Raw genomic sequence first — 143,273 nt, 5'->3', positions numbered from 1 at the left:
ACCCGGAAGCAGTGCCTCTTCGCAGTATCTCAGCACGCAGTATTGCGGAGGCGCTCTTCCGTGTCATCTCCCGAGTTGGAATCCCGAAAGAGATTCTGACTGATCAAGGCACCTCGTTTATGTCACGAACACTGAACGAACTGTATGGGTTATTAGGTATTAAGCCGATCCGCACCAGCGTGTATCACCCACAAACGAACGGTTTAGTGGAACGGTTTAATCGCACCCTTAAAAACATAATTAAAAAATTTGTAAGTGAGGGCGCGTGTAACTGGAATAAATGGCTCGAACCCTTGCTCTTTGCAGTGCGAGAGGTCCCCCAAGCCTCCACGGGGTTCTCCCCGTTTTAATTATTATATGGGCGTAAGCCGTGCAGCATTTTAGATGTGCTGCGAGAAAATTGGGAGGAGGGACCTTCACCAAGCAAAAATGAAATTCAATACGTTATTGATCTGCGCGCAAAACTCCACACACTCACACACCTAACCCAGGAGAATTTGCGGCAGGCCCAAGACGGCAAACCCGCCTGTACGACAAGGGTATGCACCTTAGAGAGTTCACACCGGGAGATAAAGTACTCATACTGTTGCCCACATCAAGCTCTAAATTAGTCGCCAAGTGGTAAGGACCCTTTGAGGTCACACGGTGAGTCGGGGACGTCGACTATGAGGTGAAGCGAACGGACAGGGGTGGGGCACTACAGATTTACCACCTCAACCTACTCAAACTCTGGAACGAGGAGGTCCCCGTGGCGTTGGTGTCGGTGGTTCCGGAGAAGGCGGAGCTGGGGCTGGAGATTCAAAAAGGAACATTAGCATCACGTACCTCTCTGGTCCCCTGTGGAGACCACCTCTCCCCGACCCAACTCGCGGAGGTTGCCCAGTTGCAGACCGAGTTTTCGGACGTGTTCTCGCCCCTGCCCGGCCGCACTAACCTCATAGAGCACCACATTGAGATGCCCCCGGGGGTGGTAGTGCGTAGCTGCCCTTACAGGTTACCCGAACACAAGAAAAAGGTGGTTCGGGAAGGACTCGAGGCCATGCTCGAAATGGGCATCGTCGAGGAGTCCCACAGTGACTGGAGCAGCCCGGTGGTCTTGGTACCCAAGGCCGACGGGTCGGTCCGGTTCTGTGTAGACTATAGAAAAGTCAACGCGGTGTCTAAATTCGATGCGTACCCAATGCCTCGTATTGATGAGTTGCTCGATCGGCTAGGCATGGCTCGTTTTTACTCGACACTGGATTTAACAAAGGGTTATTGGCAGATCCCCTTGACTCCATTATCCCGGGAAAAAATGGCCTTTTCCACACCGTTCGGCTTACACCAATTCGTCACACTTCCTTTTGGGCTGTTTGGGGCGCCCGCTACGTTTCAGCAGCTGATTGACAGGGTCCTCCGCCCCCACGCCACCTATGCGGCCGCCCATCTCGACGACATCATCGTCTATAGTAACGACTGGCTGAGGCATCTCGAACATCTGAGGGCTGTCCTTAGGTCGCTGAGGCGAGCGGGTCTCACAGCCAACCCGAAGAAGTGTGCGATTGGGCGGGTGGAAGTGTGCGATTGGACGGTATCTGGGCTTCCACTTGGGCAATGGGCAGGTGCGTCCCCAAATTAACAAGACAGCAGCAATTGCGGCCTGCCCAAGGCCCAAGACCAAAAAGGGGGTGAGACAGTTCCTGGGGCTGGCTGGCTATTATCGTAGGTTTATACCTAATTATTCGGACGTCACCAGCCCGCTGACTGATCTGACTAAAAAGGGGGCACCAGATCCGGTCCAGTGGACGGAGCAATGCCAATGGGCTTTTTCTAAGGTAAAGGCTGCACTGTGTGGGGGGGCCACTTTTACACTCCCCTGACTTTTCTCTCCCCTTTATGTTGCAGATGGGTGCGTCGGACAGAGGGCTGGGGGCCGTTTTGTCCCAGCAGGTGGAGGGGGAGGATCGCCCAGTCTTATACATTAGTCGTAAGCTGTCGGTGCATGAGGGGTGCTACAGCACCATCGAGAAGGAATGCCTGGCGATCAATTGGGCGGTCCTCACCCTCTGGTACTACCTGCTGGGACGCCCTTTCACCCTCTGTTCGGACCACACGCCCCTCCAGTGGCTCCACTGCATGAAGGATGCCAACGCGCGGATCACCCGTTGGTATCTGGCACTCCAACCCTTTAACTTCAAGGTGATCCACAGGCCGGGGGCGCAGATGGTCGTGGCGGACTTCCTCTCCCATCGGGGGGGGGGGGGGGGGGGGGAGTCGGCTGCAGGCTGGACGGCCGCCCGGCCTGAGTCGGGCGGTGGGGGTATGTGGCAGCGGGGGCGTGGTCAAGCATCGGTCTGTGACAGGAGGGCGGAGTCAGGGAAGGTAAGTGGCAGAATCACTACACCTGTCGTTAATTAATGTGTTTGTGTGTCTTCCCAGTGACCGTGCCCTCCTAAAGTAGAGTAGAGAGAGAGAGCAGAGGGAGCTCTCCACAACTAGACGACTGATGTGTGCGCGCGCGTGTGTGTGTGTGTGTGTGTGTGTGTGTGTGTGTGTGTGTGTGTGTGTGTGTGTGAGAGTGCAGAGATAAGCTGAATAAAGCGAGTTTTGTGAACTCAGTTCTGTCCTGCCGTCCTTCTGTGCTCCACCCACCTACACGAACTGTCACAGATAGATTTTATCAATAAAGTAAATTTTTTTGTGAAAAACTTTTTATTAAACCACTGCAAGTGAACATACAATGACATCCATACAACTTTTATAACATAATCCCGTCCCCCCACCCCCCTCCCCGGCAGCATCCCTCCCTCCCCTCTTGGGTCTCCCCTGGACCAGTCAATCAAGTGTCAAGTGATAGCAGTATATTGTGGTGGGTGGTGTTCCTCTGTTCACAATACAAGTTTGTTCTTTATCAGCGCAGCCGCGCCCGACCACGCCTCCAGTGTGGGGGCTTTGGCATTGTTAATCCATGCAGTAGACAACTCCAGTAATACTATATCATGAAAGTGAATCAGCCATTTCCTAGTACTAAGATCGTGAGGTGGCAGCCATCTTTGCACTAAGAGTTTTTTGGCAGCTGTGAGGCCGCTCAGCAACAGTTTGCGCTGTTTCTCGCTTAAATGCAGTTGGGAATCATCGTTAAGAAGAAGTAAGATTGGATTGCATGTTATGGTGGTGCCTAGTAATTCAGACAAGACTTTGGCTACCTGGCCTCAAAAGGCCTGAACAGAGGGACACTCCCACATCATGTGTCTGTAATCTCCTATAGCATTAAGTTAGCATATAGTACAGTTTGGACTTGGTATCAGTTTCATGCGGAACCTAGTAACAGGTGTATAGTAAAGCCTGTGACACACTTTAAAATGAATGAGTTGGTGGTTTGGATTCTTGGAGGCATGAAAGATGTTCTCCCAGACCTTGCTCCAGGAAATGTCATCTTCTTTCAGGTCAAAGTCTCTCTGCCATGCTCTGAGCATTGATAGAGTCTCTCATTGTGCGGATAGTTTGGAGTAGACTTTTGATACAAAGCTCCTGCGGGGAAGGAAGTTTATCCAGTCTATTAGGGGGTGTACAGGAAGCTTAGCCCCTACTGGCACACCATGTGCTTTGAGTGCTGATCTCACTTGCAGATAATAAAAAAGGGAAGAGTCCTGTAGATTGAAGCGGGCCTTCAAATCCTGATAGCTAAGCATGCCATTGTCATCATACAGGTCCCCAATAACATTAATACCTTTCAAAGACCATGGCTTAAAGTCAAGTGGTTTGTTTCCAATCTGTATGTTATTATTATCCCACAAGGGGGCATCATTGTGTCACTTAAAGTTCACCTTCAAGTCTTTCTCAACGACCCTGAAATTCCTGATTGTGTTGGCAATAATAGGGCCACAGTGCAACATACAGTGTTTATCTTTTGTACCCAAAAATATGATGTCCTCCAATCTCTGGGGGTGAACTAGGTTCTTCTCTAAAGATTTCCATGAGACAGATGAGCGGCCGTCGAGCCAAGCCATGACAGGTCATAGCTGGAAGGACTGATGATACATTTTGAAATTTGGAAGGGCAAGTCCACTGTTACGACTTCGTCTGTTTCTTTTCTGTTTCTGTATGCAGGCCTGCTATTTTGTGTTTTGTTATGTGTGTGTTGTGCTTTGTCTCCCCCTTCAGGTTCTACTTACCATTTTCCTTACAGATCAGCGCACCTGGATCCAGTTTTCCACTTATCTCCGTTTACCCAGCAACCAGTCCCCTTCCAATTGCCAGCACTATTTAAGTCCCCATGTTTCTTTGTTCATTGCGTTTTTGGCTAGGGTGGTGGCAGCGCCCTTGTTTATGGTTTGTTTTTAGTTGTCTCTGGTTGTCTTGTGTTAGGTTTAGAAATTTTTAGTTATGTTGTATCCTTTTGATGTGTTGTGATTCTTTTTCTGACCAGTCGTTATTTTTGCCTTACTTTAGTTTAGTTGTGTATATTGTTATTTTTGGTTTATCTTGTTTTAAGCTCCTGGGGGGGGGCGTTGGGTGAGGTTTACGTAGATCTGCCCCGGGGTGTACATTTTTTTGGGCACACATTAGTTTTTCTGTTAGCCACATTGCCCTATGTTTAGTTTAATGGTGACACCACCCCCTATTTTGTAATTTGAGGTGCTTTTGTGAGTACCTGCTATTGGTGGTGGTTTTTTTGGTTGTTTTTTCTTTTGATTTGGTGTCACCATTTAGATTTGTAAACCCTTCGTTTTCCCCCTATGGTTGCTTTTGTTGGTGTAGCACTAATAAAATTTAATCTGCACCTTAAAACTGTTGTTTGTGTGAGTCTGTTTTTCTCACTTAAGTCTGTTGTATAAATGTTGGCGCTCTGGTCCTTTGGACCCTAGGGGGCGCCATAACATCCGCCCTGATCTTTAGATCTCTGTAGCACTGAAAACTTAAGTTTTGGATGGCCGTTGTTTCAAATATACCAATGTAATAATTTATCAATTTTGACCCAGTAGTCTGGATATGGAGAGAGCGGAATCATCATGCTCAAGAAGTTAATGAGAGGCAAAATGTTCATTTTAATTACAGATATGCGCGTCCGCAATGAGGCAGGTAACTTAGTCCAGTTTGTAAGATCACGTTCTACTTCCTTAAAAATATTTCCATAGTTGCTCTTCACTATTTTCTGAAGCGAAGGATATATTTGTATGCCCAAGTATGTAATTTGGTTTACTAAGGGAATCTGGCTTGATATTTAGACATTTTTGGCGGCTTCATTTAGCAACATCAGAGCTGATTTTGACCAATTGATTTTAAATCCTGACAGCTGTTCGAAATCCTCAAACGCCGCCAATAGAGAGTGAATAGAGTTTCCTATGTCTGTCATATATATGAGGATGTCATCCACAAAAGCCGACAGGGTATGCGAAGTCTGTCTGACTCGGATAGGGGACATGACTGAATTTTGCCTAAGGTGTTGAGCAAATGGTTTGAGAGAAAGAATGAACAGGCTTGGAGAGAGACCGCAGCCCTGTCTCGTACCACGGAAAATGGGAAAGGGTTTGGAATTCAATCCGTTTGTGCTGACCATGGCCGAGGGGTTTACATACAAAACCTGAACCATTCTGATGTAAGCTTCACCTAGTTGAAATTTTTGCAATACAGCCCACAAATAGTCCCATTCTACTCTGTCAAAAGCTTTGGCAGTGTCAAGTGACAGAATGGCGCACGGCACACGAAGCTCTTTGGATTCTTCTATTGCATGCATTAAACGCCTGATGTTATACGTGGCTAGGCGGCCCTTCAAAAACCCAGCTTGGTCAGGGTGAATTAATTTATCCATATAATGTTCCAGGCGTAATGCCAGCAACTTGGAGTAGATTTTCAAATCTGCATTTATCAAAGATATGGGTCTGTAGTTAGAGCATTGTGACAGATCCTTGTCCTTCTTTGGTAACAATGAAATTAAAGCTACATTGGTATGTTCATGAAATGCACCTTTCTCTAAAGCAGTCTGGATGGAGCTCAGAAAGACTGGTCCAAGAATGTCCCAGAAGTGCAAGAGCACTTCAGGTGGTATCCCATCAGGACCGGGAGATTTCCCTCTTGTCATCTTACTCAGTGCAGCTTTTAATTCCTGCAACGTTACCAGGCGTCCCAAGTCCGCTGCTCTTCTCCTTGTAGGGTGGGAAGGTCCACTCCTTGTAAAAAATTGTTACACGCTTCTGGGTCGAAGCTGCCAGACGACGTATATAAGTTCTCATAGTATGTCTGGAAGGTGTTATTTATCTCTGCTGGATTAGAAACCAGACCTTTAGTAGGGTGATGTATTGAATCAATGGATGCCTTTGATTCACACTGTTTTAATTTTAGAGCCAGAAGTCTGCTGGGTTTGCTTCCGTTACAATAATAATTTTGCCTGGTTCTGTGTATGATGAATTCCGCTCGTCTCCGTAGTAAATCATTCAGCTCTTGTCTAACAACCTGCAGCTCATCACTGACTGTGTTAGAATAGTTCCTCTTAAGAGCCCTCTCCAAACATGAACATTTCTCCTCTAATTCTTCGATCCTAAGATTCCTAACCTTTTTAATATGCGATGCATACGATGTTGTAAAATCGCGTATAAAGCCTTTTGTCGCCATCCACACCAATCTAGCGTCCTCAACGGAGCCTATATTTTCTTGGAGAAATGTGGACACTTTAGTTCTAAATTCGGAGACAAATGCGTTATCATTTAGGAGTGACGTGTTGAAACGCCATCTCTGAGATTTTTTGGATTTGAAGCTAAGATCAATGCAGAGCACTAATGGGTTATGGTCGGCCAATGTGGCTGGGAGGAATTTAATGGGTGTTACACAAACCTTCAACCCACGTGACAAACAGAAAATAATCAATCCTTGAGAACGACTTATTATCATAAGTCATTCTCAAGGATTGATTATTTTCTGTTTGTCACGTGGGTCACGTGCGGAGAAGCAAGTATTCTCGACTGCCTGGATTTTGTGACCGCCAAACATCAAAGAGGTCTAAGCTGTCTATCATTGTATTCAGAGCCGTGGATGCTGACTGCTGACTGTGTGTAAATGAACTTGTAGATCTGTCTAAATCGAGGTTACAGACCGCATTCATGTCTCCTCCCAGAACTAATTCATAATCTGCGAGATTTAGTAATTCCTTTGTGAGGTCAGGATAGAAATTGTCCTCAAAAAACGCTGGTGCATAAACCGATATAAATGCTACCTTTACACCATACATTGATGTACACACATATGCTACTCGCCCAGATGCATCATTACTAGTCCTGTCAATTTTCACAGGTAAATTCTTCTTGAACATAATCATCACACCTTTAGAGCTAGACCCACTGCTCGAGGAGGAGACCACCATGTATTGTTTATTTTGCATCTTCTGGCCGTCACCTTGTTTTAGGTGGGATTCCTGAATTAATACTATGTCTGCCTTTGCTAAGCGCATCAGCTCTTGGCATTTAACCCTCTTGATATTAATGTTCAAGCCCCAAACATTCATACTCAGGACAGTCAACTTAACCATTATCGAAGGTCATTGTGATTGTATTCCAGTTATACACTTGACTGTAAGCCATGTATTCAAGCATATAGTCCAGTAAGAGACCCACCCTATTGCTGCCATGCCCATATCCCAAAACACGTATTTCTGTGTCACTTGACCACTGCATAGCGTGGCTCATTAAGGCTCCAAAACTCGGTTGTATCCCACTTCTAACTGACCTGACAGGTACCTTAACAGCTGAAACGTGTGAACATTAAGGCCCACTGTCAACAGAGTCAGGCTACATCATATAAAAATAACTGAAATTGTCCTTCTGAAACATAAATATTACTGTGTGGCAGGGTCAATGATGGCCTTGAAACAGTAACCAGCAGTGTAGCCTGAGAAAGGACTAACAGTCCTCAGTGTCATAGTTAGCATGGAACAGCTAGTTGACCATAACAAACAGAACAGATCTTACGATGAAACCTGGACCATGAAACTCCTCGCCTTATCTTCAAGTGTCGGTACTCTCCTCCCGCACCATCTCACGCTCCTGCTCCATCATCTCCATTTGTTGGCAAGCTGCCGCCCGCGTTGTCGAAACGCCTCGTTGAGAACCTCGTAGAAACTCCTCTGCGTCCTCCGGAGTAGAAAAGCTGCGTTGTTTGCCATCCAGGGTAATCTTCAAAGTGGCGGGATAAATGATGAAAGATGAGATGCCCTTTTCCCGCAGGGACTTCTGTACGCCCGCAAATGCTTTCCGACGTTGACTTGTGTGGGCACTGTAGTCAGCATAGAACCACAGCGATCTGCCGGCATCTTGTATTGGAGCGTGCTTTGTCGCCTCCCTGGCGCCGTTTAGTATGGCATTGCGGTCTCCGTGCCGGAGCAGCCGTAGTATCATGGTCTGTGGGGTATTCCCCTTCGCGTGCGGGCCGTAAATACGATGAGCTCTCTCTATTTCAATAATTTTGTTACCAAGCGAGGGTATCCACTTAGGGAGCATTTCTTGGAGAAAGGTGACCGCATTGTTGCCCTCTCTGCCCGTAGTGATTCCTGTGATCCAGACATTGTTCCTCCGGTTGTGGTCCTCTAACAGAGCGAGTTTTTGTTGAAACTTCTTGAGGCTGGTGATGTTGTCTAATACTTGGCATTTCATGGTCCGTGTGTCGGCTTGTACCCTTTCAACTTTGGACATCAGGCCCCGAACAACATCCATGTGGGCGTCTAAGTCTCTCTGAAGTTTCTTGACGGAGTCGTTAACACTCCCCACGGCGCTGGTAATAGCGTGGGTGACGACCATCTCCAACTGGTCGTGCTGTTTGGCTAGCGCTAGCGAAATAGTTTCTTCCATGTTAGCATCTGTAGCCGATGTGCTGTTAGCATCTTGTTGTTTACGCTTTGCCAGGGGAATTTTCATCGGTGAGCCAAGTAGTTTCTTCTGGCTTGATATCCTATATGATTCACACTACCAAATATAACACCGTCGAGGTCTTACAGAGCAAATTATCAGTAAAAGTGGGGATATCACATGGGAGCTCTAGAGTCTTCCGACCATCACGCCTGCCGGTCACGTGACCCCCCTCCTCAATAAAGTAAATTTTAAAAATATTGTTCAACAAAATAGTTTATTTCAACGTTGACAATTATAGCAATGTGGCATATTTACCATGCACTAGTTCTGCATCCAGACTTCAGAAGTACTCAAAAAAGTGTTATATATATATATATATATATATATATATATATATATATATATATATATATATATATATACAACGAGGGCCTTTCTGTGTGGAGTTTGCATGTTCTTCCTGTGTCTGTGTGGGTGTCTGGTTTCCCCCACAGTCCAAAGACATGCAGGTTAGTTAATTGGTGGCTCTAAATTGATCATAGGTGTGTGAATGGTTGTTTGTCTCTGTGTCAGCCCTGTGATAACCTGGTGACTTGTACCCCGCCTCTCACCCATAGTCAGCTGGGATAGGCTCCAGCTTGCCTGCGACCCTGTAGAACAGGATAAGCAGCTACAGATAATGGATGGATGGATATATATTTCTGTTTGTCTTCACTAAATATGAGCAATTGTGCACTCTGATTAGCTACTCTTCTACTAGGCTATCAGCCCATATACTGTGAGTTCAGTTGTTGCTGAACCAACCGAGGATGAAATAAAAACTCTACTTGAAAAACAAAACCCCAAAAACTACAAAAAAAGCAACAGAATATGGAATAAAAGTATTTGTTCATAAGAACGTATCCTTTTTCATTTTTCAAAAATTATTATTACAGCATTTTTCACAAATTGCTACTGTCATTTCGCCAGTTTGTTTACATTCAAAGTGGAAATGATTTTGTTGGACATTTTGTTTCAAGATTTTATTTGTTGAATTTCAAAAAATAAAAACAAATATAGCTGCAAGCAGCAATGTGGGGGCCAAGCAGGATATGAGCCTAGTCGTAAGGCCAGCAGAATGCACTTGGGCCAGGTAATGCCGTTGTGCAGCTAAGTCCAAAGTTGCTATCTACCAAGTTTGGGAGAAATTGGTGAAAAATTGAAGGAGGATAAGCATTTTAATTGATTTTTACAAAATTCAAAATGGCTGAAAATCCTCAATGCAAAATATGACTTCATAGGGTGCGATGGATTCGGCTTGAGCCAAGGATTCCAGAGATAGTGGAATTTTGTTTCTAGCCCAAACGCATCATGAGATATGAGCCAAAAGTCATTTTTCCTAGTTATAGCGCCCCCTAGCGGCCAAGTTGTTCCATGTTTTTAGGGATCTTTCTGGTGGCGTCTGGCATAATGCCACCAAGTTTCATTACAATCTGCCAAAGGGCGGCCAAGATGTGAGCACACATCCTCTTTTGCGTCTGCACAGCCAAATTTGATTGGCTGCCACGGCCAAACGCTTATGAAATTTGAAAATCCGTGGAAGATTCTTGTGCAGCTTTGTCCACAGTTGCTAGGTACCAAGTTTGGGAGAAATTGGTCAAAAACTGAGGGAGGAGAAGCATTTTAATTGATTTTCACATAATTCAAAATGGTGGAAAATCTACCAGGTGCAATATGACGAGACAGGGTGCGTTGGATTCGTTTTGACCCAAGCATTCCAGAGATACTAAGCTTTTGACGATCAGACGTATGGTTCAAAAGTAACAACCAGAAATGTACCTGCGACTTTGACCTGTTGGTGGCGCTAGAGAGTTTGAGGTGGTGAGTTGAAATTTGGTGACAAGACCCTTGAGTGAGCCTAGAATCAGTCTGCCAAATTTGAAAACCTCTAGTCATACGGTTCTATGGGTTGCCATCGAATTTCATTGATTTTAACAAAATTCAAAATGGCGGAAAATCCTCAAGTCAGAATATGACGTCATAGGGTGCGATGGATTCGTCTTGACCCATGGATTCCAGAGATAGTGGAATTTTGTTTCTAGCCAAAACGCATCATGAGATATGAGCCAAAAGACATTTTTCCTAGTTATAGCGCCCCCTAGCAGCCAATTTGTTCCAAATTTTTTGCTGCCCTTTGGGGAGGGGTGGTGCATAATGCCACCAAGTTTTCTTAAGATACGCCAAAGGGTGGCCGAGAAATGAGCACACTTCCTGTTTTGCATCTGCCAGCCAATTTTGATTGGCTGCCATGGCCAAACGCTTACAAAATTCTAAAAACTGGGTATGTTTCTTATGCAGCTTCGTCCCCAGTTGCCATCTACCAAGTTTGGGAGAAATTGTTCAAAAATTGAGGGAGGAGAAGCATTTTAATTGATTTTCACATAATTCAAAATGGCGGAAAATCTACTGGGTGGAATATGACGAGACAGGGCACGTTGGATTCCTTTTGACCCAAGCATTCCAGCGATACTAAGATTTTGATGATCAGACGTATGGTTCAAAAGTAACAAGCAGAAATGTACCTGCGAATTTGACCTGTTGGTGGCGCTAGAGAGTTTGAGGTGCTGAGTTGAAATTTGGTGACAAGATCCTTGAGGCAGCCTAGAATCAGTGTGCCAAGTTTAAAAACCTCTAGTCAGACGTTTCTATGAGTTGCCATAGAATTTCATTGAGTTTAACAAAATTCAAAATGGCGGAAAATCCTCAAGGCAGAATATGACGTCATAGGGTGCGATGGATTCGTCTTGAGCCAAGGATTCCTGACATAGTGGAATTTTGTTTCTAGCCAAAACGCATCATGAGATATGAGCCAAAAGACATTTTTCCTAGTTATAGCGCCCCCTAGCAGCCAATTTGTTCCAAATTTTGTGTTGCCCTTTGGGGACGGGTGATGCATAATGCCACCAAGTTTCGTTAAGATAGGCCAAAGGGTGGCCGAGAAATGAGCACACTTCCTGTTTCACGTCTTCGCAGCCAAGTTTGATTGGCTGCCACGGCCAAACGCTTAAGAAATTCTAAAAACCGGGAACGTTTCTTGTGCAGCTTAGTCCAAAGTTGCGATTTACCAAGTTTGGGAGAAATTGTTCAAAAATTGAGGGAGGAGAAGCATTTTAAGTGATTTTCACAAAATTCAAAATGGCGGGAAAACTATATGGGCGGAAAATGACGTCATGGGGTGCGTTGGATTCGTCTTGGTCCAAGGATTCCAGGGATACCAAGTTTTTGAAAATCGGACCAACGGTTCAAAAGTTACAAGCACAAATGTACCTGCAACTTTGACCTGTTGGTGGCGCTAGGGGGTTTGAGGTAGAGGCCTGAAATTTGCTGAGAGTAATGTTGACTCTGTCTAGAATCAGTGTGCAAAATTTCCCAACTTTTTACCAGACGGTTCTATGGGCTGCCATAGACTTGTAGAGGCGGAAGAACGTTGAATAATAATAAGAAACAGTAGAATCCCTATGGGTGCCTTCGCAGCTTTGCTGCTTGGCCCCCAAAAATGCTGTGTTCAAAATCCAGTGAATGTGGATAGAATAAAACAGTTATTCCACTCAGTCTTGTTATGCATGGCTTATAGCCTTGTCAGCTATCAGCTGATGTAAGACTCAATTTCGTGGAATAACAGTTTTATATATATATATATATATATATATATATATATATATATATATATATTATTTATTTATTTATTTATTTATTTTTGCATGTGGAGTTTGCATGCTGTTGCTGTGTCTGTCTGGGTTTCTTTCAGGTGCTCCTCTGGTTTCCCCCACAGTTCAAAGACATGCAGATAAGGTAAAATACCCAGCCACTGGGGTTGCACAAGCCAGTGCATACTTAGTGCTGGTCCCAAGCCCAGATAGATTGGGAAGGGTTGCGTCAGGAAGGGCATCCAGTGTTAAACCTATGCCAAATCAAATATGTGGAACAGTGGAAACCCCTAATGGGAGCAGCTGAAAGAAGACTGTATTTGTATGTATGCGCGCGCACACACACACACACACACACACACACAAGCTGGTAAAGCGGCTTTTTGTCTTTTCCCATATATATAGTTATAGGTTCTGGATAAGTTCTTGTGCCTGTGTGCAAATCACAAATTTTATATAAATGTCATTTGTTACAGTGTCTTGCAAAGGTATGCATCCCCTTGCTGTTTGTCCTGTTTTTTCATATTACAAGCTGGAATGAAAATGGATTTTGGGAGGTTAGCACCATTTGATTTACACAACATGCCTACCATGTTAAAGGTGCAATTTCTTTATTTTTTTTACTGTGACACAAAGTTATTTTTTTTCATTAAGTTGGAAAAAAAACCAGAAATCCGGAGTGTGCATAGGTATTCACCCCCCAAAGTCAATAATTTGTAGAGCCAGCTTTTAATGCAATTACAGCTGCAAGTCTCTTGGGATATGCCTCTATTAGCTTAGCACATTTAGGCACTGGGATTTTTGCCTATTCCTCAAGGCAAAACTGCTCCAACTCCTTCAAGATAGATGGGTTGCGTTGGTGCACAGCAATCTTCAAGTTATGCCACAGACTCTCAATTGGCTTTGACTAGGTCATCCCAAGACATTTAAATGTTTCCTTTTAAACCACTCCAGTGTAGCTTTAGCAGTATGTTTAAGGTCATTGTCCTGCTGGCATGTGAACCTTTGTCCCAGTTTCAAACCCCTGGCTGACTAAAACAGGTGTTCCTCCAGAATTGCCTTGTATTTAGTGCCATCCATCTTTCCTTCAATCCTGACCAGCTTTTCTGTCCCTACAGATGAAAAATATCACCACAGTATGATGCTGCCACCACCATGCTTCACTGAGGGAATGGTGTTCTCAGGGTGATGGGAAGTGTTGGGTTTGTGCCATATGTGGCGTTTCCCATATCGCCAAAAAGTTCAATTTTAGTCTCATCTGACCAGAGAATCTTCTTCCATGTGTTTGGGGAGTCAAGTCAAGTTTATTTGTAAAGATCTTTTAACAGTAAACATTGTCACAAAGCAGCTTTACAGAATTTGAATGACTTAAAACATGAGCTAATTTTATCCCTAATCTATCCCCAATGAGCAAGCCTGTGGTAACGGTGGCAAGGAAAAACTCCCTCAGACGACATGAGGAAGAAACCTCGAGAGGAACCAGACTCAAAAGGGAACCCATCCTCATTTGGGCAACAACAGACAGCATGACTATAACATTAACAGTTTTAACATGAAGTCAGCTTCGTTGATGTTATAAACTCTTCATTGATGGAAACTTGAGTGCAAAATTGCTCATGACAACCACAGTCCCAAAGCCAGCAAGTCAACTGTAGTCCTCAGCCATAAAAGCATGACTGTAAGTGTCCAGAGCATCCTCCAGGTGTGACTTTCAACTGTCCACATGGGGCCGTCTTCCACAGGAGCGATGTGATGAGACTCCAACCAGACACAGGGTACCAGGATGGATCAGGCAGGTCTGAGGAGCATCTCGATCTCAGGATTGACATGTAACTCAGAGGGACAGATTTTGGTGGTGGCGGGGGGAGAAAACACAGGTTGTTAGGTATGCCCAATGTCACCTGAATAAGTAGGAACAGTATACATATTGCAATGAGTATAAGCAGGGACTCCGGCAACTAACTATGACAGCATAACTAAAAGGGGAGAGCCAGAAGGTAACACAGGCATGAGGGAGCCCCGGGACATAAAGCAGCCAGCCACTACACCGTCAACAAACTCGAGTGAGCAAGCGAGTGGGGGACTGACAGCATCCATACATCCCAGTTTACCAAAACACTCTATGTCTGAGGACCCTCCAGAGCTACACCTTTACCTCATAAACACCATTAACACAAGGCTTGACTAAACAGATATGTTTTCAGCCTAGACTTGAACGCTGAGACTGTGTCTGATTCCCGAACATTACTTGGAAGTCTGTTCCATAACTGTGGGGCTTTGTAAGAAAAGGTTCTGCCCCCTGATGTAGCCTTCACTATATGAGGTACCAGCAGATAGTCTGCAACTTTTGATCTAAGTAGGCGTGGCGGGTTATAGAGGACCAGAAGTTCACTCAGGTACTGTGGTGCGAGACCATTCAGTGCTTTAAAGGTCAATAGTAGTATTTTGTAATCAATACAAAATTTGATTGGGAGCCAATGCAGTGTGGATAAGACAGGGGTGATGTGGTCATATTTTCTAGTTCTAGTAAGGACTCTTGCTGCTGCATTTTGAACTAACTGGAGCTTGTTTATGCACTTATTGGAACATCCAGACAGTAAGGCATTACAATAGCCCAACCTGGAGGTAACAAAAGCATGAACTAGTTTTTCAATGTCATGTAGTGACATTACCTCCTAGCACTAGAAGTCCCAGACAGGGGCCATTTGGCCTTTTTACCTAGAAAACCCACAAGAGGGCCAATTGGCCCCAAGTCCTCCCTGTAGACATTCACTCTGTTATGGAAATGTGGCTGTTAGTTACCTTACAGCTTAGAAATGAAATCTTACAATGCCTGTTGAATGTTGAATCTCTGCATCTTCGTTCCTTGGAGAGGAGCTTCTTTCACCACAAAATTCTTTAGGGAACTGAAGCGATAGTCCATGTGCACTGAGGTATTTATCCATCAAACAATTGTCTGGTTGCAGTCACATGAGTCGTTATGGTCACATGGGACATTCACATGTTCACATTTTAGAATAGAATGTGTTTTTATTCCTCATTCTCACATTCACACAGAAGTAGCCAACATGACTTCACCACTGAAGTGTGAAGTGTGTGAAATGTGACCTCCTCACCCCACACACTGCCACTAACAGCCTCATTACCATAACAAAATGAGTGATTAGTGTATTGGGGAAAAGCGGTCGGGCCAAATGGCCCCTATGTGGGTCTTCTAGGTAGACAGAAAAATGCTGGGACTGCTAGTGCTAGGGCTTAGTGGTCACATGCGTGGACAGCACTTTATGGAAATTCGGAACAAGAATCCACATATGTGGACATACTTTTTCTCTAAAAGTACATCTTATCAAAAGATGATGCTTAGTTTTTATTCTAATCAGGTTCTAATAAGCCCAAATAGCAAAGAGAAATAAAAAATGCATGTAAAAAAAACAGCTTGGGCCTTAGGAGGTTAAATTTCTTATCTTAGCAATATTTCTGAGATGAAAGAAAGCTATCCGGGTAATGTTATCGATAGGAGTTTCAAATGAAAGACTGGGGTCAATAATCACCCCAAGGTCTTTTACTGTTGTATGTGAAGAAACAGAAAGGCCATCCAGAGTTACCGTATAATCAGAAAACTTACTTCTAACTGCATGTGGTCCAGTGGCGGCTGGTAGTCTTTCAAACAGGGGAGGCTGGTCGGTTATGATATTTCCAGATTTTAAAAGAAAAAACACATCAATTTTGCCCATACTCTTGCCTCTGATCTGGCTGATTGTTGGCAGGGTCACAAACTATGAAATAACAGGTTCTTTTGGCCCATTAGCCTACTGTCCAATATACATGATGGTGGTGTTGGGGGAGGGGGGTATATTTTAACATTTTATATTTTAAAATTGTGGCATGTTGTTTAAAAATTGATCATTATTGAAAGCAGCTCTTTGTCAGGAACCTCAGCAGTAACAGCAGAGTGTTCTGGAATAGGCACAAGCACTGACCTTGGAGAGCCAAACATAGAGCTGGGTGCCACACATTTCATTCAATGACACTTTCCCTATATTTTACTTATTTTGACTGAGAAATGTTTTATTGACAATTTTGATAACCCTTCACTTTTAATCCAGGTCTGTAGTGTGAAATGTTCTCGGCTGTGTTTTTGTTTAAAAATGTTTTCCAAATTGTAGCTGTGTTTAATTCATATCCAGAAAAATATATATTCCAATATAATATACTCAGCATAAACATTTTAAATAGATTCTATATTTTTGGTCCATCCATGACATATTACTAAAGTAGCCTATTTACTGTTGTTGACGTGGGTCACTTGCTGTTAGCCAATTCACTTTCTCGTACCAGGAGAGCTGAAAGGAACGAGTATTATTCCCTACCTTTTTCACCAAGTCAATTTGAGGCGTTGGTCTACCCTGCTCTTTAATTGTAATTTTTTCCTCGAAAGGAAGACTGGCAAATGGCTTCACCAAAATTAAATCAGCAATGCTTGGCATCCGTGTGCAGCTTTCTTGCTAGCTGACTAGCCCCCTCAAGTTCAGTCACTCAAATAAACGAAATTTCTGGAACTAAAATAGCAAACTGGACAAAACTATATTTACACTTTATTTACAATGAAAATATATACAAACTAAAAAAGCTGGTAGAAACCGTATGTAATGAATGAAATCGAAATGTAAGCTGATCTCTTACAATACACCACAGCACTTGCGAATCTGCATGGGACTGAACTGAAATTCACCGCTGCCTGTCTATATTTGAAACGAGCTGTCAATCAAAGAAAATATCCAGCCGCTTTCACCAATCACCAGTCTCCTCACGGAAAGCTTTGCCATGTCCCTCCCACTGTGAGGCTGGGAGTCCGTGGGGTGGGCGTTTTCGCAGTATTTGTCCAATAACCGTCTAGCATTTTGATATTGAAAAGCGCATAGCTCCCAAATGCCATTGAAGTCCACTGAGGCTGGGACTCCGTGGGACTCCGTGGGCGGGCATTTTCGCAGTATTTGTCCAATAATCATCTTGCATTTTGATATTGAAAAGCGCATAGCTCCCAAATGCCATTGAAGTCCACTGAGGCTGGGCTGCATCGCGCTGTCACGAGGGGGAAAAACTCATGCACACATTAGGCGAACTGGGGAAAGTTATAACGGAATGATTTCGCACTGTAGTTGGGTTGAGCACATATATTTCTATGATTCTGGATCTGAAATAGCAATGTTATAAGGTCGGCTATAACATAAGCCTAGCGCAATTCATCCTACACGATGTTCGTCATTTTTAGAGGAGGCTGAGCCTCCCTCGTTGTCTTAGAGCAATCACCCATGATGTGGTCCTAGTACAAGTACTTCAATCTTGTCAGAGTTAAGCAGAAGGAAGTTAATAAACATCCAGTGTCTGTCCTTCACACATTCCTCAATTCTATTAAGCTGGTGTCTCTCATCAGGTTTTGCAGAAACATACAACTGTGTGTCATCAGCATAACAGTGGAAACTAATACAATGTTTACAAATAATATCACCCAGAGTTAACATATATAAAGAAAAAAGCAGTGGACCCAAGACAGAGCCTTGTGGAACACCAAACTTTACTTCAGTATGTCTAGAAAAATTACCATTTACATCAACATACTGATAGCGATCAGTTAAATAAGAGCTGAGCCAGGAGATGGCCGTTCCCTTAACTCCCACAACATTTTCTAGTCTATCCAGAAGAATGGAATGATCAATGGTATCAAATGCTGCACTAAGATCAAGCAACACAAGCAGCGAGACACAGCCCTGATCAGATGCCAACAGTTGGTCGTTTACTACCAGAGCTGTCTCTGTGCTATGATGAGGTCTAAATCCTGACTGATACATTTCATGGATAAGCGTAACTGCTATGCCACAGCTTTTTAAAGGATTTTGGAGATGGGGGGGGGGGGGGGGGGGTTGATATTGGCTGATAATTGGACAGCTGACAGGGATCAAGGTCAGGGTTTTTTTACTCAGGGGTTTGATAACTGCTAGTTTAAAGGATTTGGGTACATAGCCAATCATAAGAGAAGAATTTATTATTTTTAGAAGCGGTTCAATTACTTCAGGTATTATCTGTTTGAATAGACGTGTAGGTAAGGGATCTAGTACACAAGTTGAAGCTTTTGATGCCGAGATTAATGAAAGTAATTCAATTTTTCTAAAGGGAGTTAAACATTCTAATTGCTGATCTGATACAGTTATATTGTTAACTACAGGGTCACTTACATTGTCTGACCTTAAATTAGTAGTTTGAATTTTTTGTCGGATATTCTCAATTTTGTCATTAAAAAAAATTCATGAAGTCGTTGCTACTACAGTGGGGCAAAAAAGTATTTAGTCAGTCACCAATTGTGCAAGTTCTCCCATTTAAAAAGATGAGAGGGGCCTGTAATTTTCATCATAGGTATACCTCAACTATAAGAGACAAAATGAGAAAAAAAAAATCCAGAAAATCACATTGTCTGATTTTTTAAAGAATTTATTTGCAAATTATGGTGGAAAATAAGTATTTGGTCAATAACAAAAGTTCATCTCAATACTTTGTTATATACCCTTTGTTGGCAATGACAGAGGTCAAACGTTTTCTGTAAGTCTTCACAAGGTTTTCACACACTTGCTGGTATTTTGGCCCATTCCTCCATGCAGATCTCGTCTAGAGCAGTGATGTTTTGGGGCTGTCGCTGGGCAACACGGAATTTCAACTCCCTCCAAAGATTTTCTATGGGGTTGAGATCTGGAGACTGGCTAGGCCACTCCAGGACCTTGAAATGCTTCTTACAAAGCCACTCCTTCGTTGCCCGGGCGGTGTGTTTGGGATCATTGTCATGCTGAAAGACCCAGCCACGTTTCATCTTCAATGCCCTTGCTTATGGAAGGAGGTTTTCACTCAAAATCTCACGATACATGGCCCCATTCATTCTTTCCTTTACACGGATCAGTCATCCTGGTCCCTTTGCAGAAAACCAGCCCCAAAGCAGTATTCTTTCTTCTCCAAACACGACAAGTTGAGTTTTTACCAAAAAGTTCTATTTTGGTTTCATCTGACCATATGACATTCTTCCAATCCTCTTCTGGATTATCCAAATGCTCTCTGGCAAACTTCAGACGGGCCTGGACATGTACTGGCTTAAGCAGGAGGACACGTCTGGCACTGCAGGATTTGAGTCCCTGGCGGCGTAGTGTGTTACTGACGGTAGCCTTTGTTACTTTGGTCCCAGCTCTCTGCAGGTCATTCACCAGGTCCCCCCGTGTGGGTCTGGGATTTTTGCTCACCGTTCTTGTGATCATTTTGACCCCACGGGGTGAGATCTTGCGTGGAGCACCAGATCGAGGGAGATTATCAGTGGTCTTGTATGTCTTCCATTTTCTAATAATTGCTTCCACAGTTGATTTCTTCACACCAAGCTGCTTACCTATTGCAGATTCAGTCTTCCCAGCCTGGTGCAGGTCTACAATTTTGTTTCTGGTGTCCTTTGACAGCTCTTTGGTCTTGGCCATAGTGGCGTTTGGAGTGTGACTGTTTGAGGTTGTGGACAGGTGTCTTTTATACTGATAACGGGTTCAAACAGGTGCCATTAATACAGGTAACGAGTGGAGGACAGAGGAGCCTCTTAAAGAAGTTGTTACAGGTCTGTGAGAGCCAGAAATCTTGCTTGTTTGTAGGTGATCAAATACTTATTTTACCGAGGAATTTACCAATTAATTCATTAAAAATCCTACAATGTGATTTCCTGGATTCTTTCCCCCCATTCTATCTCTCATAGTTGAAGTGTACCTATGATGAAAATTACAGGCCTCTCTCATCTTTTTAAGTGGGAGAACTTACACAATTGGTGGCTGACTAAATACTTTTTTGCCCCACTGTACATACTGCAGGTGTGCATGGGTCTATAGTGGACTTATTCCTGGTTAATTTTGCTACAGTATTAAATAGGAATCTAGGATTATTTTTGTTATCTTCTATTAGGGAGGAGAGATATGTTGATCTAGCAGCACTAAGAGCTTTTCTATACTTCAGGAAGCTCTCCTTCCACACTACCAATTTTGTTTGACGCTATTTACATTCCAATTTTCGAGTGGTCTGTTTTAAAGTGTGAGTCTCATCATTATACCAAGGTACTAATTTTTTGTCTTTGACCATTTTCCTTTTAAGAGGAGCTACATTATCTAAAGTATGGCGGAATGTTGACTCTAAGTATTCATTTGCCTGATCAAGTTCTGCAGGGGCTGACAGTGACCTGATCAAAGTTGATAACTGGGAGCTCATTTATAAAGCTATGTGCAGTAGTTGACGTGAATGTATGTTTAATACAGGAGTCTGCCACATGCTACTGGGCAAACTCAAAACATGTTTTTTTTATTTGTTTCTGGCTTTTTTTCTGGCCACTCTTCCATAAAGCCCTGCTCTGTGGAGTGTACGGCAGAGTCCTGCACAGGTCCATTTTTTGAGATCCGCACCCACCCACATCCACACAGTACAGCACCAGACCCACCCATTAACCCATGATTATATCAAAGTTAAATCCGCACCCGCCCGGACCCGTTAACATCCCACCCATTACCCACCCGTGCCCATGAAAAAAACACACAATTTCATCTCATCTCATTATCTCTAGCCGCTTTATCCTGTTCTACAGGGTCGCAGGCAAGCTGGAGCCTATCCCAGCTGACTACGGGCAAAAGGCGGGGTACACCCTGGACAAGTCGCCAGGTCATCACAGGGCTGACACATAGACACAGACAACCATTCGCACTCACATTCACACCTACGGTCAATTTAGAGTCACCAGTTAACCTAACCTGCATGTCTTTGGACTGTGGGGGAAACCGGAGCACCTGGAGGAAACCCACACGGACACGGGGAGAACATGCAAACTCCGCACAGAAAGGCCCTCGCCGGCCACGGGGCTCAAACCTGGACCTTCTTGCTGTGAGGCGACAGCGCTAACCACTACACCACCGTGCCGCCCAACACACAATTTAAAGCATTCTAATAGAGCACTTTATTTTTTCGATGTGCCTCTCAACGAAAAACAACGTGACGGTATGGAAAAATACACTCAATTTGTTCCTCTTTTCTTTCAGATTTTCGTCATAAAAGTAACGGTAAACATGGGCATTTCCTGTACCAGAGCCCTAAATAACACAACGGAAAATGAAAAAAAAGTCAGTTTAAAGCAAAATAAAATCAGATAGCAGATGTAGGCCTGCCTTAATTTGATCCAAGGTTACTGTGAAGGAACAGTATATCGTCCACAGTCCCAGGTTTGAGCTGCGTTCTGCATTCTTGGATCACAAATCCAGCAGAGGAAAAGTCTCTCTCACTCACAGTGCTGGATGCAGGGACTGAGAGAACACCTCATGCAATCATTGCCAAGTTGGGGAAATCCTTTTCATGTTCTTTCCACCACAAAAGGACGTCGAAGGAATCCCCCTTAGGTGGCTTGAGTTCAATGTATGCTGAAACTTCATCTTCGTTCGGCTCAGTGTCATCGCTGGAATCCTCCACATCGGATAAATGATCAGACACAGATGGGGTCTTTTCGCCACTTGGTTCACAACAGCGGTGCTGTGGCCTGGTGTGGTGTCACGTTTCTCGCGGAGCTCTGTTAAAATAGAAACAATAATAAATGTGATGAAAATTAAAATCTACTTGTTCATACTAAAAAACTAATAGGCCTATGTATGATGCCGAGCTTCATTGTGAACTCCGATTAGGTCAGACCCACTGGACAGCAGCTTCAGGCTTTTCAATTTTGGGTGTAAAAACATAGCCAGTTTGTGCAGGGGGTGTAGTTGAAATTTCTCATCAAGGACCTTGAGACATTTTTCCTTCAGCGATGACAATGTCATGCTGTCAGTCGAACACTGCTGTAGGTGACGTCTTAGGCGCTCCAACCACACAGCTGTCAAGTGAAGGGTGGGAGTTTTGGAGGCTTCTAAGGCTTTGGTTGCGTCTTTGAATCGTGCCAAAAAAGCCACAATTTCGTGCAAAGTCTCCCTGCTAATGGGGGTCAAACGGTCTTCTTCTCCTCGCTCCTCTAAGAGAACATGGATGGCCTTGTACTGGCTGCTGATTGAGTCAAGCATTGTGCGAAGCGAGTTCCACCGTGTTTCCACGGATGCTTTCAGCATTTTCTCCAGACGACTCTGGAGGTGTGACTGCTTAAAATAAGTCACGAGTGATTTGGCAGACTCAATGAATCCAGAAATCTCTTCACCAAACTCATCTTCGTCTGTGTGTTTTCCAAGTGTGGTACTGTGTTCAGGGTATGCGCTGTGCAATTCAACCTGGTGACTGTACGGAGAGCAGCGACAATGTTTGAGCCTTTGTCAGTTACATACACCAGTTTAGGAAAAAACTCTTCAAGTCCGAATTTATGGAGTGCATGGATTAAAGCTGGCCTAATGTTGTTGGCTGTTTTGCATCACGTGCTGTCCCACTCACTCCTTCAGCACCCAATCTCTGTTAATGTAATGTATGGTCACACAGAGATAGCCTACTTTTTGGAAATCATCAGTCCAGAAATCAAGCGTAACAGCCCCGTTACAGTCAGTCATTTGTGACCTTAGCTCAGGAGTAATGCTTTGTCTGGTGTCATTGGCACACTTCTTAAGTCTATGAGAGAGAGTGGTTGGATCGGGCAAAAGTTGCTGTGCATCCACTGCACCTGCCCGCGCTCCGATATTGATTAAACCCTGAGCCAATTCCAAAAATCCAACGCCACTCACTGTCTCAAAGGACCTAATGTCCCGACTCACAAAATTCACAGCCAACTGTGCTATGGTCTCCTTGTCCTCCCTCCTTGGAGGTTTGTAGCTTTGGGGAAAAAAAACATTCGATTGTTGAGCTGCTGGTGGCACCTGTGGTTGTCGTCCTTGTGCAGATCTTGGCATGTTTCCTCAGGGAAGACATCCCCAGTTTCTGACTGTCATACGCGAGGGTTTTGTAACATGCTTTACAAGCTGCATATCCAGTCACCGTGTTGTTGTCTTCATCAACTATCAAGCCAAATTTATTCCAAATTTCAGACTTTGCCCTGGAAGAATCATTGTTAACTATTTTATATGTACCCTTAGCCAACCAGTTTTATCTCATCCGACATGCCGATGCCTGATGCTAGAAATTTGCAGCGGTCGCGGTTTAGTGATGTAGGGTAGGCTATACGTTAAATATTGTAGCGGCCTACTGAGCACATTGTGATTATGGTCATTTGTACATGATAATGAAATATATAATTATTATTATAGTCTAATTCAGGGATGCCAGGGTGAAATTGGTTAGGGGGCCAGATTTTTTTAAGTGGGACCTCGGGGGCCGAATTACACCTTAGGTAACTCAACACATGGATATACTGTTTTTAAAATGATGCCAACAACACATCGAAAAGGAATTGTATTGGCACCACAATAGCCTCACAATGAGACATACAATTACATAGCAGATATTTACCCTTTGAAAATATGACATGGACATATCCATGCAAGTAGTCCACATTTATAAATTAGAAATGCAACAAAATAGACTAGGTGCCAATGCCAACACATTTTCTACAAATAACACAAGAGTAAACTGTAAATTATTTTGATCATATTTATTGAAGGCTTACACATAAAAGCATTGTTAGGCCAAAATTAGGCCAATTAAAAAAGTCAAGGCCAAACATTCCTAAACAAGTCACAGAAATAAGTGCCAGAACAAAGCAATCCAAAAAATAAGCAAAGTGACTTAATATTCAGTAGAAAAACATAAGGTTCTTGAAAAAAGCCAGATATGACCTCACATTACATTGGCTCAACAACATATGGCACGTTTCCTTTGCCAGTCATACAACTCCAACCCACATTTTCACAAACCCATGCCTATGGCATTAGCCTACTGTACAGCATACATCAGTAAAATCCAACCCATTTTATTCCCTCCCAACCATATCACACAGGAATATGATGAATGGGAAGACAAACCTACTTCAGCTACATTTTACTTGTCGAAGCTAGACACCTTTTAACTTTCACTAGCTTGTCGACATTGGGGGACAGGTTCTGGGCCGTGGCTATTTTCATAACGTCATTGAGATGTTCGTGTGTCAGGCGATTACGCAGTTTCGATTTATTAATATTCATCACAGAAAAGGCCTGCTCACATAAATATGTTGTCCCGAACATACACAATATTTTGCCTGCAAATGCTGTCATAACTGGGTACTCTGGCGGCAAGTATTTGTAGAATGATTCGATTGCAACAGATGTGTACTTATCCTTCAACAGCGCGCAACACTGCAGTTCAATCAGTTCCATTTGCATCACCTCTGGCACCTTGGAAGCGTCCGTTGTGAATGGAGAGCGAAAAAGTGCAAAGTCCTTTTCCAGTTCAGAGAAAACCGTGAATCGATTGTCAAACTCATGCATCAGCCTGGAAAGCAAGTTTGCATACTTGTCCATACTCTGATGATTGACAGACAGAGACTTTAGACAGGGGAAATGGGCTGCATTGTGCTTGCAGAGCTGCGTCTTCCATAAGGCAAGTTTACTTTGAAACGCACGGACACTATCATAATACTCGGTGACAAGTTTGTTGCGACCTTGCATATTAACATTCAAGACGTTTAGGTGTACGGTAATGTCCACCAAAAAGGCAAGATCTCTGATCCATTCTGGGTCGTCCAATTCCACCACAGGCTTCCCTTTACCCTGCATGAACTCGGCTATCTCTGTGCATAATTTGTAAAACTGTTGAAGCACTGCGCCTCGGCTCAACCAACGCACATCGGTGTGATATGGAAGGCCATGGTGAATGTCATTTTCAAATAAAAAAGCCTCAAATTGCCTATGGTTAAGTCCTCTTGCTCTGATAAAGTTCACAGTGGCAATAACAACACTCATAACATGCTCCATTTTCAGACTCTTGCAGCATAAAGCCTCTTGGTGTAATATACAGTGAAAGTTCCAGAATACTTGATCTGGATTAGCCTCACGTACCTTTTCTCTTAACTTCACAACCACTCCGGCCTTCCTTCCCACCATGGAAGGGGCACCGTCAGTAGCCACACTGACAGCACTACTCCAGTCCACCTCCAGATTGTTAAGTGCCCCGACAAGGCAAACAAACACGTCGTTAGCTGTAGTGGTGTCTGTCATAGGCACAACTGAAACGAACTCCTCTGTGATATTCAAGGAAGCATCCACTCCACGAATAAATATCGCTAACTGGGCAACATCAGTCACATCAGTGCTCTCGTCAAGAGCAATGGAGAACGCGATGAAAGACTTAACCTTCTCTTTAAGTTGGCTTTTCAAGTCGCCAGAGAGTTCTTCAACTCTCTCTGTGACCGTAGGTCTCGATAAGCTTATGTTCGCAAAAGCTTGCCGCTTTTCTGGACACACTAGCTCAGCTGCCTTCAGCATGCAAGTCTTCATGAAGGGACCCTCCGAGAAGGGCTTGGATGCCTTTGCTATTTCCCATGTGATGATATAGCTTGCCTTCACTGCCCCTACAAATGAAATAAAATGACAGTTATAACGAACAGCGGCAGTGAAAGTCAAAAGAAGATGTGTAGGCTATAATATTAAAATGAACCTTCATGAGTATCTCGGCATTTAGAGAAAGCTGCTTGTTGTTTTTGTAGGGATGAGGATAGCTCGTTTAGCTTTTGAATCCTACGTTGCCCTGTGTATTCGTTGTACTTCTCACTGTGGGTCTCGTAGTGTCGTTTAATATTGTACTCCTTTGGCACAGCCACTTGTTGGGAACAAATAAGACATACGGGTTTGCCTCCTACTTCCCAAAAGAAATATTTTTCCTTCCATCTCTCCTGAAAGATGCGACCCTCAGTGTCAACCTTCCGCTTTTTAGACAACATCTTGATATCAACTATAAAGTATTTGCTAGTCCATAGGCCATCCTGGTCAGCGCACGCGCTGCAGCAGGTGAGGCTGAATTTTTTAAAGGAAAAGCAGCTGAATCTTTTTAAAGGAAAAACCATTAGATGAAAGTTTATTTTATTACATTTTTTAATTAAAAAATGGGCGGGAGGGATCAAGTAGTAGATGTTAGTGGAACCCTTTCCAAGCCCCTTCCTCTCTCTTGTGGTGTCCCCCAGGGGAGCATTTTGGGGCCCCTGTTCTTTTTGTTGTACATCAATAATATGAAGGCAGCTTGCGACTGCAATTTGTTACTTTATGCAGATGATTCAGCTCTCTTGGTATCCCATCATAATAAAGAAGAAGTTGAGCGAACACTTAGTTCTGAACTACAGAAAGTAAGTATATGGCTAGCTGAAAATAAATTGTCCCTTCATCTAGGCAAAACTGAATCAATCTTGTTTGGATCCTGTGTAAAATTACAGAGATCACCAGGTCTGAACATTAAAGTAGGTAATATTGAAATTTTATCCAAGGACACTGTGTTGTATTTAGGATGTGTTCTTGACAGCAAAATGACAGGAGAGGGTATGGCATCCAGGGTTATTACAAAATTAAATCAGAAAATTAAATTCCTGGCAAGAATAACTAATTTTATCAACAGGGAAGCCATGGAGATTCTGGCAGGGGCCTTAGTTCAAGGACACTTTGACTATGCCTGCATCTCCTGGTACAACAACTTGCCTAAATTACTTAAAAAGAAGTTACAAACCTCTCAAAACAAATTAATCAGGTTGATTCTTAATCTACACCCACGCACCCATCTTTTACCTTGCCATTTCAGAAGCCTTAAATGGCTAACCGTAGAGGATAGAGTAACATATTTTAACCTGAATATGGTACATAGAATTATCAACAGTGAGACCCCAATCTATCTTAATTATTTTAACAGAGTAAATGAGGTGCATAGCTACTCCACAAGGAGAAGCTCCACTGATCTTGTTTTGTATAGATTCAATACGCGAATGGGTAAAAGTTCTTTTTTATATTTAGGGGCAGTCCTATGGAACAACCTACCTGACCATATTAAAAACATGGCATCCAATAGTACCTTTAAGTTAGCATTAAAAAAGTGGTTGTCTAGCAAAATGGCATAAAGGTAATTCAAATGTACTTATTTATTGTCTTTGTTGTTATGTTTGTATGTATTTCATGTGTTATTTTTTTTACACATACATTGTACACCATACTGATTTTAGTTGTACACTTTTAGACATACATTTTAATATGTTTTTTTTTTTTATGCATAAGGACCACAATGGAAATAAGTTCATCTGAGCTTTTTTGTGTTATCCTTTTGACATATGTGCAAGGTACATAAGCACCATTTACTTTTTTTTTGTATTAACCTTGAGCAGTGTCAATAAATCAAATCAAATCAAATCAAAATCTCCCATATCAACCACGGGCCAGATGTGATGTCCAATCGGGCCACTTCCGGCCCACGGGCCGTAACCATGGCATCCCTGGTCTAATTTATACTGTGAATATATAGGCCTATTACAGTTTTGATGCATCTGATACCCGCCCATGTGTAATCACTACCCGTCCACATATCCGCCTGTAAAATTCCAGATCGTTAACAACCCGCCCATTTCAGCAACTATTTGGCCGTACCCGCGGGTACCCATGGGTACCCGACCCAGTGCAGGACTCTAGTGTATGGCTTAAAGTGGTCCTATGGACAGATACTCCCATCTCTGCTGTGGATCTTTGCAGCCCCTTTCATTGTTATCTTTGGTGTCTGTATTGCATCTCTAATTGATGCCCTCCTTGCCTGGTCTGTGAGTTTTGGTGGGTGGCCTTCTCTTGTCAGGTTTATAGTGGTGCCATATCCTTTCCATTTTGCTATAATGGATTTAATAGTGCTCCATGGGATATTCAGAGCTTGGGATATATTTTATAATCCAACCCTGATCCATACTTCTTCACAACTTTGTCTCTGACCTGTTTGGAGTGCTCCTTGGTTTTCATGTTGCTTTCTTAGTAGTATTGCAGAGTCAGGGTTCTTCCCAAACAGGTTGATTTATACAGACATCATGTGACAGATCATGTGACACTTTGATTATACACAGGTGGATCTTAATCAACTAATTATGTGACTTATGAAGTTAATTGGTTGGACCAGCTCTTATTTAGGGGTTTCATATGAAAGGTGGTGAATACCTATGCACACTCCAGATTTCTGTTTTTTCACCTTAAGCCTCACTCACAACCTGCCATAAGTGCTTTGGACACACATGGGTCGCACGGTTTCGTAGCTCGCAGCCATGCCGCAGGGTCATGGTGAACCCGGGGGAAAGTTTAGGGGCGGAGTACAGGTAAAGTATTTGTCAAGTACAGGTTGCACACCTGACTTCTTCGAAGAATGCGAAAAATTGTGCCATTAGCCCGTGGAAAGTGTATGTCTGATGCACATGATCAGTGCATGTTCAGTGAGTGTGGAGTGTGTGAGACTTGCATTTTAACAAGTTTCCTGTGCTACGAGTTTGGGCCGCACTTGTGAAGCGTGTGTGACGCACGTGATTAGCATGTGACAATCACTAATAACTTGCATATGATGCAAACCAGGAGTGGGGCATAAAACCAGCATGTCTGCAGCACTCTGCACCTGTTTTTCGGCGGACGAACATTCAATAATTTTTGGGAAAATTATTAGAGAATTTTCAGTTTAAAGTTTAAAAGGACATGAGACCCAAGAGGAAGCGAGCAAAAGCAACGTGTACTGCATCTCCAGAGAGGGAACAGTCTGAAGAGCTGCCTCAAGAAACCCAGCCTGAAACAGCAGTGTTTGATGATGGTTGCAGCACCGGCAAGCCCTGCCCAGACAGGGAGAAGTATGCTTTCAAGCTGGCCGAAGAGAACATCCTTGTCGAGTGGTTCCAGGAGAGGAAGGAGTTTTATGACAAGTCGGATAGCAAGTTCTACTCCAAGGCCTCCAAGAGGCGGAAGCTGGAGGCATTGGCCAAGAGGCTTGGCTGTGATGGTAAGATATTGTTTCCCTTGTATTTTATTTGGTCAGACTCATATTTTATTTGGTCACTGACACTTTTGTTTGCATTTTCTTTTGGTAGTAATTGAAAAGTTTTGCTTTATGCTTTTTCTTCTACAGTGGGTAAGATTGAGGGTTGGTTCAGAAATGAGCGAATGGCTCTTGGCAAGCTGATGAAGTGCACAAAGAGTGGATCGATCAGCAACCCAGAACAGGACACCCAGACAGGAGTGGCAGCTGAAGTCATTCACTTTTTTGCAGGATCACATCACACCCAGGACATACACCACAGAGTCAACAGAGGTAAGCATTTGCCTCGAGCAGAATTATTTGAGAGTGTGATTATACATGTATTTCCATGTGCTGCTTGTAATTTTTTAACAGAACCTTTTTCATTGATGGGTTCAGTTTTTTGTTTCATAACTGTCTTCACGCTTCTAATCCAAACTGTTCTTTGCTAATGCTTATAGCTTGGGAAGGCCTCTTCATCACAGGATGTACACAGCGAGTCTGAGAGTGGCAACGAAGAGCGTCCACAGTCCTCTGCCAGTCCAAGTGTGGCTCCAAGAGGCAGCAGGCTGGGCAAGCGGGCAAAGACGAGCCACCTAGAGGATGAGATGCTGAAGTACTTTGAGCAGCCATGGCCCAGTCAGGACATCTTCAATCAGGTATGTTTTTTTTTCACCTATCACTGGAAAAGGCTTTGTGAAAAAAAAAAAATACACCAACACATGACCTATCAGTGTAACAGGCCAACATGCTGCAATACAAGTTGCAAATATTTTCTTCTTCTGACTGCAGTTGCAGACTCTTTTCAGACCAATGGATACCAGGGAGGCTTTCGGGCAATACATGACCAATACATGTGCAAGATCCCCAACAGCAGGTGGGACCAGTTCACCATGGATGCTCTGCAGCTGCTGAGTAGATAATCCAGGCCTGAAGGGGACCAGCCACACTCGCAGCAGCTGGTCCAGGATCCATGACAGCAGTGGGGCCAAGGCCCGTCGCAGCAATGGGGCCAGGGTTGCTACACGCAGCAGCAGCAGTGGCCTATGCAGCAGCAGCAGACACTTCCAGCAGTATCGCACAGGCACTCAGGCACAGTTCCATCAGCCAACAGTGATGGTGGCCCCGGGGCTACTTGTGCTGCCGCCACCAAGGTTGCACATGACCCCGCCAGAGGTATTTTCACAGGCAAATACTAATTAAACTTCTTGCACTATAATACACATGCTTTAAACATTAATTTCAATATATAAATGTTTATGTAATTAATATTTATATATGCTGATTTTCATGTATGTTTCAGCTAATGATGCCCAGAAATGAGGACAATATAATCCCATCATTGCTATCAGGCCATTGTGACATGCTCAGGGACAAGGACATCCCAACACTCTCTCCCACGACTCAGCAGGAATAGGAGCAGGACAGTAGCTCAAAGTCAGTATTTTTCAGTACTCAAACTGTTGGGCTATAGTTTTTTTTGTTTGTTTGCTTGTTTTTTTTTTGTTTTACTGTAATTTTTTAATAATGTAATAAAATGCATTATTCCCTTATACTCATGTTTTATTATTTGACATTTGCATGGTAAATTAACATATACTTAAATAAACACAGCAAATGAGGTGGTCATGGTGTTAAAAGAAATTAAAAGGTCATTTCTCAGATGTCATGGGCCAAATAATTAACCTAATGTTTCAAGAATTCATGTTCCTACAAATGGTCAAAATATCAATGTCATTTAAATTTTTATTAGGATTTTGGCTCCAAAACTTCATACAAGATTTTAGTATAAAGGATGGGTGAACTTATTAAGTGCTCAAGGTCATGGAGTCAATGCCATTGTCAATCTTTAAATATCCATTATCCCACACATATTGCCCTAGGGCAAGGAGAGGCATACTGTTCATCATTTTGCTTTGCGTTATAATTGTTTATGGTTAATAAGACAAAGATAAATATTGTGGCACGCACATGTAAAACATTTACTTGCTTCAGACAAATATCATGGTACACACATGCAATCAATGTATTTATTTATTGTAAATACACTTAATTGCCAGTACATTCACTGCATATCAATGATATGCTCTTGCAAGGGCAGAGCACCAATGGGGTTCTTATAATAGTCACTCAAATAATTCCTCTGAATCTTGGCTTCACCCGAAACTTGAGGTTCACAAACTGTTCTTGCATCAGTTAATTGAGCGCCTTCTCTCCATGCACTGGCTATAACATTTCCATTTCCGTCTTCTTGGTCCACATCAGCCGCTAGGAGACCTGGCACCCGCATATGGAGATCAAGCCTTCATACTGCATTGGAAAATGATAAGCTGGGTCTGCCTCCTCCAGAACCACTGCCCGGGGATGACAGGGACATGCCCTACTTCTTGTTGGGAGATGATGCCTTCCCATTGCAAACTTGGATGATGAAGCCCTACAGTCTTCATAGGATAACAAGAACACAGTGTATTTTCAACTACCACACATCCTGTGCATGCTGTGTTGTTGAGAATGCATTTGGCATTCTGGCACACCGTTGGAGATGCCTCCTGATGACGCTGCAGTTGAAACCATGCAGGTGCACCAAGGTGGTCCTAGGATGCCTGACCCTACACAACTGTAGGCTTCCACTGATGGAACCCCGACCTCCTTCTCTTGTTCCGGGAGCAGTGGTAGCTGGTACCCCAAGGAGCACTCGAAGGGAGATCGACCTGTGGCAGAGGAGATGTGTGAATTGATTGCATACTCTGCCCATGGAAGCTGCTGGCTCCAGGAGGATGAGTTCTGGGACGCCATACAGCGTAGCACCGTCTCCAGCAACTGGTTCGCCCTCTCGGTCTGGCCATTGCTCTGAGGGTGAAAACCAGAAGATAAACACACAGAGGCACCAAGCAATTTACAGAAAGCTTTCCAGAATGCAGAAGTGAATTGGGGACCCCTGTCTGATACCACTTCTACAGGCAACCCATGTATGCGGAATACATGTTGGATCATCAGGTTAGCAGTGTCTTTGGCAGATGGAAGACCAGGCAGGGGAATGAAATGAACAGACTTTGAGAAACGATCCACAACAGTAAGAATGGTAGTGTTACTGTCTGATGGGGGCAGACCAGTCACAAAGTCTAAGGAGATGTGGGACCATGGTCTTTGGGGCACAGACAGGGGTTGCAGCAGGCCAGCAGGGGGTTGAGTGGAGGTCTTGTTTTGGGCACAGACCTGACAGGACCGGACAAAGTTGGTAATGTCCTCCTTCATGGACGGCCACCAAAATATCCTCCCGATGAACGCTTTGGTTCGTCGGGGTCCAGGATGGCAGGACAACTTGGTGGAGTGACCCCACTGCAGCACCTATGAGCGGACAGATTTAGGAACATACAGACGGTTAGTGGGACATTGACTGGGGCCTGCTTCATCCGCTTGAGCAGCCTTCACAGCGGATTCCACATCAAACAGAGCTGCCCCCAAAATGCAGTGGGAAGGGAGGATGGTGTTAGAGTCTGGATTCGTCTTGGACATGGGAAACTGTCGGGACAGAGCATCAGGCTTAACATTTTTATGACCAGGGCAGTAGGACAGGGTGAAGTTAAACCTGGAGAAGAATAGGGACCAGCATGCTTGTCGGGGGTTGAGTCTCTTGGCTGAACTGATGTATTGCAGGTTCTTATGGTCAGTCCAGACCAAAAATGGCAGCGGGGCGCCCTCCAACCAGTGCCGCCACTCCTCCAGGGCTAACTTCACTGCAAGCAGCTCCCTGTTCCCCACGTTATAGTTCTGTTCTGTTGGTGACAGACGGTGAGAGAAGAAGGCACATGGGTGTATGCGATTATCTTTAGCAGAACGTTGGGAGAGCACAGCGCCAACACCCACCTCCAGAGGTGGAAAAACCCGGGTGCAGAAAGTAAAAACCCTGCCACATTTTTGCTCCAGCCAATTCAATGAACCAGCTGATCCTAATTACCACATCCCCTAAGCCAGGTTGATGAGCTAATTGGTGAAATCACCTGTGTTGAGAGCACAGGCAGAAGGAAAACCTAAGCAGGACTTTTACTTTGTCAATCCAGTTTTTCCACCTCTGCTCACCTCAGAAGCATCTACCTCCACAATGAACTGCCGGTTGGGATTGGGTTGGATCAGGATCAGAGCAGAGGTGAATCACCGCTTCAGGTCTTGAAAGGCCTCCTCTGCGGCTGTGGTCCAAACGAACTTGACCGCTGAAGAGGTCAGGGTGGTGAGGGGGGCGGCTACAGTGCTGAAATTTCAGATAAAGTGCCAGTAAAAGTTGGCAAAGCCAAGGAAGCTCTGCAGGTCCCGTCGACTAGCAGGTGTGGGCCATTCCAACACTGCCTTGACCTTACGTTGGTCCGTTTGGATGCCCCCCGGGGTGATCACATACCCGAGGAAAGCGACCGTTTCCTGGTGGAACTCGCATTTCTCCGCCTTCACAAACAGCTGGTTCTCCAGAAGACGCTTCAGGACCTTACAGACATGGACAACATGCTCAGTGAGTGACTTGGAAAAAATCAAGATGTCATCTAAAAACACAAAGACAAATTGATTGAGCATGTCCCTCAGGACATCATTGATTAAGGCCTGAAAAACTGCAGGGGCATTGGTAAGGCCAAATGGCATGACCAAGTACTCATAATGACCTGAGGTGGTGTTAAACGCCGTCTTCCATTCATCCCCCTCGCGGATACGGACCAGGTGGTAGGCATTCCTTAAGTCCAGCTTGGTGAATACCTTGGCTTCTTGGAGGAGTTCAAACGCTGAGGACATGAGAGGGAGACGGTAATGGTTTTTAATAGTGACATCATTTAAACCACGGTAATCAATGCAGGGGCGTAACGAACCATCCTTTTTTCCAACAAAGAAAAAACTGGCTCCTGCAGGAGATGAGGAAGGGTGGATGATGCCTGCAGCAAGGGACTCTTGAATGTACTTGTTCATAGCTTCCGTCTCAGGCCGTGACAGGGAGTACAAATGACCTCTAGGGGGAGTTGTGCTGGGAAGGAGGTTAATAGCACAGTCATAGGGGCGGTGAGGGGGTAAGGAAGAGGCTTTGGACTTACTGAATACAGGCTTGAGGTCCATATAGTCCGGGGGGACACCTGACAGATCTGGAAACTCCTCGTTGACCTCAGAGACAGGTTTCGACAGAGTCTGGGCCTGAAGGAGACAGTTTGAGTGGCAAAATGGGCTCCAACCCATAATACACCTCCCTACCCAGTCAATATGTGGGTTGTGCTTAATAAGCCAAGGGTAGCCAAGAACTACTGGAGCATGAGGGGCATTAATAACAAGAAAGCGTAACTGTTCATGATGGTTGCCAGAGAGGGTGAGACTCACTGGAGCAGTGGTGTGAGTGATGTTGGCCAATTTTGCTCCAGTCAATGCGTTGGCCATCAGGGGTTTCTCCAGGCTCTCGGTAGGCAGACTCCACTGACTCACCAGGCTGGCGTCGATGAAGTTCTCCTCGGCACCAGAGTCGACAAGAACTCCCATCTCCAGTTGTTGATCTCCCCACCAGAGGACAGCTGAGAGAAGAGTGCGCTGAGCAGAGGAGGGGTGTATGGGGGTCACGTTCACCAGTACCCCCCTCACAGGTGATCGTTGGCTTTTTCTGGACAGGAGGCAACAAAGTGACCTGGTTGGCCACAGTACAGGCAGGAGCGTGTGTTGATTCTTCTTTGCCTTTCCTCTTGGGTCAGGCGGGTGCGGTCCACTTGCATGGGCTCTGGTACCGATGTGGTGGTGGGAGGAGAAGGAGGGGGCATGACTGGACTGACAAGAGGCCTTCCTGCTGTGGACCCAAAGGTCCTGGCCAGGCGGCGTTGTTGTAGCCTGGTGTCAATGCGGATTGCAAGGTTGATGAGGTCCTCACAGGAGCTCATCTTTGATCTCTTCCGACAGGCCATTAAGGAAGGTGTCATAGAGAGCCTCAGTGCCCCATCCTGTTGTGGTTGCAAGAGTTTGAAAGTCAATGGCAAAGTCTGACACCAACCTACAACCCTGGCATATATGGAGTAGCTCATGGGCAGCCTCATGCCCTTGCTTGGATCGATCAAAGACTCTCTTCATCTCAGTCGAAAACTCCTGGAAATTCCCACAGATTGCTGACTGAGCATCCCACACTGCAGTTCCCCACTCTCTGGCACGCCCTGACAGCTGGGTAATCACATAGGCAATCTTTGCTCGATCGGTGGGGAAGGTACCTGGTTGCAGTTCAAAGATGAGGGTACACTGAGACAGGAAAGAGCGGCAGGTACCAGGTTCGCCAGCATACTTCTCCAGTGGGGGCAGTCGTGGCTCGCGGGCTGGTTGTGCGGTTGAGGCAGACTGGGCAGGCTGGGCAGGCTGGGCAGGGCCTGCGGACTGTGCAGACGCGGAAGCAGACTGGGAGAGTTGGAGTGGCTGGATCTGGGCTGTCAGGTCTCTGACGCTGGCAGCTACTGCCTCCAGTTGGCCTTGTTGGTGGCCCAGAAGCGCTCCATGCAGTTCAAGACAAGCCCTCAGGCGCTCTGGATCTGCTGGGTCCATCCTGCTCTGATCGCACTGTAAGGTTTCAGAGACAGAGACCTAAATGCAGATCAGTTTGGCAGGTTTATTCTTTTAACACAGTCACAAGGTCAGGGCAGGTAAAAACATTATGTTTCAATGCAGTCCTCAACACGTCCAAAAACAAAAAGGCACAGAAGATCACTGTGGGCTTCGTGTTCATAGTTACTCAGTCAGTTCACAAAAAATCCAACAAAAATCCAGCAAAGCACAGAGGTTAGTAGTAGTACTTTCAGATTCAAAAAGTCATTGAGGCAGTCCACAAAAATCCATAAGAACAAAACTCAAAGGTTCCAAGCAGAATTCCAGATTCCACTGGTTACTCATGGACAAACAGGATAATCTTCACAGGCAAAAACAGGTTCACAAACATCAGAGTCAAGGTCAGGCGATCAGAGACAGATCAGAGAAATGACAGGGCTTAAGTAGCAGTCCAGCACACAGAATTAAACAGGAAACAGCTGACACTGATTACAATGGTGATTGAGTCAGGTGACAAAGGTGAGGCACGAGGGGGGCATGGCAGGAGACCAAAACTAAGGGCACACGGGACATCAAAACAAACACACTGTCAACACACCCGCAGTACTACAACTGTCCAGTGGGTGGCCAGAGTTCAAGACATTCAGACTTTAACACAAGGAGCTGGTGCTCCGCTCTGCATGGAAAAAAGGAGAGATTCGCCTCGACCAACAGAGGTTATACTTTGACCAAGATTACCCGACAGAGATCCAAAAGAAAAGGAGAGCCTACGCCCCTATCAGAAAGCTTCTAAAGGAAAAGGGTCTCCATTTTCAAACCCCACCACCGGCCAGACTCCGGGTGTTTTTTGACAGTGGCCCCACCATCTACAACAGCACAGCAGAAGCCATGGAGGACCTAAGAAAGAGGGGACTAGCACTGGACGACATCATCCAAGAGGGACCCTCCGCGGCGACACCAGCAGAGATACTGAGGAAACTATCATGGGAGATGGTGGAAGTCAAACGACGGAACCCGGGCACACACGGAGAGAGGGCGCGGAAAAAGCTCAGCGGATTTCGCCGCGACACTGCGGACACAGCCTCCACACCAAGGTGAACACCACTCTAACAAGTGGTCATCCCCGCGGTAAGACCTGCCTACACAGTGACTTAAACCAGCACAGGAGTAAGAACTGATCCCTTTCAAAATTAAGACACTGTGTCCATCTTTATTTTCATAACCCTGTACACTGTAATCTAAATACTTATCTGGGAGGAATGCTTTAGTTTACTGTTTATAGATCAAAATATCAGACCGTTGGACTGGGAGCCTGTTTTAGTTATTCCGGGTGTGCACTGAGCTGATACTCACTCCTGAGTTATCCCAGTTTTGCACTGGAGAGGCCCTCCATATTCTGGAGGTTTTCCTCTCCAATTTGGACTCCTTCTTAAGAGGAAAGACTGTTACGGAAGCCATTTTTTCTTCTTTTTCTTTCATTTCCTTTGCCTGTGTGTTCTCAAGTTACAAGTACTTTATTACTGTTACTACTTATGTTCAATGGTTAAGATCACCATGGGTAGACATAATGGAGGGGACAATTGTATCTAATGATAAATGCCTCAGCAAGAATATAGAATCATAACACTTAATGTTAACGGGTTACAGAATCCAATTAAAAGAGGAAAGCTCATAGCCAAGATGAAAAGAGAGCAGCAACACATAATATTTTGGCAGGAAACTCATATGGTAAAAACTGAACACGAAAAACTGAAAAAAATGGGTTTTAAAAATACATTCTTTTCTTCATATGCAAATGGACATGCGAGAGGAGTTGCGATACTTATTGCAAATAAGGTAGACTTTCAGCTCTCCAAACAGATCATGGACAAGGAAGGACATTTTGTCTTGGTGAAGGGAACACTGGACTCAAAAGAAGTAACATTACTCAACGTTTACAGACCACCAGGACAGGATAGGACACTAATAGAATATTTGATTTGATAGCTACAGAAGTCTCTGGTGTCTTGATCTGTGGGGGGAACTGGAATGTGCAGTTGCATCCCACCCTAGATTCCACAAACCCGACAAAGAGAATGAACTCTGAGTCTCAGTATATTAAGAAAATGATTAAAGGGATAGGTATAATTGATGTATGGAGGGACTTTCATCCATGTGTTAAGCAATTTACTTTTTATTCTCACCCCCATGCAGTCTATTCTAGAATTGGTTATTTTTTTATGTTTAGAGCAGACAGACAGAGTGCTAGATTGTAACATCGGTGTTAGAGATATATCTGATCACTCGGGAGTATACATGAAAATACATTTGGACGTCCCACACAAAAATACCATTTGGAGACTTAACACCTCCATACTAAATGATAATCAATTTGAGGACTTCATTAAAAAAGAAACAAGGGACTACATGGAGTTTAACAGTAACACAGAGGTGTCACCAAGTATCTTATGGGATGCTGGAAAAGCAGTATTGCGTGGGAAAATTATAATGTGGACATCACAAAAGAAAAAAGAAAAACTTAAGAGACTCAATGACTTGACAAATAAACTAGATTTACTGGAGCAGAAACATATAGAGTCTAATGACCCTGCCCTATTAGAACAAATATCTGCTGTAAAATCAGAACTACTGTACATAAGAAACTCAATGACCAGGTGGAACTCAAACTGAAGTATGTCAAACAAACTTGCTATGAAAACGGACCTCGAGCGAAAAAAATACTGGCCTGGAGACTGAAGAAACAGCAGTCTGAAAGATCCATTTATAAATTAAAGGACCCTGTCACCAACCAGATGTGTTTTAAACCAGAAGAAATACATAAGTCATTTGAAATATACTACACGAATTTATACGCTCAACCCAAATTAGCAGAACCCGCCACAGTAAAGCAGTTTTTGGAATCTCTAGACTTGCCAACTATCGGCACAGAACAAAACCAGCAGTTAACTGCAGATATTACAATAGCAGAGGTTCATAAGGCCATTTCTAAACTAAAAACAAACAAAGCAGCAGGGGGAGACGGACTACCTGCAGAGTGGTACAAGTCTTTTGGGGACTCCTTGACCCCACTGTTATTAAAATGTTTTAACTATTTGCTAAAGGGGGGCGAGACCCCACCATCTTGGAGACAAGCCATAATATCTGTAATACTGAAACCAGGAAAAAAGAGAACAGAGTGCAGCTCATACAGACCTATTAATGCCAACTATAAAATATTTACCTCAATTATTGTTAGTAGGCTAGAAAATATCCCTGATCTGATTGACATGGACCAGACGGGATTTGTTAAAAACAGGCGCACACAAGACAATGTTAGGCGAGCAATACACCTGGTAGACACTATGAGCAGAAGTAACACGAGGTCCCTAGCAATCAGCTTTGATGCAGAAAAAACTTTCGACTCCGTGCAGTGGGAATTTTTATATTTGGTCCTACAATGCTTTGGCTTTAATGATATGGTTATAAGATGTTTTAAATCAATATATAATTCACCAGTTGCCCGAAGCAGAATAAACGGCAGTCTTTCAGGCACAATCCCTTTGGAACGAGGATGCCGACAAGGCTGTCCACTGAGCCCCATCCTGTTTGCTCTATTTATAGAGCCACTTGCTCAAAAAATCAGGGAAGACTCAGAAATTATGGGAATCTCATTTAAGGGAAGAGAATATAAGACATGTTTATACGCAGATGATATTTTGGCGACTTTGTCTGACCCTGATACCAGTCTCCCTAAACTAATGTCCAGCCTCGACCAATATGGTTTCTATTCGGGATATAAACTGAACATAGAGAAAACTCAGACTCTTTCTTTTAATTACTCACCTCAGGAAAACATACATAAAACCTTTAAATTTATATGGAAAACCAGAATTTTGAAATATCTAGGTGTTAACATTCCCAAGACCTACGAAGATATATATAATGCAAACTACGGTATCATCACAAACAAAATTAAAAACGATTTGGACAGATGGACTCCCCTGTCACTCGATCTATACAACCGAATTGAAACTATAAAAATGGTTATATTACCTCAACTGTTATTCCTTTTTAAATCGCTGCCCATAGAAATAACAACTAAACAGTTCAACGAATGGAATCGGATCATCTCCAGATTTATATGACAGAACAAAAAACCAAGGGTATGCTACAAAACATTACACTTGCCAAAAGAGAAAGGTGGGATGTCACTCCCATGTCTGGAGGACTACTACAAAGCAGCACAACTGCAATATGTTGTTTATTGCATACCTGTCAACTTTGAGGTTTGAAAAAAAAAAAGGGATATTTCCCAGATTTTTAACTCAAAATAAGGGAAAATTTCAGAAAGTCATACCCTTCACCAAAAGTGGGTGTGTAGTTGAATGGGGGGCAATTTTCTATCTAGTATTTGTGATTTCCTGTACTCTGGTGCTTGTTGGTGATAGCCAAGACCCAAACTCAATATGCTTATGGTTTATAGAGTGCATTTGTGAATAAACTATACATTTATTTTTATTTGCTTTCAGTGGTACCAATTATTTCCCAAATTAAGGGCTAAAATACATATCTTATGTTAAAATAAGAAAGGTCATTATATAACCAGTCAATAAATTCAATTCCATTGCAATTTATTATGGTTTTACCATAATCATGGCCTCGGAACAATAGATAGATAGATAGATAGATAGATAGATAGATAGATAGATAGATAGATAGATAGATAGATAGATAGAGTAATAAAGAGATAAAGAGTAATATAAGATATTAAACCAAGAGTGATTTAAAATGGGTAAGTTTCAGATAGAAAATGAAATAGACAATGAGTGGATAAAACAGTTAATACATCAATTAGTTTACACTAGGCTATTTATGAGGTCTTAGCCAGGACATACTTAATGTAAACATGTGTAGCTTACCTTTGATTATTTGGGAAGCTTTTGTTTTCCCCATGGAAAATTTCTTTGCGATGGAAGAGTCTGGGAACATTCCAGCCACGCACTTGTTGAAATCATCAAAGAAAGAGAGGCTAATGTTTTTCTTAGCAATTAGCATCACCATCTTCACCTCAGACCTAATCAGTGTTGCCAGATACTGCTGACGTTTTCCAGCCCAAAATATGTTCAAAACCCACCAAAATGCACTTGAAACCGCCCAACTTGGGTGGGAAACCGACCAATCTGGCAACACTGGACCTAATCACTTGTTCAGCCTTGCCTCCGGACGTAGTTCTGTAATTACTGATGCCTGAGAGGGTGGGGACGTGAATTCATGGCCCGACTTCCTTCTGTAAATTCCTGTCAGAGGCGCGTCATGAATTCTGGACCTACCGACTTTTTTATATTGTGAAAATACGGGACTTTTATATAACGTGAAAATACGGGATATTTTCGGGAAAATAAAAAAACGGGAAGACAGCGGGAAATAAGTCAAAATAAGGGATTTCGCGGGAAAAACGGGAGGGTTGACAGGTATGGTTTATTGGTGCAAAGAGGATTATGATGCAAAATGGAAGGAGCTAGAGTTAAACCAACTTGATATTCCTCTTCAATCTTTACTGGGGGACAAAACCCTCAAGAATATATATTTGAGTAAATTATGCAACCTTACAAAAACTCCCCTTAATATCTGGTTCAAGGAGGTCAGCAACTCAAAATTAGAGAGGAAAGCTCGGCTATTAAGGTGGGTCAAACATGACAGAGATTTCTTACCAGCCTAGCTGGATATGAGATTTAAGGAACTGATCCGAAAAGGTATTACTTCATATTGTCTAATCTCATCTGATACAGGCCTGGATAGTTTCCAACAACTACAGAAAAACCATAATTTAGACAAACAGGATTTATACAGATACCTGCAGTTTAGGCATCACTTTGATAGAAATATAAAAATTCTAAAAGAAGGTGACATGGACCTCGTTAACATTGTCTTGGATGCATACAAAGGTAAAATTCATAAGAAAGTAGTTTCCAGAATATACCTATGCCTACAACTTCACAAAAAAAGGTCAACATCATATACGGTATAAAACATAAATGGGAGAAGGAAGCAAATATAACCTTGACAGAAGACGACTGGCTAAACATATGCGAAATAAACTCCTCCACCACCAGTTCAGGGAAATGGAGGGAATTTGCATGGAAAAATGTTATCAGGTTTTTTATTACCCCAAGAAGAAAATATTTACAGAGTGGCAGAGAAGAATTTGGGCATTGCTGGAGACATTGTAATAATGCTGACCATAATCACATCTTTTGGTGCTGTCCAGTAAATCAACATTATTGGTTAGATGTAGTTAAAGAAATAAATTCAATCCTCGGTTTTGACATTGAGTATAATTTTCAAACTCTATATCTGTGCAATCTACCAACTGACCTTATGTCCCAGGATAAATAGCTACTGAAGATACTGCTGGCAAGAAACCAATAACTAGGACATGGCTTAACAGAGAGCCGCCGACGGTGAGAGAGTGGTCAGCCACTGTAAAAGATATACATGAAATGGAGATGTTGACTTTTTCTCTAAGAATGAACCATAATAAAGCCCAAAAGTATTGGTCGAAATGGCTTTTGTATGTAAATGAGAAAACAGAATAGAGCAGTTCCTTTCTCCCCTTTTCATATTGCATTTTTTGTCCTTGGTGCTGTGACTGATGTTTTGATGGACTTAATCTGGAGGGACTCCCTCCTCTGACCGGTTGGACTGTGCTGGCTCCACATAAGCTCCCTTCCTCTTAACCTCTCCCCTTTGGATTATTGTGGCCCTACTTTGAAGTGTTTTTTTTTTTCTAAGACAAAATGATTGAGGGCGGCGCGGTGGTGTAGTGGTTAGCGCTGTCGCCTCACAGCAAGAAGGTCCGGGTTCGAGCCCCGTGGCCGATGAGGGCCTTTCTGTGTGGAGTTTGCATGTTCTCCCCGTGTCCGCGTGGGTTTCCTCCGGGTGCTCCGGTTTCCCCCACAGTCCAAAGACATGCAGGTTAGGTTAACTGGTGACTCTAAATTGACCGTAGGTGTGAAAGTGAGTGTGAATGGTTGTCTGTGTCTATGTGTCAGCCCTGTGATGACCTGGCGACTTGTCCAGGGTGTACCCCGCCTTTCGCCCATAGTCAGCTGGGATAGGCTCCAGCTTGCCTGTGACCCTGTAGAACAGGATAAAGCGGCTAGAGATAATGAGATGAGAATGAGACAAAATGATTGATTTCCCTCGGTAACCTGTATGTTCTGATTTGTTTGGTTCATATGTCTTGTTTGTCTGTGTAAGACACTGAAACTTTGCACTTAAAAATAAAGTTAAAAAAAAAAGAAAGGCCGCTGAAAGAGAAGGAGAAGACAAAATCAACAAAAAGAGACCAAGACCTACACGCCACCACTCTCACTCTTCTCCAGACTGCTCAACCTGGACAAAGAGGAAGAGGTCGAGGTAGGGGCCAAGGCAGGATGACCTGGGGTGACCCGTCATGGATAAAAGGCACAACCTGCTACAACTGCAATCAGAAGGGACACATTGCTCGAGATTGTCTCCACAGTAGCAAACAGAGGCCCCGTGAGGAGTACAGCAAAGCAGACTGACGGGCGGACTCTGGGTACGGGCCACACACAGAGAACAGGGGAGGTAACACATACACACCTGATGATACACATACACATAGACAGGAACATTCACATAACATTAAGCACATTAGTAGCAGCACCTGGATGCAACAGCAAGACTACACAGAAACGCCCGATACACCAGTCCAAATAGATACACCTGAAGTTGCATTAAGTTTGTTAAAATACACAACTACTCCCTTCTCTAAACTCCCTTGTATGCCCCTCACTGTATGTGGGCATGTGTTGATTTTTTTTTAGTAGATTCTGGAGCAGGACACTCCAGAATCAACATGGGGTACTTCCAGTAGACCCACCGCTCAGCTCAAATTCTATTCAGACGATGGGCATCTCAGGACGACCTGTGACCGAAACTTTCTCAGTCAACCTCCTGTCTAAAAGCGAGGGAGGAATAGTTATGTCCCACTCAGTCCTCATCTCACATACATGTCCAGTAAATTTGTTAGCACGCGATTTAATGTGCAAATTAGGAGTAAATCTCATGTCCATTGCAGATGGACTAACTATTGAAGTAAGTGAAATGTGCGGTGTGCAGTATGGTCTTGGAAGCCCCCTGTATGTGTATGTGTGGCGGCTCTGCTCAGATCAACTCGCACAAACTCCCAAATACCGTACCTTGTACAGCTCGCACACTTGAACACCTCATCATTTGACACAGATTATATGAAAGAGGAAGATTTGCATTGCACAGCACATGTTCACCAAGGGCAAGATGTAGAGTTTGAAAAGACTTGGTTTGCAGACCCCCATGCATGTGAAAGATTGACCCTCAAAACTATATATTGGTCTAAACATTATTGCACTGCGCAGGTTCATCTTACTCGTTGTCCGAACAGCTGCATCAATGCAGTGTTCTCAAACATGTAATGCGTGGCCTCGTGTCAGAGGACTCTGAGGTCGGCTGCTGCAGGGGCGATTCTAGCATCTGATCTTTGGGGGTGCTTAGCCCCCAGAGCTGACAGAGGCACCTGGCTTGAACGACAGTGTTTCCACGTTTATTCCGCAAGAAGACTAGACTAGACAAGACTAGACTTATGCAATGTTTTAACAGAAGCTGACCCAATAAACTATGATATCTACACATTTACAACCACTGACACAAATATTTACGTTATATTTTTAACTAAACAAGACCTACTACTGCATTTGTAATGTTGGAGCTATTCATTTTGAACAGTGGTAATTGTTAATTAATGTGTTATTGTGTATTGTGTAATAATAGTGTGTATTATTATGATTTTACATTAGTTTACATTAGTTTATATTTTTTGTTATATTTGTTATATTTTGGTAGTGTTCTTTTGATAGTCATTTGTTTAATTGTTTGCTTCGTGCATGTATGTTTCAGTGTCTGTTTTGATTAATTTGCTAATTAAGTATCTTGATATGGATGATAAATGTCATTTTTATCATTCTGTTCATAGACCAGGGAACATCAATATTGCATTATGCATATTATTGTGTTGTGTTTAACAATTGTAACTCCAGTCCATACCTTCACATCTCGCTATGCCAGTAATACTCAGGTGCTACTTCGAGTTCCTCATCGGCGTGGAATCCAGTTAAAAAAAACACCATGTTGTAGCAAGCACTCGCGCGGACAGGCAACCCAATCAGAGGGGACGCAAGGAGGAGAGGTATTTTACTGGTCATAGAACTATCACATAACAGGTGAATTCAAGAACACACACATGCCCGCGCACACATTCAGTGCGCAAGGGCACTTATTTCTGAAAATTACGTCCAAAAGCAGTGTTTTTGAGGGTGCTGAGCTAGGGGGTGTTGAGCTCGTTTTTGGGGGTGCTTGAGCACCCCCAAAAATAGGCTAAACATGCCCCTGGGCTGCTGCCAGCATGATTTCTTTGACATCGTTAATTCTATACCCCATGTGTCATTAGCAAAGCCACGAGCCGCCCATTGGAAAGATGTGGGAAAATGGGTCAAGAAGTGCGCAGCCAATGGCAATGAATGGTCCCAAACAGAGGACCCTAGTGTGTTGTTTTGCCAAAAGCTTGGGGTCTACAAAGTCATGCTATGTGTGTGCATGTTAAGCGCAGCGTAATATTAGCCACTGATGACCAGGGTCCTGGGGACCCTGGGCATAGTGGCCTGTTTGTCTCTGTTTCCACAGGCATAACTCCAGCAGAGGTGCACCCCAAATTGGTGGGAGTTCCAAATTCCATTTGGGTGAAGGGTAAACATGATGTAGGCCTAATAAAGAATGCTGAACCAGTGGTGATCAGCCCCAAATCAGATTTCAGGCCTAAACAGACCCAATACCCACTCAAACCAGAAGCAATCGCAGGTATAAGACCAGTCTTTGATTTATTGCTGAAGGCAGGTGTAATTGTCCCTTACCAGGACTCTCCAGTGCGCACTCCTATTTTCCCAGTTAAGAAGGCAAGAAAACCGTCCCAGCCCGATGAGTGGAGGTTTGTCCAAGATCTGCAAGCAGATCTGCAGTTGTTCTGTGCGCACCTGATGTCCCTAAAAGGTGCCCTGCAGACCACACCCACTCTGGGATTGCCTGACCCCAATAAACCATTTGTTCAAACTGTAGATGAAAAGAAGGGCTTCATGACCTCTGTTCTTTTGCAGAAGCACGGGGATAGATTAAGACCTGTAGCCTACTTCTCCAGCAAATTGGACCCAGTGGCAGCTGGACTTCCTGTTTGCCTGCGTGCAGCTGCTGCAGCTGAAAAGGCGATAACTGCTTCCAGAAATATTGTGGGGTATTCTAACCTCACCCTTTGGTCCCACATGCTGTCTCCCTGCTTCTGTTGGAGAAAAAGACATCACATTTGTCAGCACAGAGATGGTTGAAGTATAACACTGCCATACTTGATATGCCTAACATCATTGTGAAACGTTGTACTGTTCTGAATCCTGCCTCTCTTCTCCCTACAGAGGACGACTGAGAGCCACATAACCATGTTGCTCTCATTAACGATTTTTGTTCCCCCAGACTTAAAGAGCGACCCTTTGGAAAATCAAGACATGGTCCTCTATGTGGATGGTTCAGCCTCCAGAAACCCAGAGACAGGAGAGAGTAAAGTAGGTTTTGCCGTAGTCTCAGATCATGAGGTCCTCAAGGTGTCGTGTCTGTCCTCAAACCTGTCAGTGCAGGCCGCAGAGCTCTGTGCCCTTATCGAGGCATGCAAATTGGCTGCAGGGCAATCTGTCAATATTTTTACAGACAGCAGGTACATATTTGGCATTGTTCACGATTTTGGCACCATTTGGAAACACAGAAATTTTCTCACTAGCACAGGATCTCCCATTGCACATCATAAACTGGTCTCTGAGTTGTTGGATGCTATTCTACTCCCTAGAGCCATTGCTGTGTGTAAGTGTAAGCCCATACTAACAAAACTGATCTTGTGTCTCAAGGAAATGCCAGGGCAGACGTGGCAGCTAAGTGTGCAGCCTCAACTTCCAGTTCACCCTCTAACCTTGCTTTTCCTCAGATTTCTACGCCCTGTTTACAGCTAGAAGACCTTCAGAGCACTGCCACTCAGGACGAGAGACGAGTCTGGAAACAGGCCAGCTGTATCTTTGCAAACTTGGTCTGGGTTTGTCCCTCGGGCCGTCCCCATCTACCAAAACACATGTTCCCTTTCTATGCAAAATTGGCACATGGGCTCACCCAGCAGAAGTAACAAAGAGATGGTTCACAAAGGGGTTTTCAAATTATGCTGCGGAATTTTGCAAGCAATGCTTGATATGCGCACAACATAATGCAGGTCAAGGTATCAAACTAACTCAAGCAGCACACCCAATACCAGACAAACCATTTGCTCATCTCCAAATAGACTTCATTGAACTGACACTTAGTGAGGGGAAAATGGGTCCCTTAAAAATAAACTAAGCAAAGCTTGTGCAGAAACAGGGCTAGGATGGACAAAGGTCCTCCCTGTAGTACTCACACAAATGGGGATGCAAACTAGGCCTAAACATGGCCTAAATTTGAAATTCTGTTTGGACGAGTACCCAACATGGGGATAGGGCCAGCCCAAGGAACACTGCCGGACACCAGACTGTGTGATGATGCAATGTTGAATTACTGTGCAACGTTGTCCTCTGCTTTGAAATCTGTCCACAAACAGGTAAAAGAAGCATTTCCCAAGCCCGCTGAGAGACCTCTGCACGATCTATAACCAGGGGATTGGATAGTGGTGAAGGACTTCCAATGAACCAAGTGGAACAAGCCACGGTGGAATGGCCCATTCCAGGTCCTGCTCGCAACCCCAACGGCAGTGAAGGTCATGGGCAGAGTGACGTGGATCCACGCAGATCCACGTGGATCCACTGCAGAAGGGTTCCTTAACCGGCTGAGCAGGAGGAAAAGGAAGGCCTAAGTGACCCAGACACTGACTAAAGCTCGTGAGGAAGAAAGGCATCACTACATGGAACAGTGGGAGTATCACATCAATCATGCACACACCCGAGAATTAGTGGACACTGGAAGGTGTAACCCATTAGGAGACGGGCTGTGGCTCCTTATCATGGACGAAGAGGTCAGGGTGACAGCTCCGGGAGGACAATCCCAGTGGACAAATCTGAATGACACCAACGAGGAGAAAGAAATGTTAATTGAGTACATCTTAGCGCAGAACCCCAACCATAAGGTGAGACAAATGGTAACCCGAGACTCAGGAGGAGAGGTAAATGATTATCATTTAGAAGGTGCCCCACATGTCCGCTTTCCCACCTTGATCCAAACCACATGGCGAGCAAGTTCCGCAGAACTGAGCGCGGCAGCACAGTTACGCTGTTGCACCCTCAATAAAGAAGAGTATTTCAGTATCTAGTCAGTAAACTGGTTTCAGAAATCCCGAGTTTCTCCAAGCCCCGGTGAGGTAGGACGAGGGCTGATAGGGCGTGCCCGCCCTCTGAGTACCAATACACGTCAAGAAGGGCAAGGGTTAACTCGGAGACCTAGTTAACATAAAATGAAGGGGGTAAATCATTATAAGCTAGGTCCAGTCATGGGCCTGAGCATCCTGATCCTGCTGGGGCTCACGGGAGGATTCGTGTGGTGGTCGATACAGGGAACCCAGACTGACACAGAGTCAAGACAAGGGAGACATCCAACTCATAATTTGTATTAGCAGTATGCTAATTTTACAGCTAAATAGGCTAACAGGTCAAATTGTCTAGTTTGCTCCACCCTGCCACACACCGTTACACAACCATTCGTGTTTGAGACCGTCAACACAACTGATGAGGATACTGCGCAAGCATGGTGAGCCATGATGGAAGCTGTCTGTGGTGATGTAAAAAAAGACTGTAATGTCATGTATCTACGTGGGGGAGACAACCCAAGAGTAGAAATTAGTGTAAATGAACCAGGAAAGGGGATAAATTATACCTTATGCACAGGCCGAAAGGGCGATCCAAATTCTACCCCCGTGGGGAAGGTCAAGGAAGCTAGGTGTTCAACCGTTTACACAGTGCAGGGTTCAGTCCCAAATCCAAACATGACCTGCACGGGACAAAATGGCACTCTGTACAAGCAAGGCAGAAAAGTGACAATAGGAGGTAACTTAGGGACAGAAGGGAATCTAACTCAGTTAGCGGGTCCAGCCTTTTATTACCCAGGCTGGCAGTGGAAGTGTGGTCACCATGTGTAGAACTTCCTCCCAGTAGATTGGAAAGGCACGTGCGCCCTGATCCAATTCGATGCCCACCTAATAATAGCAACCCCTGAGGCGAGTGGCAGACAGCGCAGAAGTGCTGACGATGATTTTCTTCCTCCAGAACATCAATTGCAACCTAAGGTGAAGAAATTCTTCCAGGCCCTATTTCCACAGTATGGGATAACACAACTCTGGAATGAACTTGAGGTAGTGCATTATAGACTGGCACAGTTCATGAATTCAACCATAGAGGCCATGGAGGGCGTGAGAACTGAATTGACCGCACTCAGATTAATGACAACACAGAATCGCGTGGCCCTTGATATCCTTTTGGCAAAGGAGTGTGTGTCATGATAGGAGAACATTGTTGTATGTACATTCCTGAAAACGACAGGAATCATGGTAACATCACTGAGGCACTGAACAAAATGCGCAAGGTTGCTGAACAATTACGAGCAGATGAACATGGAGTAGTTGAAGACAGCTGGTGGCGTTGGTTTAGTGGATGGAAGACTCTGATTCTATCCACCATACCGGTCCTGGGCTTAGTGATTGTGATGCTATGTTTGCTCCCTGTTTTCTGTCAATGTTGTACGGTATGTCTGTGTTTCAGAGGCAGCTGACAAATATTGGTTACCAGATGGTGAAAATAGACTGGCCTCCAAACCCACACAAAGACTACAACCCATCGTTTGATGACATCAGCACAGCTGACATGAAATTAGCCCTAAATTAAAACACTCTCATTTGTGGTTGTTTCCTGTTCTATTGTTTCCTGATCTATGTATATAGCTTGCTCACATTAACTTAAGACATCTATGTCTTACAAAGCAGGCTTAGCATTATCCCTGTACACTCAATGATGTGTTAAGTCGAATCTCTCTGGGAACTCTTACCACTGAAATTGTGTACATTTCTTTCTTTTAGCAATTATTATCCTGTAGGATAAAAAGGGGGGAAATGTGAGGAAAATTTAGTGAATGAACATTCCTGTTCTCTGTGTTTCTGTGTGTTGAGCTCAAGTGGCCTAGTGTACTGAGAAAAGTTGTTTTTCCAGTGCTGTAATCGCCTTTCTGTGGCCTTGGCTGGTGATAAGCAGCCTGCTCTGGTATGTGCATCTGCCTGCACATACCAGAGCATGCCAGGTGCACGCTTTAACAAAGCTTCATAGAAAATCTTGAGCCAATCACGCACTTCCTGTTTCCTGAGTTGTTCGCGCCGAGTCCTTTTTCCCGCGAGTGCCGGCGTTAATTACTAATCCTTTTTAAACTTTTTTTCTATAAATAAATTTCCAGTATCCTCTTCATTTTTATTATACTGTCGCTTTCATTTTTGTACTTTTCACTTTCGCGTTCTTTTTTCCGGGTTTTTTTCCCGGTTTTTTCTCTTTCTTTTTTCGGAAGAACGCCGAGACCGGAAGCTTTCTTTTTCTCTCCTCCTGTGTAAAGTCCACAAGCGGAGGCCATCTGATCTGCTTTAATATCAACAGATCTTCATTTAAGGTACGTGAATCTTTTCATCATGGCACACCTTCAGCCTGTTCAGTGTGCTGAGTGCAGGATGTTTAGTCATTCTTCCTCCGTCACTAGCGATAGCTCTATTAGCTTTACTTGTGATAAGTGCAGATTAGTTAGCTCTCTGACGGAGAAGATTTCAGTGCTAGAAGCGCGTGTCCAGGCTTTAGAGCAGGTTAGTGAGCGTGAGAACAGTGTAGTTTCTGTTAGGGAAAGTCTGGATGCCCTAGGTGGAGTTAGCAATCCCCCAACTCTGGCATTAGAGCCCTTACAGCGGGGTGAATGGGTGACGACTCTGCGACTCTGCGGCATCTATAAAGCCCATATACAAAGGCATCTATACCGCTGAGGCTCGCCCATGGGAGCACCACTCCTCTCCGCATCACGTGTCGAACAGGTTTGCTCTCCTTAGTGATGCACCCACTGAGAAACCTGAAAGAGCTCTGGTTATAGGGGACTCTATCATACGGCACGTGAAATTAGCTCAGCCTTTAGGGGCACCAGCAGCTTTAGTCAGGTGTATACCGGGAGCCAGGGCGCCGGACATAGCAGGTAATCTTAGGGTCCTAGGCAAGCACAGGTTCTCAAAGATAGTTATCCATGCAGGAGCTAATGATATACGCCTTTGTCAGTCTGAGGTTACTAAGAGTAACTTTGTAGAGGTGTTTAAATTAGCGAAGGCGATGTCCGATGCTGTAGTATGCTCTGGCCCCATCCCAATGCGGCGTGGCGATGTAGCTTACAGCAGGTTATGGTCGCTGAACTGCTGGCTGTCCAGGTGGTGCTCTGAAAACAGTGTGGGCTTTATAGATAATTGGGCTAATTTTGAGGGCACTGCTGGCCTGTTAGGGCGGGACGGTATCCATCCCACTCGGGAAGGTGCTGCTCTCATTTCCTGCAGCATAGGTCATAGTCTCAGAACAGGCCTAGTTAATTTCTGACAATCCAGAGCCAAGGCCAGGGAGCAGACGAACAGGCTAAACCGACTGTCTGCTAGCTGCACAGAGTCGTCACTCAGGGCCCACTACATCGAGACTGTGTCTGTTCCCCGAGCTCAACAAAAAGGTAGAAATTTTCAGAGAGTTTGTTCCAGTAACCTAATCAATATAAAATTAGATCAGACTGACTGTACAGCTGCTGCCAGCACCTTTGATCTAAAGCTGGGGCTATTAAATATTAGATCTCTTACATCTAAAGCGCTAATGGTTAATGAACTCATTACTGATCAGGAGTTTAATGTACTGTGTTTAACAGAAACATGGATTAAGCCAAATGAATATATAGCATTAAATGAAGCAAGTCCTCCTGGATACAGTTATATACACCAGCCTCGTCTAACTGGCAGAGGAGGAGGCGTCGCGGTTATTTATAACGATTATCTAGGTGTAACACACAAACCTGGTTATAAATTTAATACATTTGAAGTTCTTCATACTCATATAATGTATGTAGCCTCGAAAAATAAGTCTACCCAGTTAATTCCATTGCTTATTATTTACAGGCCCCCGGGGCCATATTCCGAGTTTCTTTCTGAATTTGCAGATTTTATCTCAGATTTGGTTATTTCCTTAGACAAAGCTTTAGTTGTCGGAGATTTTAATATTCACTTCGATAACCCAGAAGACCCTTTAAAAACAGCGTTTGTGTCCATCTTAGATTCAGTCGGGATTAAGCAGAATGTCATAGGACCGACCCATAATGGTGGTCACACCCTTGATCTAATACTAACATTCAGATTAAACGTAGACAATATAGTCATACTTCCACAGTCTGAAGTTATCTCAGATCATTGTCTCATCTCATTCAAAATATGTCTGAGTAATAATATATGCACCTCACCACGCTACTGTATTAAACGTACTTTCACGTCAACTACTGCACAGAGTTTTATAAATGATCTCCCAGAGCTGTCAACTTTGATTGGGTCACTGTCAGCCCCTGCTTTTTACCATATTAACATGCCATTGTGTGTTATGCCTGATGTAAAGACTCTCGTCTCTGCGAGCCTACCACACAGATTTAATACTTGTCATTTTTAGGGCATACCTAACAACGTGTTTTCTTTCTCTCTCTCTCTCTCTCCCCCCCATCTGTCCCTCTGAGTTACATGTTGATCCTGGGATTGAGATGCTGGCCTCTTCTGCCCCTCGGACCTGCTTGATCCATCCTGGTGCCCTGTGTCTGGTTGGAGTTTTATCGCCCCACTCCTGTGAAGGACGGCCCCATGAGGACAGTTGAGGGTTATACCTGTTAAAACTGTTAATATTATAGTCAGGCTGTCTGTTGTTGCCCAAATGAGGATGGGTTCCCTTTTGAGTCTGGTTCCTCTCGAGGTTTCTTCCTCATGTCGTCTGGGGGAGTTTTTCCTTGCCACCGTCGCCACAGGCTTGCTCATTGGGGATAGATTAGGGATAAAATTAGCTCATGTTTTAAGTCGTTCAAATTCTGTAAAGCTGCTTTGCAACAATGTTTATTGTTAAAAGCGCTGTACAAATAAACTTGATTTGATTTGATTTGAAGCGTGATTCGCACAGTAAGTGAATGCCTTTAGAGTATAATAGATAACAGCCACTAAAACACAACTCAGAGAGTGCGTACTCTCGGCGTCACTGAAGTGGTGTCTTCTTCTCTTCTTCTTTTCTTCTTCTTCTTTTTCCTTTCCTATTTTATATATCTGTTTTATATTATCTACTATAATAAATAACTGAAAAGACAACTGCTAAGTGTTCTGAAGTGTTTATTAGAAGTTTCCATTACACTATAAATTTCCAAATCCCTCAGTCATTGCGGCGGTATGGCGACAGTCATCTTCTTCCCTTCTACAACACTACACACTACATGATCGGTTCCTTGGTTCCTCCCCCAATATATATAATATACCACCAGAGTCTTGCCCCTCGTGTCACGTGCAGGTTGCATGCACTGCGTGTGCACACCACACATAGGGGTAGAAAGTGAGATGCGTTTCTATCTTGCGCGCCGCACAAATAGCAAGTGTGGATACTTGTGCAGTATTTCTGAGGCATGTCACTCATACAATGACCGTGCATCACTCATGCGTCTTACTGTCATTGCAAAAAGCCCCTACTAGCCACGCTGCTGACTTGGTTCAGGTGTATAAAAGGAGTACCGGTCCCGTACGTAGTGTATGCATTCTTGATTTGTTGCAAGACCTGTAGAATTTGCATGTGCAGGACCAAAAGTCTCCACAGGCAGTCTGTGACCTTCTATGGCGCTGAACACAAGCAAGTGTCACGTAAGTCTCAAGCACGGTTTTGCCAATTTTTTTTTTACCGTAGACCGCCCATAACAGCCCATATGGTGGGTTGTGAGTGAGGCTTTAATTATTGTTTGTACCACAATAATTAAAAAAAAACACACACAAAGTTTGCACCTTTAAAATGGTCGGCATGTTGTGTGAATCAAATGGTGCTAACCCCCAAAAAACTCATTTTAATTCCAGCTTGTAATGCAACAAAACAGGAAAAACACCATGGGGAATGAATACTTTTGCAAGACACTATTTGGTTGTTGCCCTTTTCACTTCTTAATGCACACAGGTTGGTCCTCATGCATCTACAAGCAGGTTGGTTTAGGTCAGATCACTACTGTTGACTTGCATTGCATTACATTGCACTGAAGCACTACATTAAGAATGGCACTGCCCAAGTACCGAATGCAGATGCACTGATATTCTGGCAAAGTCTTTTTTGCTGCAAGGTCCATTTTGCTGCATACATTGGAACAATCTGCAGCTATCCATCCTTCTGTTAAAGAGTTGATCATCAATCCTGGCAGTGGGATGCCCAGGCCAAGACACTGGATGGCTTCCAGCCAATCATCACCAAGTACACTTGTCTACACTCCTGTAGTGTACTATACTCCTGCAAGAGCCCAACATGGGATCTCACTCTTGTATTGCAGTCTCTTAAGGCCCCCCTTATGAGCCCTTGCAGGTTGCTGAACTGAAATGGGTCTCTCTGCAGATTGCCTTGTGCTACTGATCATTTCAAAAGTGTGGGATAACTAAATGTCTTGGTGTGTTGGTAGACTGTATTGTACTGTTATAGTCAGGACCACTTAAACTGAGACCAAGTCATAACCAAAACCAGCATGTATCGAGACTGAGACAAGATTAAGTCTTTGAGGGGTTCAGAACAAGTCAAAACCAAGACCAAGACAGGGCAAGACCGAGTAAAGACCAGGACCAGACCAGTGGGTGTGAAGTGGAGTGGGGTGGGGAGGGGTGATGGCTGTTAACAGTAACAAAAATTTCAAATTAGCAATGAGTCACGTTATTGGTTGCATTTGAAGCAGGATGTTTTACACCCAATCACGGTAATGATATTAACAAATAAACTAGACAATGCACAGGCAATTTAGTGATATCCCCAGGGTTGTGGTCTTGACCAGAATTCAAATAAAACCCCCGAGTACTCTCTGTCTGAGGCCAAAACAAGTCAGAGTAAAAATGCGGTTGATTGTGAGATGAGACCAAGAAATTTTAAACCTGGTCTTGAGACTGGTTTCAATACCAAGACTGATCTCAAGTCCTAAAACACTACTGTAACATGACCTTGCATTTCTGCCTAAAGTCATTCACAATTTTGCATCCACATTTATGGCATTTAGCAGGTGCCCTTATCCAGAGTGACTTACAGATGTGTTTTGTGGTCTGTATCAAAAACACATCTGTGGGCATTCAGGAGATGTAGAAATTTCTAGTTGTTGACGTAATTTGTGAATGAGAATGTCTTCAAGCCTATAGTACCTGAAGTCAGAATAAAACCTGTTACTGTACTATTTGTCCTAGTGTTAAGATGCCATCTAGTGGACAAAAGTAAGACAGTGCATCTCACAGTTTGAATTTACATATTAATTGATTAACTATCCATTCAATGAATATTCATTAGTTCATCATTAGTAACCTCTTTACTATTGTAAGGGTGGCTCTAGTGCCATAGTTGGTGGATCTCGTGCCAATCCCAGCAACTCAAGGCAGGAATACAACCTGGATGGGAAGCCAGTCCATTGCTGTGCCACATTAAATTTTGCATTTCACAAAAAAGGACATACAAGTAAGTGCGACAGAATATCATTCACACCACAGACTCAAATGATTTACTGAGAGCAGATGGATAGCAGATGTTGAGTAGTAGATTTTGACAGATTAATGTGTTAACTTTCAACTCATTGATGGCTATTAATATTTCCTGAATATAAGAACTGGGGAAAAAATTATGTTTTTTCTCTCTTTGGGATATTAAGGGATGGTCACAGGTGCTGTAAGTGCTTTGTGGAAGAGAGAAAGTGTACTTGGCTTACTGGCTGTGTTGAGAAGTTTCCTGCACGGGTTTCCTCCTACCTCCGTAAAACATACTGAAAACTGAACTCACCTTATTCATCTCACATGTGATTGCACATGCGCATTTTGTGCTACACACTCCCTGGTTCCTGAGTTGTTTGCGACGAATCTTTTTTTCCACGAGTATTGGCGTTAATTACTAATCTTTTAAAAAAATTTTCTACAGATAATTTTCCAGTATCCTCTTCATTTTTATTGTACTGTCGCTTTCCTTTTTGTACTTTCCACTTTTGCTTTCCTTTTTCTGCTTTTTTCTCTCTCTTTTTTCGGTAGAACGCTGAGACCGGAAGCTTTCTTTTTCTTTTTTTTTCTCCTCCTGCATAAATACCACAAGCGGAGGCCATCCACATTGGATCTGCTTTAATATCAACAGATCTTTGATTAAGGTATGTGAATCCTTTCATCATGGCACACCTTCCGCCTGTTCAGTGTGCTGAGTGCAGGATGTTTAGTCATTCTTTCTCTATTGCTAGCAATAGCTTTGTTTGTGATAAGTGCAGATTAGTTAGCTCTCTGACGGAGAAGATTACAGTGTTAGAAGCGCGTGTCCAGGCTTTAGAGAAGGCCAGTGAGAATGAGAACAGTGTAGTTTCTCTAGGGGAAAGTCTGGATGCCCTAGGTGGAGTTAGTAATCCCCCAACTCTGGCATTAGAGCCCTTACAGCGGGGTGAATGGGTGACGACTCTGCGACTCTGCGGCATCTATAAAGCCCATATACAAAGGCATCTATACCGCTGAGGCTCGCCCATGGGAGCACCACTCCTCTCCGCATCACGTGTCGAACAGGTTTGCTCTCCTTAGTGATGCACCCACTGAGAAACCTGAAAGAGCTCTGGTTATAGGGGACTCTATCATACAGCACGTGAAATTAGCTCAGCCTTTAGGGGCACCAGCAGCTTTAGTCAGGTGTATACCGGGAGCCAGGGTGCCAGACATAGCAGGTAATCTTAGGGTCCTAGGCAAGCACAGGTTGTCAAAGATAGTTATCTATGCAGGAGCTAATGATATATGCTTTCGTCAGTCTGAGGTTATAAGAGTATTTTTGTAGAGGTGTTTACATTAGTGAAGGTGATGTCTGATGCTGTAGTATGCTCTGGCCCCATCCCAAGGTGATGTAGCTTACAGCAGGTTATGGTCACTGAACTGCTGGTTGTCCAGGTGGTGCTCTGAAAATAGTGTGGGCTTTATAGATAATTGGGCTAATTTTGAGGGCACTGCTGGCCTGTTAGGGCGGGACGGTATCCATCCCACTCAGGAAGGTGCTGCTCTCATTTCCTGCAGCATAGGTCATAGTCTTAGAACAGGCCTAGTTAATTTGACAATCCAGAGCCAAGGCCAAGGAGCAGATGAACAGGCTAAACCGACTGTCTGGTAGCTGCACAGAGTCATCACTCAGGGTCCACTACATCGAGACTGTGTCTGTTCCCCGAGCTAAACAAAAAGGTAGACATATTCAGAAAGTTTGTTCCAGTAACCTAATCAATATAAAATTAGATCATACTGACTGTACAGCTGCTGCCAGCACCTTTGATCTAAAGGTGAGGGTATTAAATATTAGATCTCTTACATCTAAAGTGCTAATGGTTAATGAACTCATTACTGATCAGGAGTTTAATGTACTTTGTTTAACTGAAACATGGATTAAGCCAAATTAATATATAACATTAAATGAAGTGAATACTCCTGGACACAGTTATATACACCAGCCTCGTCTAACTGGCAGAGGAGGAGGCGTCGCGGTTATTTATAATGATTATCTAGGTGTAACGCACAAACCTGGTTATAAATTTAATATATTTGAAATTCTTCATACTCATATAATGTATGTAGCCTTGAAAAATAAGTCTACCCAGTTAATTCCATTACTTATTATTTACAGGCCCCCGGGGCCATATTCTGAGTTTCTTTCTGAATTTGCAGATTTTATCTCAGATCTGGTTATTTCCTTAGACAAAGCTTTAGTTGTCGGAGATTTTAATATTCACTTCGATAACCCAGAAGACCCTTTGAAAACAGCGTTTGTATCCATTTTAGATTCAGCAGGGATTAATCAGAATGTTATAGGACCGACCCATAATTGTGGTCACACCCTCGATTTAATACTAACATTCAGGTTAAACGTAGAAAATATAGTCATACTTCCACAGTCTGAAGTTATCTCAGATCATTATCTCATCTCATTCAAAATATGTCTGAGTAATAATATATGCACCTCACCATGCTACTGTATTAAACGTACATTCACGTCAACTACTGCACAGAGCTTTATAAATGATCTCCCAGAGTTATCAACTTTGACTGGGTCACTGTCAGCCCCTGCAGAACTTGATCAGGCAAATGAATGCTTAGAGTCAACATTCTGCCATACCTTAGATAATGTAGCTCCTCTTAAAAGGAAAATGGTCAGAGACAAAAAATTAGCACCCTGGTGTAATGATGACACTCGCACATTAAAACAGACCACTCGAAAATTGGAACGTAAATGGCGTCAAACAAAATTGGTAGTGTTCAAATTAGCATGGGAGGAGAGCTTCCTGAAGTATAGAAAAGCTCTTAGTGCTGCGAGATCAGCATATCTCTCCTCCCTAATAGAAGATAACAAAAATAATCCTAGATTCCTATTTAATACTGTAGCAAAATTAATGAGGAATAAGTCCACTATAAACACATGCACACCTGTAGTATGTAGTAGCAACGATTTCATGATTTTTTTTAATGACAAAATTGAGAATATCCGACAAAAAATTCAAACTACTAATTTAAGGTCAGACAATGTAAGTGACCCTGTAGTTAACAATATAACCGTATCAGATCATCAATTAGAATGTTGTACTCCCCTAAAAGAAACTGAATTACTTTCATTAATCTCGGCATCAAAAGCCTCAACTTGTGTACTAGATCCCTTACCTACATGTCTATCCAAACAGATAATACCTGAAGTAAATGAACCGCTTCTAAAAATAATAAGTTCTTCCCTTATGATTGGCTATGTACTCAAATCCTTTAAACTAGCAGTTATCAAACCCCTGATTAAAAAAATCTGACCTCAATCCCTGTCAGCTGTCCAATAATAGGCTAATTCAAACCTCTCCTTTATCTCCAAGATCCTTGAAAAAGCTGTGGCACAGCAGTTACGCTTATATTTACATAGGAATAACATCCATAAAATGTATCAGTCAGGATTTAGACCTACTCATAGCACAGAGACAGCTCTGGTTAAAGTAGTAAATGACCTATTGTTGGCGTCTGATCAGGGATGTGTCTTACTACTTGTGTTGCTTGACCTTAGTGCAGCATTTGATACAATCTTCTGGATAGACTAGAAAATGTTGTGGGAGTTAAGGGAACGGCCCTCTCCTGGCTCAAGTCTTATTTAACTGATCGCTATCAGTATGTTGATATAAATGGTGATATTTCTAGACATACTGAGGTACAGTTTGGTGTTCTGCAAGGTTCTGTCTTAGGTCCACTGCTTTTTTCTTTATATATGTTACCTCTAGGTGATATTATTCATAAACATTGTATTAGTTTCCACTGTTATGCTGATGACACACAGTTGTATGTTTCTGCAAAACCTGGTGAGAGACACAAACTTAATAGAATTGAGGAATGTGCAAAGGACATTAGACACTGGATGCTTATTAATTTCCTTCTGGTTAACTCTGACAAGACTGAAGTGCTTGTGCTAGGACCACATGCAGCTAGAATAGGGTGCATCAGTTGCCCTCACTTTCATAAAATCTGATGCATTTTTGTTTGGGTGTTCCTTTTCACCAATAAAGACATCCTGTAAAATGTTTTGACCATATTCAAAAGTCTAATGGTGGCACCATGAGGTTCATTTTTTGCCAAAAAACGCTTATTTTATGTTTTCGCGTAAGGTTTGAATCACAATGTTTGACTCCATTTATTGATTTCTTGTGGCCCTCAAACTAGAAAACTTCATAGGTGAAGACTTGTGGCTGTTCTTTGCAGCTTTTAATATATTTGATGATCATCTGCTCTCAACACCAGTGTCACAATGGGATGGCTTGGCATCTTACCAGAGGATAAAGGCAACACTCACAAACTTCATTGTGACAAATGATGTGGCAGAGCATGGGGTTAAACTAGCCTATGAGAAAGTTGGTTCTGCCACAATAGAAGAAAGATTCCAGAACATTGTGCAAGTTGTAGCAAAAGACAGAGTAATGGTTCCAAATCTGAGACGGACACATAGGAAATAGACATTGAGAATTTGCTTCTTAACATTTCGCTTGTATCTTCAGTTGTCTTGAAAACAGGTAATCCAGCATCATTATAACTTTAATAGGGGCTAGCATATGCATAGGCGGCAAGCTTAAAACCAGGGTTATAACATTGATAGATAATGCTAGTGACACCCTAAAATAAACCTCCAAATATTTTTAGACATTCTAGACATACTGTCTACAGTATCTAAGATATGTGGTATACTCTATAAGGTGCCATAATGTTTCATGAAAAGTGATCAAAATTTTGTCATAAAAGTCATGAAATAACAGCTTTTTCCATAACTTTGAGCTCCTGGTGCCACCATTAAACTTTTGAATTTTGTCAAAATATTTCACCCAGTGTGTTTTCTTACCAAAAGGAACATCTCATCTCATCTCATTATCTCTAGCCGCTTTATCCTTCTACAGGGTCGCAGGCAAGCTGGAGCCTATCCCAGCTGACTATGGGCGAAAGGCGGGGTACACCCTGGACAAGTCGCCAGGTCATCACAGGGCTGACACATAGACACAGACAACCATTCACACCTACGGTCAATTTAGAGTCACCAGTTAACCTAACCTGCATGTCTTTGGACTGTGGGGGAAACCGGAGCACCCGGAGGAAACCCACGCGGACACGGGGAGAACATGCAAACTCCGCACAGAAAGGCCCTCGCCGGCCCCGGGACTCAAACACAGGACCTTCTTGCTGTGAGGCGACAGCGCTAACCACTACACCACCGTGCCGCCCCCAAAAGGAACATAAAAACAAAAATGCATAATGATCGGAGGAACTTTTCATTTTTAGGGGGCAACTGATGCACCCTAAACTAGAAGTAAGTTTTCTGATTACACAGTAACTCTGGATGGTCTTTCTGTTTCTTCACATGCAGCAGTAAGAGACCTTGGAATGATTATTGACCCCAGTCTTTCATTCAAAACTCACATTGATAACATTACCCAGATAGCTTTCTTTCATCTCAGAAATATTGCTAAGATAAGAAATTTAATGTTACTACATGACGCAGAAAAATTAGTTCATGCTTTCATGACCTCCAGGTTGGATTATTGTAATGTCTTACTGTCTGGATGTTCCAATAAGTGCATAAACAAGCTCCAGTTAGTTCAAAATGCAGCAGCAAGAGTCCTTACTAGAATTAGAAAATATGACCACATCACCCCTGTCTTATCCACACTACATTGGCTCCCAATCAAATTTCATATTGATTATAAAGTACTACTATTGACCTTTAAAGCACTGAATGGTCTCGCACCACAGTACCTGAGTGAACTTCTGCTCCTCTATGATCCGCCACACCTACTTAGATCAAAAGCTGCAGGCTATCTGCTGGTACTTCATATAGTGAAGGCTACATCAGGGGGCAGAGCCTTTTCTTACAAAGCCCCACAGTTATGGAACAGCCTTCCAAGTAGTGTTGCGGAATCAGACACAGTCTCACTGTTTAAGTCTAGGCTGAAAATGTATCTGTTTAGTCAAGCCTTTTGTTAATGGTGTTTATGAGGTAAAGGTGTAGATCTAGAGGGTCCTCAGACATAACTGGGATGTATGGATGCAGTTAGTACCCACTTGCTTGCTCACTCAAGTTTGTTGCTGGTGTAGTGGCTGGCTGCTTTATGTCCTGGGGCTCCCTCATGCCTGTGTTACCTTCTGGCTCTCCCCTTTTAGTTATGCAATAGTTAGTTGCCGGAATCCCTGCTTGTACTCCGTGCAATACGTATACTGGTCCTACTTATTCAGGTGACATTGGGCATACCTACCGTAACAACCTGTTTTCTCCCCCCCCCCCCAAATCTGTCCCTCTGAGTTACATGTTGGTCCTGGGATCGAGATGCTGACCTCTTCTGCTCCTCGGACCTACCTGATCTATCCTGGTGCCCTGTGTCTGGTTGGAGTCTCATCGCATCGCTCCTGTGGAGGGTGGCCTCATGTAGACAGTTGGGGGTCGCACCTGGAGGATACTCTGGACTCTTGCAGTGGTGCTTTTGTGGCTGGGGACTGCAGTTGACTTGCTGACTTTAGGACTGCAGTTGACTTGCTGACTTTAGAACTGCAGTTATTGTGAACAGTCTTGCACTCGGGTTTCCATCGGTGGGGGGTTTATAGCATCAATGAAGCTGACTTTATGTTAGGACTGTTAATGTTATAGTCATGTTGTTGGTTGTTGCCTGGATGGGGATGGGTTCCCTTTTGAGTCTGGTTCCTCTCGAGGTTTCTTCCTCATGTCGTCTGAGGGAGTTTTTCCTTGCCACCGTCGCCACAGGCGTGCTCATTGGGGATAGATTAGGGATAAAATTATCATATTTTAAGTCGTTCAGATTCTGTAAAGCTGCTTTGCGACAGCGCTATACAAATAAACTTGACCTGTGCAATGTGCATGGTTCTGCACGATGGACTGGCATCTCATATGGGGTATCTTTGTTTGTGTAGCCCATGCTCCTGGGTTTTCAAATCTACTGCAACAAGACTTAAAAGACTAAAAATAAATAAAGCAATAGTTAAGGAGTTAATAAAAAGACTAAGAATTAATAAATGCATGATGAGTGAAATAAAATACAACATGACTTTCACACTACAACTGAAATACCAGATACAAGCCACCCCATTCCCCTGAAGAGTCACACATGAGCCATTTCTGTAACCATAATTAGTTTTTTTTATTGGGCTTCCTTTGGTTGAAAACAGCTGGTAAAGTGCTCCAGTCTTCCTGTAATCATTTCTCCTCCTCTCAGGCATAAGGCTATGGATGTCCTTGGTTCACTCAAAGTCTGGCCTTTTAGTTTAGTCTCATTATTAATGGTGTACAGGATTCCAGCGTGTGGTCCACCAGCCAAGCAGCTCCAGCAAAGTCCAATCTCACCCCCACATTTTGCATCCATGCTGACCTTGTAAAAATGTGTTAGGACTGGGACTGTTTTGGCCTCTAGAGGCCGCTGTTATTTCCATCTTGTCATGTTTGTTTTGGCCTCTAGAGGCCGCCACTGTGTTTTTTGTGTTTGTCTTCATTGCCTGTTTCCTGCCCCGCCCTGTTCCTTAATTAGTGTGTGTATAAATACCCCTCTGTTTGTTCCCTTGTCACGGAGTCTTTTTCCTTTGCTATGCTGTTTGTGCTAGTTCCCTCTGTCCCATGTACCTTGCCTGTGTCTTTGTATTCTTGGTTTTTTGCTTCTTTCTTTTGGACTTTGTTTTGACCTTTTGATCTTCTGAGCGTTTGAGTTTTTGCCTCTTCTTTTCTTATTTGGATTTTGGACTTTGAACCTTGGGATATTTTATTTTTGTTTATCTTCTGAGCTTTGGATTATTCTTTGTTTTTTCCCTTGGATTGTACATATTGTAAAGAAACTGATTTTGATACTCTACTTTCGCCTCACGCCTCTGCACTTGAGTCATCCCCCTGGTGGCCTAGTGGGGGTTTGCTGGATTATCAGCCCAGCAACCCGGGTTTGAATCTCAGCAAAACCCTAACAAAATAAGGTACAACAGGATAACATTTTTTTTTTACTTCTGAAATGTGCATACATATGTTTCATCACATGATTTCCAAAAAAGAAAATAAAAATACACTCTTTTATTACAAAATTGTAACAAAGACTTTGTACAGGAAGGGTGATTGTGGAGGTAGGAACCCAACTCTGAACAGCAAAGCTCCTGAGTCTGTTTTTCAAACTTGCAATAGAATAAAATGTTTTAAATTAAGGGAAAAAAAAGATGCCAGAGCCACAGCTAGCACCTGTTTTGTTTTGTATTTTTAACTAAGTGTTGCACCAAGTGAAGCCATACCCCCACCCCAGACAGTGGACAGTCTCTCAGAATGCCTGCTGGGCTGGGTTGTAGTTGAACATGGACGAGACGTGTGGCCGCTCTTCAAGTTTGTCGTACTCCAGGTGGAATTCCTATTGTTAAAAAAATAAATTAATTAAATGTATGGTTTTAGATCAAGTTAGCTTTTGTCTAATATATGCATCTGCAATAGTGACACATATTGGAGCATGTGAAAAATAAATAAATAAATGTGCATGATTACCTTGGCTACTTTTCTCCAGTTAAGACAGTCGAAGAAGTAGTACATCCCCCTTTCATAGGTGTCAATCTTCATCGCAGGTTCCATTCCTGGTGCTTGTGTGATCCATACTCTCTCTTCTTTATGGTACCTCCAGTCCCAATTGAAACTGTGGACATGTTGAATTCAGGAAGAAAAAATCTTAAAATATGGAATGTACCATGTTTCACATTTCATTTCTCAAAATAACTTGTCAAGTCAAGCCTTTTTCCTATAGTTCTAACAGTTATATACAAAATATACTTAGTGCAAGTAACTACAGACTCATTTTTCTGTACTGAACACTGGCACAGTTATATTCTGTACTAAATAGACTGCAAGCTACAGCAACGTATTAGGGCCATTGTAAGTAAAACAAACATGGAGTAATATTCTGAGGAAAAAAAAAAACTTCCAAAGAATTTCTGAGATTAAAATCATACATTCATGAGGAAAAAATGTGGATATTTTCCCAGTCCTCTAAAGTTGAGTCATAAATTTGCAAGAAAAAACACCTCAGAAATTCAGAGGAAAAAAAAAAGTACAAACATTACGAGATTAACAACTCACAAATTTACTCAAGGGCGGCACGATGGTGTAGTGGTTAGCACTGTCCCCTCACAGCAAGAAGGTTCTGGGTTCAAGCCCAGTGGCCAACGGGGGCCTTCCTGTATGGAGTTTGCATGTTTTCCTTGTGTCTGCATGGGTTTCCTCTGGGTGCTCCATTTTCCCCCCACAGTCCAAAGACATGCAAGTTAGGCTAATTGGTGGCCCTAAATTGACTGTAGGTGTGAATGGTTGCTTGTCTCTATTTGTCAGCCCTCTAATGATTTGGCAACTTATCCAGGGTGTACCCTGCCTCTCACCTATAGTCAGCTGGAACAGGCATCAGCTTGCCCGCTACCCTGCACAGGATAAGCGGTTATGGATAATGGATAGATGGAAATTTACTCAAAAAAATGTATCATGCTTTCTGGTTGCAGTGCATTTCTGGGAAATGCAGTTGAAAATCTCATCTCATTATCTCTAGCCGCTTTATCCTTCTACAGGGTCGCAGGCAAGCTGGAGCCTATCCCAGCTGACTATGGGCGAAAGGCGGGGTACACCCTGGACAAGTCACCAGGTCATCACAGGGCTGACACATAGACAACCATTCACACTCACACCTACGGTCAATTTAGAGTCACCAGTTAACCTAACCTGCATGTCTTTGGACTGTGGGGGAAACCGGAGCACCCGGAGGAAACCCACGCGGACAAGGGGAGAACATGCAAACTCCGCACAGAAAGGCCCTTGCCGGCCCCGGGGCTCGAACCCAGGACCTTCTTGCTGTGAGGCGACAGCGCTAACCACTACACCACCGTGCCGCCCCAGTTGAAAATCTCATCACTTTAATTAGAAGAATTAGAATATCTTTATTGTCGTTGTGAATAAATACAACGAATTTAAATGCAATCCTTGGTGTAAAAAAGTGCATCTAAAAAAAAAACCCTATGAAAATAATACAAGATAAACTAATAAATAAATCATTTAAAAAGTTATTTAAAACAGCAGTCATCACTCACAAACATTCACATCCTATGGTGTGGAGGGCATTGCATGATCCCAGATTGTATCATATTGTATTATTGAATGTACACGTTTGCTTAGTAACAACTCACACACTAAAACAAACCAAACAAAGCACCGAAAAGAAGAGCACTGAGCTGCACGCCGCCATCTTCCATCTATATAATCTCTTATATTGTGGGATTGAGGTGGAAAGACTGCATTAGTGGTGTAATGAAGTTGGTCCAACCTTACAAAGTCAAGTTGTCAAATTTATTTCTATTGCGCTTTTAACAACAGACATTGTCACAAAGCAGCTTCACAGAATTTTAATGACTTTAAACATAAGCTAATTTTATCCCTAATCTATCCCCAGTGAGCAAGCCAGTGGCAACAGTGACAAGGAAAAACTCCCTCAGATGACATGAAGAAACCTTGAGAGGAATCAGACTCAAAAGGGAACCCATCCTCATTTGGGCGACAACAGACAACATTAACAGTTTTAACATGAAGTCAGTTTCATTCATGTTATAACTCTTCAACTGATGGAAACTTGAGTGCAAAACTGTTAGTTAGCAAGTCAATTGTAGTCCTTAGCTATAAGAGCATTACTGTAAGTGTCCAGAGCATCTTCCAAGTGTGACTTTCGACTGTCCATATGGGGCCATCCTCCACAGGAGCCATGCGATGAGACTCCGACCAGACATAGGGCATCAGGATGGATCAGGCAGGTCCGAGGAGCAGAAGAAGTCAGTGTCTCGATCTCAGGATTGACATGTAACTCAGAGGGACAGACGGGGTGAACACAGGTTGTTAGGTATGCCCAATGTCACCAGAATAAGTAGAAAAACAGTATACATTTTGCGCTGAGTGCAAGCAGGGACTCCAGCAAAACTAACTATGACAGCATAACTAAAAGGGGAGAGCTAGAAGGTAACACGGGCATGAGGGCGCCCTGGGACATAAGCAGCAGCCACTACACTGTCAACAAACTCGTTTTTACTACAGTACATACTGCACGTCGTTGTTACTACATACTGCAGGTGTGCATGTGCCTATAGTGGACTTATTCCTGATTAATTTTGCTGCAGTATTAAATAGGAATCTAGGATTATTTTGTTATCTTCTATTAGGGAGGAGAGATATTTTGATCTAACAGCACTAAGAGCTTTTTTATACTTCAGGAAGCTCTCCTTCCAGGCTAGTTTGAACGCTAACAATTTTGTTTGATGCCATTTCTGTTCCAATTTTCGAGTGGTCTGTTTTAATGTGCGAGTGTCATCATTATACCAGGGTGCTTTTTTTTTCTCTCTCTGATCATTTTCCTTTTAAGAGGAGCTACATTATCTAAAGTATAGTGGAATGTTGACTCTAAGCATTCAGTTGCCTGATCAAGTTCTGCGGGGGCTGACAGTGACCCAATCAAAGTTGATAACTCTGGGAGATCATTTATAAAGCTCTGTGCAGTAGTTGATGTGAATGTACGTTTAATACAGTAGCGTGGTGAGGTGCATATATTATGATTCAAACATTTTGAATGAGATGAGATAATGATTTGAGATAACTTCAGACTGTGGAAGTGTGACTATATTTTCTATGTTTAACCCGAATGTTAGTATTAGATCAAGAGTGTGACCACCATTATAGGTCAGTCCTATGACACTCTGATTAACCCCCTACTGAATCTAAAATGGACACAAACGCTGTTTTCAAAGGGTCTTCTGGGTTATTGAAGTGAATATTAATCTCTAACAACTAAAGCTTTGTCTAAGGAAATAACCAGGTCTGAGATAAAATCTGCAAATTCAGAAAGAAACTAACTCAGAATATGGCCCCGGGGGCCTGTAAATAATAAGTACCCTGTAATGGAATTAACTGGGTAGACTTATTTTTCAAGGCTACATACATTATATTAGTATGAAGAACTTCAAATGTATTAAATTTATAACCAGGTTTGTGTGTTACACCTAGATAATCATTATAAATAACCGCGACGCCTCCTCCTCTGCCAGTTAGATGAGGCTGGTGTATATAACTGTATCCAGGAGGACTAGCTCCATTTAATACTATATATTAATTTGGCTTAATCCATGTTTCAGTCAAACACAGTACATTAAACTCCTGGTCAGTAATAAGTTTATTAACCATTAGTGCTTTAGATGTAAGAGATCTAATATTTAATACCCCCACCTTTAGATCAAAGGTGCTGGCAGCAGCTGTACAGTTAGTATTATCTAATTTTATATTGATTAGTTTACTGGAACAAACTGAGTATTTCTACTTTTTTGTTTCGCTCAGGGAACAGACACAGTCTCGATGTAGTGGACCCTGAGTGATGACTCTGTGCAGCTACCAGTCAAGGTTTAGCCTGTTCATCTGCTCCCTGGCCTTGGCTCTGGATTGTCAGAAGTTATCTCGACCTGTTCTGAGACTATGACTTATGCTGCGAGAAATGAGAGCAGCACCTTCCTGAGTGGGATGGATACAGTCCGACCCTAACAGGCCAGCAGTGCCCTCAAAATTAGCCCAAATATGTATAAAGCCCACAAAGATTTTCCTTGATTTAAAAAAAAAAAAAACACTACCACTTTTCCCAAGGTTTTTTTTTCCTCATGAATTTCAGACTTTATAATCTTGGAGAATAGCCAAGGCTTTCCTCATAATCTTGGAATTTTGGAGGTGTTTTCCTCAGGATATTACCCCCCCTCCGCCCCCGCCATACATCAAGGAATTTTCCCTCAGCAGTTAAGCTAGAGAAAAGAAACCAATTCTGCCACCGTGACAATCCTCCTGCTGCACTTGTATGTCGATCGCAGTGCAGAAAAGTAAAGCTCACCACTCAATCAGTTCCAGTAAAGATTGTACCACAAGTTAAGTTAATTTTATACATGACTAATAGGCAGTAAAGGCCTGGCTTTGCCAACATCCATGAATTCGAGAGTACAGTGTCTTGTAAAAGTATTCATCCCCCTTGGTGTTTTTCCTGTTTTGTTGCATTACAAGCTGGAATTAAAATAGATTTTTCGGAGGTTAGCATCATTTGATTTACACAAAATACCTATAACTTTAAAGGTAAAAATAGATTTTTTTTTTATTGTAACACAAACAATAATTAAGATGAAAAACCAGAACTCTGGAGTGTGCACAGGTATTCACCACCCAAAGTCAATACTTTGTAGAGCCAGCTTTTATTGCAATTACAGCTGCAAGTCTCTTGGGGTATGTCTCTATTAGCTTAGCACATCTAGGCACTGGGATTTTTGCCCATTCCTCAAGGCAAGACTGCTCCAACTCCTTCAAGTTAGATGGGTTGCGTTGATGTACAGCAATCTTCAAGTTATGCCAGAGATTCTCAATTGGATTAAGGTCTGGGCTTTGACTAGGCCATTCCAAGACATTTAAATGTTTTCCTTTAAACCACTCCAGTGTAGCTTTAGCAGTATGTTTAGGGTCATTGTCCTGCTGGAATGTGAACCTTCGTCCCAGTCTCAAACCTCTGGCCGAATCAAACAGACTTTCCCTCCAGAATCGCCTTGCATTTAGTGCCATCCATCTTTCCTTCAATCCTGGCCAGCTTTCCTGTCCCTACACATGAAAAACATCTCCACAGCATGATGCCACCACCATGCATCACTGTAGGAATGGTGTTCTCAGGGTGATGGGAAGTGTTGGGTTTGTGCCACACTAAAGTCTCATCTGACCAGAGAATCTTCTTCCATGTGTTTGGGGAGTCTGCCACATGCTGTTGGGCAAACTCAAAATATGTTTTATTATTTTTTTTTCTTGAAGCAATGGCTTTTTTCTGGCCACTCTGCTATAAAGCCCTGCTCTGTGGAGTGTACGACTTAAAGTGGTCCTGTGGACAAATACGCCCATCTCCACTGTGGATCTTTGCAGCTCCTTCAGTGTTATCTTTGTTGCATCTCTGATTAATGCCCTCCTTGCCCGGTCTGTGAGCTTTGGTGGGCGGCCTTCTCTTGTCAGTTTTGTAGTGGTACTATATTCTTTCCATTTTGCTATAATGGATTTAATAGTGCTTTGTGGGATATTCAAAGCTTGGGGTATTTTTTATAACCCAACCCTGATCCATACTTCTTCACAACTTTGTCTCTGACTTGTTTGGAGTGCTCCTTGGTTTTCATGTTGCAGAGTCAGGGTCCTTCCAGAACAGGTTGATCTATACAGACATAATGTGACAGATCATGTGACACTTTATACACAGGTGGATCTTCAGCTAATTATGTGACTTATGAAATGAATTGGTTGGACCAGCTCTTATTTAGGGGTTTCATATGAAAGGGGGTGAATACCTATGCACACTCCAGATTTCTGTTTTTTCATCTTATTGTTTATGTCACAATAAAACAACAATTTGCATCTTTAACATGGTATGCATCTTGTGTAAATCAAATGGTGCTAACCCCCCAAAAATCCATTTTAATTCCAGCTTGTAATGCAACAAAACAGGACAAACACCAAGGGGGATGAATACTTTTGCAAAGCACTGTACATATGAATCACTATTCTACATTAACCCTATTCTCCTGACATTCATTCTCTTGACTTAATAGTCTTGGCTTCAGTCTCTTCAAAGCCCCTCCTGTGTTCATCTCACACAATGAAGCAGTGTGCAGATTAAAAGGAGCCTGTCAGGTTTCACGTTACATACCTGGGCTAGCTGTAAATGATATGGCCATCACAAAAGGCAGAACTGAGCTCGAACACACTTATGTGCACACTTGATGCTTCTCCTTTGCAAAATGAGATCCTGCTTTTTTCAGCTAGTCCTCATTTCCGTAGCTGACTCAAATAAGAGAGCTCCGGTGAATTAGGACATGCTGGAAAGATTGACTCAAGCTTTCTTGCTAATTTGATTTATAGTAAGGTGGAAAAAAAAGAAAACCCTAAAACCATTTGTTTATATGTCAAAATGTCTTCTTGACTAAAACACAGTGATAGTTCTGTCTACAAAGCCAACATTAATCCTATCTTTATATTTTTCTAATTGGAAATTTGTTTATTTTTAATTTTATGTTTTATAAAATGTATTAAATTATAATGCACACTCTGCAAAACACAACTACAAACTAATCCCACATATGAACTAAAACTAACATTATAACATGAATGGCAGAGCAATTATACTGAACATCATTGAACTTACTGATAAAGAGCTTGGTGTTCATCGACAAGTTGCTGTGACTGACTACATCCGAGATGTCTCGTCTCATCTCATCTCATCTCATCTCATTATCTCTAGCCGCTTTATCCTTCTACAGGGTCGCAGGCAAGCTGGAGCCTATCCCAGCTGACTATGGGCGAAAGGCGGGGTGCACCCTGGACAAGTCACCAGGTCATCACAGGGCTGACACATAGACACAGACAACCATTCACATTCACATTCACACCTATGGTCAATTTAGAGTCACCAGTTAACCTAACCTGCATGTCTTTGGACTGTGGGGGAAACCGGAGCACCTGGAGGAAACCCACGCGGACACGGGGAAAACATGCAAACTCCGCACAGAAAGGCCCTTGCCGGCCACGGGGCTCAAACCCGGACCTTCTTGCTGTGAGGCGACAGCGCTAACCACTACACCACCGTGCCACCCTACATCCGAGATGTATTATAAGAATACATTACATACTTTATAGTTATTTGGTGCTTTAATCCTTTTCTTTGCATTTATTTAAATACCCTTTGATGTTAATTTTGTCAAATGTTCTTTGGGAAAAAAACACATGGTGAAAAAATTGTCCTCACAAGAAGGATTTTTTTTTTTTGTCAGAGGTAAAGTAGTTCCTATTTTATGAAAGGTATCGCCTATATTTTTATAGTCTAAAAAATGTTTAGATCGAAAGTCTTATGATTGAAAGTTGTTTCTCATTTTAATAGTAATGTGAGCACATGCCTAGCAGATCAGTGTTGCTTCAGTTATTGCCTTAACTTTTCACTGATTGCATGAAATTTGATATTTTTTTAATTTGCGCTCTCTTTTGCTTGATGGACTTTTGGGTAAAAAAAAAGGGAAAAGCAAAAAAGTGTATGGAAAAATAACTTTAAAAAACAAGTAAATACGGAATTAGCATGCAACAAAAGTTAATAAAAAACAGCTTTTCCTTGAGAATTGTTTGTGGGAAACTTGCAGATGGACATTTTCACTACATTTATATGCACAAAAAGACAATATTCCTATGAAGCTGTTTACATGGCGAACGAAAAGGAATATTCCACTAATATTCCCAGTTGCATGCAGTCGTACAGACTCCAACTGTCCAGTTGGTTTGTGTCCAATGTAAAGAGCTGACCGTAAACAGGTAAGAGGCCATGTGTCACAAACTGCTGTGAGACTCCCAACCAGTGTTGGACAAGTTACTTCAAAACTGTTTTGCATTATTTATTACTTGTTACTGTCATTTTAAAGTAGTTATTAATTAAAAATAAACAAATTTCCAATTAGAAAAATATAAAGATAGGATTAATGTTGGCTTTGTAGACAGAACTATCACTGTGTTTTAGTCAAGAAGACATTTTGACATATAAACAAATGGTTTTAGGGTTTTCTTTTTTTTCCACCTTACTATAAATCAAATTAGCAAGAAAGCTTGAGTCAATCTTTCCAGCATGTCCTAATTCACCGGAGCTCTCTTATTTGAGTCAGCTACGGAAATGAGGACTAGCTGAAAAAAGCAGGATCTCATTTTGCAAAGGAGAAGCATCAAGTGTGCACATAAGTGTGTTCGAGCTCAGTTCTGCCTTTTGTGATGGCCATATCATTTACAGCTAGCCCAGGTATGTAACGTGAAACCTGACAGGCTCCTTTTAATCTGCACACTGCTTCATTGTGTGAGATGAACACAGGAGGGGCTTTGAAGAGACTGAAGCAAACATTACAAACATTACAATATTACTGTATTTTAAAATGTAAGGCATTACGCTACTATTGCATTACTTTTAAGTTACTCTCACCAAAATAACTGGAAGTATGGATTTGGCAATCTAAATGTAGCTCAAGACGCTCAATTAACTCATCACACATCCAGTGGAAGGTGATGTGGTATCTTACTGAGCTAGGCTTATGGTTAAAAACACTAGAATATAATAGCCACAGTGATGGCTCATGGCACAATACAAGGAACAATCATTGCAAGAACAGATAAAAGGTGAAAGTCTGGCAAATTGTGATAGAAATACTGTAAATTTAGGCCTATTCATATTAACATTAATTGAACTGTATTGTAATGTCTAAAGATATGACAGAATACAAAATTAGCATTTCTATGCCTTTATTGTTTTCAAGTTTACAGCATTAAGCATAGTTTATGCTTCATAAAAAAAAAAAAAAGATTAGCCCTAAGGGATATGACTCCATTTCAGAAATTTGACAAAAATGAACATATTATGGCAAATCATAGCCTACAATAAAACTGTCTCGTCTCGTCTTCTTCCGCTTATCCGGGACCGGGTCGCGGAGGCAGCAGTCTAAGCATGGAAGCCCAAACTTCCTTTTCCCCAGACACCTCGGCCAGCTCCTCGGGAAGAACACCGAGGCGTTCCCAGGCCAGCCGAGAGACATAGTCCCTCCAGCGTGTCCTGGGTCTTCCCCGGGGCCTCCTCCCGGGGGGACATGCCTGGAACACCTCCCCAGGGAGGCGTCCAGGAGGCATCCGAAAAAGATGCCCGAGCCACCTCAGCTGGTTCCTCTCGATGTGGAGGAGCAGCGGCTCTACTCCGAGCTCCTCCCGAGTGACTGTGCTTCTCACCCTATCTCTAAGGGAGCGCCCAGCCACCCTGCGAAGGAAACTCATTTCAGCCGCTTGTATCCGTGATCTTGTTCTTTCTGTCATTACCCAAAGCTCATGACCATAGGTGAGTGTCGGAACGTAGATCGACCGGTAAATTGAGAGCTTCGCCTTTTGGCTCAGCTCCTTCTTCACCACGACGGACCGGTAAGGCGACCGCATCACTGCGGAGGCTGCACCGATCCGACTGTCGATCTCACGCTCCATCCTTCCCTCACTCGTGAACAAGATCCCGAGATACTTAAACTCCTCCACTTGAGGCAGGACTTCTCCACCAACCTGGAGAGGGCAAGCCACCCTTTTCCGGTCGAGAACCATGGCCTCGGACTTGGAGGTGCTGATTCTCATCCCAGCCGCTTCACACTCGACTGCAAACCGCCCCAGTGCATGCTGAAGGTCCTGGTTTGAAGAAGCCAACAGGACAACATCATCTGCAAAAAGCAGAGATGAAATCCTGTGGTTCCCAAACAGGATTCCTTCTGGCCCCTGGCTGCGCCTAGAAATTCTGTCCATAAAAATTATGAACAGAACCGGTGACAAAGGGCAGCCCTGCCGGAGTCCAACATGCACTGGGAACAGGTCTGACTTACTGCCGGCAATGCGAACCAGACTCCTGCTCTGTTCATACAGGGACCGGACAGCCCTTAGCAAAGAGCCCCGAACCCCATACTCCCGAAGCACCCCCCACAGAATACCACGGGGGACATGGTCGAATGCCTTCTCCAGATCCACAAAGCACATGTGGACTGGTTGGGCAAACTCCCATGAACCCTCGAGCACCCTATGAAGGGTATAGAGCTGGTCCAGTGTTCCGCGACCTGGACGAAAACCGCATTTTTCCTCCTGGATCCGAGGTTCGACTATTGGTCGAATTCTCCTCTCCAGTACCCTGGAGTAAACTTTCCCTGGGAGGCTGAGAAGTGTGATTCCCCTATAATTGGAGCACATTCTCCGGTCCCCTTTCTTAAAAAGATGGACCACCACCCCAGTCTGCCACTCCAGAGGCACTGTCCCCGACCGCCACGCGATGTTGCAGAGGCGTGTCAACCAAGACAGCCCCACAACATCCAGAGACTTGAGATACTCAGGGCGGATCTCATCCACCCCCGGTGCCTTGCCACCGAGGAGCTTGCAAACCACCTCAGTGACTTCGGCTTGGGTAATGGACGAGTCCACCTCTGAGTCATCAGCCTCAGTCTCCTCAGTGGAAGACATGACGGTGGGATTGAGGAGATCCTCAAAGTATTCCTTCCACCGCCCGACAATGTCCCCAGTCGAGGTCAACAGCTCCCCACCCGCACTGTAAACAGTGTTGGCAGAGTACTGCTTCCCCCTCCTGAGGCGCCAGATGGTTTGCCAGAATTTCTTCGAGGCCGACCAATAGTCCTTCTCCATGGCCTCCCCGAACTCCTCCCAGTTCCGAGTTTTTGCCTCCGCAATTGCCCGAGCTGCAGCACGCCTGGCCTGCCGATACCTGTCGGCTGCCTCAGGAGTCCCGGAGGTCAACATGGCCCGATAGGACTCCTTCTTCAGCTTGACGGCATCCCTTACTTCCGGTGTCCACCACCGGGTTCGGGGATTGCCGCCACGACAGGCACCGGAGACCTTGTGGCCACAGCTCCGAACAGCTGCGTCCACAATGGAGGTAGAGAACATGGTCCACTCAGACTCAATGTCCCCCGCCTCCCTCGGAAGCTGGGAAAAGCTCTCCCGGAGGTGGGAGTTAAAGACCTCCCCAACAGAGTGCTCGGCCAGATGTTCCCAGCAGACCCTCACCATACGTTTGGGCCTGCCAGGTCTGTCCAGCTTCCTCCTCCGCCAGCGGATCCAACTCACCGCCAGGTGGTGATCAGTTGACAGCTCAGCCCCTCTCTTCACCCGAGTGTCCAAGACATAGGGCCGGAGATCAGATGAAACGACTACAAAGTCGATCATCGACCTCCGACCTAAGGTGTCCTGGTGCCACGTGCACTTATGGACACCCCTATGCTCGAACATGGTGTTCGTTATGGACAAACCGTGTCTAGCACAGAAGTCCAATAACAAAACACCACTCGGGTTCAGATCGGGGAGGCCGTTCCTCCCAACCACGCCCCTCCAGGTGTCACTGTCGTCGCCCACGTGAGCATTGAAGTCCCCCAGTAGCACAATGGAGTCCCCAGTCTGAGCACCCCTCAGTACCTCTCCCAGGGACTCCAAGAAGGCCGGATACTCTATATTGCTATTTGGCCCGTAGGCACAAACAACAGCAAGAGCCCTCTCCCCAATCCGAAGGTGCAGAGAGGCGACCCTCTCGTTCACTGGGGTAAACTCCAACACATGGCGGCTGAGCTGGGGAGCTATAAGCAAGCCCACACCAGCCCGCCGCCGCTCACCACGGGTGACTCCAGAGAAGTGGAAAGTCCAGCCCCTCTTGAGGAGCTGGGTTCCAGAGCCCAAGCTGTGCGTGGAGGTGAGCCCGACTATCTCTAGCCGGTACCTCTCAACCTCCCGCACAAGCTCAGGCTCTTTCCCCCCCAGCGAAGTGACATTCCATGTCCCAACAGCCAGCCGCTGTGTCCAGGGATCAGGTCGTCGAGGCCCCTGCCTTCGACTGCCACCCAATCCACACTGCACCAAACCCCTACTGCTACCTCTGTGGGTGGTGAACCCACAGGAGGTCGGGCCCACGTCACCTCTTCGGGCTGAGCCCGGCCGGGCCCCATGGGCAAAGGCCCGGCCACCAAGCACTCGCATACGAGCCCCAACCCCGGGCCTGGCTCCAGGGTGGGGCCCCGGCTGCGTCCTACCGGGCGACATCACGGTCCTGGATTTTTTCTCTGTAGGGGGTTTTTGGTGAACTGCTCTTGGTCTGGCCTGTCACTTAGGACCTGTCTGCCTTGGGAAACCCTAACAGGGGCATAATGCCCCCAACAACATATCTCCTAGGATCATTCAAGCACACAAACCCCTCCACCACAATAAGGTGGCAGTTCTAGGAGGGGACAATAAAACTGGCCTGAAAAAAAAACCCACAAGCCTTTTAAATCACAGCTAGACAATGACTATTAGCTATATGAGGCTACCCAGTCACATTTCGAAAAACAGAATTAGAAATAACAAAATCAAAGTGCTTTTAATGATATTGAAGTGCTTAGGCATATTAGCCCTCGAAGGAAAGGCAGCTCAATCACTTTAGTCTGACTTCTGACCAGAAATAAAAACTCAGTTATACAGGACAAAAATGTAAACAAACTGTCAGCATATCTTCAACAACATACTCCGCCACAAGTCTCCTAACCTCTTGAGGCTGAAGGAGCATCTCAGAGCGGGAGAACGGTAATTCTGGCTGCTTTGTGATTTTATTGCCACTCTCATCCTCCGCTTGCTTCCTTGCTAATTTCATGTTACTATGGCACCTCTGGAAATGCTTAGTTAAATTACTAGTGCTATTTCAGGAAGTGGACAGTTCTTTAGGTTTAGCACACAAAGTGCATTTGACTACGATGTTCTTTACATCCTTATTTTTCACAAACTTAAAGTAATGGGCGTATGCCCATCTGGAGAATGTGCTATCCGATGTTAGATCAGCTGCAGGTTCACTCATCTCTCTCTCTCCTGTCTGACTAGCCTAAAGGAAAAGGAAGTGAAACATTTTGCGCGGACGTTTCACCTCTGCTGATCTCACGTGATTTTGGCAAATTTGTATGAAGGAAAAAAAAGCCCACCACTTCATTCCAGGTTAAAAATGCATTGTAACGCACGTTACTGACATTTGTACCAAGTAAAATATTACCACATTTTTTCTGTAATGCCTTACATTACCGCGTTACTGCAAAAAGCAATGCATTACAGTAATTCGTTACTTTTGTAACGCGTTACTCCCAACACTGCTCCCAACTGAGATGCATATTATGAATGTGCTGTGTACATGTCCAAAAACACAAATAATATTGGCATATCCCACACGTCTTGAGCGGAAAATGGTAAAGGAAAATTCAGAATATCCAAATGGAGTATGCAGCTCCTCCTCTGGTTACTCATGTCAACCTAAGCAATCTATGTGGCCTAGCGGTCATCCATTTGTTTGCACAACCATGATTAGATACATAAGAAGATCACTGCAGTCAGACTCTTTCTGTATTCCTTCCCCCACTTCCTATGGTCGCCGCTTTTACCCCCAGTGTGACAAGTGGGTAAGCGCCATCTTCGGCTGCAGGACCAGACTGCTTGTTTGCACTGGGTTACCTATACCTCTGCCCCTCCCCTCCTCCCATGATCGCCCCCTCCCTCACCCCCTTCCCCCTCGAGTCCCGAGTTTTCATGTTTAGTTTAGTTTAGTTTCACCTCATCTCATTATCTCTAGCCGCTTTATCCTGTTCTACAGGGTCGCAGGCAAGCTGGAGCCTATCCCAGCTGACTACGGGCGAAAGGCGGGGTACACCCTGGACAAATCGCCAGGTCACCACAGGGCTGACACATAGACACAGACAACCATTCACACTCACATTCACACCTACAGTCAATTTAGAATCACCAGTTAACCTAACCTGCATGTCTTTGGACTGTGGGGGAAACCGGAGCACCCGGAGGAAACCCACGTGGACACGGGGAGAACATGCAAACTCCGCACAGAAAGGCCCTCGCCAGCCATGGGGCTCGAACCCGGATCTTCTTGTTGTGAGGTGACAGCGCTAACCACTACACCACCGTGCCACCCTTAGTTTAGTTTATTAGTTTATTTAACAGGGGCCATGTACAGAACAAGTCCCATACCAGAGTTGGCTATACAGCTAATTTTCATCTGTGGTCCCTGGGCAGGGGGCTTAAAACAAACAAACAATAAAACAATATGGACAATACATACACTACTATTGCCACTACGACTAAATATACACTAAAAACAGAAACATCATACTAGGACAACACAACATCACAACATGTAACAATGACACAAGAACAACACACCTACACAGAACACTACCATCAATACACAAATGACAACACATAAAGCAACACACATCACAAAATAATAAATTAATGATCACATCTTTGATAAGCCTTCACCATATCTTCAAGGATTTTTTTTAATTGGCTGAAACTTGTACAGTCTCTAATATGAACTGGAATTGAGTTCCATTTTTCTACTGCACTGATAGAGAAAGCTGATCGGCCAAAGGAAGTCTTCCTGAAACTCCCATAACAATCACCTCTCACTGAAGACCTAGAGACCCTTAATTTATCTCTGCAAAGTGATATGTATTGCTTGAGAGGTGGCGGTGCAAGATCATGGATAAGTTTATACATCAAGCACATATCAGCAAAACAGATAAAACTCTCAAAGGTTAGTAAGTTGTGTTTTGTTATGATGGAACAATGATGGTAATTTCTTGTTTTTTTTATCAAGAACTTTTATAGCCTGTTTGTAGATGGTGGCTAAAGGTTGTAAGATAGTTACCCCTGCCTGGGACCAACTTGTAGAGCAGTAAGATAGATGTGAAAAAATCATAGAATGTAAAAACAGTTTAGCAGCAGGTAAGGGCAATTGGTGCCTAATATGCCTAAAATTAGCTAGACTAGCTCTGACACTTTTGGATATCTTTTTTTATGTGCTTTTTAAAAGTTAAGTTAGAATCAATGATAACACCCAGATACTTGAAATTATCAACAGTATTTATCACCTCTCCCTTAACAAGGATATTAGGTTGTTGTTTTGGGTCATGCCTCTTGATGGAAAAATACATGGCTACTGTTTTGCTCACATTAAGAGTTAATGTTAACTGTCAGCCAATCAGACACTTTATTTAAAGCTGCAGTAAGTTGTGTTGCAGCTTGTTCACTCATTTTGGCATGTGTATAAATAACTGTGTCATCTGCATACATCTGAATGTAAACTTCTGGGCATATCAGAGGTAAGTCATTAATATATAGACTAAATAAAATCGGTCCTAAAATCAATCCCTGGGGGACTCCAATGGTGCTATTAGATAGAGGAGAGCATGTGTCCATAATTCTTGTACACTGCTTTCTTGAATCTAAGTAAGATTCCATCCATGACAGAGCGTTAGAAGAAAGGTTGAACTTTGAGAGTTTGTTTAATAGAACATTATGATTAACCATGTCAAATGCCTTTTTAAAATCAAGGAAGACAGCACCAACAACACCTCCCCTGTCAAGTCTGGATTTAATTTGCTCAATAAAATAAAGTGCTGTTTCTGTTGAATGATTCTTCCTAAATCCAAACTGCATGGGGTGTAGTGGAAAATTACCATCTAAATAGACTATCAACTGGTCACAGACCACTCTTTCAGCTACCTTAGGCCAAGTTTGCATTAGACCGTATCTGTCTCATTTTCTTCGCGGATGCACTGTCCGTTTACATTAAAACGCCTGGAAACGCTGGGAAACGGGAATCCGCCAGGGTCCACGTATTCAATCCAGATCGTGTCTGGTCCGGTGCTGTGTAAACATTGAGAATACGCAGATACGCTGTGCTGAGCTCTAGCTGGCGTCGTCATTGGACAACGTCACTGTGACATCCACCTTCCTGATTCGCTGGCGTTGGTCATGTGACGCGACTGCTGAAAAACGGCGCGGACTTCCGCCTTGTATCACCTTTCATTAAAGAGTATAAAAGTATGAAAATACTGCAAATACTGATGCAAATACTGCCCATTGTGTAGTTATGATTGTCTTTAGGCTTGCCATCCTTCCACTTGCAAGTGGTAAGTGACTTGCGCACAGCGGCTCAGTCCCGAATCACTGCTCGTGCGCTTAACTCGCGCGCTCTGTGAGCTGCGCAGGGCCGGAGTGCGCACCCTCCAGAAGGCACTCGCTGTTCAGGGCGGAGTGATTTGGAGCGCAGCCGCTGAGGAGGAAGCGATGAGCCGCACTGACACATTTCAACTTACGTGCCGAATTAGTCATGTGATTAGCGTATCCGTGTATTGGCGTTGCTGTGTGCACGCTAATCGTTTTTAAAAACGTTAATCTGATGATCCGCTGATACGGTCTAATGTAAACCCCACCTTAGAAATGGCTGGAAGAATGCTAATGGGCCTATAATTTGTAACATCAGTTACAACACCTGATTTAAAGATAGTGGTTATTACTGCTGTCTTCCAGGCATTAGGAAAATAACTTGGACAGATTGACCAAATGAGTAACTGGAGAAGAGAAAATGTTTGCGTACTTCCTAACAAATGCACAATCACAGTCAAAAATATATTTTGCCTTAGAGTTCTTAAGCTGGTTTAAGATTTTAGTTACAGATGATTCTGGTACTTCTAAGATGTTAAACAATGGTAGATCATTATTTGGTAATGTAATGACCTTCTCTCTTGGACCAAAGCCTAGTGCTAGATTTTGAACTGAATCAATAAAGTAACTATTGAACACAGAAGAAATTTGGACTTTATCTTGGGTTATAGTCCCCTGCACTTGTAATTCATACCCTTTATCTCTTATTATTGTCTTTCTTTAAAACTCATCTCTCATCATCTCTAGCCGCTTTATCCTGTTCTACAGGGTCGCAGGCAAGCTGGAGCCTATCCCAGCTGACTACGGGCGAAAGACGGGGTACACCCTGGACAAGTCGCCAGGTCATCACAGGGCTGACACATAGACACAGACAACCATTCACACTCACGGTCAATTTAGAGTCACCAGTTAACCTAACCTGCATGCCTTTGGACTGTGGGGGAAACCGGAGCACCCAGAGGAAACCCACGCGGACACGGGGAGAACATGCAAACTCTGCACAGAAAGGCCCTCGCCAGCCACGGGGCTCGAACCCGGACCTTCTTGCTGTGAGGCGACAGCGCTAACCACTACACCACCGTGCCGCCCTCTTTAAAACTCTATTAATATTTTGCCAAATTTTCTTGCAATTACCCTTTGATTCATTTATAATGTTAATAAAAAAATGTGTTTTAGCCTTTCTCAATTCATGTACCACTTCATTGTGCGACAGCTGAAAAGTTCTATCATTGGATAATCCAGACTTAAGTGCAGTTTTCAATGCATAATCCCTTTGCTTCATTAAGTTCCAAACTTGTTCACTAAGCCAAGGTAAGTTTTGCTTTTTCTGGAGTATGTAATATTTTTACTAAATTCACTTTTAACCTTATCAATCATGGTCATTAATCTCTCAGAAGCATCATCTAGGTCCCTAATGGAACCAATCTCGTTCCAATTCAGTTGCTTAAGCTGGCGTTCAACTTCACTAATGAGCCTCTTTGGTACAATTTTTAAGGTCCGTCTGCTTTCCTGCCGGTACATAAACCTTTGTTTTGTTAATTTCCTTGATATCAATGTCAAATTATGATCTGATAATCCGGTCAAGAAATTGAATGTTTTTATTATTCTTTCTGGTTTGTTACTAAATATTAAATCAATCTGTGTTTGTGTTGATGGTGTAATTCTGGTAGGACCTTAAATTAATTGTGTAAGGTTAAATTGATTTGTTAATTCTTTAAGTTTCTTTCTTTTCGACTTATCAGTCCAATTTATGTTAAAGTCTCCAAGTAAAATTAATTTTTTATTTATGTTCATTTCTTTCAAAATATGTCTTAGATGTTCATAAAACATAGTATTTGATGAAGGTGGTCTATATATGCAAATGACAGTGAATGACATATTGGAAGATAAGATCATTCTTACTGCCATGCATTTCATGTCCATACAGTTCAATTCAATTTCATTGCAGTTTATGGAGTCTTTGACATACATCAATAGTCCACCTCCTCTGCCAGACTTTTGATCTTTTCTGAAAATATTAAAACCAGGCACTAGATATGCTGTGTCAGATGATGAGTGTCAGCCATGATTTTGACAGTCAGAGGAAATCAAGATTCGAATCCATTAGTAATTTTTCAAGTTGATCAGTTTTTGGAGCGACACTTCTAATGTTTAAATGTCCTCCCTTTGGGCTTTATGTGCAGGTCCCACAAGACTTTCGTGTGATTGGTTGTTTAAAAAAAACAGAAAATTGCATTGTTTATGAATGGACGATTTACTAACATTACGTACTTTGCTAGTCACTGGAATCATTCCACTCACACTTGCCGATGTAACAACCAAGGGAGGAGATGGTAAATTATTGCCATTTTGTTGTTGCCTCTCATTCAAGGAGCCGGTAGTATCGACAGTACCTTGTCTGGTGGCTGCAGTAGCAGACCATGGGTCACCACTACAGCTGAAGTTAGGCCCAGGATTTTGATGGACATTGTCTGCAAGCAGTAGCATGATAGCAAGGTAGCCGAAGGATCTCCTTAGTTGCTGGGATGGCTTTTCTCTCTCCGTGGATAGAAGCCAGCTCATCAGGGATGCCGCTTTCCCATGGTTTAATATTGTGGAGAAGAGGGTAAATTGACTCCGTGAATCAAAGGCAAAAACATGTTGTTCGCTTTGTTGTTGGTGGTGGTGGTTTGATGTTATCCAACAGCAACGCAGAGACAAGAGCAGAAGTGTAACAATGTAATTTATGATTGTGGCTCTGTGAATCAAATCAGTGATCAATCCCCGCCATTTAGCCTTGATTGTAGGATGAAAACTGAGTATATTACTGAATAACTTTGTAATGGCGTTGTCGGCACCTGCGGCACCTGCCTTGCCACTGGTGCATTCCGCCATGATGAAGTTGTTTGTCATCCAAGTATGTTGTAAAGCGTACTGTGTTATTTTGTGCTTATGTGCCGAAGTGTTTTTTTTTAATGTTCCCACACTGTACTCCCCGCAGGAGCATAGTGTGGGGGTTGCTTTTTTCTCCTCCCCTCCCCTCATGTTACTCTGTATTTTTCATCCCTGTCTTCCTGTCCTGTCTACTCCCCCTGTGTCAATTGTATGTATGTATGTATATGTACGGATGGGTTGATGGCTAATTTCGCTGGTACTTGTGACTAAGTGACAATAAAGGGTTCATTCATTCATTCATTCATTCATTCATAATCTTCCATTCAACTTCCTTATTATCTAGACCACCAGACTGGTTTTCTTCAGAACTGAGGCAGTACACTCACCAACCACTTTAACTTGTTCTTGATTCTTAGATTCCTGTTCTTGGCTGCAGGACTGGAACCCAATGTGGTCTTCTGCTGTTGCATGCTGAGAGATTTTTCTGCTCACCACGGTTGTAAAGAGCTGCTATGAGTTGCTATATCCTTCCTGTCAGCTTGAACCAAACTGTCCATTTTCTTCTGACCCCTCATCAACAAGGCGTTTCCATCCACAGAACTGTTGCTCACTCAATTTTTTTTGCACCATTCTGTGTAAACTCTAGAGACTCTTGTGTGCGAAAACCCCAGGAGATCAGCAGTTACTGAAATACTCAAACCAGTCCATCTGGCACTAACACCCATGCTACAGTGAAAGTCAGAGAGATCACCATTCTGATGTTTCTGATGTTGAAGTGAACACTAACTGAAGCTCTTGATTTGTATCTGCATGATTTTATGCATTGTGCTGCAGTCAAGGGATTGGCTGATTAGAGAACTGCATCAAACAGCAGGTCTGTGGGTGTACCTAATACAGTGGCCGGTGAGTGTATATCTAATTAATCAAATGAGTGTTTGCAATGTTACAAAACAGATGTTGGTCATTTCATTATAACATTTGAGAGTCTTCACTGGACTCAACACTGGGCAATTTCTCATAGCTGAGCAGATAAATGGATAGGTTTGTTAATAGGTGGGTGGCATGGTAGTGTAGTGGTTAGCACTGTCGCCTCACAGCAAGAAGGTCCTGGGTTTGAGCCCAGCAGCCGGCGAGGGCCTTTTTGTGTGGAGTTTGCATGTTCTCCCCGTGTCTGCGTGGGTTTCCTCCAGGTGCTCTGGTTTCCCCCACAGTCCAAAGACATGCAGGTTAGGCTAATTGGTGGCTCTAAATTGACTGTAGGTGTGAATGTGAATGGTTGTTTGTCTCTGTGTCAGCCCTGCAATAACCTAGCAACTTGTCCAGGGTGTACTCCACTTCTCACCCATAGTCAGCTGGGATAGGCTCCAACTTGCCTGCGACCCTGTAGAACAGGATAAGCGGCTACAGGTAATGGATGGATGGTTTATTAATAGACCACTGCCACAATATCTATGTCAAGAATACTAGGCTTGGCCACAGTGTAATATGTCTGAACTCCACTGAACACAGATACTGTAATGCAGGTCATTTGTCAACTTGTATGGCTGAAGTCATGGCCAGCAATAAAGCTCTTTTTAATGACACTTTACAGTGGTGCTTGAAAGTTTGTGAACCCTTTAGAATTTTCTATATTTCTGCATAAATATGACCTAAAACATCATCAGATTTTCACACAAGTCCTAAAAGTAGATAAAGAGAACCAGTTAAACAAATGAGACAAAAATATTACACTTGGTCATTTAGTTATTGAGGAAAATTATCCAATATTACATATCTGTGAGTGGCAAAAGTATGTGAACATTTGCTTTCATTATCTGGTATGACCCCCTTGTGCAGTAATAACTGCAAGTAAACATTTCTGGTAACTGTTGATCAATCCTGCACACCAGCTTGGAGAAATTTTAGCCCATTCCTTCATACAGAACAGCTTCAACTCTGGGATTTTGGTGGGTTTCCTCACATGAACTGCTCGCTTCAGGTCCTTCCACAACATTTCAATTGGATTAAGGTCAAGACTTTGACTTGGCCATTCCAAAACATTAACTTTATTCTTCTTTGACCATTCTTTGGTAGAACAACTTGTGTGCTCAGGGTCGTTGCCTTGCTGCATGACCCACCGTCTCTTGAGATTCAGTTCATGGACAGATGTCCTGACATTTTCCTTTAGAATTCGCTGGTATAATGCAGAATTCATTGTTCCATCAATGATGGCAAGCCATCCTGGCCCAGATACAGCAAAACAGGGCCAAAACCATGATTCACACCACCATGTTTCAGAGATGGGATAAGGTTGTTATGCTGGAATGCAGTGTTTTCCTTTCTCCAAACATAGCGCTTCTCATTTAAACCAAAAAGTTCTATTTTGGTCTCATCTGTCCACAAAACATTTTTTCCAATAGCCTTCTGGCTTGTCCACATGATCTTTAGCAAACTGCAGACGAGCAGCAATGTTCTTTCTGGAGAGCAGTGGCTTTCTCCTTGCAACCCTGCCATGCACACCATTGTTGTTCAGTGTTCTCCTGATGGTGGGCTCATGAACATTAGCCAATGTGAGAGAGGCCTTCAGTTGCTTAGAAGTTACCCTGGGGTCCTTTGTGACCTCGCCGACTATTACACGCCTTGCTCTTGGAATGATCTTTGCTGGTTGACCATTCCTGGGGAGGGTAACAATGGTCTTGAGTTTTCTCCATTTGTACACAATCTGTCCAACTGTGGATTGGTGGAGTCCAAAACTCTTTAGAGATGGTTTTGTAACCTTTTCCAGTTTGATGAGCATCAACAACGCTTTTTCTGAAGTCCTCAGAAATCTCCTTTGTTCGTGCCATGATACACTTCCACAAACGTATTGTGAAGATTAGACTTTGATAGAACAGGGTGCCCACTCACACCTGATTGTCATCCCATTGATTGAAAACACCTAACTCTAATTTCACCTTCAAATTCACTGCTAATCCTAGAGGTTCACATACTTTTGATACTCACAGATATGTAATATTGGATCATTTTCCTCAATAACTAAATGACCAAGTGTAATATTTTTGTTTCATTTGTTTAACTGGTTCTCTTTATCTACTTTTAGGACTTGTGTGAAAATCTGATGTTTTAGGTCATATTTATGCAGAAATATAGAGAATTCTAAAGAGTTCACAAACTTTCAAGCACCACTGTATATCTGTATCCTCCACTGGTTCATACGGTAAGTCGCACCAAGTCAAGATCCACTGCAGGACCATTGTTTAGCAAGGAGGTCCGAGATGTTGATTCTATGCTCCCAGTGACTAACCATTTATCAATTCCAGATAACCATGGACACCTTTAGGGTGGGCCCAAAAGAAAAGCTTCTAACTCTGTACCATAGTAAGGAACTTTGCACTTGCTTGCATATAGCTACTGTGTCTGACCCTTCGCAAACATGCCATCCCACCCAGAAGCGAACATTTGCGAACATCAATCAAATGTTCATAGAATGTTTGTTTATTGTTCAGCAAGTTTGCGAACATTCATGTAATGTTCATGATGTTTGTGTAATGTTTGCATGGAAGCAAACATTTGCAAACATATGAAATGTTCACAGAATGTTTGCATAATGTTCAGTGTGTTTGCGAACATTCATATAATGTTCATGTTGTATGTGTATAGCTTGCCTCTAAATAAAAGTATCTACCCCATGAAGCTATTATATTATTTTTTAATTCCTTTGAACAAAATTAAATTGCATAATTAAAAAATAAATATGATTGCTAGCTTATGTCACTTCTATGTGCAGAAAAGTTTTGCTATGAGGCATAAAATTCATGTGATGTGTGGCTTCGATCTCTTCACCAAAAAAATTTATGGAAATTTCAAATAATAATTCATGGTTTGAATCTTATAAAATAGTTTTAATGGTGTTATTCAAGTATGTCGGCATAATTGACATGGTGTATTAACATATCTTGTTATTTCATGGCATGTTTTCATTATAATTTGTTAATTGTTATGCTTGTGTTTAGAGAGTTATTAAAAGAAACTTCATAAAAAGTTACATTTTATGATTTTACTATAGATATCAGAGTCAGCTTAATTGACATGGCGAATCATAAAACTTGAAAATAAATGCTTGTATAGTTTATAAGTATATCCTATGCTTACAAAATTAAATGTACAACCCCGATTCCAAAAAAAGTTGGGACAAAGTACAAATTGTAAATAAAAATGGAATGTAATGATGTGGAAGTTTCAAAATTTCATATTTTATTCAGAATAGAACATAGATGACATATCAAATGTTTAAACTGAGAAAATGTATCATTTAAAGTGAAAAATTAGATGGTTTTAAATTTCATGACAACAACACATCTCAAAAAAGTTGGGACAAGGCCATGTTTACCACTGTGAGACATCCCCTTTTCTCTTTACAACAGTCTGTAATCGTTTGGGGACTGAGGAGACAAGTTGCTCAAGTTTAGGGATAGGAATGTTAACCCATTCTTGTCTAATGTAGGATTCTAGTTGCTCAACTGTCTTAGGTCTTTTTTGTCGTATCTTCCGTTTTATGATGTGCCAAATGTTTTCTATGGCTGAAAGATCTGGACTGCAGGCTGGCCAGTTCAGTACCCGGACCCTTCTTCTACACAGCCATGATGCTGTAATTGATGCAGTATGTGGTTTGGCATTGTCATGTTGGAAAATGCAAGGTCTTCCCTGAAAGAGACATCGTCTGGGTGGGAGCATATGTTGCTCTAGAACCTGGATATACCTTTCAGCATTGATGGTGTCTTTCCAGATGTGTAAGCTGCCCATGCCACACGCACTAATGCAACCCCATACCATCAGAGATGCAGGCTTCTGAACTGAGCACTGATAACAATTGGGTCGTCCTTCTCCTCTTTAGTCCGAATGACACGGCGTCCCTGATTTCTATAAAGAACTTCAAATTTTGATTCGTCTGACCACAGAACAGTTTTCCACTTTGCCACAGTCCATTTTAAATGAGCCTTGGCCCAGAGAAGACGTCTGCGCTTCTGGATCATGTTTAGATACGGCTTCTTCTTTGAACTATAGAGTTTTAGCTGGCAACAGTGGATGGCACGGTGAATTGTGTTCACAGATAATGTTCTCTGGAAATATTCCTGAGCCCATTTTGTGATTTCCAATACAGAAGCATGCCTGTATGTGATGCAGTGCCATCTAAGGGCTCAAAGATCATGGGCACCCAGTGTGGTTTTCCAGCCTTGACCCTTACGCACAGAGATTCTTCCAGATTCTCTGAATCTTTTGATGATATTATGCACTGTAGATGATATGTTCAAACTCTTTGCAATTTTACACTGTCAAACTCCTTTCTGATATTGCTCCACTATTTGTCGGTGCAGAATTAGGGGGATTGGTGATCCTCTTCCCATCTTTACTTCTGAGAGCCGCTGCCACTCCAAGATGCTCTTTTTATACCCAGTCATGTTAATGACCTATTGTCAGTTGACCTAATGAGTTGCAATTTGGTCCTCCAGCTGTTCCTTTTTTGTACCTTTAACTTTTCCAGCCTCTTATAGATAGTTTTCACATGACGTCACAGAGTCGGGGATTCCCTAGTGGCGGCCATCTTGGGGGTCTATCTTACCGTACGGGTGACTGAGCACACATTGTAACGCGCGAGTACAAAGTCTTCAAAAGAACCCAAGCAGGCTATTTAAAGCTAGCAATGGTGCACACCTGTTGTATTCACGGCTGTCGTAATAGGTCAGATGATGAAATCAAGCAGTGCTTTTATGGAATTCCCACTGTACGGGAGCACGAAGGCGAGCAAACAAAGAAACTCGGCATACAAAGGAGAAATCTATGGCTTGCGAGAATCAACCGCAAGGATTATCAGCCTTCCAAACACAGCAAAGTCTGCTCCGATCATTTTATAAGTGGTAAGTTGTTTAAATAAACAATCAATTGTGTTTAAGTTTGTTTTTGTAAACCAAAACATCATGTGAACAATCTCTGGAGAATGCCTAACTGGAACTGCTGAGTGTACGTTTACATTGTAATGTACACTTAATATCGCTCATTTGTCACGTTTCTATTTGAAACTTGTCACTTCACTCACGCAAGGGTCATTTTTGAAAAACATTTTAGGTCTATTCTGTATGATTTGATTTGTGTTTGGGATGCAAACAGCGCGCCTTTTGGCGGATGCCGCCTGAATCGCGCAGATCCAATTTTTTTTTTAGGGGGGGCGTTGGAGTGTCTGATTATAATTTCCAAGTAAATTCTGTATTAAAATTACTAAGTAAGCAAATCCATTACAGTCCATGAAACAGGAAGTATAAGGATGAGAAAAAAACAGTTTAAATCAGAAAGCTGCGCACGTTTGCGCAGCCCGAGCGGTGTGTAGGACTGCGCATATGTGCGCAGCTTTCCGATTTAAACTGTTTTTTTCTCATCCTTATACTTCCTGTTTCATGGACTGTAACGGATTTGCTTATTTAGTAATTTTAATACAGAATTTACTTTGAAATTATAATCAGACACTCCAACGTCCCCCCTAAAAAAAGAAATCGGATCTGCGCAATTCAGGCGGCATCCACCAAAAGGCACGCTGTGAATATATAAAGTTGTATATATCAGACAGCCTTTAAAGTTTGATGAAGTCAGTTTCAGGCTTTGGAGCAGGCTTTGGCAGTTTCAGGCTTTGGCAGCCCTGCATAGTCACTTGAAAATGCATCTTTGTCCACTTCGCAGGGGTCAATTCCCCCAATCAAGGCCAGTTTGGCTGCATACCATTGTCGTGAGATGTCGTCTAATGTATCTATATACTTCTGTTTGCTTGATTTTGCCAACATTGATCTTTATTTTAGAAAACTGACTATATAACTTCATAAATTCGTCCGAGATAACGTAGTCGGTAGTGGCGATGGTCCATTTTGTTTGCCCCCCAAGATGGCGGCTGGGGGGGGGCATTCCCCGGAATGCCGTGACGTCAGTGAAAACTATCTATTGCCCCTGTCCCAACTTTTTTGAGATGTGTTGCTGTCATGAAATTTCAAAATGTCTCACTTTCGACATTTGATAGGTTGTCTATGTTCTATTGTGAATACAATGTCAGTTTTTGAGATTTGTAAATTATTGCATTCCGTTTCTATTTACAATTTGTACTTTATCCCAACTTTTTTGGAATCGGGGTTGTATATGTAGCTAGGAAATGTTTTAGCAAATTTAGCCTATGCTACGTTTTTAAACAATATTCATATACATATGAAACCATTACTTGAAACTTCATTTTTAAAATTAAAAATAAAAACCAAAATATTTTTGTTGGTGATAGTTATAGGTCTAATATTATGGACTCTGTACATACCTCATTACATGAACCCTAATTATGATTTTTAATGGCTTAGCTGTTATTTTTAATTTTTATTTTATATTTTGAATGTTTACATGTTATATTTGGAATATTTCTGCACCAGCCCCCAACTTTAACTGTGCTCAATAAAACTTAAATAAAATAAATATGTAAATAAATAAATTTCGCATACAGATAGGCCTACAAACGGCTGGCAAAATGTTGCAATTGCACTTTAACAGACATGTAGGCCTATAATAGGTCGGGTGCATAGGCCCTAAGTGAAACTGCAATTAGGCCTAGGCCTATAGTATAGAATTTACATGTTGACAATCGTATCATACGTTCAATACCCCATAAAAGTGTCCGGACGGTACGATACCCAGACAGTTCCGGACTGCCCCGGACGGTATGCACCTTCGCACAGCCTTGTAGTTGACTTCCCGTCGCCATTTTGTTGATTGAGACCGACTTGAAATTGAGCCAATTTGTGGATTAAAATCTAGTGCCATCAGGTAAGAAATATCTATTACTACACTTTAAAACACACTAGAAACATCTGCACGTCGTGGTTTTACGTAGGTCTACATATTATAATTATTGTCTTTGTTATTACGTTATTACAGAAGCGCATTGCTGCCACACTCAAAAAAAATTGGCTTAGTATCAAGTAATTACATGAAAACTTTGTTATAACAATATCTTATCACGTTTTTACAATATATTTATCGTGTAATAACATATCACGTAATTTCATGATATGAAATTATCACATTATTTCATAATATTTTCATGTAATAACGTGAAAACACCTTATCAAGAAATAACGTGAAAGTATGGTTTAACGTCATAGGCTAGGCTACTTCCATTAAAAGCAGACGTCCTAGCCTAGCCTACTGTTTAACTTTGGTCGAGCAAAAACACCGAGCAAAAACATGGCTGAATCCTGAATGACTCAGTTTTGTATAAATAGGGGACTACATAGGTGGCAAAATGTAGTTTTTTTCCTGCCATGGAAGTGCACTTGTATACTGAGGAGGAAGCAATTTGCATTACAGCCGTGAATGAGGATTCAAAATGGTGCCTCGGCTCAGTTTTCCCTTCCTTCATCTCATAAAAGTTGTTTCAGGACATCAGTATTATTACTATAACTTAGCAAAGCAGCTTCAGTTCTCTGTCTTGTTATCCAGAGGATGTTGTTATTGGTATTGATACTCAAGTTGTTTTGGAATACTGATGGCCTTCCTTTATACAATAGCAGAAGATTGTCTTCCTGGCCTGTACTTTGTTATATCAGCAATCTTAAACCTCGATCTGTGTTTGAAGTTGTTTTGACTGCTGGTGATGGTAAACCTACAAATTTGGATTACCTTGTAGACTTCATAAGTGATTTGAAAGACCTCATGGAGAATGGACTAGAATGGAGAGAAAAATTATACAAGGTAGCAGTGAAAGCTGTTGTGTGTGATGCACCAGCTAGGGCCACCATCAAATGCACCAAACAGTTCATGGCACAATTTGGATGTGACCAATGTGAGAAGAGAGGGGAGCATGATGGCAAGAGAATGGTTTGGATAGGGTGTGAGGGAGTTGTGCCAAGGACAGATGACAATTTTCAGGCCAAAAAGCAACCAGAATATCATCTTGGTGTTTTTGCAACAGATGCACTGTCCGAGATTCCCAGTGTCGAGTTGATTCCAACAGAAGGGCATGGGAGCGTCGTGCAGCAGATGCTGGGTGTATTCAACAGCAACATGCAATTATTCATGGTATGTTTAACTGAGGCAGCACGGTGGTGTAGTGGTTAGCGCTGTCGCCTCACAGCAAGAAGGTCCTGGGTTCGAGCCCCGGGGCCGGCGAGGGCCTTTCTGTGTGGAGTTTGCATGTTCTCCCCGTGTCCGCGTGGGTTTCCTCCAGGTGCTCCGGTTTCCCCCACAGTCCAAAGACATGCAGGTTAGGTTAACTGGTGACTCTAAATTGACCGTAGGTGTGAATGGTTGTCTGTGTTTATGTGTCAGCCCTGTGATGACCTGGCGACTTGTCCAGGGTGTACCCCGCCTTTCGCCCATAGTCAGCTGGGATAGGCTCCAGCTTGCCTGCGACCCTGTAGAAGGATAAAGCTAGAGATAACGAGATGAGATGAGATGTTTAACTGACTCAAGTTTTACCTTTTTTCTACTATACCGTTACAGAGGTGGCTGCGATGGCCGAGCGCGCTAATGTGCTGCTTAAACACTGGCTGTGTTGCTCATGTGTGGTGAATGCATGTTCTGATAGTTTTAAGGGAACAACATGAGAATGTTGTTTAAGTACAATTTTACAAAATAACTATTTTAGTTCTATAAATGTTACGTGAAATGACAGGATGTTCCTGTAGAATTTTTGCTGTACATCAGGTACTTCCCTGAAAGTTCATTTTAGTATTTTGTGAAATTGTATGTTCAGTAATAACTGCAACAATATTTGCCTCTGTTCCTTCACAGATTTGTCCATGCTCATGATGAAAGGTCAGCAGCATGGCTCAATTGTTTGTGAAGCATGGGATTTAATGTAAAGTGGGGACTTCTATATTAAGGTTGTAACATATGGATATATACATTTTGTGTTCCAGGAGAAGCAGAATGAATTCGCAGTATCAAACAGCTGAATGACAAAGTTGATGCACTTCATGTGATAGTCCCTGAAAGTGTCGGTTCCCGGACATACCAGGAGAGGGAACAAGATGATGAGGACACTGCTGAGACTATCATCCGAAGAATGGCCAGCTCTAAACCAGAAGTGCGGGCTAAAACCAATTACAAGCAGTGCCTGGAAGTAATGGGCCTTCCAGTAAAGTCACTTGAAGAAGTGAGTTAATATATTTTCTGTTTGTCAGATCCTCTTCACTTCAATAAAATTTTGCTGTTTTATTTTTTACACAGTATGAGACACAGTATATTGAAACAACATGCTGTATTTATGGCAATGCACTAACTTACACAAATAGCAATAGGTACATAGGATTCATAATTTTTGTCTGATCTGCTTTCACCAGTGTGGTATATACCTAGCTGATAGCTATAACCTGAGAAAATTCTGCAAGCAATATAAACAGCTTGATAAAAATATAGGGCCTGTACAATAAGGTGTTGGGTTGAGAATACTAATTATGAACATGCAGCTCAAATTATACAGTATCTGAACAGTAAAATATATATCATTTCTGATGAATAATGATGGTAATTTTCAACTTGCAGCTGAAGAGTGCAAATGACAAACTTGATGGCGAGGACAAGGAAAACAAGCGCCGGAGGAATGCCGTCGTCAATGCCTTGACTGCTATAGCCCGTTTATCTTTGGCAGTGCTTCAGCAGTCAGGGCAATTCGGGAACCACCAAAGGCAGCCTTGCCAGAGACATGCCACAAATTTACCGAGTTATCATGGTGGCTGCAATAAGTATCACATCAATGGACAGTACTACCATCATTTCTACAATTGGTGCCGTAATCCGAAGCTGTCCTACCCGAGCAGAATCAAAGAAGTATAGACAGGACCATCCTGAACTTTTTCCTGACCAGCAAAAGTCTGATGAAAATAAAACACCAAAGGACAAAACCACCCAGAAACAGAAACACAATCCTACTCCAAAAGAGAAAACCGCAGCCATAGCCATCAACTCTGTGAATGGTAGAAAGGGGCCTCTCTCCTCTGACGAGGACTCTGAGGAGGACATTCTGGCCTCATCTCCAGAGTGCTTTACCGGACAACAGCCTCTTCGGAAGACTCGTGCACTTCCGTCTGCACCCGGGGCGTCTGCAGCAGGTCAGAATTCTTCTGAATCTGAAGAGGTAGAACTGGAAGTGGGTTACTCAGATGACGATGATGACCCAGATTACAGGTTTGAGAAACCGTAACGTTTTTTTCTAATAGGATGTGTGTTCTTTTATATATTATTAACTTGTACTTTGTTTTTTTTACACACATTTGTATTACATTTATTAAGAGGCCTTTTTATTTTTAGATATTGTGTCTAATTTTTTTTGTTCCCCCCACCTTTTCTTTGAAAAGGAGCGGGGGGACATATATAGAAATAGGGTCCGTCCGTCCGTCCGTCTGGTTAAAGTTTTTCAGAATGTGCATATTATTGATTGTAATGTGTTTGTGATAAAACTGTTTAGTTTTGCTCTTAAATATGATGTATTATTAATTGTATGTAGATGTCTACATGAAAAGATTGGGGTAAAGTTTGTTTTGTTTCAAGCGGAGATTTAGTAATGTTCAGAGGTGGGTAGAGTAGCCAAAAATTGTACTCAAGTAAGAGTATTGTTACTTTAGAATAATATTACTCAAGTAAAAGTAAAAAGTAGTCATCCAATTAATTACTTGAATAAGAGTAAAAAGTACCAAGTGAAGAAACTCCTCAAGTACTGAGTAACTGCTGAGTAACTTCAAATCAAATCAAATCATCAAGTTTATTTGTACAGCGCTTTTAACAATAAACATTGTCGCAAAGCAGCTTTACAGAATTTGAACGACTTAAAACATGAGCTAATTTTATCCCTAATCTATCCCCAATGAGCAAGCCTGTGGCGACGGTGGCAAGGAAAAACTCCCTCAGACGACATGAGGAAGAAACCTCGAGAGGAACCAGACTCAAAAGGGAACCCATCCTCATTTGGGCAACAACAGACAGCCTGACTATAATATTAACAGTTTTAACAGGTATAACCCTCAACTGTCCTCATGGGGCCGTCCTTCACAGGATTGGGGCGATAAAACTCCGACCAGACACAGGGCACCAGGATGGATCAAGCAGGTCCGAGGGGCAGAAGAGGCCAGCATCTCAATCCCAGGATCAACATGTAACTCAGAGGGACAGATGGGGGGGGGGGAAGAGAGAGAGAGAAAGAAAACACGTTGTTAGGTATGCCCTAAAAATGACAAGTATTAAATCTGTGTGGTAGGCTCGCAGAGACGAGAGTCTTTACATCAGGCATAACACACAATGGCATGTTAATATGGTAAAAAATATATCATGACCTGCTCTGGCTGGATGCTTGATTGGGTGATGGGAGCACACTCCTCAGCAATGATGAGATGCAGATGGGACCCTTAGGCCTGGCCAAGACAATTCAGTTACATTTCACCGGGTCTGGGACATGCGACAGAATGTCTGACGGCCGATTCCCTGCAGGCTACGATAGCCAGTCGAGGTCCCCACCGTCTCCACCAAAAGATTTCCTGTTGACTCCATGTAACTCAGAGGGACAGATTTGGGGTGGGGGGGAGAGAAAGAAAACACAGGTGGTTAGGTATGCCCAATGTCACCTGAATAAGTAGGAACAGTATACATATTGCACCGAGTACAAGCAGGGACTCCGGCAACTAACTATGACAGCATAACTAAAAGGAGAGAGAGCCAGAAGGTAACACAGGCATGAGGGAGCCCCAGGACATAAAGCAGCCAGCCACTACACCAGCAACAAACTCGAGTGAGCAAGCGAGTGGGGACTGACAGCATCCATACATCCCAGTTTACCAAAACACTCTATGCCTGAGGACCCTCCAGATCTACTCCTTTACCTCATAAACACCATTAACAAAAGGCTTGACTAAACAGATATGTTTTCAGCCTAGACTTAAATGCTGAGACTGTGTCTGATTCCCGAACATTACTTGGAAGGCTGTTCCATAACAGTGGGGCTTTGTAAGAAAAGGCTCTGCCCCCTGATGTAGCCTTCACTATACGAGGTACCAGCAGATAGCCTGCACCTTTTGATCTAAGTAGGCGTGGCGGGTCATAGAGGAGCAGAAGTTCACTCAGGTACTGTGGTGCGAGACCATTTAGTGCTTTAAAGGTCAATAGTAGTATTTTATAATCAATACGAAATTTGACTGGGAGCCAATGCAGTGTGGACAAGACAGGCGTGATGTGGTCATATTTTCTAGTTCTAGTAAGGACTCTTGCTGCGGCATTTTGAACTAACTGGAGCTTGTTTATGCACTTATTGGAACATCCAGACAGTAAGGCATTACAATAATCCAACCTGAAGGTAACGAAAGCATGGACTAGTTTTTCTGCATCATGCAATGACATTAAATTTCTTATCTTTGCAATATTTCTGAGATGAAAGAAAGCTATCCGGGTAATGTTATCAATGTGAGTTTCGAATGAAAGACTGGGGTCAATAATCACTCCGAGGTCTTTTACTGCTGCACGTGAAGAAACAGAAAGGCCATCCAGAGTTACTGTGTAATCAGAAAACTTACTTCTAGCTGTATGTGGTCCTAGCACAAGTACTTCAGTCTTGTCAGAGTTAAGCAGAAGGAAATTTATAAGCATCCAGTGTCTAATGTCCTTAACACATTCCTCAATTTTATTAAGCTGGTGTCTCTCATCAGGTTTTGCAGAGACATACAACTGTGTGTCATCAGCATAACAGTGGAAACTAATACAATGTTTACGAATAATATCGCCCAGAGGTAACATATATAGAGAAAAAAGCAGTGGACCCAAGACAGAACCTTGTGGAACACCAAACTTTACCTCGGTACGTCTAGAAATATCACCATTTATATCAACATACTGATAACGATCAGTTAGATAAGGCCTGAGCCAGGAGAGGGCCATTCCCTTAACTCCCACAACATTTTCTAGTCTATCCAGAAGAATGGAATGATCAATGGTATCAAATGCTGCACTAAGGTCAAGCAACACAAGTAGCGAGACACAGCCCTGATCAGACGCCAACAGTAGGTCGTTTACTATTTTAACCAGAGCTGTCTCTGTGCTATGATGAGGTCTAAATCCTGACTGATACATTTCATGGATGTTATTCCTATGTAAATATGAGCATAACTGCTGTGCCACAGCTTTTTCAAGGATCTTGGAGATAAAGGGGAGGTTTGATATTGGCCGATAATTGGACAGCTGACAGGGATCAAGGTCAGGTTTTTTAATCAGGGGTTTGATAACTGCTAGTTTAAAGGATTTGGGTACATAGCCAATCATAAGAGAAGAATTTATTATTTTTAGAAGCGGTTCAATTACTCCAGGCATTATCTGTTTGAATAGATGTGTCGGTAAGGGATCTAGTACGCAAGTTGAGGCTTTTGTTGTAGAGATTAATGAAAGTAATTCAGTTTCTTTTAGGGGAGTAAAACATTCTAACTGATGATCTGATAGTTATATTGTTAACTACAAGGTCACTTTCATTGTCTAACCTTAAATTAGTAGTTTGAATTTTTTGTCGGATATTCTCAATTTTGTCATTAAAAAAAATTCATGAAGTCGTTGCTACTACATACTGCAGGTGTGCATGTGTTGATAGTGGACTTATTCCTGGTTAATTTTGCTACAGTATTAAATAGGAATCTAGGATTATTTTTGTTATCTTCTATTAGGGAGGAGAAATATGTTGATCTCGCAGCACTAAGAGCTTTTCTATACTTCAGGAAGCTCTCCTTCCAAGCTAATTTGAACACTACCAATTTTGTTTGACGCCATTTACGTTCCAATTTTCGAGTGGTCTGTTTTAATGTGCGAGTGTCATCATTATACCAGGGTGCTAATTTTTTGTCTCTGACCATTTTCCTTTTTAGAGGAGCTACATTATCTAAAGTATGGCGGAATGTTGACTCTAAGCATTCAGTTGCCTGATCAAGTTCTGCAGGGGCTGACAGTGACCCAATCAAAGTTGACAGCTCTGGGAGATCATTTATAAAACTCTGTGCAGTAGTTGACGTGAAAGTACGTTTAATACAGTAGCGTGGTGAGGTGCATATATTATTACTCAGACATATTTTGAATGAGATGAGACAATGATCTGAGATAACTTCAGACTGTGGAAGTATGACTATATTGTCTACGTTTAATCTGAATGTTAGTATTAGATCGAGGGTGTGACCACCATTATGGGTCGGTCCTATGACATTCTGCTTAATCCCGACTGGATCTAAGATGGACACAAATGCTGTTTTTAAAGGGTCTTCTGGGTTATCGAAGTGAATATTAAAATCTCCGACAACTAAAGCTTTGTCTAAGGAAATAACCAAATCTGAGATAAAATCTGCAAATTCAGAAAGAAACTCAGAATATGGCCCCGGGGGCCTGTAAATAATAAGCACTGGAATTAACTGGGTAGACTTATTTTTCGAGGCTACATACATTATATGAGTATGAAGAACTTCAAATGTATTAAATTTATAACCAGGTTTGTGTGTTACACCTAGATAATTGTTATAAATAACTGCGACGCCTCCTCCTCTGCCAGTTAGACGAGGCTGGTGTATATAAATGTATCCAGGAGGACTCGCTTCATTTAATGCTATATATTCATTTGGCTTAATCCATGTTTCTGTTAAACACAGTACATTAAACTCCTGATCAGTAATGAGTTCATTAACCATTAGCGCTTTAGATGTAAGAGATCTAATATTTAATAGCCCCACCTTTAGATCAAAGGTGCTGGCAGCAGCTGTACAGTCAGTCTGATCTAATTTTATATTGATTAGGTTACTGGAACAAACTCTCTGAAAATTTCTACCTTTTTGTTGAGCTCGGGGAACAGACACAGTCTCGATGTAGTGGGCCCTGAGTGACGACTCTGTGCAGCTAGCAGACAGTCGGTTTAGCCTGTTCGTCTGCTCCCTGGCCTTGGCTCTGGATTGTCAGAAATTAACTAGGCCTGTTCTGAGACTATGACCTATGCTGCAGGAAATGAGAGCAGCACCTTCCCGAGTGGGATGGATACCGTCCCGCCCTAACAGGCCAGCAGTGCCCTCAAAATTAGCCCAATTATCTATAAAGCCCACACTGTTTTCAGAGCACCACCTGGACAGCCAGCAGTTCAGCGACCATAACCTGCTGTAAGCTACATCGCCACGCCGCATTGTTAGCTTGACCGCTCGCTAGCTTGCTAGCTTGACTGCCTTTTTCTCCTTTTTCTATAACTTTATAACTTCTTTGTTTATTGATCAGAATGTCATAACAGGCAGAGATTTCATATATATTTCACATATATAAACTGTGTGTGTGTAGTTCTGTGTATTAACAATAACAACAAGAAGCTCAAGGCAGTCTGCACATAAACCATAACACTGTGTGTGTGTGTGTGTGTGTGTGTGTGTGTGTGTGTGTGTGTGTGTGCGCGTGCACGCACGTGCATGTTCACTCCATGAAGTGACTGTTCAGCTTTAACAGCAGCTGGCTCTCAATTTTGCACTGCGAAGCTGTGACCTTTTAGCCGTGAACAGGTGAAAACAATAATAAATTAAATATTAATTAATTAAATCTTTACAAAGTAACATAATAAAACAATGCGTATAGGTTACAAAGAAAAAGAAGAAAAAGGCAGTCAAGCTAGCAAGCTAGCGAGCGGTCAAGCTAACAAGCTAATGCCCTTCCTTTTGTGAACAAGCACTTGTAGACAAATAATAAAACAAATCTCACAGAAAAAAAACGCCTAAAGTCTTCACAAATCCCTCTAATACACAACAAATACAGTAGCTTGAAAAATGGAGATTTCACAAACGATATGTTACATGTTTTATTATTTAGTAAGTTTTCACCAGTCTTCCATTCCCAGTTTTTGACCAGAGCCGTGTACAACTGTAACGCTATTGAGGAGCTGACATTAGGCGAGCAACCTTATTTTCATGAGCATTTTTTGGTTTCACATCAATAAAAAGTGATTGATAGGAAGATTTTTTGTAGTTTTATTTCTTGGTTCTCTGGTGTGTGTGTGTGTGTGTGTGTGTGTGTGTTGCCGTCTGAGGCCGCAGTGCGTCAATACATTTCCACAAAACAATGTATTTTACAGTTATTTATGCTGTTACAACAGGGCTAACGTCTGCCTACGAAGACAGCCAAAAGCACATAGCCTACTTACTGCAATGTGTTTCCTCAAATTCGAAGTTGAGTTTTTATAAGCTGAAACGTCCACTGGTTTGGGGAGACACATGTGACACCGCATAACATAACTATTATTTTTTGTTGTTTGGAGAGTGAACATGGTTTGTATGTGTGGCCAGGGGTGTGCCTCTTTGGCTTGATGAGAAACGCTGGCCGCTGTCTCTGCCATTTTTCTTCTGCTTCCATGCTCTTTTCCACCTGGACTGGTCTTGCCACGGGAATTTTGTGTGCGGGCGCACGCGGCGGCTTGGCTCTGTTTGATTGGCGAAACGGAGTTAAACCATAGCTCCTCCCACTATGGCTCTGGCTGCTACATGTGATCGGTGAGATGCGGTCATGTGACAGAGCCTCTGCTGGAAGTCTCAACAAAACAAACAAACAGACCACGCATTGCACGGATCAATAAAAATAAAGTAGCGAGTAATGAGCAGAATATAGCCCAATGTAACGGAGTAAAAGTACTGCTTCTTCTTCACAAATATACTCAAGTAAAAGTAAAAAGTATGCTGAATTAAAACTACTCTTACAAGTACAATTCATCCAAAAAGTTACTCAAGTAAATATAACAGAGTAAATGTAGCGCGTTACTACCCACCTCTGGTAATGTTTATGTTTATCCAGGATATTGTTTGCAAGTCATTATTGGAATAAAACATTGAATTTTAAAACATTCATAAAGTTTGTTTTACTTCATTTTTAGTTCTCAATATTGGAGAGTAAGCCTCTAATACAATCATAAAAATTGTAGGCCCACTGCCTGTATGGAAATATCCAGATCCCGTGAATAGCAGCTCCCTGGTGTGGCTGGATGGACACCTGCTACAAATGTTCATAGAATGTTCTGCTTCAACTGTTCATATGATGTTTGCGAACATTTGTATAATGTTCATATAATGTTCGCATACGAACATTACCTGTCCTCATTCTTTGTTCATGTAATGTTCGTTTCATGTTCGCGAACAATTCTATGCGAACGTTCTAAAACATTTAAAAAATGATAAGTTTCAGGGTGGGATATGCTGAGGTCAGCGGCCAGACCAATAATTTCTGTTGTGCTATAGTGACCTGTTAAAGGAGGATTGCAGGTCCTGATGGACAGAAGGTCCATCAGTAACATTTACAACAGGAAGAATCATGGTCCATTTTGGACAGAATGGAGCTATCAACAAATTGGTTACAAAACCTGTTAGGTGTGCTGCAGGGTTATTCACAACAGTGGTAATCATACAACTGGAGATTTTACCAAGTGCCAATTTGTGCCATTTGTCTCTGCCCCATTCATGAACCACGTCAGAAATTAAATTGTTTGACTGACTAAACGGATCTTCTCTTGGTGTTCCTAGAGAACACCACTAGGAGGTCATATTATTACACCGAGGAATCACTTCAGTGAATTTGCCACAAAATAGGTTCGACATTTGAGCAGCTGCGTCATGTGGAAGATCCACCTGCGATTTCATGAAGGTAGCCTTCATATCAGCCTGCAGCTGCTTGATCAGAGATTGACCAGAGACAGATGCAGAAGCTCTGATTGTCAATGGTGCAGGCTCCAATGGCAGGCTATCTGCATTCTCCACCTGGGTGGGCTCCTTAATAGGGTAGTCACACTAGAGGAGGAATGAGCCGGAATGCCATCGGAATGAAAATTCTTCATATATTCGAAGTGCGTTCTAAAAATTCTGACTGCATTCTGAGTGCATTCCAAACATTCAAGCCCATTCTTGTGGCCAGCCCAAATGTTTTGCTCATGCTCAAAACATTTGAGGTGCATTCGAAGAGGAGAAATATCAAACGGCATTCGAAGTGTATTCTAACTGCATTCTAAATATTCTTACTTCATTCCAACAGCATTTGAAACATTCTGATCATGTTTGAGGGAAAAATTGAAATGCAAGCCACTTCAAATCCTGCCAGAATGTCCCGAATGTGCCTCGAATGAGCAGGAATGCCGTCTGAATGAAAATTCTTCATATATTACAGGATATTTGAAGTACATTAAGTATTCGAGCTGCATTCCCTGAATTTTTAGATGTTCGAAACATATTCGGCGGCTATTCTGGGAGTGTTCTGACTGCATTTGAGGTGAATTCATACAGCATTCAAGGCACCTTCCGACCAGACTTCGGGTGGTATTCGGGCAGCAATCTAACCACACTCATACAGCATTCAAAATGCATTCTTAATATTCTTACTGCATTCTAGGTATTCCTACTGTGTTCTAACTGCATTCGAAAGCTAATACATCCGGAATGTGCAAGAATCATTTGAGGCAGGTTCGAAGTGCATTCTAAGTATTCAAACATCATTCTTACAAAGCTGTAAGAATGTTGGTCAGTTGGAAATTCCCACCCGAACATGGCACAAATTTTGAAATAAATTTTTATTCCGTCTGGTTCTGCTTGATTCCTGCTAATTCTGAATAAGTGTGACGGGGCCTAATCAAGTTTAGAGAATGAGAAGCAGCCAGAGTTAATCAGGGTATGTGCATGTGAGACAGCTGTACTAAGCTCCTTGGAGTTCTGTACTTCATTGCTGCTAACAGCTCTTGCATTTGCCTCTTGCCCGTTGTCACCACTTCTTCCTTCTGACATTGTAAAGGCCCTCACTAATCCCATTCCATGGGACTGAAAAGGAAATAATTCTGCCCATTTATGTTCCTGTCGCGACAATGCAGCAAAGGATCTTACCTTTTTCTTCCTAGGGGGAAGACTTCCCCTCACTTCACTACCTGCTGTGATTAAGCAGTGTCACAGCCTTATACTTCAATGCCTCAACAAAATGAGGATGGAGAAGAGGATTAGCAAGTGTTTGAATAGTGATAACTTTTGCTTTTGTACGTGAGTAGTTCAGTAGTTCTGGAAAAAAAAAACACCCAGGTGAACAAGAACATACATATGATAAAATTATATCGGGTCACAAATAGACGAGAAAAATACCACATCTTTCAGATATATACTCACTGAAAAAGAAAGGACTGAGCATACGGTACATACAGCTCTACCACAGCTGAGAGCTGCAGCAGGTCTCCACCATTCATGTAGTAAAGGTAGAAGAGCAGGTCATCTCCATATCTTGGGAGTTTTATGGCAGCAAATTGTTGGGGGGGGGGGTTTGTTACAATTCTATTACCTTAACTTTTTCCAAACACCACAAAATTTCCTCTGCTTCAGTCACACACATCCACAACAAGCGTGTTCCCCAACACAATCATGCTAATAGAAAGGCAGAACTCAACTTCCATCTATGAGGCCCAGTACTGGCTCTACAGCTATCGCCCAGTTTGAATAATGCTTCTTTGGTGTTGCGAATGCACACAAAAAGGGAAGGGATGGGGGGAAGGGATAAAAACAACAAAAGCATTAGCTGGTCAGCAGATCGATTCATACAGTTTACCTCATAAAAAGACCACCTCAGTTCTAATGGAGAAACTATTACATGGTAGATGTTTGCTCAGGCATCAGATCAGTAATTAGCAGAAAAAGAGGGACACTGAACCAGTAATGGGAAAAAGTGTGGCCAACCTACCTTGTCTCTTATGTGAATGTTGGTTAAATATTCTGATGGAACATTAAAGTCTGAAAGACAAAGATGATTTGACGGTGTTATCGAGCTACACACTCCCTGTGTGTCTGCCTTGTGGTTAATTTTATAAAGTGAATTAAAAAACATCCCTCGTAGAACTGCCACCTTATTGTGGTGGAGGGGTTTGTGTGCTTGAATGATCCTAGGAGCCACGTTATCGGGGGCATTACGCCCCTGTTAGGGTCTCCCAAGGCAGACAGAGCCTAGGTGACAGGCCAGACCAAGAGCAGTTCACCAAAACCCTCATGGATAATAATTGATCAAGGACCGTGACATCGCCTGGTATGGCACAGCCGGGGCCCCACCCTGGAGCCAGGCCCGGGGTTGGGGCTCATATGCGAGCGCTTGGTGGCCGGGCCTTTGCCCATGGGGCCCGGCCGAGCTCAGCCTGAAGCGGTGAAGTGGGCCCGACCTCCTGTGGGTTCACCACCCACAGAGGTAGCCGTAGGGGGCCGGTGCAGTGTGGATTGGGCGGCAGTCGAAGGCAGGTGACTCGACGACCTGATCCCCGAACATAGCAGCTAGCTGTTGGGACATGGAATGTCACTTTGCTGGGGGGGGGGAGAGCCTGAGCTTGTGCAGGAGGTTGAGAGATACCGGCTAGAGATAGTTGGGCTCACCTCCACGCACAGCTTGGGCTCCGGAACCCAGCTCCTCGAGAGGGGCTGAACTCTCCACTTCTCTGGAGTCACCCATGGTGAGCAGCGGTGGGCTGGTGTGGGCTTGCTTATAGCTCCCCAGCTCAGCTGCCATGTGTTAGAGTTTACCCCAGTGAATGAGAGGGTCGCCTCTCTGCGCCTTCAGATTGGGGAGAGGGCTCTTGCTGTTTGTGCCTACAGGCTGAATAGCAGTATAGAGTATCCGGCCTTCTTGGAGTCCCTGGGAGAGGTACTGAGAGGTGCTCAGACTGGGGACTCCATTGTTCTACTGGGGGACTTCAATGCTCACGTGGGCAACGAAAGTGACACCTAGAGGGGCGTGATTGGGAGGAACGGCCTCCCCGATCTGAACCCGAGTGGTGTTTTGTTATTGGATTTCTGTGCTAGTCATGGTTTGTCCATAACGAACACCATGTTTGAGCATAGGGGTGTCCATAAGTGCACGTAGCACCAGGACACCTTAGGTCGGAGGTCGATGATCGACATTGTTGTCGTTTCATCGGATCTCCGGCCCTATGTCTTGGACACTCGGGTGAAGAGAGGGGTTGAGTTGTCAACTGATCACCACCTAGTGGTGAGTTGGATCTGCTGGCGGAGGAGAAAGCCGGACAGACCTGGCAGGCCCAAACGTATGGTGAGGGTTTGCTGGGAACATTTGGCCGAGCACTGTCAGGGAGGTCTTTAACTCCCACCTCCGGGAGAGCTTCTCCCAGCTTCTGAGGGAGGCGGGGGACATTGAGTCTGAGTGGACCATGTTCTCTACCTCCATTGTAGATGCAGCTGTTTGGAGCTGTGGCCGCAAGGTCTCCAGTGCCTGTCATGGCAGCAATCCCCAAACCCAGTGGTGGACACCAGAAGTAAGGGATGCAGTCAAGCTGAAGGAGTCCTATCAGGCCATGTTGGCCTCCGGGACTCCTGAGGCAGCTGATGGGTATTGGCAGGCCAGGCGTGCCGCAGCTTGGGCAGTTGCGGAGGCAAAAACTCGGAACTGGGAGGAGTTCGGTGAGGCCATGGAGGAGGACTAATCGGTCGGCCTCGAAGAATTCTGGCAAACCATCCGGCACCTCAGGAGGGGGAAGCAGTACTCTGCCAACACTGTTTACAGTGTGGGTGGGGAGCTGTTGACCTCAACTGAGGACATTGTTGGGCGGTGGAAGGAATACTTCAAGGATCTCTTCAATCCCACAGTCATGTCTTCCATTGAGGAAACGGAGGCTGATGACTCAGAGGTGGACTCATCCATTACCCAAGCTGAAGTCACTGAGGTGGTTTGCAAGATCCTCGATGGCAAGGCACTGGGGGTGGATGAGCTCCACCCTGAGCATCTCAAGTCTCTGGATGTTGTGGGGCTATCTTGGCTGACATGCAGCGGTCAGGGACAGTGCCTCTGGAGTGGCAGACTGGGGTGGTGGTCCCTCTTTTTAAGAAAGGGGACTGGAGAGTGTGCTCCAATTATAGGGGAATCACACTTCTCAGCCTCCCCAGGAAGGTTTACTCCAGGGTACTGGAGAGGAGAATTCGGCCAATAGTTGAACCTCGGATCCAGGAGGAACAATGCGGTTTTTGTCCTGGTTGCGGAACACTGGACCAGCTCTATACCCTTCATAGGGTGCTCGAGGGTTCATGGGTGTTTGCCCAACCAGTCCACATGTGCTTTGTGGATCTGGAGAAGGCATTTGACCATGTCCCTCGTGGTATTCTGTGGGGGGTACTTTGGGAGTATGGGGTTCAGGGCTCTTTGCTAAGGGCTGTCCAGTCCCTGTATGAATGGAGCAGAAGTCTGGTTCGCATTGCCGGCAGTAAGTCAGACCTGTTCCCAGTGCATGTTGGACTCCGGCAGGGCTGCCCTTTGTCACTGGTTCTGTTCATAATTTTTATGGACAGAATTTCTAGGTGCAGCCAGGGGACGGAAGGAATCCTGTTTGGGAACCACAGGATTTCATCTCTGCTTTTTGCAGATGATGTTGTCCTGTTGGCTTCTTCAAAACCAGGACCTTCAGCATGCACTGGGGCAGTTTGCAGTTGAGTGTGAAGTGGCTGGGATGAGAATCAGCACCTCCAAGTCCGAGGCCATGGTTGTTGACTGGAAAAGGGTGGCTTGCCCTCTCCAGGTTGGTGGAAAAGTCCTGCCTCAAGTGGAGGAATTTAAATATCTCAGGATCTTGTTCACAAGTGAGGGAAGGATAGAGCGTGAGATTGACAGGCGGATCGGTGCAGCCTCCACAGTGATGTGGTAGCTTTACCAGTCTGTCGTGGTGAAGGAGCTGAGCCAAAAGGCAAAGCTCTCTATTTACCGGTCGATGTACGTTCCGACTCTCACCTATGGTCATGAGCTTTGGGTAATGACCGAAAGAACAAGATCGTGGATACAAGTGGCTGAAATGAGTTTCCTTCGCAGGGTGGCTGGGCGCTCCCTTAGAGATAAGGTGAGAAGCACAGTCACTCAGGAGGAGCTTGGAGCAGAGCCGCTGCTCCTCCACATCGAGAGGAATCAGCTGAGGTGGCTCGGGCATCTCTTTCGGATGCCTCCTGGACACCTCCCTGGGGAGGTGTTCCAGGCATGTCCCCCCCGGGAGGAGGCCCCGGGGAAGACCCAGGACACGCTGGAGGGACTATGTCTCTCGGCTGGCCTGGGAACGCCTCGGTGTTCTTCCCGAGGAGCTGGCTGAGGTGTCTGGGGAAAGGGAAGTTTGGGCTTCCATGCTCAGACTGCTGCCCCCACGACCCGGCCCCGGATAAGCGGATGAAGACGAGACGAGATGAGACGAATTAAAAAACAGAATGTGACCATATAGTGCAGTCAATATTAGGGATACACAAAAAAAACATTTTTTTTTCCAGTTTTCAGCAGAGAACTACTCCACTACAGATTTGTACATTAATTGTTTTCAATTTGTAAAATCATAAAAAGCTGAATAAATGACCACAATTTATGCAAATGTACAAAAAAGGTAATTATTAATAATAAAAAAAATCCAAAGTGTCTTGAATTTTAACCAAGAATTTCATGTCAATGCATAAGGTCAGACACTCACTGATATCTTGAGGCCGACAAGGTGTGGAGGCCCAAGAGGCGGCAAACTTGGGATAAAGGTTAATGCAGAATCACAAAATATCCTATATATAATGTTTGTTTTCTTTCAAGAATGGCAAATGAGAATACCGAGCCAAAAAAACTTCAGCTCAGTATTAAAGAATGAATGAGTTTACTGCAATTTCTTTAAATGACTGCTTCACAGCAATAAAAAGCAAAAATACACCAAAATTTATTTTTTGTCCTTTTTTCTCCCCTAATAAAGAAAGGCAAATTAACCTGGAATGTGAATGATTGAGAGTTGCACAGGTGCTTTGAGCTCTCTGTCCTCACTTTCTGCTACAGTAAGTAGTTCAGGACTGTGATTTATTTTTAGCTAATTAATATGAAATGTCAATGTATGCAGGGTAAGGTAGGTTTAGGAAAAAACAGCAAGAATAAGCTAGATTTTGAAAGTATCCAACTGAAAATTTTCACCCCTTAACTTCAGCCCTCCCTCCAAAGCCATTCCTCCAAAATACATGAACATGCACTGCTTGATTACTGCTGGAGGACGAGTCCATGACCAAGAGAGAAGCATTGCAGGGAGGAGCATGGCACGTCATTGTCATATCCAACTACCTCATGTCTCATTCACATGTAAATCACCTCACATTATCATGATGAATATAAACAATGAACATGGCTATTGTTAGGACTCGCAGTGGTCGACTAGATAGCTAGCTTTAGTAGTAAGTCCGCAATACGTCTGCCTAACATTATGGAAGTGTAACGCAGCTGTGACAAACCAGACGCTCGCAGATTAAGAAGAAACCGGAAGGCAAATAGGGTCATACATGGAAACACAATCAGAAATATAAATGCTCAGTAGGCTCACAGAAATGTGGAGGCAATACTGTGTAATGAACAAAATAAACAGAGGGGTATAAATGCAGAAATAAACAAAAAAGTAAAGGTGATGACAATTAGAACTCAGGGGAGCCACTCGTAGGAAGTGGCTCAGGGTTGGCTGATAGAGTGCACGTGGTAGTGTCAGGTGTGTGAGTGGGATTGTGGGAATTGGAGTCCAGAGTGTTAGGTGAGCCCAGGAGCGTGACAGGAAGTCTTTTGGGTTTTGACTAAAAGAAGAAAAAGGCTTTAAAAAAAAAAAAGGTTGAATAGGCCAACAAGAAGTTTCAATTTTAAAGGTAATCATAATTTAAAACTCTGATTTTCTGCCCTCAGAAGTTAAAATCTTTTCATGGTTAAAGAGGGACATTAGAAAAGTGATTGGTGAAAGCAGTATATCATGTTGTTTTATGTCATTTTAATAGTCAAGTTTATTTGTATAGCGCTTTTAACAATAAACATTGTCACAAAGCAGCTTTACAGAATTTGAACAACTTAAAACATGAGAATTTTATTCCTAATCTATCCCCAATGAGCAAGCCTGTGGCGACGGTGGCAAGGAAAAACTCCCTCAGATGACATGAGGAAGAAACCTCGAGAGGAACCAGACTCAAAAGAGAACCCATCCTCATTTGGGCTATATGACTACATGACTATAGCATTAACAGTCCTAACAAAATCAGCTTCATTGATGCTATAAACCCCCCACCGACGGAAACCCGAGCGCAAGACTGTTCACGACAACCGCAGTCCCAAAGTCAGCAAGTCAACTGCAGTCCCCAGCCACAAAAGCATCACTGCAAGAGTCCAGAGCGACCCCCAACTGTCCACATGGGGCCGCCCTCCACAGGAGCGATGCGATGAGACTCCAACCAGACACAGGGCACTAGGATGGATCAGGCAGGTTCGAGGAGCAGAAGAGGTCGATATCTTGATCCCAGGACCGACATGTAACTCAGAGGAACAGATTTTTTTTTTTTTTTGGGGGGGAAGAGAGAGAAGAGAAAAAAAAAACCCACAGGTTGTTAGGTATGCCCAATGTCACCTGAATAAGTAGGAACAGTATACATATTGCACTGAGTACAAGCAAGGACTCCAGCAACTAACTAGGACAGCATAACTAAAAGGGGAGAGCCAGAAGGTAACACAGTGTGGTAGCGGGGGCGTGGTCAAGCGTCGGTCTGTGAATGGAGGGCAGAGTCAGGGAAGGTAAGTGGGAGAATCACTGCACCTGATGGGAATTCACCTGTGTTTGTGTGTCTTCCCCAGTGACCACGCCCTATAAGAGGAGAGGGAGAGCAGAGGAAGGGAGCTCTCTCCCCAACCATAACGCTTGTGTGTGCACGCGCGTGTGACTGGGAGAGTGTAAAGTAAAAGCTGAAAAGCTAAAATAAAAGAGTTTGAGACCTCAGTTCTGGCCTGCCATGCTTCTGTGCTCCACCCACCTTAAACAATTTCTACAGTAGTGCTGAAACCCGGGACCGGAGTACAGAAGAAAACAGGCTCATGGAGTCCTCCCCCTTCAAGGACCTGGTCCATGCCCTCGCCATGGCCCAACAGAGTCAGCACCAGGCTCTGGTTGCCCTCCGGAAGGAGCAGGAACAACGGTTCGAAGCCCTGGTGCTGGCGCAGCAGGAAGATCGCCAGGCATTCTGGCACCTGCTCGCATCAGCGGGGTCCACTATCACCACCACTGCAGACCGTCCCCACCTCACCCAAACGAAGATGGGCCCGCATGATGACCCCGACCTTCCTCGCTCTTTTTGAGCAGGCAGCAGAGGCATGGGGTTGGCCGGTGGAACAGCGCGTGGCACACCTCCTCCCCCTGCTAATGGGCGAGGCGCAGCTGGCTGTGCTACAGCTCCCCGCCGACAACCGGCTGGCCTACGCAGACCTCAGCAGGGCCGTCCTCCAATGTGTGGGGTGCACCCCGGAGCAGCAACGGTAGTGCTTCTGCGCGCTGCACCTGGAGGAGGTCAGCTGGCCATTTGCATTTGGCCAGCAACTCCGGGATGCCTGCCGGCGGTGGCTGAGGGCCGACAACCGCGACGCCGAGGGAATCATCAACCTGGTGGCGCTGGAACAATTCCTCGCTGGACTTCCGGAAGGAATAGCGAAGTGGGTCCAGTGCCATCACCCGGAGTCGCTGGATCAGGCCATCGAGCTGGCGGAGGACCATATGGCAGCTGTTCCGATGGCAGGACAGCATGTCTCCTCTTCTTCCCTCTCTCTCTCTCTCCCCCCCTTCTGTTCCTTGTCCTTGCCCCATCCCCCCACCGCAGAGGTGGGGGCCGGCTCCACCCCAGCTGGCCCGCCGCACCTGCGGTGCCCTACCGTTTCCTACTTCCGTGTCTGTGTCTTCCCCCCTCAGGTGAGTGAGCTCCGGAACACCAGTGCAGAGGGAAAGCCTGGGCCGGTATGCTGGCGCTGCGGGGAGCTGGGGCATCTCCAGCATCAGTGCTCAGCCATGGAGGTGGGCGCAGTGGTCCAGATCCCCGACACACCAGGGACTGCATCGCATACTGGTGAATATCCAAGGGGATACGTATCAGGCTTTGGTGGACTCCGGCTGTAATCAGACCTCAATCCACCAAAGCCTGGTGCAAGATGAGGCACTGGGGAGAGCACAACTGGTGAAGGTGTTGTGTGTGCACGGGGATGTTCACAACTACCCTTTAGTGTCGGTCCACATTCTATTTTGAAGGAAGAAATTTAGAGTAAAGGCGGTGGGTAATCCTCGCCTTACCCACTCGATAATTTTGGGGACTGATTGGCCAGGATTTAGGGAATTAATGGCATATTTAATAAAGAGTGGGGCCTGCAATAATTTAGCAGGGGGAGGTCCCGGTGTAGCATTGGCGGGAGCAGCTGTCACAGAGCCGTCTATGTCATCACCACATCAGAGTGAGGAGCAGCAGGCTCCTCCTCCCTCTCTCAGGGAATCCCTTGTGGATTTCCCGCTGGAGCAGTCGCGAGACAGGAATCTGCGGCATGCGTTTGACCAAGTGAGAGTAATCGATGGTCAAACGCTCCAGCCAAACGCCACCCCATCCTTCCCCTATTTCTCCATTATTAAGGATAGATTATACCGAGTGACGCAGGACACTCAGACTAAGGAACTGATAACACAGCTTTTGATCCCAAAGAGCCACAGGGAATTCATATTCCAGGCAGCTCACTTTAATCCCATGGCTGGAGACTTGGGGCAGGATAAGACACTAGCCCGAATAATGGCCCAGTTCTATTGGCCAGGGATTTGCGGTGATGTCCATAGATGATGTATGGTGTGCTGCGAATGCCAGTTAGTAAATCCAGCGGCCATTCCAAAAGCGCCTTTGCGCCCTCTGCCATTAATCGAGACCCTGTTCGAAAGAATTGGGATGGATCTCGTGAGACCATTAGATCGGTCAACACGAGGATATCACTTTATTTTAGTCCTGGTGGACTATGTGTAGGTACAGCCCGTCCCGTCTAGAACTACAAATCCCATCAACTAACTTCCGCGATGACTTATGTCACGCCTGGGCGGGATTAACTACGTCACATCCTCCCTGACTCCATAAGTGACTCGAACAACTTCCGTTCTATCTCTTTTGCGCTGTGGACCTGGGTCACACAGACATAAAGAGATACCCTCTCACCAGACCGTCCAAAATCACGACTTCTGCCTGGCAATAAAGAAGCTTCAGTGCGCTTTCGTGTTTACTGCTGGCCACGGTAAAAATACTACTTATGTGCGCCATTTCACTCATTTTGAGTTACAACCGGTTTTTTATTTGTTCATTATAAGTAACTTTACAACTGCAGCCCAAAGCAGTTACTAAAAAGTTAGAAGCGACCGGATTCCTTCTGACTTAATCGCTGTGCACATTGTTTGATCAGAGACTTTTCCTCATGAACGACGAAGTTCGGACCAAGAAATTCTCTGCGCTTTTCACGGAAGTGACCCACGAGTTTCTGTGAACTCCAGCCTCTTCGGGACACCTCTGCATATCCTACATAGAGGCAAAATACTGGAAGTAAGACTGGCATTTTGGGCAAATTAGTCTTAGGAATTAGCTTGTTGTTTTAAATTGCTCTCTCTCAGTTGTTTTTAATAGATAGGTCGTTGCATGCTTTCCTCTATCTTTTCTAACACCTTTAATTTCATTATTACACATATTTTGACCTCATCAAGATTTCAGTAGATTTAGTAATGTTATAAGCTAGTGGGTTAGCAATCACGACATATCCCTTTGTCTCCTTAAACCACGAGGTGATCCCCTTTGTCCTTAGACCACGAGGTGATCCTACCCTCCCCCACTTGAGATAACATTCCAAATCTGAGTTAGTTACCACGCACATTCAAACTCTCTTTGTCTCCTCCTTCTCATACTGCGCAGTCACGCATGGGACACATCCTAAGAGCTCAGTTGCTCACTTAGTAGTAAGGAGAAAATCTATCCTCCCCTCTGTCCCTCGCACCCTTCCCTCTCTCTCTCTCTCTCTCTCTCCTCACACACACACCCAAACACACACATACACACAGACACACACACAGTAATACCTCACTGTTTTGCTGCTGACTTATTGAATGTATTTTAAACTGCTATTACCCATTTTTATCATTGTTATAATAAATTCAATTATTCTGTTAAACAGTGTGTCTGTTGTTTCTACTATATATTTCTGAAGTCACACAATCTCAAAGAATTCCAAGGTGTATATGAGTGCTATTGGCTGTCTATGTAATACGGTAAGTGATACATTATTGCTGCATCGGTAGTGACCATAATAATTTGGAATATACCATAATTTAGCTGTTTGGTAATTTATTATTAAACACCAAAATTAATGGTATTATTAATGAGACTGATTTTTTGGGGGCTTTTTTCACCTTTATTATTGGATAGGACAGTGTAGAGACAGGAAATGAGCAGGAGAGAGAGACGGGGAGGGATCGGGAAATGACCTCAGGCCGGAATCAAACCCGGGTCCCCGGATTTATGGTATGGCGCCTTATCCACCTGAGCCACGACGCCCCTGATGAAACTGATTTTAATGAGACTGATTTTAATGAGACTGATCACGTAAGACCAATAGCACCCACATATGCAACACGATATCCGGAAGCAGTGCCTCTTCGCAATATATCTCAGCACGTAGTATTGCAGAAGCATTCTTCCACATCATCTCCCAAGTCGGAATCCCCAAAGAGATTCTGACTGATCAAGGCACTATGTTTACGTCATGCACACTGCGCGAACTGTATGGGTTACTGGGAATTAAGCCTATCCACACCAGCGTTTATCACCCACAAATGGATGGCTTAGTCGAATAGTTCAATCAAGAACATAATTCGGAAATTTGCAAGCGAGGATGCATGCAACTGGGATAAATGGCTCGAACCCCTGTTATTCGCAGTGCGAGAGGTCCCACAAGCCTCCACAGGGTTCTCCCCATTCAAATTATTATACGGGCGTAAGCCGCATGGCATTCTAGATGTGCTGCATAAAAATTGGGAGGAGGGACCTTCAACAAGCAAAAATGAAATCCAATACGTTATCGACCTGCGTGCCAAACTCCACACACACTCACACACCTAACCCAGGAGAATTTGCGGCAGGCCCACGAATGTCAAGTCCATCTGTACGACAGGGGCACGCGCCTCAGTCGGGGACGTCGACTACGAAGTGAGGCGAACGGACAGGGGTGGGGCGTTACAGATTTACCACCTCAATCTGTTAAAACTTTGGAATGAGGAGGTCCCCATGGTGTTGGTGGTTCCAGAGAAGGCAGAGCTGGGGCCAGAGGTTTAAAAGGGAAAATTGACATCGCCTACCGCTCCGGTCCCTTGTGGAGACCACCTCTCCCCGACCCAACTCACAGAGGTTGCCCAATTGCAGACAGAATTTTCTGATGTGTTCTCGCCCCTGCCCGGCCGCACCCACCTCATAGAACACCACATTGAGATGCCCCCAGGGGTAGTAGTGCGCAACTGCCCTGACAGACTGCCCAAACACAAGAAAAAGGTGGTTCGGGAAGAACTCGAGGCCATGCTCGAAATGGGCATCGTCGAGGAGTCTCACAGTGACTGGAGCAGCCCGGTGGTCTTGGTTTCCAAGGCCGACGGGTCGGTCCGGTTCTGTGTGGACTATAGAAAAGTCAATGTGGTGTCTAAATTTGATGCGTACCCAATGCCTCGTAGTGATGAGTTGCTCGATCAACTAGGCATGGCTCATTTTTATTCGACACTGGATTTGACAAAGGGATATTGGCAGATCCCCTTGACTCCTCTATCCCGAGAGAAAATGGCCTTTTCCACACCGTTTGGCTTACACCAGTTTGTCACACTTCCTTTTGGGCTGTTTGGGGCGCCCGCTATGTTCCAGCGGCTTATGGATAGGGTCCTCCACCCCCACGCCACCTACGCGGCCGCATACTTGGACGACATCATTATAGTAATGACTGGCCGCAGCACCTAGAACACCTAAGGGCTGTCCTTAGGTTGCTGAGGCGAGCGGGTCTCACAGCCAACCTGAAGAAGTGTGCGATTGGGCGGGTGGAAGTACGGTATCTGGGTTTCCACTTGGGCAATGGGCAAGTGCGTCCCCAAATCAATAAGACAGCAGCGATTGCGGCCTGCCCAAAAAGGGGGTGAGACAGTTCCTGGGGCTGGCTGGCTACTATCGTAAGTTCATACCTCATTATTTGGATGTCACCAGCCCGCTGACTGATCTCACTAAAACGGGGGCACTACATCCTGTCCAGTGGACGGAGCAATGCCAGCGGGCTTTCTCTGAGGTAAAGGCTGCACTGTGTGGGGGGCCACTGTTACACTCCCCTGACTTTTCTCTCCCCTTTGTTTTGCAGCCGGACACGTCAGACAGAGGGCTGGGGGCTGTTCTGTCCCAGGAGGTGGAGGGGGAGGACCGTCCAGTGCTGTACATCAGCCGGAAGCTGTCGATGCGCGAGGGCAGGTACAGCACCATAGAAAAGGAATGCCTAGCCATCAAGTGGGCGGTCCTCGCCCTCCGCTACTATCTGCTGGGGCGCCCTTTCACCCTCTGTTCGGACCACGCACCCCTGCAGTGGCTCCACCGCATGAAGGATGCCAATGCGTGGATCACCCGTTGGTATCTGGCACTCCAGATGTTTAAGTTCAAGGTGGTCCTCAGGCCGGGGGCACAGACAGTCGTGGTGGATTTCCACTCCCGTCGGGGGGGGGGGGGGGGTAGTCAGCTGCAGGCCGGATGGCTCCCTGGCCTGAGTCAGGCGGTGGGGGTATGTGGCAGCAGGGGCATGGTCAAGCGTCAGTCTGTGAATGGAGGGCAGAATCAGGGAAGGTAAGTGGCAGAAATCACTGCACCTGATGGGAATTAACCTGTGTTTGTGTGTCTTCCCCAGTGACCACACCCTATAAGAGGAGAGGGAGAGCAGAGGAAGGGAGCTCTCTCCCCAACCAGAAGGCTTGTGTGTGCGTGCATGTGACTGGGAGAGTGTAAAGTAAAAGCTGAAAAGCTAAAATAAAAGAGTTTGAGAACTTAGTTCTGGCCTGCCGTGCTTCTGTGCTCCACCCACCTTAAACAATTTCTACACACAGGCATGAGGGAACCCTGGGACATAAAGCAGCCAGCCACTACACCATCAACAAACTCGAGTGAGCAAGTGAGCGAGGGACTGACAGCATCCATACATCCCAGTTTACCAAAACACCCTATGTCTGAGGACCCTAATCATCTAATAGTGATGGGGAATAATTTGGTTTTATTGGGGGAAGGGTGGTAGGCGGTGGTACCACCAAGGGGAGGATGGGGGGAGGGTCAGAAGAGCCACAGCAAATCTGTGATTGGTAGAAGAGAGCAACTGGACTTGCTTGAAGATTCTTGAAAATGTTTCGCCTCTCATCCGAAAGGCTTCCTCAGTTCTGTCTGACTAATAGGGAGTATCAAGCATTTATCCTCTCATGGATCATCATAGAATCCGAATCAGAATGCTGATGGCTGCATTGTAGGTGGCTGATAAAAGATGTCATAGACACCCACCTCTGTTCAGCAATGGTTGTTTCAGGTTGACAAAAATGAACTATCCTCTCTGGCTAAAATGTCTGCCAGTTTTCTGGAAGTCCTCTCATACTCCTGCACCAGTCAAAGGGATCTCATCCCAAAGTGCCAGAGAGGATCGTTCATTTTTGTCAACCTGGAACGACCATCGCTGAACAGAGGTGGGTGTCTATGACATCTTTTATCAGCCACCTACAATGCAGCCATCAGCATTCTGATTCGGATTCTATGATGATCCATGAGAATCTTCAAGCAAGTCCAGTTGCTCTCTTCTACCAATCACAGATTACTATGTACCTGGATGACTGAGATTCTTCACAGATAAGTCACAGCAAATCAGTAGAAAGTTGTTCTGGTGGATCATCTTTTTCCTGTGGTGAGACATTTCTACTTTGATATGAGTGGTGTCTTCTGGGATGGCAATGTTATCATCCACAGGACACACTCACTGGTTTGAAGAGGATGAAAATTATGTAAATCATATGCTACGACTTTCATAGTCACCAGATCTCAAGCCAGCTGAATAGTGATGGGAGACGATGTCATCACCTTTTCTCCATCATTCTCATTCCAAAGAGCTGCTCAGTTCTGGCCCTACAGCATCACTACAATATATATTCTATATCTCGTCTCATCTCGTCTTCTTCCGCTTATCCAGGACCGGGTCGCGGAGGCAGCAGTCTAAGCATGGAAGCCCAAACTTCCCTTTCCCCAGACACCTCGGCCAGCTCCTCGGGAAGAACACCGAGGCGTTCCCAGGCCAGCCGAGAGACATAGTCCCTCCAGCGTGTCCTGGGTCTTCCCCGGGGCCTCCTCCCGGGGGGACATGCCTGGAACACCTCCCCAGGGAGGCGTCCAGGAGGCATCCGAAAAAGATGCCCGAGCCACCTCAGCTGGTTCCTCTCGATGTGGAGGAGCAGCGGCTCTACTCCGAGCTCCTCCCGAGTGACTGTGCTTCTCACCCTATCTCTAAGGGAGCGCCCAGCCACCCTGCGAAGGAAACTCATTTCAGCCGCTTGTATCCGCGATCTTGTTCTTTCTGTCATTACCCAAAGCTCATGACCATAGGTGAGAGTCGGAACGTAGATCGACCGGTAAATTGAGAGCTTCGCCTTTTGGCTCAGCTCCTTCTTCACCACGACGGACCGGTAAAGCGACCGCATCACTGCGGAGGCTGCACCGATCCGACTGTCGATCTCACGCTCCATCCTTCCCTCACTCGTGAACAAGATCCCGAGATACTTAAACTCCACCACTTGAGGCAGGACTTCTCCACCAACCTGGAGAGGGCAAGCCACCCTTTTCCGGTCGAGAACCATGGCCTCGGACTTGGAGGTGCTGATTCTCATCCCAGCCGCTTCACACTCGAATGCAAACCGCCCCAGTGCATGCTGAAGGTCCTGGTTTGAAGAAGCCACCAGGACAACATCATCCGCAAAAAGCAGAGATGAAATCCTGTGGTTCCCAAACAGGATTCCTTCCGGCCCCTGGCTGCGCCTAGAAATTCTGTCCATAAAAATTATGAACAGAACCGGTGACAAAGGGCAGCCCTGACGGAGTCCAACATGCACTGGGAACAGGTCTGACTTACTGCCGGCAATGCGAACCAGACTCCTGCTCCGTTCGTACAGGGACCGGACAGCCCTTAGCAAAGAGCCCCGAACCCCATACTCCCGAAGCACCCCCCACAGAATACCACGGGGGACATGGTCGAATGCCTTCTCCAGATCCACAAAGCACATGTGGACTGGTTGGGCAAACTCCCATGAACCCTCGAGCACCCTATGAAGGGTATAGAGCTGGTCCAGTGTTCCGCGACCAGGACGAAAACCGCATTGTTCCTCCTGGATCCGAGGTTCGACTATTGGCCGAATTCTCCTCTCCAGTACCCTGGAGTAAACTTTCCCTGGGAGGCTGAGAAGTGTGATTCCCCTATAATTGGAGCACACTCTCCGGTCCCCTTTCTTAAAAAGAGGGACCACCACCCCAGTCTGCCACTCCAGAGGCACTGTCCCCGACCGCCACGCGATGTTGCAGAGGCGTGTCAACCAAGACAGCCCCACAACATCCAGAGACTTGAGATACTCAGGGCGGATCTCATCCACCCCCGGTGCCTTGCCACCGAGGAGCTTGCAAACCACCTCAGTGACTTCGGCTTGGGTAATGGACGAGTCCACCTCTGAGTCATCAGCCTCAGTCTCCTCAGTGGAAGACATGACGGTGGGATTGAGGAGATCCTCAAAGTATTCCTTCCACCGCCCGACAATGTCCCCAGTCGAGGTCAACAGCTCCCCACCCGCACTGTAAACAGTGTTGGCAGAGTACTGCTTCCCCCTCCTGAGGCGCCGGACGGTTTGCCAGAATTTCTTCGAGGCCGACCGATAGTCCTTCTCCATGGCCTCCCCGAACTCCTCCCAGTTCCGAGTTTTTGCCTCTGCAACTGCCCGAGCTGCAGCACGCCTGGCCTGCCGATACCCATCGGCTGCCTCAGGAGTCCCGGAGGTCAACATGGCCCGATAGGACTCCTTCTTCAGCTTGACGGCATCCCTTACTTCCGGTGTCCACCACCGGGTTCGGGGATTGCCGCCACGACAGGCACCGGAGACCTTGCGGCCACAGCTCCGAACAGCTGCGTCCACAATGGAGGTAGAGAACATGGTCCACTCAGACTCAATGTCCCCCGCCTCCCTCGGAAGCTGGGAAAAGCTCTCCCGGAGGTGGGAGTTAAAGACCTCCCCAACAGAGTGCTCGGCCAGACGTTCCCAGCAGACCCTCACCATACGTTTGGGCCTGCCAGGTCTGTCCAGCTTCCTCCTCCGCCAGCGGATCCAACTCACCACCAGGTGGTGATCAGTTGACAACTCAGCCCCTCTCTTCACCCGAGTGTCCAAGACATAGGGTCGGAGATCAGATGACACGACTACAAAGTCGATCATCGACCTCCGACCTAAGGTGTCCTGGTGCCACGTGCACTTATGGACACCCCTATGCTCGAACATGGTGTTCGTTATGGACAAACTGTGACTAGCACAGAAGTCCAATAACAAAACACCACTCGGGTTCAGATCGGGGAGGCCGTTCCTCCCAACCACGCCCCTCCAGGTGTCACTGTCATCGCCCACGTGAGCATTGAAGTCCCCCAGTAGCACAATGGAGTCCCCAGTCTGAGCACCCCTCAGTACCTCTCCCAGGGACTCCAAGAAGGCCGGATACTCTATACTGCTATTTGGCCCGTAGGCACAAACAACAGCAAGAGCCCTCTCCCCAATCCGAAGGCGCAGAGAGGCGACCCTCTCGTTCACTGGGGTAAACTCCATTTATTCTATATCTGATATACTCTATTCTATATCTGAGACTATAAAATATTGTTCTGGACAATGAGCATTGGCAACCAGATGTTGTGATTTGTTTGGTGAAGATGAATATAGCGACATAAGTTGGCACTTACTCTGGTGAGTTAAGGTTGAGACCAAGTGTCATCAGGTCACTGCCAGAGCTAAGTGCACCATGCCCGGGTCTGTCTCAGCTGCCCGGATAAACGTTAACAAGCCAATCGTCCCGAACTGATCTGTCACCATACCAGATAGAATGTTTCAAACTTGGCCTGGAGAGAGAACAGGTGGAGGGAGGAGAAAGACACCCCAAAATAAAACACACAGCTCTTTATAGAATTTGATGTATTCAGTTCAACTGAGTTCACTGAGACTCTCACCAATCAGGTAGCACCTGAATTCCTTTCTTCTGATGATTGTTGTTCTGTGGCATCAAGCTCTTGTCTCCAGGGAACTTGGGACCATCTGTATTAGACATGTTTTTACCAGAAAAGTTTAAGTTAAAATTAGAATTATATTCTTCTTGCTGCTCCTTTCCAATCATGAAGAGTCACTTTGATCCATGTATTTTGAATTATGTTCCAATTCAATACTGTATATTGTGCATTTTCATGAAAGGAATGAATTAAAAAAAGTTCTGTGATGGAGAGAAGGAAGCAAAGCTAAGGACCACAGAACAAACAAACCACTCAAAAGCACACTGCAGCCAACACTAGTCTCTCTCACACTGATCTAGCACACAGTCGCTGTTCATGAGATGTTCTCATGAGATGTTCAGATAACTCATGCTACAAATACACAGCAAACTGAATTAAAATATTGAGGTTCAGTAAATTGAGTGATTTGATAGAGTTGGGTGAGAAATCAAAGGAAAAACCAACATAAAGTGTCTTAGTAAAGTGTTAGACTTCAATGTGGCTTTAGAGATTTGCAAGCCAACTGTACTGTCCTGAACTGTACTGGAGGGATGAACACCACTCTTCCAAGTGATATTCTCTCAATTGGTGTTTTGATGTTGGTGATGGTGGAGAGTGCTATCTAACACTGCAACCCAAAATCTCCCAAAGGTGTTTAATTGGGCTGAAATTTGGTGCATGTTAAAACCAGTACATAAGAGTTACTTCATTTTCATGAACTATTCAGTGATCCCTCATGACCTTGCCATCCCAAAAGAGACTGTTCCCATCAGGATAGAAATATTTCATGATAGACTAAAGAATAAATTTGTATTGACTTGCATTAATGCTTCTCTCTATCATGCAAAAGCCATGAGCTGTGAGTAAAATGCCTCACAGAGCAGAACAGAGCCACCAGTTTTCCATTAGTTTGTCACCCATGAGTAAGCCACAAGTTTTATGCATTCTGTTATTAAACAACTAGCCCATGTGGTGGTCAGGGACCCCTTTTTATGGGCTCAAAATTCTCTTGAATCCCCAAGCACTTATAATTTCTACTGAGAAATAATATAAATGACAGAACTCACATACCACATTTAGCTATGCATCACTGTTGTAAAGACAGCACATGGCTTCTTTATATTTACACATACAGTTGTGGTCAGAAGTTTACATACACTCACCATGAGCATGGTGATTTTGGGCTGTGAATAATTTCCTTGAAGTTTTCTTTTTCCAGGGTGGAATGATTGTACAGCATATATCTTTAATGACTTAAAAAAAACAAGAATTGAGTGCACAAGTTTGAATTTATTTTGGATTTTCTCTAATCCACACAGGGTCAAAATTATACACAGGCTCAAATATATACATACGTTGTGATATCCCGAGAGGCTGCGTTGTCGAGGGGCGCTATGTCACACGCAGATGGCTCCAACTTCTGGCAGCTATAACTCCATCTGGTGGTGGAGTTAGGAACTTCACCCCTCAGCACACAACACGGCAGCACACCTGTGGCCAATGAGGGCCTAATGAGTAAGAGGGCTTTGTGGGAGCTCAAAACTCTCAGTGTGAAGGTGGAGGGGAGAGGAGCGAGGTTCATGGACTCTCCGGCTGAGTGGATCTTGCTGGGCGGAGTATTCATCGAAATGCTTATCTGGAATTCTTACCTGAGGGATTTTTTGCACTGAAATACTTACAGTGGTGCTTGATAGTTTGTGAACCCTTTAGAATTTGTTTCTGCATGAATATGACCTAAAACTTCATCAGATTTTCACACAAGTCTTAAAAGTAGAAAAAGAGAACACAGTTAAACAAATAAGACAAAAATATTATACTTGGTCATTTATTTATTGAGGAAAATGATCCAATATTACATGTCTGTGAGTGGCAAAAGTATGTGAACCTCTAGGATTAGCAGTTAATTTGAAGGTGAAATTTAGAGTCAGGTGTTTTCAATCAATGGGATGACAATCAGGTGTGAGTGGGCACCGTTTTATTGAAAGAACAGGGATCTATCAAAGTCTGATCTTCACAACACATGTTTGTGGAAGTGTATCATGGCATGAACAAAGGAGATTTCTGAGGACCTCAGAAAAAGCATTGTTGATGCTCATCAGGCTGGAAAAGGTTACAAAACCATCTCTAAAGAGTTTGGACTCCAATCCACAGTCAGACAGATTGTGTATAAATGGAGGAAATTCAAGAACATTGTTACCCTCCCCAGGAGTGGTCGCCCAACAAAGATCACTCCAAGAGCAAGGTGTGTAATAGTTGGCGAGGTCACAAAGTACCCCAAAGTAACTTCTAAGCAACTGAAGGCCTGTCTTACATTGGCTAACGTTAATGTTCATGAGTCCACCATCAGGAGAACACTGAACAACAATGGTGTGCATGGAAAGGTTGCAAGGAGAAAGCCACTGCTCTCCAAAAATACACTGCTGCTCATCTGCAGTTTGCTAAAGATCATGTGGACAAGCCAGAAGGCTATTGGAAAAATGTTTTGTGGATGGATGAGCCCAAAATAGAACTTTTTGGTCTAAATGAGAAGCTTTATGTTTGGAGAAAGGAAAACACTGCATTCCAGCATAAGAACCTTATCCCATCTGTGAAACATGGTGGTGGTAGTATCATGGTTTGGGCCTGTTTTGCTGCATCTGGGCCAGGACGGCTTGCCATCATTGACGGGACAATGAATTCTGAATAATAGCAATGAATTCTAAAGGAAAATGTCAGGACATCTGTCTATGAACTGAATCTCAAGAGAAGGTGGATCATGCAGCAAGACAACGACCCTAAGCACACAAGTTGTTCTACCAAAGAATGGTTCAAAAAGAATAAAGTTAATGTTTTGGAATGGCCAAGTCAAAGTCCTGACCTTAATCCAATTGAAATGTTGTGGAAGGACCTGAAGCGAGCAGTTCATGTGAGGAAACCCACCAACATCCCAGAGTTGAAGCTGTTCTGTACGGAGGAATGGGCTAAAATTCCTCCAAGCCAGTGTGCAGGACTGATCATCAGTTACCATAAATGTTTAGTTGCAGTTATTGCTGCACAAGGGGGTCACACCAGATACTGAAAGCAAAGGTTCACATACTTTTGCCACTCACAGATATGTAATATTGGATCATTTTCCTCAATAAATAAATGACCAAGTATAATATTTTTGTCTCATTTGATTAACTGGGTTCTCTTTATCTACTTTTAGGACCTGTGTGAAAATCTGATGATGTTTTAGGTCATATTTCTGCAGAAATATTGAAAATTCTAAAGGGTCCACAAACTTTCAAGCACCACAGTACCTGTGTTACGAACGCCTGCTACTGGGCTGCCACCAGGCTGAAGACTACAGGGATTGTTGACTGGACTCAAAGTAAGGCAGAAGATTTTGTTTGTTCTGTGAAAAGGATATTGGACTGAAGGAAACCTGCCTATAATTTTGTTGTTCTAAAGCCAGAGACATTGTTTGAGTTTGACTTTTGGGAATCCATCTTCGTTTGAACATTGGACTTTGAGTTACCTTTTCTGTTTGATTTCCTGGCATAACATTAAAAATCTTGATTTATTTTAACCTTTGTGTCCTTGCACTGATTGAAGGGTCCCGCTGAGAGCCAGCCAGCCTCTCGTGATATCACAACGTTCACTTAAATCTGTTAATAAGTGGTGCTGGAGGTTCTACAATGTCTTAACTTGACAAGGCCGAAGCCTATTAACATCTCTTTAGCGATCATGGTTGACTACAACTGGTAGTTTCTCTTTGCCAGCATAAAAAAAAATAGATTTGTTTGACAGCACTCATTGGATTGGTCAATACTCAGAACTATGAGAAAAATCCAAGGAACTCAGTGAAGATCTAAGAAGAATTGTAGATTTACACAAGTTGGGAAGGTCTCTTGGAGCCATTTCTAAACAACTGCAGATTCCAAGATCAGTTCAAACAATTGTATTTAAGTACAAGTTATTCACATGGTGTCACCACTTTGGCAATGTCTGGAAGAAGACCCAAACTGTCACCCTCAGATGAGAGGAAATTGGTTAGGATGTTCAGAAACAACCCAGGAACGACCAAGGCTCAAGCCTGCCATGAACTGGAAACTGCTGTCACACCAACATCACTGTCCACAGTGAAGCAAGTTTTACATTGCCATGGACTGAGAGGGTGCCAACCAAGAAAGAAGCCCCTGCTCCAAAATTGACACCTTTAAGCTTGACTGAAATTTGCAGCTGCCCACATGGACAAGCCAAATGCCTTCTGGAGAAAATTTTTTATGGTCAGACGAGACCAAGATTGAGCTATTTGGCCACAATGACAAGAGGCATGTTTGGAGGAGTAAAGGTGAGGCTTTCAAACCTAAGAACACTGTACCAACTGTCAAGCATGGTGGTGGTAGCAGCATCATACTCTGGGGCTGTTTTGCTGCCAGTGGTACTGGTGCATTGCACAAAGTAGATGGAATAATGAAGGAGGACTACCTCCAAATTCTTCAACTTCACCTCAAATCAACAGCTAGACAGTTGAAACTTGGACACAATTGGGTGTTCCAACAGGACAATGATCCTAAACACACATCAAAACTGGTTTTGGAATGGATAAAGCAGACTAACATTAAGCTTCTGGAATGGCCTTCCCAAAGCCCCAACCTCAACTGTATTGAAAATTTGTGGACTACTCTTAAAAACCAGGAAACCAACCAATTTAAATAAACGCTACCAATTCTGCCAAGAGGAGTGGTCAAATACCCAGCCAGAATTATGCCAGAAGCTTGTTGATGGCTACCAAAAGCATCTGGTTGAGGTGCAACTTGCTACCAAATATTAGTGGGGGGGTGTATGTATTTGAGCCTGTAGGTATAATTTTGATCCTGTGTAGATTAGAGAAAATCCAAAATAAATTCAAACTTGCGCACTCAATTCTTGTTTTGTGAAGTCATTAAAGATGTATGCTGTACAAGCACTCCACCCTGGAAAAAGAACAGTTTATTAACAGCCCAAAATTACCATGACATTCATGCCCATGATGAACGTATGTAAACCTCTGACCACAACTGTACATGTAATGATGAGTAATGATGGTGAGTATAAATCACTCACCACATCTAACAAGAGCACTGCCATGACTAGTGAGTCAAATGTAGGCATGTAATGATATATTGTGTGATGATAAATCCTGGTACAAATTTATTATTCCATCCATCCATCCATCCATTATCCGTAGCTGCTTATCCTGTGCAGGGTTGCACACAAGCTGGAGCCTATCCCAGCTGAGTATGGGAAGAGGCAGAGTACACTCTGGACAAGTCACCAGCTCAATGCAGGGCTAACACAGAGAACCATTCACACCTATGGTCAATTTAGAGCCACCAATTAACCTAAAACACCTCTGGCCTGTGGGAGAAACTGGAGCACCCACAGGAAACCCACACAGAGAACATGCAAACTCCACACAGAAAGGCCACTGTCAGCCACTGGGTTCAATCCCAGAACCTTCTTGCTGTGAGGCAACAGTGCTAACCACTACACCACTGTGCTGCCCTAGTACAAAGTTATGAAGACTCGAATTGATGAAAAATAAAATGAATCATGCTTATTATCAGGCTGCATAATCTTAGATTTTCTTCTCTGTAAATCACCTTGTTTAGACAGCAGAGAGCACAATTATGCACAATCGAGAGAATGCACAGGACTTCACCATAAGCAGAAGTAACAGCTCGAATGTTGGTGAAAACATAAAAAAAAGATCTAAAAGAGCTGTTGTGTGATTGTACAAAGAGATTTAACAAGAAATCAGAGCTCTCTTTTTACAGACTGCTAAAAGATAAAGAAAATAGACATAGTACAAATGTTCATAAAAGTTTATTCAGAAAAGACCTATTTGTTATTAACTTAGTAAAAACCTTAGAAAACCTTGGCATGTACGGAATCACATTGGATGTTTAATTTTGGTGTTTTTGCTTGGATGAACAACATCTCATAAATCAAACAGTCCATCTTCCCAATGCATTTTTGTAGAATAATAAATTGGTTGCTCAAATCAAGCATGTCTAAGAGGCCATGTTCAGTCTTAAGGTGTTTACCAATAGTTGATGTTTTTCAATTTGTTGGTAAAGATGCCTGCAGGTGTAGCCAATATAGTCTGCATCACACAGACCACACAAATTAATAAACAAACATTCTATTGGCTAACCAGTGGTGGTTTGGCTTTGTGTAACTTGACTTCCTCCTGAATTGCATGACTCGTGTAAATAAGAAGTAATGTTAAGTCTAGCACTTAAAGATCCAAGCCATCTTCTTGATGGAGAACATTTATTCAGGAGATTTGAAGACTGTAGTTTAAAAAAAAAATAAAATAAAAAAAAGTTGGTTAAATGTGACGGAGGGATTGAATCCCTTCCCCTCTGTCAAAATTTCAACCTTACATCTACAATCGCCAGAGTCGACCAAGAAAAGGCGACTAAATGGGCAAATTCCTTTTGCTTTGCTCCTGCTTGATCTTTATTTTACTTTACTTTCTCATTTAATTTCCACTATTTTTTTTCATTTTATTTTTCATCTTTATAAGATAAGTTAGCTTTTAAAACAAAATGCCAGGGGGCAAAAAATCCAGGAGATCCTGCAGAAAATGCACAGAACTAGAACAGAGGATTTCTATCCTGGAATCAAAGATTGATGCTCTGCCAAAGACGGACAAATTAAGAGCGATATCTCAGGAAAGGAGTACAGAAACAGTGGCTGAGAATGCAGAGATTGCACCCAGACAGGCCGATGGCATTGCAGATCGAGTGGATGAATTCATCGATCTAACAGGGCAAAATGTGAGTACAGAAAACTGTCACATGATGGGTGGCAGGCCCAAAAATAAAAACAGAAGAGTAATTACCTCAAGACCAGTTTGTTCTGATACTATGCAACCCATGCTCCACAGCATGGGTTAGAAATAGAGTCAGGTCTACAAACTACAATAGGATTTACAATCCTATGGAAAATCCACAGCCCATAAGGCTTCAGAACAAATTTGAATGCCTCAGGGATGTGGAAGCGAAATTTTTAGGCAGACAAACACATCATAGAAAGAGATCGCACCACAACCGAAGAGCTGTGGGAAGAGGCAAAAAGCAGCTCATAACACCACCTGATCCCACAACCCTTGTTCTTGGTGATTCCACTGTAAGACATTTAAAAGGACATGGGATGATTATTTGCTGCCTTCCAAATGCATCCATCTCTGACACCAAAGACAGCATTTCGAAACTCATGTCCGAGCATAAAACTATCAAACGTATTGTTGTGCATGTGGGAGCAAATGATGTTTTCAGAGAACAGCTGTTTGTCCAAGATGATTTCAGAAAACTTTTTTCTGATCTCTATAAGACTGGAATACAATCTTTTATCAGTGGCCCACTCCCTGCAAGGGGAAGCTTTGCATTTACTCGAATCTTCAGTCTTAACACCTGGCTTGGAAAAACTTGTTTTTTATTTGGTATGAACTTCATAGACAATTTTAACCTTTTCTGGAATCGCAGAGAATTCTTCAAGCCAAATAGCACTGAACTCAGCTGGATTGGGACCAACGTTTTAGCTGATCATTATAGCCTCGCTCTACAACATGCAATTTTCTCTCAGCCAACATTGAGGAAAACAGTTGATAAGATATCGCAGACTGACCTAGTTACAAATATCAACAATAACTCTGCAAAGCCAAAACAATCATCCATGCAAGTCTTCACCAAGGACACACAGCCATCTGGGGCAGACTGCCAAGGACATCAACAATCACATGGAGAATGTGAGCATGCAATTCCATCATGCGATTCCATCCAGATTGAGGACCTGACCAAAGACAATCATGCCAAGGCTGCATCATCCACATCTCGACCCCATGCAAGTATCACAGAGACTGTCAGGGAGACAGTCACCACAGAGACAGTCATGGAGACACTCACAAAGACCTCACCAAAGTCTCGCTCTTCTGACTTTATTGTACCATCTCCATCTCCCCCCTGCATGGATTTCCCTAAAAGTATGCAGAGACTGCTGCCAATGGCTGCACTCTCTTTTTCCATCCCAAATCATTCGCGACAAGCAGTGTACCCAGTTCATCAAAAATCAACCAACAGACTGAACTGTGTTCGCCCAGGACTTTCAGCTGGCTACCAATCTTTTTCACCATCTAAAAAATACATGACATCTCCAATCCTTCCCCATGGAATCCAATCCAACCTCATGGAACATATGATGTGCTGTGGGTCCCTGCATTGGGTGTAGTTTTGAAAACAAGCTGGGACCCAGTATGCCTATGCCATTCTCTATTCCTGTGTTGATAAGAAATAGAAAACATAGAGCATATTTAACCCAGGGGATAAACCAGTCTAGTCTCCTTCCTGTTTCAAAACAACATCAGAGTGCCCAAGCGGATATTACTTCTAGACTTTCTGTAAAGCTAGCTCTTCTGAACGTTAGATCACTTTCAAACAAGTCATTGTTAATTAATGATCTTATCTGCAAACACAATCTTGATTTTTTGCTTCTAACTGAAACTTGGCTGGATCAAGCAAATAGTGCTACCACCCTTATTGAAGCAGCTCCCCCAAATTTTAATTTCATGAGTGCTACCCGACAGGGGAAAGGTGGAGGGATCACAAATATATTCAAAGCCTCTTTTCAATGTAAACAATCCTCACTTGGTGATTTTACATCATTTGAACACTTATGTGCACTTGTTACATGCTCTCCTAACATATTGTTATTAACTATTTACAGGCCTCCGAGACATTCAGCCAAAGTTTTTCTGGAAGAGTTTGGTGATCTGTTGTCAGTCATTTGCTTAGAGTTTGACTGTCTTATTATATCTGGGGATTTTAACTTGCATGTAGATAATCCTGAAAACACTTATGCCAGAGAACTACTTGCACTTATTGACAACTTCAACCTAGTACAATATGTACAGGGGCCGACCCACTCTCGTGGTCATACCCTTGACCTCGTCATCACAAAGGGTCTTACTGTTTCTACTACTGTTGTTGACCTGGCCTTATCTGATCATTTCTGTGTTTTCTCTGATGTTTCTATGTCTCCTCACATTCAGAACAGCTCAACGACTATGGGTAGGAGAGTCATAAACGACAACACGTGTTCTCTTTGAGCAAGCTCTCTCTCAGATCTCAACCATATTGTCAGACACTGTAGATGATTTACTGGAAATTTTTAATTTAAATATGACCCAAATTATGGATGATATTGCTCCATTCAAAATCAAAAGAATCAATGACAAGCAGAAAGCACCATGGAAGCAATACCCAGCTGTTAAATTGCTAAAGAGAGAATGTAGGAAGACTGAAAGAAAATGGCACAAATCTAAACTTCACATCCATTATCAAATCCATAAAGAGATGCTTTGTAAATATAATTATGAAATTCGTAAAGCAAGACAGTCTTTCTTCTCCAACATTATCAACAGGAATATGAACAATGCCCATGTGCTATTTTCAACAGTAGAGAAGCTAACTAATCCCCCACCACAATTAATACCTGAACTTCTCTCAGTTAATAAATGCAATGAGTTTGCATCCTTCTTCAAAGGTAAAATTGATAAAATGCGGCAGAATATTGCTCATAATATATCTCAGTTGCAAATAATTGAAAAGCTGCAATCACCAGTGACACAGACCGATAACTTCAACACAATGTCAGAATTTTGTTTAATTGATTATGAGACTCTTGAAAAAACTGTACAAAATCTCAGTTCCTCAAAATCTGAATTGGACATTCTGCCCACCAACTTTTTTAAGTCTGGTCTTCACCTTATAATTACAGATGTGCTTCAGATCATAAATACATCCCTAGAGACTGGCATTGTTCCTGTGTCCCTGAAAAAAGCCGTTGTAAAGCCCCTACCTAAAAAGAATAATCTGGATGCTTCAGTATTAAACAACTACAGGCCAATATCAAATCTACCATTCATCGGGAAAATCCTTGAAAAAATTGTCTTCAATCAATTAACTGCCTTCTTGATATCAAACAGCTGTTTTGATAACTTTCAGTCAGGATTTCGTGCCAATCACAGCACTGAAACAGCGCTGATTAAAGTTATAAATGACATACGTCTTAATACTGATGCAGGCAAAACATCGATCCTGGTGTTACTGGACCTCAGTGCAGCTTTTGATACTGTTGATCACAACATACTGCTATATCGACTTGAACACTTGGTTGGGTTGACTGGTAAAGTTATCAATTGGTTAAAATCATACTTAAAAGATAGAAGCTTCTTTGTTACCATGGGAAATTGTACCTCAACATCAATGTCCTTGACCTGTGGTGTCCCCCAGGGGTCGATTCTTGGACCATTACTATTCAACCTTTATATGCTCCCACTTGGACAAATTATCAAGAACAACTCAATTTTGTATCACTGCTATGCAGATGACACCCAAATTTATTTTGCTCTATCACCTAATGATTATGCCCCCTTGAATGTCTCTACCAGTGTATCGACCAAATCAACAACTGGATGTCACAAAATTTTCTTCAGCTGAACACAGAGAAAACAGAAGTAATTCTATTTGGGAAAAAAGATGAAAGACTCAGGATTAGCACTATTCTTGACACAAAGGGGATTAAAACAAAAGATATGGTTAAAAATCTTGGTGTTTTCATTGACAGCGAGCTAAACTTTGATAGTCACATGAAAGCAATCACTAAATCGGCATTTTATCACCTAAAAAACATTTCCAAACTAAGAGGACTTATGTCAAAAAATGATCTGGAAAAACTTATACATGCCTTCACCTCTAGTAGGGTTGATTACTGCAATGGCCTTATCACAGGCCTGCCAAAAAAGACCATCAAACGACTTCAGCTGGTTCAAAATGCAGCGGCTAGGGTTCTCACACGAACAAAAAGAACAGAGCACATTACTCCAATTCTAAGGTCCCTTCACTGGCTTCCAGTAAGCTACAGAATTGACTTTAAAGCATTGCTGCTGATGTACAAATCTCTAAATGGTACAGGGCCCAATTACCTCTCTGATATGTTGCAGCGGCCTAACCCAATCAGATCTACCAGATCGCAGCAGCAAAATTTACTGGTAAAACCTGTTGTTAAAACAAAGTGTGGTGAAGCAGCTTTTAGCTACTATGCAGTACAGCTATGGAACCAACTCCCAGAGGACATCGAAAAATGCTCCTGCTGTTGGCAGCTTCAAATCTAGACTAAAGACCAAGCTGTTTTCAGATGCTTTCTGCTAAATGATTAATATTGTCATCTTTACATGTTTTAAACTTTCTTAACTTTTACAGTCTCTGCATGTTTTAAACTTTACTTAACTTTTATTCTATTTTATTCTGCTGTTTTTTTTTTTACTGAACTTTTACTTCATTTTATTATTTTATTTCTACTATTGGTTAATTCTTATTATTTTTCTTCCCCATTTATTTTATGTAATTTTATTTTCTATTGTTTACTGTTTTGCTTTTACTTCTGTAAAGCACACTGAACTGCCACTGTGTATGAAATGTGCTATATAAATAAACTTGCCTTGCCAAACAGTTCAGTGAAAACGTCATAGAAAATAAGGGCAAAATTAATTGTATGTCATCTTTGAGAACAGAGATAAACCAAATATTTGATGAGATCCATGTCCATTGCTCACTCCTCAAATACAGTGGTGCTTGAAAGTTTGTGAACCCTTTTGAATTTTCTATATTTCTGCATAAATATGACCCAAAACATCAGATTTTCACACAAGTCTTAAAAGAAGATAAAGAGAACCCAGTTAAACAAATGAGACAAAAATATTATACTTGGTCAATGACCAAGTATAATATTTTTGTCTCATTTAATTAATTTGCCCAATCAATAAATGTATTGATTGAGGAAAATTATCCAATATTACATATGTGAGTGGCAAAAGTATGTGAACCTTTGCTTTCAGTATCTGGTGTGACCCCTATGTGCAGCAATAACTGCAACTAAACATTTCCAGTAACTGTTGATCAATCCTGCACACCAGCTTCGAGGAATTTTAGCCCATTCCTCCATACAGAACAACTTCAACTCTGGGATGTTAGTGGGTTTCCTCACATGAACTGCTCGCTTCAGGTCCTTCCACAACATTTCGATTGGATTAAGGTCAGGACTTTGACTTGGCCATTCCAAAACATTAACTTGATTCTTCTTTAACCATTCTTTGGTAGAATGACTTATGTGCTGCTTAGGGTCATTGTCTTACTGCATGACCCACCTTCTCTTGAGATTCAGTTCATGGACAGATGTCCTGACATTTTCCTTTAGAATTCGCTGGTATAGTTCAGAATTCACTGTTCCATCAGTGATGGCAAGCTGTCCTGACCCAGATGCAGCAAAACAGGCCCAAACCATGATACTACCACCACCATGTTTCACAGATGGGATAAGGTTCTTATGCTGGAATGCAGAGTTTTCCTTTTCCAAACATAATGCTTCTCATTTAAACCAAAAAGTTCTATATTGGTTTCATCCGTCCACAAAACATTTTTCCAATAGCCTTCTGGCTTGTCCACATGATCTTATGCAAACTGCAGACGAGCAGCAATGTTCTTTTTGGAGAGCAATGGCTTTCTCCTTGCAACCCTGCCATGCACACCATTGTTGTTCAGTGTTCTCCTGATGGTGGACTCATGAACATTAGCCAATGTGAGAGAGGCCTTCAGTTGCTTAGAAGTTACCCTGGGGTCCTTCGTGACCTCGCTGACTATTACACGCCTTGCTCTTGGAGTGATCTTTGTTGGTCAACTACTCCTGGGAAGGGTAATAATGGTCTTGAATTTCCTCTATTTGTACACAATCTGTCTGACTGTGGATTGGTGGAGTCCAAACACTTTAGAAATGGTTTTATAACCTTTTCCAGCCTGATGAGCATCAACAATGCTTTTTCTGAGGTCCTCAGAAATCTCCTTTCTTCGTGCCATGATCACAACACATGTTTGTGGAAGTGTAAGATCAGATTTTGATAGATCCCTGTTCTTTAAATAAAACAGGGTGCCCACTCACACCTGATTGTCATCCCATTGATTGAAAACACCTGACTAATTTAACCTTCAAATTAACTGCTAATCCTAGATGTTCACATACTTTTGCCACTCACAGATATGTAATATTGGATCATTTTCCTCAATAAATAAATGAACAAGTATAATAGTTGTGTCTCATTTGTTTAACTGGGTTCTCTTTATCTACTTTTAGGACTTGTGTGAAATGTGATGTTTTCGGTCATATTTATACAGAAATATAGAAAATTCTAAAGGGCTCACAAACTTTCAATAAAAAGCACCACTGTACATGTCCATTATCAAAGTGATGGCCAATCTTTGTAAGAAGCTGTATACAGATGTGATGACAAAAACACACAAAGAAGATAATGAGACTTTTGCCCAGTGATATAGATATCGAAAAGCACATCTTGAATATTTTATCTTACAAGTTATCCTTTTTTCCAGAAACTGGTCCTGTATTGTGGTTTAAAGTTTTCACTCCCACAGCAGGTTTCTGATATTGAAGCTAAATCTAGCTTTGAAATACCTTACTGGAAACTGTAGCCTGAATTGACAGAGAATAAAAAAAGAACTAGCAGCATCAACACTCCGATCTGTTGCCCTGAGATGGTTATCCCACACCAGAGGTGGGTAGTAACGCACTACATTTACTCTGTTACATTTACTTGAGTAACTTTTTGGATGAATTGTACTTGTAAGAGTAGTTTTAATGCAGCATACTTTTTACTTGAGTATATTTGTGAAGAAGAAGCGGTACTTTTACTCCGTTACATTGGGCTATATTCTGCTCATTACTCACTACTTTATTTTTATTGATCCGTGCGATGCGTGGTCTGTTTATGTTTTGTCGAGACTTCCAGCAGAGGCTCTGTCACATGACAGCATCTCACTGATCAAATGGAGCAGCCAGAGCCATAGTGGGAAGAGCTATGGTTTAACTTCGTTTCGCCAATCAAACAGAGCCAAGCCGCCGCGCGCGCCCGCACACAAAATTCCCGCGGCAAGACCAGTCCAGGTGGAAAAGATCACGGAAGCAGAAGAAAAATGGCAGAGACAACGGCCAGCATTTCTCATCAAGCCAAAGAGGCACACCCCTGGCCACACATACAAACCATGTTCACTCTCCAAACAACAAAAAATAATAGTTATGTTATGCGGTGTCACATGTGTCTCCCCAAACCAGTGGATGTTTCAGCTTATAAAAACTCAACGTCAAATTTGAGGAAACACATTGCGGTAAGTAGGCTATGTGCTTTTGGCTGTCTTCGTAGACAGACATTAGCCCTGTTGTAACATCATAAATAACTGTAAAATACATTGTTTTGTGGAAATGTATTGACACACTGCGGCCTCAGACGGCAACACACACACACACCAGAGAACCAAGAAATAAAACTACAAAAAATCTTCCTAACAATCACTTTTTTATTGATGTGAAACCAAAAAATGCTCATGAAAATAAGGTTGCTCGCCTAATGTCAGCTCCTCAATAGCGTTACAGTTGTACACGGCTCTGGTCAAAAACTGGGAATGGAAGACTGGTGAAAACTTACTAAATAACAAAACGCGTAACATATCGTTCGTGAAATCTTTGTTATTTGTTAAATATTGTTAAATATTTGTTGTGGATTAGAGGGATTTGTGAAGACTTTGTGTTTGTTTGTTTTTTCTGTGAGATTTGTTTTATTATTTGTCTACAAGTGCTTGTTCACAAAAGGAAGGGCATTAGCTTGTTAGCTTGACCGCTTGCTAGCAATCCCCACCACCACCCAGCCAAGCTGGGCACTGGCAGCTAGTTAGCAACCTTTTTGCTTGTTACTTCCACTTGCTAACTCCTCTGCGAGATGGATCCAGTAAACAACTTTTTGGGAGATGAAAGGATTAACATAGTTGATCGCATCTTACAGGATTATTTCCAGTCTTTTTCGTACGAGGAGATATTACGTGTGATGTTCAGCTGCTGTTAAAGTTGAACAGTCACTTCACGGATTGAGCATGCGCGCGTGCACACAGTGTTATGGTTTATGTGCAGACTGCCTTTTTCTTCTTTTTCTTTGTAACCTCTACCCATTGTTTTGTTATTATGTTACTTTGTAAAGATTTAATTAATTAATATTTAATTTATTATTGTTTTCACCTGTTCACGGCTAAAAGGTCACAGCTTCACAGTGCAAAATTGAGAGCCAGCTGCTGTTAAAGCTGAACAGTCACTTCATGGAGTGAACATGCACGCACACACACACACACACACACACAGTGTTATGGTTTATGTGCAGACTGCCTTGAGCTTCTTGTTGTTATTGTTAATACACAGAACTACACACACACAGTTTATGTGTGAAATATATATGAATTCTCTGCCTGTTATGACATCCTGATCAATAAACAAATGTTACTCAGCAGTTACTCAGTACTTGAGTAGTTTTTTCACTTAGTACTTTTTACTCTTACTCAAGTAATTAATTAGAGGACTACTTTTTACTTTTACTTGAGTAATATTATTCTAAAGTAACAATACTCTTACTTGAATACAATTTTTGGCTACTCTACCCACCTCTGTCCCACACCCACATGGAGTGTAAATCACTTAAACCACCAAAAACATTAATGAAAGCCATTAAGCAGCTTAAACAGCATGATGACATTGTGATCTCCAAACCAGATAAAGGCTCAGGCATAGTCTGTCTTGTCCATAAAAACTGTTAATCTCCTCTATAAAGTGTCAGTAGAAGACAAAAGCAAATTTCAGCCAGTCAGCTCAGAAAGACCAAAAACCAGAGGCCGTCCTCTGAAATACTACCATCTGTTACTTCAAAAAGAGAAAGAGCTAACTGAAGTTATTGAGAGAATTCTACCAAAGAGTATTGTCGAACTTGATCATCCTAAAGGTTCAAGACTAGCCCATCTTTATGGTCTTCCCAAGACACACAAAAAGGAGTTATCAGTGTGTCCAATCCTTTCTGCCACTGGTACCTATAACTAAGCCTTGGCTAAATGGCTGGAGAATAAACTCAAAGTTCTCTCTGTAAACGGCCACACGATCACAGACACATTTACTTTCGCTGAAGACCTATGTGATTTTTGTATCAATGAGAATTACATACTGGTCGCCTATGATGTTTGTTCCCTTTTTACAAATGTACCTTTAGAAGAAACCATTAACATCCTTGCTGATAAGGCCTTCTGCAACAATTGGTTCAATAAGACATATGACTTGAACCTCACAAAGTCTGAGCTCATCGAATTATTAAAAATAACTACTCAAGATCAACTTTTTCAATTCGATGGTGCATTATACAAGCAAGTAGATGGCATAGCAATAGACTTACCTTTGGGTCCACTTCTAGCCAATACACTTTTATGTTGGATATAAGAGCTTGGAACAAAATGACAAACTTCCTCTATCATACAAAAGATATGTTAATGACGCTCTAGCAATAATGGATAGTGTCTCTTCAGCGGAGACATTTCTCCAAACTTTGAATGAATGCCATTCATATTTGAGTTTTACCATGGAGCTGGCATCCAATAACAAGCTGCCCTTCCGTGGCTTTGAAATGATCAAGACTGGCTGTAAACTTGATACAAAGGCTTACAGAAAGTCCATAAGCACTGGGCTCTTGCTGTATTATCAAAGCCATGTGGCTCACATGGCTAAGAGATGACTTCATAAGAGATTCTTAAGATATTCATAAGAGATTCTTAAGATATTCTTCATCATGCCTATTGTCCATCATCAACAAAGAAGTAGTACTTCAATGAGGAGTGTCATCCTTTGAGGGCGGTGTAGTGGTTAGCACGGTCACCTCATGGCAAGAAGGTCCTGGGTTCAAGCCTAGCGGCTGACGAGGGCCTTTCTGTGTGGAGTTTGCATGCTCTCCGTGTCCGCATGGGTTTCCTCTGGATGCTCCGGTTTCCCCCAAAGGCATGCAGGCTAGGCTAATTGGTGACTCTAAATTGACCATAGGTGTGAATGGTTGTTTGTCTCTATGTGTCAGCCCTGCAATGACTTGGTGACTTGTCCAGGGTGTACCCTGCCTCTTGCCCATAGTCAGATGGGATAGGCTCCAGCTTGCCAGCGACCCTGTAGGACAGGATAAGCGGTTACAGATAATCCTTTGAGAGAAGTTTTTCAAGTCCTAAAATACCCAGAAAAGCTCATTGGTTCAACCATTAAGCAGTTCTGCTCCAGGATGACACAGGAGTTAAGGTTATCAGCTGCTGTCAATCAAGCTTCTGATGACATGAAGACCATTCGTTTTCCCTTGCCTTTTAAAGACCAGAAGTCATCTGACATGGTGAGAAGACAGCTTGGATCTTTGAGTGCTAGACTTAACATAACTTTGCTTCCTGTTTACATGAGTCAAGTCAAGTTACACAAAGAACTGGAGAACTGGAGACAAGAGGTTTCAACTGTGATATGTGGAACATGGGGTGAATGTGTTGCATGGTGAGTGGTAATACCAGTTTGACGGAACATGGATTGATTACCTTACTGACGAGGAAGGATCCTACGTGTCTGGGAGCCAGCTTGCAGGGAGACGGTTCTGAGGGGCAGATGGCGCGTGGAGAGCATGACTCGCTGACCCACCCAGTAGGTGGGCACCTTAGAGCAGCATTTGTCGGCCTGCCTCTTGGATGCTAGGGTGGAGCGTAGGAGTCTTCTCCGGGCCAACACCCACATCCTCCTGCAGCGGCGTATGAAGGTCTGGGCTGAGGGTACGGCGACCTCCTCCTCTCGGTTGGGGAAGAGTGGTGGTTGGTAGCCTAGGGAGCACTGGAAGGGTGAGAGACCTGTGGCAGATGAAGGCAGAGTGTTGTGAGCATATTCAACCCAAGGTAGGTACTTACTCCAAGAACTGGCATCCCTGGATGCCATGCACCTGAGTGCCACTTCCAAATCTTGATTTGCCTGTTCCGCCTGGCCGTTGGTTTGAGGGTGGAATCCTGATGAGAGACTACAGGAGACCCCAATGAGTTTGCAGAAGGTCCTCCAGAACTGCGCAGTGAATTGAGGACCTCGCTCAGAGACGATGTCAGAGGGGAGTCTGTGTATGCGGAAGATGTGGAGGAGGAGGAGTTCGGCAGTGTCTTTAGCTGTGGGAAGCTTGGGCAGAGGGAGGAAGTGGACTGACTTAGGGAAACGGTCGATGACTGAGAATACATGTGTTGCCACCTGAGTTGGGGAGTCCTGTGATGAAGTCCAGGGCGACATGTGACCAGGGCCGGCGAGGAGTCAGGAGGGGTCTCAGCAAGCTGGCAGGGGGTTGATTGGCTGTCTTGTTCCAGGCACACATGTCGCAGGCTACCACGAACTCCTGGAGGTCTTCCTTGATCGATGGCCACCAGAAGCATTATTGAATGAGTGCCAGAGTTCGAGCAGCTCCTGGGTGACAAGCCAACTTGGAGCCATGACCCCACTGCAGCACCTGGGTTCGCACAGAGCAGGAAACAAACAGATGGTTACGTGGTATATTGCTAGAGCTACCAGCCTCAGGGTCCTGCTCCAGGGCCTTCTGCACTAACATATCTACCTCAAGTAAGGCAGCCCCCACCAGACATCATGGCGGGAGGATGGTTTCGGGCATTCTAGACTCCTCCTGGCAGGAAGAGAATATCCTGGACAGGGCGTCAGGTTTGCCGTTCTTGGAGCCTGGGCAGTAGGAAAGTGTGAACCGGAATCGGGAGAAAAAGGGACCATTGGGCTTGACGCGAGTTGAGATATTTGGCAGACTTGAGGTATTCTAGATTTTTGTGGTTGGTCCAGACAATGAAGGGGAGCTCTGACCCCTTGAGCCAGTGTCTCCACTCCTCCAAGGCCAGCTTGATGGCCAACAGCTCTGTCGCCAATGTCATAGTTCCACTCAGTGGAGGACAGCCGATGAGAGAAGGAGCAGGGGTAGACCTTGTTATCATTGGCCCTCTGGAAGAGAATGGCTCCAACCCCAGACTCAAACACGTCGACCTCCACAATGAACTGCTTGGCCAGGTCGGGTATGGTGAGGATGGGTGCTGTGGTGAATTTGCGTTTGAGCATAGAGAAGGCTTTCTCTGCTTCCTCCCTCCACTTGAACGGGCTCTTGATTGAGGTCAATGCCACGAGACATCTGGACACCGTGCTGAAGTCGCAGATGAAGCGCCTGTAGAAATTAGTGAACCCCAGGAAACGCTGGAGCACCCGCCACGAGGATGGGATGGGCTAGTCAGCGACTGCCTCAAGCTTGAGGGGGTCCATTTGAATCTTTGCCGGGGCGATGATGATCCCTAGGAACGAGATGGAGCTTTGGTGGAACTCTCTTTTCTCTGCCTTGACAAATGGCTCATTCTCTAACAGGCACTGGAGGACCTGCCGGATGTGACCCCGATGTTCCTCCAGGGAGCGGGAGAAGATCAGGATGCCATCCAGGTACACGAAAATGAAGATGTTGAGATAGTCCTTTAAGACAGGGGTGTCAAACCTGATCCATAAAGGGCCTTGTGGCTGCAGGTTTTCATTCCAGCCATGCAGCTGCACACCTGATTTGGCTCATTCAATCAACTGAACTGTCTTCACACAGTCAAATACTTGCAGCCACACCCACCCTTGATTAAAGGGTGGGTGTGTCAGTTGATTGAATAAGCCAAATCAGGGTGCTGCTGCATGGCTGGAATGAAAACCTGCAGCCACATGGCCCTTTATGGATCAGGTTTGACACCCCTGCTTTAAGACATCATTCACGAGTGCCTGGAAGACTGAGGGAGCGTTGGTCAGGCCGAAAGGGACTATGAGGTACTCATAGTGACCCATGGCGGTGTTAAAGGCCGTCTTCCACTTGTCTCCCTCCCTGATCCTGATGAGATGGTAGGCATTACGTAGACCCAGCTTGGTAAATACCTTGGCTCCCTGGAGTAGTTCAAAGGCCGTGGTCATGAGCAGTAGTGGGTAGCGGTTCTTGACCGTGATGGCATTGAGACCTCAATAATCGATGCAAGAGCGGCACGACTTGTCTTTTTTCTCCACAAAGAAGAATCCCGCCCCTGCTGGGGAGGAGGAAGGGCGGATGATCCCAGCTGCCAAGGACTCGGAAATGTACTTCTTCATGGCTTGCCTTTCGACGGGAGAGAGAGAGTAGAGTTGTCCTTTGGGTGGCGCCGTCCTGGGCAGGAGGGCAATTCCACAGTCATAGGGTCTGTGAGGAGGGAGGGACACTGCTTGTGTCTTACTGAAGACAAGCTTTAGATCCAGGTATTCTGGAGGCATGTGAGAGAGGTTGGGAAACTCGCTGGCTGAAGGCTGCGGTGGCTTGGCGGGAGGCAGAGCGGAGTGCAGGCAGGACTGGCTCCAACCTAAGTTGTCAGCCCAGTTTAGGTGGGGGTTGTGCTGCATTAACCAAGGTAATCCTAGAACGATGGGTACATGGGGGTCATTCATGACGTGAAGTTGGATGGTTTCAGAATGATTACCGGAAATCCTCAGGGTGAGCAGGGCGGTGAGGTGGGTGATGGTGGTCAAGCCGGTGCCAATGAGTGTCAGGACGGTGAGAGGAATGTTTTTTTTAAATTTAAATTTTTTATTTTGCTTTTATAATACAATTACAAAAAAAACAAACACACATTTAAGAACAAAAACACACACATCGGCAGCAACACAGAACATGACAGCTCTCCTCAATAACCTATTCACAGACATATTAATGCACATACATATACATACAGTACTTCCCGATTAACCCATACTACGAAAGTTGGCTATGTTCAAACCGAGGTATGCTGCCATGGCAACTTACGCTGCATCTCAAACCTGCTCGTCTCAGGTTATGTTCTTGGTTAACTCGAGGTTTCCGATTAACCACACCCTTTTTAAACACCACCTCTCCACCGACATTTCCTCTAGAGACAATGCCAGCGTACCTGGATGACCCATGCGATATCGGAGCGCAGATTAGAGATGGGATTTATGGCTCTTTGATGGGATCCGCATCTTTGTGATCCGTTCTTTGAAAAGAGCCGTTCAAAAGACTGGCTCATTTGGCTCTTTTTAAATATTTATTCAGTTTTAAGAAGACAGCGTCTAAAGAAGCCAGATCCCTCTGCTTAGACAGTGGCATCAATATTTCTGGACATACCTTTTATATAAAGCAACCTAGACTTACATTATTGTAACCCCTAAATGCTCATAAATAACCATTAAAAAACAATGAGGGCTTCAATGAATGTCCATGCAGAACGGCTTTTCTGTAAAAAAAAAAAAAAAAAAAGAACCCACTCAAGAACATAGTTATCAAGAACGCAAGAATATTTTATAGAAAAACACTTGTTTTACAAAAACATTTAAGTCTGAGATACAAAATAGATACAAGAATATAACACAAGAACTAGTTATCACACAAGAACATTTTAATAGAAAAAAACCAAACTTTCTATATTAAAAATATTGAAATTGTAATAAAAATAGATACAACTAAACAGTCAGATAAATAGATAAAGTTATAACAAGAACACATTATTTTAATAGGAAAAAACAAACTATTAATGCAAAAAATATATTATTAGAGATACAACTAGACAAACAGATAAATAAATAAAATACACAAAAATAGAACAAACAAAATGACGATAGAATAAATTAAATGAACGTCCGTGCAAAGTAGTTTTCCCACAATATTATCATTAATATCACACAACATTATAAACTAGATACAAAACAATTTGAACTATTAGGCAAACAGATAAAACTTGAATAAATAAAAGGCAAATGAATGCTTGCTTGCACGCGCGCACACACACACCGTTATGAATGTTTTTATATTTCATTTTCACCTGTTGCCAGGTGCGTTTGGCACTGCTGTTGCCTATGAAATGTTCACAGACACCAACTTAGTCAAAGGGACTGAACAGTCAGTCGTCCTAATTCATGTGATTCTGTGCACATATCAGCTTAAGTAGGCTACTCCATGAATTTACCATACCAAATTTTATTCAGGATTTTTCGGACATTAAACAAGCTATATATGACTGGGACCACGTCGAAGGACCATTTTCTGTGACTTGTGATTGATCAAGCTTTCTCTCATCCTATACTTCTGTTCTGGAACTTGTAGAAGGGAGAATGTAGGCTACTTGCGCATTTACCCGATCGGCAATTCGTTGCCAACATGCTTGCCGCTCCTTATCGGCAGCCGCTGTGTTAGATTTTGCTCTTAATGTTGTTTTGAATTCCTCGTAGCTTTGCATTATGACAGCGCATTCTTCCTCCGTGAAGTACGGCGACCGTGCCATTGTGAACAGTGGTGATTTGCGCTGATAACCTCCCCTTTAACGTGAACGCGCATTAACCCTGATTAGGTTAAACCAGGTTCAACAAATCAACTTCATAACTGGCGTCGTAGTACCGTTTAACCCCAAACAAGATAACCAGGTTTTGTCAACCCCGGTTTAGCGGGGGAACCCTGAGTTACTTCTGGGTAGGTTAACCTCCGTTCGTAGTAGGGGAGAGTGGGGAGGAGTGAGCCGCTTTTTTTTTATTTTTGGACCCCTAGCCAAAATGAAAGGGCCGAAGTTAAAATGATCCTATGCAAATGAAAGGTATTCAGAGTAGTTGCTACACGAACCAAGTTGTACAACTAATCGTGCAACCATCAGTTCTACAGATGGGAGAAAAAGCCTGTTAATTTTATGGCTCACTCCTCCCGATCTAAGGGAGGTGTGAACCACCCCATGGGGAGGACTGGACCACTGGCTTGAAATCATGAACAAATGACATTTGTCATGAAATACAAACTTTTATTTGAACTGTAACAAATG

General features: G+C 43.5%; 1 pseudogene; it reads right to left on the bottom strand.

The window, feature by feature from the left end:
- Positions 1-64,132: 64,132 nt before the first annotated feature.
- Positions 64,133-120,611, bottom strand: LOC132869943 (CCR4-NOT transcription complex subunit 2-like; annotated as a pseudogene).
- Between the last annotated feature and the right edge of the window lie 22,662 nt (positions 120,612-143,273).

This window comes from Neoarius graeffei, chromosome 21 (assembly GCF_027579695.1).
Source record: "Neoarius graeffei isolate fNeoGra1 chromosome 21, fNeoGra1.pri, whole genome shotgun sequence".
NCBI classification, from domain to species: Eukaryota; Metazoa; Chordata; class Actinopteri; order Siluriformes; family Ariidae; genus Neoarius; species Neoarius graeffei.
Note: the sequence above shows the minus strand (reverse complement) of the source record. Positions and strands in the feature narration are given on the sequence as shown.